Below are 144,179 nucleotides of genomic sequence, written 5' to 3'. Positions count from 1 at the left end.
TTAATCCTCGACTAACAAAATATCTTTGAATTTTTATTAAAAGTTAAAGTATTACATTTCTCTTAACATAAATGATGAGCATTTTAAAAAAATTAATAATTGAACATCTATAAAAATTGCATAAAATAAAATAAAAATATTTGGCTGATATATACATATATTATTTTATCCATAACCTGGCACCCAACTTAGCTCGAGCGATCTAGTTTGATGGCATGTCTTGTCTGATGACATGATCTAAAAAGTATTAATTCGATTCAAATGAACCTTATTAAATAAATTAAAATTTAAACGACCATGATATTTCTTAAAAAATAGAATTCTTGATCAACAAACAGATTAATATCACCATTTTTTTAACTATTAAAACTTGTTGGTGGATCATCATTCTAAGATAAGCACCTAACTTTGGTTCCTCATTTGTGATATTACTCGCTCAATTAGTAGGGCTAAACATACGCTTCAACACTTGAGAGCTCGTGAGCTCGTGAGGAATTTTAACATTAATTTCATATAAGATTGTATGATGTTAAGGAGCTTAAAAATTATATGTTATTCAAATTTTTGTCCAGAGAAGTGGATAATATTAACAAAATATTTCGTGTTCAATTTCGTTAATGATCATACTCAATTTATCAACTCAACATATAAATAGCTAAGATCATTCTAGTTAATTCAAGAATATGAGAGTCATTTAGGGTTAAAATTTAGACTATTAATCTGTTTGGTTCTTTGCAAATATTACAAACTACACGATGTAGTGCTACTAAGAAATTTTTACTTTGCTAGTCTTGAGACTCTACTCTTGAGATACGCTTATAATTGGCTTAATCGTCATAATCATCAGCTTTAAAAACTTAAAATACTTCTTAATATGGTTTTCTCTTAATAGTACTAATATTCTTTTTTAGTTGAATCATTTCAAATTGATGAATCATGAACGAGACGGAATGGTACACTTACCTAAAGAGGTCTTTAATTCTCCTTTTGTGAGATTGAATATACAGACTTATTACTTATATTGGATCGACCAACCAGCAATAATGCTGGATTAAGAGTAACATCATAGACAAAATGCCTATCCACTCTTTGGTCCGTTACTATTACACGCACACTTCATACTAGGGTCTCTTTTTCTAGAAAATCAAAAAATTATTTTGCTTTTGCACGATTTTGAAACTCGATGAATAATGAGTTCACTCTTCTTTTTTCTCTACAAGACCTTTTTTGTTGAAGAATTCAAACCCAATATCGATAGATGATGGAACTAATTTTTCTTTGGGATAACTGAAGAATCTCCGAAGATTATTGACGCACGATCTGATACACACTAGATAACAGATCCGTCCTTTTATCCATCTCCACTTAAATATAAAGCTTTTGTTTCATGACTTTGAGCTTAATCCACAAATCTGACTGTTGCATTTTTACTACCAGACCTAAGCCGTGAGTCACTTGTAATCAACTTCCACAGATTTCTTCAATATTCGCTATTAGGTTATCCAGAGAAACTTCTATGAACTAATTATCCAGAGGTCCAAATATCCTATTGTACATTTATTACAGTATAGAGTAACTTTTTTCTGTGTTTTTTAATCATCTAAGATCCATATCAAGATCTCACTCAGTGTTGTATCAAGCATATCATCCTCCCCCGCTTGCCTATTACTGACTTTATATTGCAAATTACTATGCACTTGTTATCCTGGGTCGTGACTTAAAATTAAATCAAACGAATTATGTAAAATAACAGTAGCGTAAATGGTATGAACCCTAGCGGACTTGGATAAAGAACAAAATATTCAGTAACTATTCAAAACAATCCAAGGTCACCAAATTGGGACCAAATGTAGGAGGTCCAATGAATAATGCAACAAATAGTATAAACTACATGCAAATTGATCCAAAAAGCTATATTACGTGATGGCTAACAATAGAGACCTCAATTTAGGCCTTGGACTGACCGACTTCAACGTCAGTCTTCTCCATTTCCTCCTTCAATAATCTCAGCTCCTCTTCTGTCAAGCTGTTTTTGGCAGCATGGGGACTCTTGGTGTTGGATTTTTCAACCTCCACAGCCCAACTATAGATCACCATGCCGGCGACAGCAACAAGCATACCCAAAATGTTCTTAAGAGTCAATGCCGAATCAAAGAGCAACCAGCCCAAAGTCAGCACACACACTGTCTTCATGTGGCCTAGAACCTGGAAGGAAACTGCAGAGAATCGCCCGATGCAGAGATACTGACTCACATTGCAGAAAACAGCTAACGAACACGACAGGAGTATAAAGAACTGCAAAAAGTGCCACACATCAATGATCAGAGCACATAAAGCTAAGTAGGCAGAAACGGACCAATCAAATATGCATCATAATCTGGGAAGGAGAAGATTGGTTGATACTTACAATGGCGCCAGAAGTGTACTTGTAGTCTAGTAATAGATTTCCACTAAGATAATAGTCGCAAAAAGGACCAAGCACAAGGAGGGAGCAAGCTTGTATCGGAGCTGTTTTACTCAATAATTCAAAGGATCCAATTGAGTACTTTTTCTGCAAAGAACCTATTGACTGCACCAGAAAAGCATCGTTTGATCACACAAATGCAACCACAAGTTTAAGAGATGGGGGTGAAAGAATAACCAACAAGCTAATTTGGTTGAAAAAAGTGAGAGCTTGATGATAAAATATATATATAAATTGGGCCAGCAGGAAATTCTTTCTTTGTTCCATTGAAGATATAGGATATCTCTGGTAACTGTTTCTAAACTCTGCAATTGCAAGAAGCAAGCTTTTGCTCTATATACAACTGAACAGGGACCAAAGCAGTGAGCAAATAAAAAGGTCGACTTCATGTTTTCCTTTCTCCCCTTTTTACCCCTCAATTAAAACCAATACATGACAATTTTGAGACTTCTTTCCTTTAGCTTTATAGAACAAGAACGGATCCTTGTCAAGCATAAAGGGGTCTGATAGAGTAATTACTTCTTCCCTGCGCTATAACAAGAAGCAAAAACAAAAGCCAACTTTCATCACTTCTATAGGGAGAAAAGGGAAGAAAGGAAAAAGGGAAAAAATTTAGGCTTCTGCCCTTTAGCTTTTTCATAGAAAGAGGGCATTTTTTATAAGGATAGAAAAGTTGGATAGCACTATCACAGCCTCCCTAATAAATTAATTTGTCCCTCAGAAAGAAAAACTAAGTAAGTTTGTAATGACAAATTAAACCCACATAAATAGATGGAATCAAATCACAAAAGAAACCTCAACATACTTTATCGTTAAACTTTTGATGCTAGCGATCTTAAATCAGATCCACACCAAATATTTCTCTTTTGGGCAATCTTTTTAATTATTCAGTCTTTTGCAGTAAAGCTATGAAGAAGCCAGAGTATACTCACAATCTGCTGCAATGATGTCGACAGAACTGCAACACAAGCGCAAATAAAACCTTTGGCATTAACCTTGACATCAGTTACTGTGCAAACACCCACACCGATAACAACCACCACAACCGACATTTTAACCTCCTTCGAGTAACGCTTACTATGAAGGATCCATTCCATCACACAAACCACTGGAATCATGCTCAACTTTGAGATCTACATCAAAAAAATGGAAAAATTTAGGCCTATAAAATGAAATTTCACCAAGGACAAAAACAAAACAAGTGCTAACTGCTAGTATACTATTATACATATTAACCTATAATCAACTAATTGGAGTTCAGTAAAACAAAAAACAACTGGTTCAGCTCAAATAACGACTACCGATCCACTTCTTCTCTGCTTGCTAGCAGTTTTGAACTAACTCTTCTCTAAAAAGCAATAACCAATGAAAAGATCAACATGAGACAAACATGAAGGAACACATCAGCAAACAGCTCATTAGACACTGAACCTGAATATGACAGTGTGATGAGTGAGGGGCAGAACAATACCAATGCAGAAGATAAGAGTATTTCTTACTGCAGAGTCAGCTTCCAAAAAGATTTTTAGATGCTCTGCTTTTTGGTGTAAAGAGATACACACAGAAGGCATAGAGGAGCTCATGAATCTATTGTCCCCGCTTGAGTTTTTAGAAGACATTTAAGCACTTCGGTGGTGCTAGTGTGAACAAAATTAATTTACTTATCAGTAGATATATGAGAGTTACGACCATAAAGAAAGATCTAATATGTAAATGATGCAGCCATTAGGCCAAAAAGAATAAATGCTTCAAATCCTTGTTAATCATTTTTGAAGAAAAAAAGACTCTTCTGCATCCAGACAATTCGGTCAGTAAAACTACTCTGAATGCTAAAAACTCAATAACCATTAAAGTCTGCCAATGATAACTTTTTAAACCTAAATGAATTTTCTGCAAAAAAGGGACCGACATCAATATTTTTGACCAACTAATCTTCAAATTTACTTCTGCAATAGGGGTGTGAGCCTAAAGTCACTGTCCTAGTGGATGCAAACCTACTAGAAGTTTATGCACATACAAAAACTTAATTGGACCACCTGCATTTGGGAAAAGGCACACTTTATTGGCACTTCATCCCCAAAAAATAACAGAAAAAAGAACTTCATTGAACCACTTTTTCTACATCAAATACACGCTAAAAGGTTTAGATGGACTTGCTTTGCTAAAAACTATAATCAATTGTAATGATTACCAAGGAGATATCCTTATCAAAAAATAAGTATAAAGGAGAACTATGAGACTAAATTGAATTCCTGAGCAAAAACACTACAGCTAATGATATGTATGGATCCCTAGGAATGAGGGAAAGCAGCCTTTCTTTCTATTATTGGTTTTCATTCTACTAACTGATTTGCAATCACGGAGAAGTAGGGAACATAAATTTCCCTTTCCTGCAACTTTCCTCTTAAACCAATCAAATAAAGAAAATTACTAACCCTAGTTTATATTCCATTCTCATTTTTCCTATTTTCTTTCCTTCCTCTTCCTTTCAAAGCAAAACTAAGTTGTATGTTATCATTTCAGATGATGAAGATACTGATAGATATTAGTTAACTCCACGTCAACAGATCATGAACTATATCACCAACTAGGGTCCCAAACCCATTTGTTTATTTAATAAGTTAGCAAACTAATTTATGAAAAAAATAAAAAATGAAATCCTTTTTTGAAAGGAAAAGGTTTGGGATCATCTTGTAAAAGCTGTTCCAAGTACACCCTTCATAGCTAGCTAGTAACGCACATAAACTTGGACCATAGTAGTTATCAAACCTTAAAATCTACTTGAAGCTAAAATTTCAGCAAGTACCAAGTTTTGTCTGTTATTTGTAACTTCAATGCACCTAAAACAAATATCAAACAATTTCTTCTGCTGATAGGTAAAACTGATATGTAACGATTTTAAGGGTCGAAATTCAAAATGTGGAGCAAAGGGATGCAAGAAACAGATAAAAAGTTCTAGTGAAATTTTTTTTAGTAATTATATTCTTTTCCAACCAAAGGAGACTGAAAGCTGATAACATTATAAAGTTGTTAACAAATCTTATTCACCAACATAACGGGAATCCAAGACTTATCTTTTCTATAAGAAGAAATTTCAAAACATAACAAGAAACGTTAAGGACAAAACACAAAAGCGAGTAAAGTATACAACAAAAGAGACAATATCATACTTGGTAAAATCCAACTGAATTGAGCATCAGACTTAAGTTCATCCCTGTGATAGACATGTTTGCGACAATTGAGAACCAGATAAGTTCCCACAAAGGTACATGCTTTGATGAGGAAAAACCCGTGGCATTTGACACCATCCCAACAAGCGCCGTCACAGCAAAGTGGAACCCAGTCAACGTTGTAGCTGGAGGAAACAACATGAAATTAAAAATGACAGGTCGAACATTTGGAATTGAACGCATACATTATATGACCAAATGGATAGTAACGTGTACTTCCTATGTCCTTCAACTAAAAGATTTCAGCTGGATGCATGCTTCTACAAAGCAAAAATACCATAAATATATATATCTTCTCCCCGGATAGGCATAAAGCCTACCACCTTGCCCTTATAATAACAACTGATGACAAGCCTGATGTAATAAGGCACATAAAGCCTGATGCTAAAGGTTTTCCATACCACAAGAAAGACTTCTTTTTTATAACCAAATATCCCCAAAGACCAGTGGCACACAGTTCGAAACTCAATAGATAATGTGGCCACCCCTCTACACTTCTCCACTTAAGCACCGTAACAAAAGACTGTTATATCTTTCCAGATAAGTTCTAAGTAGTGCCGTCTAAGGCCAGATAAGCAATTGCAGAAATAGTACCAACCCGGCCTCCGTCTCTTTTTTCGATAGCCGAGATATTACGGCCCATTTTCCCTTGTTGTTCGAATTTTCGTGCCCAGTTAATAAAAGAGTTTATCTGAATACACTCAACTTATAGGTACTAGTAATAGTTATACTGTTGATATCTCAGTTTTTAAATATCAGTCCCGCATATCTAACTTTTTTTTCTCTTAAGTAATTAATTTGAGGTTTATAGTTTCATATGCTTCAAGTTGAGAATTGAATATATGCTATATTGAGCTTGATATGAGCTGTAAATATGATACTTGTCAATTTATTTTTCTGCTTGGTTCATAATTGAACATATTATGAATACAAATTTAAGATTCGGATCAGATTGTCTATTTATGAACCGAAAACCAAATAACTTGAGCTGAATTAATCCAAAACCAACCGAATCAACCGGATGCAGACATTTACATTTTGTATTTATTGATACGTCTAAGATAAATAAATGCATTCGTGCACCCGCTACCTTCAAATCGTGGATCCACCTCTACGAGCTAAGGTAGTATGGGAGAAAAGAGTGCATATTTTGTGCATGAATCAAAAAAATAAGAAATGAAAAATTTGGAACGAGATCTGAGGAATATTACCGAAGGTGAAAGAATAACCGTTGGCCGACATAAGTTGCTTGTTGGCCATAATAATTCCCACCGAACTAACAACGTTCATCGCCCATGCCCCCACGTCGGATACCGGAGAAACCTTCTTCTCGCTCTCCATATTGCTAACACAATTAAACTAAATTCAGTTGTATATGCTCAAGTAAAATTGAGCAAAGATCTAGCCACCCACCCACCCAACTCGTTACAGAGAGGGGCAGGAATTTAGGACAAAACAAAGTAGACAACAGAGATCAATGCAGAAATGAATCTCAAATTGTGGGAAATGCCGATCCAGAAAATGTGACAAACTGATGAATGGGATTGCTACCTATATTAGTAGTACTAATAATTATCTCTCTCGTGTCAGTAAAAGTTACTCACTTTGCTTTGTCCTGTAGAGAGAGGGGGCATGTGGGATGTGTTTCTTTGCGTGTGAGAGGACAGAAGTAAGAGGGAATTAAGTGAAGATCTGAATTTTGGAGAATTGGAGGAGAGAGAGAGTGTGTGTGTGTGTGTGTTTTTTCTACGATTTACGGCCTGCCTCCCTCGACGTTCTAAAAATTTGACGCTTAATACTCGCTGCTTTCCTTTCACTCCTCACCCCCACCCCTTTATTTTCCCTTGGGATGACCTCGTAAAATATTTCAACCTTAACCTTGTATTCTACTTCTACATCTACTAATCTAGTTTCTCCCACCGTTATTTTCGATGCTACATCACTAGAGTCTAGATCTTGCCGCTTCTCCAAACTCTTTCCTTTTTCTTTTTCCTTGGGAAAATCATAATTATTTATATACTCTCAAAATAATTGTCGATAAAATATTTACTTTTTATATATTTTTTAGGTATATATACATTTTTATATGTTATATATAAAAATTATATAAATTTTATATACTTTTTCGATTATCAAATATAAATAGTTTTTGGCGCAGCCTAAAAGTAAAAAAAAAAACTCTTTTCTTTTCCCTTGAGAAAATTTAACAGAAAGAAAAAACTCAATTTGTACTTTTAAGTATAATAATATTTCTTTTTAATTTATGTGACATAATTTAATATAATATAAAATTTTAAAAATACAAAAAAAACTATTGATATCAGTGATCTTAAATATACCTTAATATTTGTGTGACTACAAAATATATATGAGTAAAAATCAAACTCCCCCTCACCTTTAAAAATTAAATAATTTAGAACTAAATTATTTTTAAATGTAAAATGTGGAAATACTGTCACATAAAGTGAATTGGAAGCAATAGATTTCATTTTGGTCTCGAGTATATAAATGTGAACATGAATAGTCCTTCAAGTTCGCAAAACTAGTACACTTTTGGTCCAAAGTTAAAAGAGAAGTCATTTATTAAAGAAAAATCTATTAACTACCATAAAAGGTCAAAGTTAGCTCGTAATACTGATCACGCCCAACTACGCCTCCTAAAAGGTCTAGCGGTCGTTACAAATATAATTCGGTTTACAAGTCCAAAGTCGAATCCCACAGAAAACTATGGTTTAGCTACAACTGTTTACTAATACTAAAAAGACAAACTCGAATAATTTCTAAGTTACAAATATTAAGATTATGATTTTCAAACTAATTAACTAACCAATTAAAGTAGTGAATTAATAAATAGGGATACTAAGGGTTGGAGAAAAGATTAAGGAGGTCTATAATTATGATTTTCCCAATTGTTGGAATCTTACCCTCTACGTCTTCTATAATTTTTCCTAAGTATTCTCTACCGATCGTAAGTACTTTGGGTGTCGTAGCTCTCTCTCGAGCAACTACCACAATTTACTAGACGTATTCTCTCAAACTACGTTACGCTAATTCACCGCTCACTATGATCGCACCAAGGTTTCGTTATCTCTAATCCCGCCTTTAAACCCTCCGTATTGATTTCTCACATACGTTAGGAGTGATGTTGTTCAACAACTACCTAAATATGTACCCTTTCTCAAGCAATACACACTAAATAGGCACAGTCAATTGATGGTCATTCAATCAACAGCAACAAACACGTAGTTGAACAAGTAGAGAAATCCAAAGGCTAAATTATATTAAACGTAATTAAAAGTCATCCTTCCATCAAACCCTAGACGAGAAAGTTTAGCTACTCATAACCATACTAACAATCATGATAATAATTGAAAGCATTAAAATACAGAGTAAGAAAGAACGGAAGAGGAAACTCTTATAATACGTTGCTTCCAAGTGTTCTCGTAGTTTTTTATCTCTCCAATAATGTCTCCCCCATAAGAAATAGGTTTAGAACTCCTTATATACGTGTTGGGGGCGTGTAGGGTCGAAACTACCAAGTCCTAGCAGAATTATGACGAAATACGCCCTTAGCCGTCTCGCTTGGCGCCTGGCGCCAACCTGGACACCAAAAGTTTTTCCACTTCTGTGCTATTCTGCCATTGGCGTTTTGGTTGGTGCCTGGCGCCAACTTGGGCACCAAAATCATACTCTCTCCAAATTCTTCTGTTTTTAGTTCACTTTGCATGCAAGCTTGCCAAATGACTTCAAATTGACTCCTACACATATAAACATCATTATTAAGCTCGAGCCACAAATATTTACACCAAAGTTAAGAAGATTGAGATATAATGCAAGGCAAATTACTTACAAAAATATGAATTTTTAGCCTAACATCAAATACCTTCTACAATTCAATGAAAATCAGCAACCAAAATTTTCAGGACCAACTATTTAAGGGTGACAAGATACATTTTAGCTATGGTTGAACATGTTATTTAAGTTAACTAAATGACATTTGGTTTTGAAAAGGTGCAGCATAGCTACTGGAGCAATTGGAGATAATATGTAACGGGCATTCATCATTCCTACTTGGAAAAAGGGTCAAATTTACGTATGTACTATTCAAAATTGAACAATTTTTGTGTTAGACTTCAATTATTGTCTCTGTCGTTAGGAAAAATGTCTTCTTTTTTCCTTGACTTTTACGGAGCTACCATCTGAGATAATTTTAAACTATAGGAAAAATTGAGGTGAAAATTTAGACTTTTTCGATTAATTTGGACATGTAAAACTCATCCATTTCACGCTAGAACTTCGCTAAGGCCAGGGACAAATACAAGACTGTTTGCTAACTCAAGGTGATGAATAGGACAAAATTGAATAACTTCGTGTAGCATACGACCAAAATTGAATAACGAGTGGCCTTTTGCACCTAAGAACAAAAACGCTTTTTCCTCTGTATGCTTTGATTAGTCAAAAAGGTCACGTATATCATATTTTCTTTATGATAGTTCATGATTCGTATTTCGTATTCATAAATCATACTAACTAGTTCTCATAATTCCTTATTGATACATTTAAGTATTATATAAGATCCGAATACAAAAAGACGCCAACTAAGTGTAATAATAAGAATCTTCGTATTGGCTATTGCTTCGAAATTCGAATTGGCTATTTCTGAAATTGAAGACTGAAATAGGTCGAGATCTTGCGCACTTTGCCAAAGTGACAAACTTTCTTTCTTGCATCTATTACTTGGTCAACTTCAAAACGTATAACACATTTTTGAATAAAGAATTTCTTGTTTACTGTTCATAACGCGTTCAATTAGGAAATACTCGCAAGTCTTGAGTACAAAAATACACCAGCTAGGGCGTTGGCAGAATAGCTCAATAACAAACTTTTCATTGGTTATAGAACATGATGAATAGACCAATGCAATATAATATTTTGCATTTACAGGCCACACAAATTACACTCGAACAAATTAATTACAAAGCAGTCCTTCATGAAAGCAACATGTCCAGAAACTTTTCTCTGCTCACCAATCCGTTCCACATGTTTGGAATCAATGCCTTAAGTATGTGTACACACTGGATACATAAGAAGCTCAAACTCCCTCTCTTCCCTAAGAATAAGCCATACAACAACAACAACAACAAGCACTACCATTCACAAGCTACATAAATTCTTCATGAACTCCGTACCTATGCATGTCTCTGTGCACCTGGTGGTGCAGTCGGCATGGGGAAGTTATAGCTGAATTGACCACCGGCAAACTGCGGAGCCTCCACATATGGGCTCTGAAGATATGTACAAAATTGAATGTGATTAAATAAACTACTCCAATAGTTGAGACAAATGCAAAAGACAGTGACATGATCTTTGCTTCATTTGAGATGAATCTCAGAATATTCTAGACTCATTACAATGGAATATCTACCTTTTTTCTTGACAAGTACAATGCAATATATTCCACATTGGAACACCAAAAGAAAAAGAAAAGTAAGATTAACAAAGGAAGAGCAATATATTCCACTAATGAAATTCTCATCCGATGAATGCAGGAATGAAGCCGGAGTTTTTTAATCTTAAAACTGTTCTACAAACTCCTTCGAAAGGATAAGAGAAACTAAGTGGGGGAGAAAAACTGTTTCCCAGAGTTAGTGGTTTGGGAATGAGGTTTCAAATAAGGTTTTTTTTTTGTGTGTGTGTGTGGCGGGGGTGGTGGTGGGTGGGGTTTTGGGTGGGTGTGTGTGTGTGTTGGGGGGGGGGGGGGGTTTCACGATGTAGTATGATGCAAAAGAGATTGGATTTGAACTTACAATATGAGGATCAAAAGGGCGATTGACCAAAAGAAGAAGAAGGCCAGTAAAGGAAACAAACCTGTGCAAGATAGCTGTACGTAAAGGAAAATGGAACACAATCAAGAACAGTACCTGTGACACAAATACAGTAGAAGGCACCTCCTCTTTATTTGATGATTGTACTGACGCAGTTGAAGAACGAGAGTCGCAACTCGGATCATTTCCGTCCAACTTGTGTACTTGACCATTTACCGTAGTTTCGGTTTCATTGCCATTCTTAACCTTCTGAACATATGTAGTTCATTCTTCAGAACTAATAGGTTAACTAAATGAAAGGATCACACTACATATAAAAAATATTGGTGAGCAGTAGTACCTGAAAAATTTTGCCAAGAGTTTTCAACCCCTTTGCGCGGGCACGAAGCTCTTCTTTCTTCACATTGTTGTCTTGTAGAACCTAAATAAAGCAATGAATACTAAAATAACGAAATGAAACAATATAAGATAAGCCACAAACAGAACATGATAAAGTGTGAACAACCATTTGACAAACACGAGAAAGGGTGGCTTCAATATCAGCTACATTGAGCTTCCAGAGAGAATCAATCATTAACTTCTTGTGGGATTGCATATACTCTTCAAGTTCTTCTTCAGTGTAATTTCCTTCTGCACTGAGCTGCCTTTTCATGTCCTCTTGTAGCTGAATCAAAGCAATTGCACCTAGGAAGCAATTAATTTATTTTATTTCAGAAGAACATTACCATAAATATCACGATCAAGTACCACTCTACACACGTTGGCTGGCTGGACGAATGCGAGTTAATCACAGTTAATTGAGGACACATTATGATAGAAGTGATGCAAGAAAAACCCAAAAGCTTATTTCAAACCTTGCAATTCTTTTTTGATAAGTGAATGGATTAAAAAAGAAGTTTTGGAAAGCATTGATGAGGTAGAACTAGTTAAATCAACGTACCATCTTTCTCTTGTACTTTAGATTGTATATCACCCAAAAAGTCAATCAGAAACGTGTAAGAGAAAGGAATAAGATTTTTCCAAGAATAGAAAAAATGGAAGTCAAAACAAGTTAAAGATAAACACCTTCATAGCATGTTTGTACCAAAAATAGACCTCACAATCCAGAACAAAGACAAAGAGGAACAATGATCAGAAAGTGTTTCCAATTTCAATTGGTCTTTCCCATAGCTTCCATGTGCAGACCTCATTTCTGGTTAATGATAGTTGTACAAGCTGAAAACTGAGAAAAGGTTTAAAACTATTTTGAACTCTCATTTTTACTTCATTTAATTCCTCAGCTTAATACTCCTCTCCTAATTTGTATATACTATCCTACTGTCAAACCCAAGTCATTAGGTTATATGACATATCAATAGAAGCAAAAATTGGTTAAAAACTAATTCTGGACTAATTAAATCACAAAACCGAATGAAGGGGGTAAACACCGTAAGGAAGTATTCTTTCGTAAGCTTTTTTATAACTAAGCATTCTTTCGTAAGCTCAATGCACACACTAATATACATATTGAGCAGACAAGATGCAAATAGTTTGTCCATTTGGAACTAAGAAATACAAGGTTTAACCATACAGCACTGCTTAAAGCCAGCACTACAAACCTGTTGCAGCAGTTACTTGGGATTTGATAAAATGGCCTTTGTTTCTGAACCACTCAGCAATAAATGGAACACCCAAGTATAATGCCTTCTTTCCAAGCTCTTTAGCTGCCTGCCTTGCATATATGTATCCAATTGTATTTAACATATCAACACCATAAGCTGTTACCAAGCATTGAGTTGATGAGAAAAGATTCTATAACCATAGCAATGTCAATCAAAAGTCACCAACAAAAATATCAAGAAGTCAAAGCTAAAGAGTTGAGAGGGCATGCAGGGAAAGGAGATTGCAGAGCAAGAGGGAACATAAGCTGTAGAATAAGACCAGACAGCTTCAATTGGTACTTATACAACATCAGCTTTTACGTGTCAATTCCAAATGAACTGGAGTCAGCTACATGAGATTATGAATCATTAATATACATCTACTCCACTTGGATCTGTTTCATTCCAATACTTAATAATTTGTCTTTTCAGACAATATAAGGTTCAATTCTAAGCAGTCTTTTCGTTGGCTGCATCCTGATATAATGTTTCGCATATAATCATACAACATTTTGGTAACCGCATAAGAAAAGATAATCGTCCCATAACTACAACAACATCTTGTTGGCTGCATAAAAGAAAACAGTCTCGACATAACTAATACGACATTTGGTTGGCGGTATTATGAGTAATACTCGCATAACTTTATGCAGGAATCTATACATTATTTTATGTGAGATAAATATGGAATAAGAATACGTGCATTAACAATACGTGGATAAAAATATTTAAAAACAAAATGCTTTTAAAGTAGGTAATCCCCTACATAACATCCCCTTATTATTATTTGTGAGAATGCACGGGAGAAAAATCTTATTATTGATCTTCTATTTATACAATATGCCCTATTTATACAATACATATCATACTCCTATTCTATGTGGGACTAGGATTAATTCATATTTTTTACATAATTATCTAACACTCTCCCTCAAGCCGGTGCATACAAATCATATGTACTGAGCTTGTTACATATGTAACTAATACGAGGACGAGTAAGGGACTTGGTAAAAATATCTCTAAGCTGATCATTCGATTTCACAAACATTGTAGCAATATCTCCTGAGAGTATCTTTTCTCTGACGAAGTGACAGTCAATCTCAATGTGTTTAGTTCTCTCATGGAACACCAGATTTGATGCAATATGAAGGGCAGCTTGATTATCACACACAAGTTCCATCTTCCTGATCTCACCAAATTGCAACTCATTAAGCAAATGTTTGATCCAAACTAGCTCACATGTTCCACAACCATTGCTCGATATTCTGCTTCTGCACTAGACCAAGCAACCACATTTTGTTTCTTGTTCTTCCGAAACACCAAATTACCTCCTACTAAAACACAATATTCAGACGTCAAACGTCCATCAGAAGGTGATGTTGACCCGTCAGCATCTGAGTACCCAACAATTTGCTCATGACCTCGATCTTCAAACAATAATTCTTTGCTTGGAGCTGATTTTATATATCGAAGAATACGGACAACTGCATCCATTGACTATCACAGGGAGAATTCAGGAACCGACTCACCACACTCACAGGAACGGAAATGTCAGGTCTAGTCACTGTGAGGTAATTTAATTTACCAACCAACCGCCTATATCTTGCAGGATCGCTAAGCGGCTCCCCGTGTCCTGGTAGAAGTTTAGAATTCGGATCCATAGGAGTATCAACAAGCCTATAGCCTGTCATTCTTGTCTCCTCAAAAATGTCTAAGGCATACTTCCGTTGTGAGATTACAATACCCGAGCTAGACTGAGCAACCTCAATACCTAAAAAATACTTTAATCTACCCAGATTCTGAATCCGAAAGTGCTGAAAGAGATGCTGCTTCAACTTAGTAATACCATCTTGGTCATTGCCGGTAATAATAATATCATCAACATAAACCACCAGATAAATACCGAGATTTGAAGTAGAATGCCGATAAAACACAGAATGATCAGCTTCACTACGAGTCATGCCAAACTCCTGAATAACTGTGTTGAACTTACCAAACCAGGCTCGAGTAGACTGCTTTAGACCATAGAGGGACCGGCGCAACCGACATACAAGGCCACTAGAGTCCCCCTGAGCAACAAAATCAGGTGGTTGCTCCATATAAACCTCATCCTCAAGATCATCGTGAAGGAAAGCAATCTTAATGTCCAACTGATAGAGAGGCCAATGGCGAACAACAACCATGGATAGAAAAAGGCGGACTGATGCTATTTTAGCCACGGAAGAGAAAGTATTATTGTAATCGAGCCCAAAAAGCTGAGTATACCCTTTGGCAACAAGACGGACCTTAAGTCGATCAACCTGGCCATCTGGACCAACTTTGACTTCATACACCTAACGACAACCAACAGTCAATTTACCCGAAGGAAGAGAAACAAGCTCCCAAGTACCACTTGTATGTAAAGTAGACATCTCGTCAATTATAGCTTGTTGCCACCCTGGATGAGACAGTGTTTCCTGTAGACTTAGGGATGGAAACAGAGGACAAAGATGATACAAATGCACAATGGGGTGATGACAGACGATGATAACTTAAACCGACATAATGAGGATTAGGATTAAGTGTGGACCATATTCCTTTCCGTAGTGCAATCGGTTGACTAAGAGGAGACAAGTCCGCAGTATTAGCAGGGCCAGGTGCAGGACGTGAATCGGCTGGGCCTGATGCTGGGCGCGGACGACGATGATAAGTCAGGAGTGGTAGAGCTGTAGAAGGTTAAACTGGACTAAGTGGTGGAACTGGAGCTATGGTGGTGGAGCTGCAACTGGAGCCGTAGGTGGTGAAGCTGGAGTTATAGAGGAAGATGAATGGGAGACAGTGACTGAATCTCCAAAAGATGGAACTGGTAGCACCTCAGAAATATCTAAGTGATTACCTGGACCTTTGAAGTACGATTGGGTTTCAAATAAGGTAACATCAGCAGACATAAGGTATCGCTGGAGGTCAGGAGAATAGCATCGATATCCTTTTTGCGCTCTCGAGTAACCCAAAAATACGCACTTAAGAGCACGAGGAGCTAACTTATCTTTTCCTGGAATAAGTGTATGCACAAAACACGTGCTCCCAAAGACACGGGGTGGAAGAGAGAACGAAGGTAAGTGGGGAAACATGACAGAGAATGAAACTTGATTCTGGATGACTGAAGATTAATAAGATAATAAGATGTAAGAACTACATCCCCAAAAATGCAACGGAACATGAGATTGTATGTGTAGGGTACGAGCAATTTCAATAAGATGTCTATTCTTTCTTTCAGCTACCACATTTTGTTGGGATGTGTACGGACAAGATGTTTGATGAATAATCCCATGAGAGTTTGTAAACTGTTGAAATGGGGAAGACAAATACTCTAGAGCATTATCACAACGAAATGTGCGGATAGAAACCCCAAATTGATTTTGAATTTCAGCGTGGAAGGTCTGAAAAATAGAAAACAACTCAGATCGATTTTTCATCAAAAATATCCAAGTGCACCTGGAATTTTCTGGGGTTGGTCGCCGGAGAAAATTTCTAGGGTTGGTCACCGAAGGGTGATCTACCTTGTTGTGGTGTTGGTTTTTGCACAACACCAACAGAAAGTGACTTTCAAGTAGACAGGCCTTAGGTCACCGGAAAAATTGCACAATGACTAAGTTCTTTCTTCCCGGTTACGCTGGAATGACGCACATCAATCTTTTCTCTGATACCATATGAGAATGCACGGGAGAAAAATCTTATGATTGATCTTCTATTTAATTATAATACATGTGCCTTATTTATACAATACATATCATACTCTTGTTGTATGTGGGAGTAGGACTAATTCATATTATTTACATAATTATCTAACATTATTCACTATATAACAATCTCTGCATTATTATTTACCCCATAAGAATATCTATATCATTACTCACACCAATACCATGAACAATTTTTGTATTATAATCCTCACATACAGGCATATGAACCAAACGACCCCTAAGGTTATCTATGTTTTTTTACTGACATACAAATTTCTAAATAATAACAAGACACCAGACAATGCAAGTGTACCAACACTATTAAACTCGCAACCAATGATACAACTGTATATGCATATTGCTTGTACCTAGCCCCTCATGTATCAACATTTGGCAACGTCAGAAAAGCACTTCAGTACGAAAAGGGGTTGAAGGAATAATTAGTAGGTATGAGAATATAACCTGCATTTGAAAGCTTCGACACCTCCGCTTCTGCATGACGAACAAAGTCCTCTTTATTTCCCTGTACATACAGATTAAGCCGGTCTTTCAAAGTTTCAGCAAGCTTTTCTTCCCTCTCCCTCTGAACAACCTGTGTTAGATTAAGAAGGAAAGAAGTAAATTGCTTAGCCATAGCAATGGTAAACACATAAATTGATACAGCTTCTACGGCATACAGTAAACTCCAGCCAAGAGTTGGTAGACCATCTGATGCATATTAGTATCTTTTTCATCGAAAAATATGAGATCCAACTCAGTGTGATGTAAAGATGCAATGCACTCTAACAGACTGTTGTGACGTAAACATCCAATTCTTTTTGACATATCATGCAATGTGATATCATCGATTAACTTCTCGATAAATAGTAGAGCAGGATTGGAAAATACATCATCCGAATAGTAAAGAAAAGAAAACTGCTGTCTTGAAGGTGCCTTACACCCATTAACAACAAAATGATCGCACATGTTTTTATAGAATATAGCTTGCAAGGCATAAGATAATTAGAAAGTTCTTGTTATGAGAATTTCAACCAGTAAATTGAACTACAAAATAAACAAGCAACAGATAAGCTGCCTGAACAATTTGTTAGTTCGGACAATGAAAAATCAGATCCAACATATCACTCGACAGACTTCCACTATGTCACATGCCATTCCTTTTCTACTTGTCAACCAAAATATTTTTTAAAAGAAAGATCTTGTTCTTTCTTCCGGTTCCCCTATTTTAGTTAATGTATCATCAGTTCAATTGACACTATTTAAGGTCGTACGAAGATATGTCCAAATCTTTGGATCCTTTCCCTTGATTCACGCTTATTATATCATAGGGCCTCTCTCTCTTCTTTCGGGGAAAAAAGCTTTTGCCTTAAAAAGTAAAAGAGTGAGACACCGTGTGGGATTCTAGGTTTAACAAGTCAGCAGTTAAGATCATGAACATAAATGCTATTGATATTAGGGAAAACGTATGGCATATTGATGATAAAAATCAATTATATGGCTCCTTCTCAGTTCTTTATCTTTTTGCAAGCTTTACCCAATATATACATGAAGTCAATAAAAATGTAAGAATTCAATTTTCATAAGCAACAATCTTAGAATTCATAAAAGCTAAACGAAAATGAAGAACTATACCCTCATTTTCTCTTGCAACTTTTTAGCATCAAAATCTTCACCTTCTGTGAAAATATCCAATGAAGCCATTGATGCCATAGCAAGCTGACCTATGTACTCCTCAAAAAGCTCACTTCCAAAAAGCATAGCAAAAATCGCTGCAGGATCAATGATTGCTTCTCTGCAAACAATTCAAAGCACATAAGTTTATATTAGCAGGTGAATACTGAATGAAACAATCGACATAAGAGCATACCCCTAAGTTATATAAGAGAAAATCAATTGACTGGTCCCAAATATAAATTGTACTATGAGAAATACAAAAGTGCAGGTATCAATACTACAGGAGTGAGAAATTACGTTGAAATTCCTGATTTTCCATGTGCATCATAAGCCTGTCGTTGAGCTGGATCGCTCAGTACTTGATAAGCCTCTCCCAGCACCTGCAACCAAGGAGAAAACAAAAATTGCAATAGCACATGAAACCACAGAAGATTCATCGCACAGATTAACTCGCTACTTTATTTCTCTTAGCAGCAGGTTATATCTAACTTGAATTTTCTTCAAAAGATCAGGGGATTTGAACAAACAACGGCGCTTTTTTGAGATAACAAGAATTTCATCAGTGTGAAGATAACAGCTTAGGAATAAGTTCTAAAAGCACTCTAGATCGTAGTAAGTTGTGGAAAACAATTGAAACCTATTTTATAATTGAAAGATAAAACACATACATAACAAAGATTATGAGAACATCTAACTAGGTTTCGATTTAGACCAGTTGACAAGCACAAAAGTGACTGGGTTGTCGATCAGTTTTCAAATTTTCTCTCAACTTAATTAATGGAGGCAAAAGAAACGCCCGTATACAAGAAGTATACCAAAAAGTAGAAAACCTAACAAAAAGATATGATTTTCTACAAACAACACCCAACCATCTATACAGGGAACCCATGGGTGCACCAAAAAGTAATAAGGGATAAAAGGTTATTCCTCAAGTGTACAAAATCGTTCTCTACTCCTTCAAAAGCACTTCTATTTCTCTCTTTCCATATGGTCCACATAAGTGTTAGTGGAGCAACCTCCCACGCCCTGCATCTTCTCTTCCCTCTTATAATCATCCAGGTAACATCAACTCTTTAACCATGTGTGGCATCAACCACTGGATTCCAAACCAACTCGATATTTCTCACCACAAGCAAGACGCTACCCTATAATGTAAAAGAGGAAGAGGACGACTCACTTCTTCTCTTATTTCATTTTAATACAATAAAATTTCAGCGTAAGGTGTACCACAAATAGAGGACAAATGACAAGTCTTCTTAAATGATTTGACTATGTCCTATGTAGACCTCAAGATAATATGATGATTGAAGGTGATAAATAAGGACAAGATAAACCAAATCACATAGAAGGAAATTGTCTCAAAAGACATATAAATCTCATTGAATCAATGCGGGCTTACCTAAGAACAAAATGCAATGGAAGCAATAGATTCATATAGGGAATACCAACTAGTTGTGATTAAATTAGTTATTTGTGTATGGTTAAGTGTGAGATTTAGAGAACCCTAATTTGCATTAAAAGGCAAATTATTTAGTATTAGAATGAAAAGGACCTAAATAGGGTGGAATGATTATAGAAAATTCATCCCAACTAATTTGAGATCAAGGTTTAGTTGATTGATTGATTTTAACTTCCAACTCTAAACCATATTTAGAGATCTAAGCAAATGAGCCATATAAAATGATATATGATAGATTCTTATAAAAAAAAATTATACATGATAGATAAGATAGAAAAATAAAAATATGCCAGTTGCACCATTGGGGTGCAGCCCTTCCCCGAACCCTGAGCGAATGCGGGATGCCTTATGCACCGGGTTGCCCTTTTATGTCAGTTGCACCATTAGGATTACCCACCTTGTACAAGAGGAAGCGAAAAATGTAAAGCAACATATAGCTTTACAGTTCGCAACTCATGCAAAAAAAACTAAATGATTAGAAATATTCAAATTTATTTAGTTTCAATTAGTGTAGGTCATATTTATTTTGATACAGGATTCAAGAATATTCAAAAACATTAGCTAAAGTCACAGAACTAGGCTGGTAGAAGTAAACGATGCCATGAAAATATAAGAATTAGAAAAGCATGCAGTATCCCTGTAGAGGTTTTGAAGTGTCTTGGGGAGGTTAGGGTATTTAGCAAATTATTTAAAATTATACTAAGAAGTGATAGGATGCCCAACGAGCAGAGAAAACATACCTTTATTCCAATATGTAAGGAAAAAAAAGATCTCCAAAGTTGTGTGAACTATCATTTTTTATCTCAAGAGCGACACGTAACCAGTTTGAATTTATGCCTTCTACATACTTGCTAAGAAGACTGATGGAAATTTTATTATGAGAGAAAGAAAGATCTACATATTGTGTGAGAAAGCGTATATAAGTGCCAGGAAAAGTCCTTTGGTGAGTGTTGAATAAAAAAAATCCATATTAAATATATAAATGTCATAAAAGATATGCATGAAAGAGCCGTCACTAGCAGGAACAAGTGGTAAGAGATAGAAAGGAGCTTTCCATAACCACGGGTTTACACCAATGATCGACATTGAATCTATACTTACCCAGTTATGGTCTTATGGACAAGCTCACTAACAATACACAGACTGAGGTTTCACCGCATATACTATTTGCTGACGATGTTGTGCTAATTAACCAAACTAGCGAGGGTGTCAACCAAAAGTTGAACTATGGAGAAGTACAGTAGGGAGTAAGAGTTTTAGGTGAGTACAAGTAATGTCGAATACATGCAATGCAAGTTTAGCCTACATAAGGAGAGTGAGGTCAAGGTAAGATAAAATGAAATTGTAGTGCCTACTGCCTAGATACGAACAATTGATATGTATACGTTTGATGTTCGAGCTAAATGCAATGATAGATGAAAATGTTACACAACAACAAACAACAACAACAACCGAGTAAAATCCCACAAGTGGGGCCTGGGGAGAGTAGAGTGTACGCAGACCTTACCCCTACCCGGAGGGGTAGATGAAAATGTTACACAGAGAATCAAAATAGGTGATTCTTTTAATGAAGTATAAATTCGTTTTAGTAATGGGCAAAAAATACCCCTATACAAGATGTATACCAGAATGTAGAAAACCTCACAAAAAAATATAGTTTTCTGCCAACAACACCCGATAATCTATACCTACAGGAACCTCGTGGGTGCACCAAAAATAAATATGGAAAAAGAGAGCTATTCCTCAAGTGTACAAAATCCCTCTATATAATAATATGGTTGAAATGGAGAAGTGCTACTAAAGTGTTATATGATAGAAGGATACTTTCCAAAGTTAAAGGCAAGGTATATAAACGACTGTAAGACCAATAACACTACATGGGGGTGAATGTTTGGTCTCTATAGCCAAATTAGTACCACAAAGATACAAATTTTAATATGGATATGTAGTCTTATAAGATTAGACAAGATTAAAAATGACTACACATGGAAAAAGGTGCAAGTAACACATATAGAGGGTAAAACTTGAGAGTTCCACAATCAATTCATTACTTGATTAGTGATATTTATTGAATATTCATATGTGGAAATTCTTCTGTAAAACTGCAGCGTGCACGAGCACAAGGAATATCTTCTATTTGGAAAAAAAAATTAGCTGCTTAAAATTATATCATCAAGGAATTCCCAACCCAAAAGAAGTATATTAAAGACTCACCTGAAAATTCTGTGCAGCTAGAGGGTCATTTGGATTTTTATCAGGATGAACCTGCCGTGCCTGTACCACATAGGGAAGTTAGAAAAAAAGAGAAGCCATTACATGGAAAGCTTGAATGGAAGCAGAGTCAAGAATGAAATCATATGGTAAAAGGGAAATTCAGGCATAAGCAATGGAAACTAGAAGTAGGAGTCTACAACTCTCCGAACTTGTCTCCATTTAGTTCCAACTCTTTCAAGTCTATGAGCTACAAATTTTAATCTTCATCACTTGTTTTTTTTTGTAGTTGTGGGTAATATGCTCATTCCTGAGGCTATGACTTCAGAAAATGAACAAAACCTATAGAAATAACAAAAAACTAAACCATAATTGCTTGTGGATGAATCATAATCAACTTATTCAAGTTACTAACTGGAAGCCGCAAATACATAGCTAGGTTAAAGCCCCAAGTTTCCGAAATATGAAAGCAACACTATTACTTCCTCGTTGAAAAATTATACCCAAAATATTATGGAAATCAGTCTCCAAATTAGATTGTAAGGTCCAACAGTCTACTCCTTTGTTTATGAGTCGATAAGGTACAACATATAGCTGACGGTTTACTCCTCTTTACCAAATATCCAACTGGCTAAACCTGGAAAAAAGAACTAAAACCACCATCCATTTGATCAACCTTACACTGATCATCAAACAGTCACTTTAATATCAGAAATGGTAAGAGAAGAGATGTTAGCATAATTTACCATTCACCAAGTTTATTCCCTCAAATGTGATAGCATCATACATGGCGAGAAAAAATTAAATGTACAATGACATGACCTTCAACATGGAAATGCTATTCAAGCTTTCGGAGTCTTATAGCCTGTTTGGCCAAACTGCAAAAATCAGCTTATTTTGAGAAGTGCTTTTTCTCAAAAGTGTTTTTCTCAAAAGTATTTTGTGAGAAGCAGTTTGTATTTGGCTAATTAATTTGAAAAGCACTTCTGAGCAGCAATTAGTGTTTGGTCAAGCTTTTAAAAACTGCTTCTAAGTGTATTTTTCTCAAAAGTGCTTTTCAAAAAAGTGTTTTTTGCAGAGAAGCTACTTTTTTCTGCTTCTGCTTCTCATCAAAAGCACTTTTTTTTATTCCAAAAGTTTGGCCAAACACTTCAACTTTGAAAAAAAACACTTTTTTTTGTGCTTCTAGGATTGGAGAAGCTTGGTCAAACAGGCTATTAGACTCAAAGCGCATGTATCACATATCAAAGATATCTTAAATAGAGGCCTGGGTGTCCTCAAAGTTTACCACAATCCTTAAAGGAATTGCAAAGCTCTATTTCTTGCATGCTCCATTCTATCTATCTATAACCAAGGCCTACATCTTTTTTTGTGGATAAAATTTGTAATAGGAACTCTTCTATCTATAATACCTAGACTTTATCCATTTTTTGATAATAAAGAATCATTATGAATTAAAAAATGGACTCCTGATCACCTCACCACGCCAACCATAAAGATCATCTTAATTCTCTCCACCTCTCTATGTTACTTGTCCTTCTTCGGAGCACTGACAAGATTCTTGTGTGTGAATGTGTGTTGATAAGTAACAGACAAGATTCTTTATACTTGCTTAATAAAGATATCTTACTTTTTTATAATCGAGAAATCCGCGAGGGCAAGTGGCGCACCGTTCGAAATTCGGTGGATAATGCGCTCTTCCTCTGCCCTTCTCCACTTAAATACCAGGTTTTTGTCTGTGGTAGGATTCAAACGTGTGATGTGCGCCTAGCCCACACATCACAAGTTGCACTCTTAGTCTCTTACCACTAGACCAAAGCACTGGGGCAAGAAATTTGCTGGGTTTAAAGGTAGCTTCAATTTCAAGCACAAAACCTCTCAAGTATAATTCCTTAACCATATATATACCTAATTATCCTCTTTCAACTTGAACTAGACAAGCAAGTGCGCATAGAAAAAGATCATTTTAATTGTTCAAACCTATACTTAAAATTCTATCCATAAAGTGTATTAACAAATTAAAAAAAATGAAAAAGGTAAATGCAAATGACAAGGACACTAGAAAATGAAATAAATACGTAATTCGGAGTATTACCTTAATGTAATATGCTTTTTTGATCTCAGATTCGGTGGCCGTAGGGCTGACTCCCAAAATGTCATAGTATTCCGTCTCCTTCACCATCGATCTTAATTTTTTCCCCTTTTTTTCAAATTGAACAATTGATTGAACCAAAATAAGGCGATAAGATTTGAAACTGAAGCCCTTAATTAACTGCTATCAAGTAAAAAGGGGATCGAAGAACATAATGAGCACGAAATAGCAATCATGTACAAATTTAAGAAAAAAAGATCGATCGTTTAATGTGCAAACCGAACAGAAGGGATAAATTTTCAGAGTTTAAAGATGATGAAGAAATCGCAAGATCATCAGAATTGATAAGTATAGAGGCTCCTCCTGTTTGAACCTGGCTTCCGTTTGCGTTGACTAAATGCGCTATGCCAGATAGGACGGGTCCAAGTGAACCTTGGATTTCGTAATTTCAGGGTTTTCCGCGTTAAATAAGTTAAGCATTTGGACATAAAAATTGCTGTCTCACTTTTATAACAATTAGTTTGACCGACACAAAGTTTGAGAAAAATTTAAAAATAAATTAAAATTTATAGTCTTAAAAGCTTAATAGTTAAAAGTTTTGTGAAAACATAATATTTGTATGGTTATAAAATCTTCTCATTAAGGATAAAATAGGTAAAATAAAGAGTTTAAAATTAAATTATTTCTAAATTTAGAAATATGTCATTTATCTTAGAACAGACTACAAAGTAAAGTACCTCATCTAATTTGAAACGGAAGGGATATAATTTTTGAAGGAAAAAATATATTTGGAAAAAAGTTGAGAAAGTATTTAAAATTTTAAACTATGTTTATACATGCATTTCACTTGAAAAATATTATAATTTTACAAGAGAAAATTAAGTTTTACTTGAAAAAAAAAGATAAAAATTACTTTTTCAAATTTATACTCATCTTCAAAGAAAATCAAAAATTTAGTTCAATCTATAATCAAGCAATGGTTTGAAGATGAATTTCGGAAGAAGAAAATATGAATAAACGGATCCTAAATTCAAGAATAATTAAGATTGTGAATAGTTTAGACGTTAATAATTCGTGATAAGAATATGAAATTTCTTTTAGTTATTCTACCACATTATAAGACCGGCAGATTAAAGTTAAAAGTTGTAAATAGCGACTTTAGAGTAAAACCCATCTAAAATTATGTCCAAAAATTTGCAATGTTGTTGTATTATTTAACCGTGGCATTTTGGTTGAAGTTGATTAGTTGTAAATGCATGTGTGACTTCACTTAAAACATGCATAGACAATAGTTTGATAGCAATATAAATCAACTAAAACAAATATAATTATAACAATGATGATAACAAAAAAGTTAAGTAATTATCTTTACATGAACCAACACAATAAAAATAAAATCTTAAGCTAGACTAACCTTATAAATGTAATATTTATTTGCTCATACATGCCAAAAGAAAAGAGGAAAAGGGCCAACTATGGAATTGGTAAAAACAAATGTTCTTTGCTTACCTATTGGGCTAAAAATGCTTATGCAGTTAATTTTATGGTTTTTTCTACCCTTGAAATTAACGGCCACACTTTATGAAATATTTAACACCTAACTACTTGATTGGTCTAATTTTGGATCCCACAATAAATTAAAAATAAATATAAAAGCTATTCCACTCTCTACACTAAGCTGACCCACTTCTCCCTTCTCTTCCACTTGTCTTCTCCCTCCCATCAACCCCTACCCCATCCAAGAAACATCAAAGAAAATTATGGAGCAAAGCTTGAGAAAGGCTCCTCTTAGTACTCCAAATCCTACCCAAAACTAAAATAATTTATGATGTGATACTTCTTTTATTCCAAAGCTGAAAGAAATCGAAGATAGTAACATTATTCAGGTTTTTCATTTTTTTGTTAAATTTTATTTAATTTAATCTTTTTTCTTTTATATATTTTCTCTTGAGCTTTATTTTTATTTTTATTGTGGTATTTTTTCTAAGTTTTTCTTTTTGGCCCAACTAAGATGCTAGTAAAATGTTTCAAGAATTATTTACAATTGACTCATGAATAGATAATAGTTTTGATTATGGTGTTTTCAGGAATTGTATATTTTCAGTTGTCCCTACTATTGGAGGGAGGGAGAAACAACACTAATAGCATGTTTGGCCAAACTTCTAAAATCAGCTTATTTTGATAAGTGTTTTTCTCAAAAGTACTTTTCAAAAAAGTATTTTTGGTGAGAAGCAGTTTATGTTTGGCTAATTAATTTGAAAAATACTTTTGAGCAGTAATTAGTGTTTGACCAAACTTTTGAAAACTACTTCTAGGTGTATTTTTCTCAAAAGTGCTTCTCAGAAAAGTATTTTTGGAGATAAACTATTTTTTTCTGCTTCTCAAAAACTGTTTCTGTTTCTCCTCAAAAGTATTTTTCCATCCAAAAGCTTGGTCAAACATCTCAATTTTTGGCCAAAAGTATTTTTGGCCAAAAAAATACTTTTGGTCCAAAAAAAGCTTGGCCAAACAGGCTATAAAGTAGAAGAGAGAGGAAAAGTGGGTCATATGAGTATAGAGAAAGGTAGAGCTTTTTTTATTCTAATTTATTATGTAACCCAAAATTAGACCAATCATGTGAGGCCACGTTTTAAATAATTTTAGTTTTTTTTAAATAGGGTGTGGCTATTAGTTTCAAGGGCAGAAAAGAGACACAAAATTAATGGTGGAAGCATTTTTGGCTCAATAGGTAGATAAAAAGCATTTTTATACCAATTTCAATAGTCTTGGAGTTGTTTTGGCCCTTTTTCGAAGGCAAAAGCATGTAAAGCCTTCTTGGGCACTCCATCCTCGAGCAAGCTATAACCAATCAACTTGTATTATATTTAGACCTATTATCCTAGTCCACCGCAATCAAACATTAACAATAAAAATCCATTTGAAGTTAAATATGACCAGATAAAATAAATAAATTCAATAATATAGGTAATAATACCTAGATTCTTTCATCATGTAAGAGTGAAATATATTATTTATTTTAGTTGCTTGGTTTAATTACATTAGTTTATTAGTTACTTATTAATCTCAATTGTTACGACTGTTTATCTTTAGAAAATTTAATAATAATTTTATTAGAAATTAAGATAGCTCCATGTGGGAACGACTTGACTCATAGACCCATTGTACTAATAGTCATTGCTTATTCTATAATAAAAATATAGTCAAATAAGATCACAAGTTTATTGATAAATTGGTATTTGTTTTAACTTCTCTTATGCCTTTTATAGAGTTATGCCCCAGTTGATGTGACTAATGGACTAATTATATTTTGAATGATATAATTATAAGTCATGGAGTTGTGTGAGAGCTAAGAGTTTGAAAATCATCAAATACCCGCAAAAAATATCAACTTCAGGCCAAAACTGATGAAGAAAACTAAAATAGCAAAAGTACATCCTGCGTGGGCCACACAGGTCACCATGCAGTTGGAGAACTTGGAGGCTGAAAGTTTGAGTTCTAAAAGTGGCCATGCATCATGTGTGGGATACACAGCTTGGCCACGCACTGAGAGCTGAAGAAATAGAGCATTGGGCCATGCATACTGCATGGCCACGCAAGACACGACGAGGATAATTGTCCAACTTTTCGGACGAGTATAATAGTACCTTTTAGGTATTTTTTGAGTAACTTTTGACACAAAGGAATATTGTACGAGGGGCTGTGAGTTTTTCTGAGGGTTAGCAAGTGACATCATGGTTTCTCAATCTTCTTCTTCTTCTCCATTAGCATTAATGACAGGAATCGAAGATAATTTGATTATTTCTTCTATTGTCATGTCTAGCTAAACTCATTAGCTATGGATGTGTCACGACCCAAAATCCAACTAGCCATGATGGCACCTAACCCAACCCGCTAGGTAAACCAATTAGCAACAATCCAACAAAAATGAGATTTACAGAGAAAATAAATGATGAAATAATTGGACTTTTATACAACTTCTCAAGAACTGTTAGTACAAATCATGAGCTTCTAAGATTTAGAGTTTACAAAACTCGAATGAAATGAATGCATCATCTGTTTGAAATGTACATAAACAGATTTTTATAAATCTAAAGCTACAATGAACAAGAGGCAGTTATAACCGGGACGCAGGTACATCTTCGATGCCAGCTCCCACCATACACAGCAACAACAATTATAAAATTTGTACACAAGGTGCAGAAGTATAGTATGAGTGCAACCGACCTCATGTACTCAATAAGTAACAAATCTAACCTTAGGTTGAAAGTACTGACGTGCTTGGACAACGATCAGAGCCCAACACCAATAGCCAAAAATAACTTGTAACAATATAATAAAAACAGTACAATTAATAACTCAAAGATATGATGCTCATCTTGTTCACATATATGGAAAATAAGCATGCTTTTCAGGTATAACACTAAAACCCAAATCTTTCACGGAAATTACCAAAGTATGAGTAAATCAGAAAACTCTGATTTTTTCCCCAAAAACTTTCAACAACAGATAAGATATTTCATTCTCAGATAGCATGAGGAAAGTACATATCTATACCTACATGTCAATGTTCATGTGAAATCATAAATGTCACCAAACCGTATAGAATGAGTAAATGCATCTCTATGCTTGTATGTCAAGTATGCATGTCAAGTGTAGTGCATCACAGTGATGAACCCATGTACTCACACTCTCAGAGTACTCAATCTCACTGTCTCGTCACTCCCATTCATCACGCTCAATCACCCAGTACACGCAGTCACTCAGCATTATTCAGTACTTGTGCTCATTGCTGGTATGTCAGACTTCGGAGGGGCGAATCCTGCCCGAGTGCTAATATAAAGCCAATGTGGCATGCGGCGGCATGCAGATCTAGCATGTAGGAGTGCACCGTGTGAATTATGACTCGGTTGATTATGTGGTACTGCGTAGCTACCTAATTTTGTTTTTATCCATAAAATTTCTACGTGCTAGAGTAATTGAATTGATCTATGTTAGAAACCATGTTTAGGCTATATACTTATTATGTTAGGACTCAGTGAGATCATTTGTATTATGGAGTTATTTGCTTAAATTGTAATTACATACTCAGTCGTATTCATTCATTTGCATATTATATCTCAGTCTTTGTTATCTTTCGTTGTCACATCATGCTATCATTGTTTGGGCTGATTGGTATGAGATTTGTGAGCCCGAGAGACTAGAGAGATTGATAATTGAGTTGGGGCCTGAGGGCCGACCGGGCGATAGCTTCGCGATCGGTAATCGAAATAGGATCGATTGGCCTGAACCCTACTTCTCTTTCACTGCTCAGGTTATCCTAAAGCTGTTAACCCGTATTGTGAGTGATATTGATGGGATCGGGCTGCACGGCCCAACAGGTTTTATTGATTCATGATGGCATCGGGATGCACGTCGCAACCATATATACACACATGCATATATATATATATATATATATATATATATATATATATATATATATATATATATATATATATATATATATATATATATATATGCGTGTGTGTATATATGGTTGCGACGTGCATCCCGATGCCATCATGAATCAATAAAACCTGTTGGGCCGTGCAGCCCGATCCCATCAATATCACTCACAATACGGGTTAACAGCTTTAGGATAACCTGAGCAGTGAAAGAGAAGTAGGGTTCAGGCCAATCGATCCTATTTCGATTACCGATCGCGAAGCTATCGCCCGGTCGGCCCTCAGGCCCCAACTCAATTATCAATCTCTCTAGTCTCTCGGGCTCACAAATCTCATACCAATCAGCCCAAACAATGATAGCATGATGTGACAACGAAAGATAACAAAGACTGAGATATAATATGCAAATGAATGAATACGACTGAGTATGTAATTACAATTTAAGCAAATAACTCCATAACACAAATGATCTCACTGAGTCCTAACATAATAAGTATATAGCCTAAACATGGTTTCTAACATAGATCAATTCAATTACTCTAGCACGTAGAAATTTTATGGATAAAAACAAAATTAGGTAGCTACGCAGTACCACATAATCAACCGAGTCATAATTCACACGGTGCACTCCTACATGCCCGTCACCTAGCATGTGTGTCACCTCAACACCAAACACATAACATAAATATTCGGGGGTTCATACCCTCAACACCAAGTTTAAAAGTGTTACTTACCTCTAACAAGCTGAATTCAATACCGACCAAGCCAAACAATACTCTAAAAATACCATCCAGTGCGTACAGACCTCCCAACGACTCGAAACTAGCCAAAAGTAACTCAAGAACATCAAATAATGCCAAAGAAAACAAATCCAATCGAGAAAGGTCAAATCTTTAATCAAAAGCCCAAAGCCAACAAAAAAGTCAAACTGAGGCACGCAACTCAGAACCCGACAAAACTTATAAAATCCGATAATCCATTAAATTACGAGTCCAACCATACCGGTTTCACTCAAATCCGACTCTGAATCGATGTTCAAAACTCAACATTTTACTTTATGAAAATTTAGACCAAAAGTCACCAATTTCTCTCTTGAAATCATCAATCAAATGCCAATAACAAAGAGAGATTCATGAAATATAATCAAAATCGAGTAGAAAAAATTTACCCCAATCCATGTGGTAAAAATCGCCCCAATCTGAGCTTCATAGCTCAAATTATGCTAATATGTCTAAAACCTTTGAAATAGACTACTCTATACACTGTTTCAGGGGTACCCTTCGCGATTGCAATCTCAAACTTCGTGATCGCGATTACAAAATTTTCCAGGATAATTTTTACCCTATGCGATCGCGGCCATTTCCCCGCGACCGCGATGAACAAACTTCTATAACCCTTGCCCAAACCCTTCTCCGATAGCCTGTAGTATATTAGCCATAACTTTTTGTACATATATTCAAATGACAAACGATTTAATTTTCTGAAACCTAGACACAAAAAACTACAACTTTTATTTTTGGATCATCTCCAAATTCCTTATAGATTGTAAGAAATAACCTTCCAAAGTCAAGTTAGTGACAACAGAATTTCATCTACGCGATCTCGTAAATTCTTCCGCGATCGCGATTCACAAGTCTATTTTTTCCATTTTACTCTTCGCGATCGCAATCAATTATACGTGGTCGCAATGTACACCCTTGTAGCTAAAACCAACAGCTAAAATGGCCTAATGGTCCGAACATATCAACAAGTCCCAAAACATAACACAGACCTATTCAAGGCCTCAAATCACGCATGATAACATCAAAACCATGAATCGTCGATCAAGATCAATCTCTTAATTTCATAAACTTCAAACTTTGAACCAAGTGTTCGATTCAAGCCTAACCAATACGGAATGAACCCAAGTTCTGCATACAAGTTCCAAATGACATATCGAACCTATTCCAACTCTTGGATCAACAATCCGAACCCGATAACATCGAAGTCAATTCTTCGTCAAACTTATGAACATTCCAAACTTTTAAATTTCTAGATTTCGCCAATGAGTGCCGAAATCTTCTAGAAATATTCAAATGCAAATCTGGTCAAACGCCCAAGTCCAAAATCACCATCTGAACCTAACGAAATCATAAAAACTCCGATCCGAGATCAAATACTCAAAAGTTAAATTTGGTCAACTCTTATAACTTAAAGCTTCATAGTTGAGAATCATTCCCCAAAACAAATTCCGAATCACTCGAAAATCAAAACCGACAATACACACAAGTCATACTACATCATACAGAGCTACTCATTCTCTCAAACCACCGAGCGAAGTACAAATGCTCAAAACGACCGGTCGAATTATTACAGGATGTGAATCCGGGGTGGTGTTATGACTATGAATTATTAATATAGATTCATTTTTATTAAATATTATTTATCTAATTGCTTCATGCTTTCTTATTTAGTTTTGTTGATTCAAATACTAGATTAACACCTATCACACCGTAGTCATAATTTTAGAAGTAATTGCAAAATCAATCTTTTATTTGGATATTACTTTAAGTTCATTAAATTTACACACTCTTTGACATTCTAGCACACACCATACTCATTGTGGGATCGACCTCAGCCTTTGTTGGATTTATTATTGCAATCGACTGTACTGCTTTCAATTTGAGAAAAGGATTGGACGTGATCATTTTTTTGCGTTATTGCCGGGAAGTACGGTGCTCTTTTTACTGTATTATTGTGTTATTTGAGTTCTTATCTTTTCTTTGTTGTTACTTTGATATGTTTGCTTTTGGTATTGATTGTGATGGCGGAAGACGATCTTGGCGTTTGTCCTTTAGGTTCTATCAGGGAAGTACCCCGTGCGTTTCGAGGAGCAAATCGAAACCAAAGGAACAAACAAGTTCCACCACTTCAACAACAAGTTCCACAGGCACCTAGAGCACATCAAGATCCACCAGAAGCGGTGCAAAATTGAGGATATGCCATTGCGATTGTACCACCAAGGATAAGGGGGTGACTTCACAATCACTAGTGTGATGATTAACATACTTCAAGATAGAGGATATTTTATAGGAGACCCGAATCAGAATGACAACAAACTTCTTAAGCATTTCATTGATTTGTGCCAAATAAACAACCAAATGTCTCGGATGAAGCAATACAATTGAGGTTATTTTTGTTCTCATTGAGAGAGCAGGCTTTAGATTGGTTGAAAAGATTGTCAAATCATTCAATTCGCTCATAGGACAAACTTGTGAAGAAGTTCTTGGGCAAATATTTCCAACGGGGAGAATGGCCATATTGAGAGATGAAATTTTGGGGTTAGACAACATCCGATAGTGGCACTACATGAAATATGGGAGCGATATCGGCGAATGATTAAGGAATGTCCAAACAACGACATGACTGACAACATGCATCTTCAATCATACTACCGTGGTCTTAATACCACCAATCGTGAACCAATTGGCTGGGAAATATTATGAATAAGACATATCAAGACGTTGAAGACATTAGATAAAATGGAACATACATCAACTGCTTGTCAATCTAAAGCTAATGTACCCCAAGGGGATCCATCTATGTTAAACTTGACTAAGCAAATGGAAGCTCGAGGAGAATAAATTGCTAAATTAACAATAACATTGAAGCTGCTAGACAAGAACCAAATGCCAAGGCAAGTTAATACTATGAACAATGTTTAAGGTTTGGGATGTAATCAAATAGAAATGGGTAACCAATTCCAAGGTCAAAGGGGCATTTATTTTACCCAAGGATCACATCAAGAGGGCGACTTCCAAGAACAATGTTACCAAATACAAAACGAGGAAGCTCAACATGTGGGTAACTATCAAAGATGTCAACAAAGATCTAACAACCAAGGACAATGGAGACGGCAACCAATGGCAAAGGGGAAATTAGAATTGGTCCAACAAAGGCAATCAAGGTTGGAATGGCAATAAGTAAGAAAGTCGCAATAGAGGGTTATCTCAGAATTACAACCAACAAAAGTCAAAGACAATATTCTGGTGATCCCGAGCTTAGAGGTATGATAGAGAGAATGATTAAAAACCAGGAGAAGTCCGACAAAGAAACGAGAGAAATGAATCGGGTGGTCAGTTTTTATACCACGTCAATCAAGTAGATTGAGACTCAATTGGGGCAGATTTCATCTCAACTAAATGTCAGGCCACACGGAGCATTACCAAGTGATACTGTTGCAAATCCAATGAGAAATTAGGGTATAGGCCATATCTCTGCAATTATGGCAAGGAGTGGTAAAGTCCTTAATAAGAACCATTTTGATTAAAGATGATGAAGAAGATGACATTACACATCCTAGAGTTGTTGACCCTCCTAAAGTCGATGTACCAGCAGTAGATCCGAATGTGATTAAAAAGATGCAACAAGCACATAGTTATTCTTTAGATGTGATTGATATACTTTACAACGAAAATAAAGTAATCAAACAAACAACTAAGGAGGCCTATAAGCCTCTACCTAGGCTACCTCTCCTTATCCGCAAAGGTTTGCCAAACAATAAAAAGAGAGACAGTTGCAAAAATTCTATGACTTGCTGAACCAAATCAATAATGATGTGCCCTTTATGGAGGCACTTGAGAAAATTTCAGGGTATGCCAAGTTCATAAAAGACTTGGTCACCAAGAAGAAAAATGTCAACTTTGAGATAGTAAAAGTGACACATCAGTGTAGTGCAATTATTTCACAGACTGGAGTAAGAAAGATGGAAGATCCGAGGGCATTTATTATCCCTTGTACTAGTAGTGTGACAAGCTTCGCCAAAATATTTTGTGATTTGGGGCATGTATTGATCTAACGCCCTATGACGTGTTTAAGAGATTGGGTTTGGGTGATCCTAGTTCTACCTCTATGACGCTTCTTATGGCAGATCGACCTTTGAAAAATTATTGGGGGTCATTGATGACATTCTTATCAAACTGGGTCGTTTCTACTTTCCAACTGACTTTGTGATATTAGATTGCAAAGTAGATAGAGAGGTCCACATCATACTTGTTAGACCATTCTTGGCTATAGGGGCGAGCCATTTGTAATGTGAAAACAGGAGAACTAAAATTTCACTTGAATAGTGAAGAAGAAGTCTTATATTCCAAAAGCTAATGAAGCAATTGCATGACTTTGGAGTGATCTCTGCAATTGATATAGTAGATTAAATAGTAGAAGAGGATATGAAAGAACTGTATCATAATAAATCCTTGAGAACAGTTCTCCTAAATTCAAGTAATTACCCCATAGATAAGATGCGATTCCAATCTTATGAGAAGGCATCATTGTACAAGTGAAGGAAGAAATACCTCTATCCTAAGAAAATAAAAAAGAAAGAGTTTTACTCGGGGGATATGATTCTTCTTTACAATTTAAGGTTCAAATTATTTCAGGAAAAGCTTAAATCAAAATGGTGCGGACCATTCAAAGTTGTTAATGTGTACTTATTTATTTGGTGTCATGTATTTGAAATCTGAAGATGATATGAGAATATTCAAGGTGAATGGGAAAAGACTTTGACATTATTTTGGTGAAATTGATAGAGAAAAGGTAGTCTCAGGAGTTGAGTTGGGGGAACCCCAATGGAATCGTGAAGTTGTTTGTTGTTACATCATGTCACGATGTTAAATAAGACTCTTCTTGGGAGGCAACCCATGTTGATTGCTTTAATTCGTTCATTTTATTTTTAGTTAATAAATTAGCATTACTTTTATCTGTTACTTTGATGTGTTTTGATGTTAAAATTTGAACAAGTTGGGCACTTGAGGAGTGAAGCTAGATTTGTTGGTGATAAATTGGGGAAAGGGTATTCATGATGTTAGGTGTTACTTCTAGTTCATAATCTTATGCTTTATAGTAGTTAGCAATAACCTCTTTGGATTTTCTTCGTGATGGTTCTTTTTCAAAGATGTAATATTGAACCGGGTATCCTTTTTGCTTTTTAGTGGTAGTTAGTAGTTAATAAATTAGTGTCGATAGTGACCTTCTTGTCCATTAGCCAACTTATGGCTTGTTTGGTACCAATAAAAATTTAAACCTTAGCATATGATTTGATGGTAGTTTTATAATAAAAGAAATGATTGAAGAAATGATCTTTGTTGTGACTTTTAGGCTCGATTATTTGCTTTTGATTCACTAAATGAGTTCATTAGATGTAATTGGACCTTGAATACATATTCAACTTGAGCGTTGCATGTTCCATGGGGGAGGGGGGGTTGAGTTTTATTGCTTATTTTGTGGTCTAGAACTTGACCCAAGTGCGTATCAAGATGAAATCTTAGGTTGCACTTACTTTAAAAAATAGTTTTAGGCTTTCCTTGGATCGTTTGTGCTTTAAATTGCATACCCTTTGCATGTTTGCCCTAGTCAACCCCTTGAGCATTTAGCTTTTTTATTTGACAACCACATTACAAATCTTTTCCCTTTTGTGTTGACTTCTTTTGATGCCTTGACCTTCTTGAGTACTTGAAGCTACAACTTAGGCTTTTAGCCTAAGTTTGAGGGATCATATGAGAAAAGTATGTTGTGGAAGATAAATGAGTGAAGGTGAAAGTGACTTTACCATATTGATACCATACTTATATATATCCCAAAGTGTATATATTTAAAAAAAAAAAGGAAAATTAAAAAATATTTGTGAAATAAAAAGGGTTGACATTGTGTTAAAGTTGTTAAATGAGCAAAAGGATGGAATTTTGACAAGAAAGTACTTTGAAGTGTTGAATTGTAGTGCTTAAGAAGGTCGGAATCACTTCTTATCTATATTGATATCCCACCTCTAACCAAAAGCCTACATTACATTCCCATGATTTTTAAATAATTTTGAACTAGGTGCACCTATATTAATGGAGAGTTACACGAAGGGAAAGCTTATGGCACCACTTTTGAGCAGTTGAACATCTTTGTAAGAGAGAGTGCTTAATTATTTCTATTTGTCATCCCACCATTGTTTTGAAAGATATAGTATGCATGTGGGTTCCTTTGTTGATTGTGAGGGCATGGAAACTCGAGTTGCAATTTTTACAATTGGGATGAATGAGCAAAAGAAAGTTATTGTATGATGAAGAGGCAAATTTAGAGGACTTAATGTCATGACTTCAATTGTTGCTTTGATTAGTAGTGTTTGAGCCCTCACATGAAAATTGAGCTTTTAAAAAATATATGATGATTCATATGCTTTGGATTAATTATTGGTACCAGTCGAAGTTGTGAGTTTTGTGCTTGAAATTAGGTTGTGGCTGAGTCGTGACTGAATGTTATTGCTAGCTTGATTATCTAGTTGTTCTTATGAATATGGCTTGTGTTTTTTATTTGCTTGAGCAAGCAAAGAGTTAAGTTTAGGGAGTTGATAAGTTGGTATTTTCCTAACTTCTTTTATGCCTTTTAATAAAGTTATACCCCGGTTTACGTAATTAACGAACTAATTATATTTTGAATGATACAATTGGTGGCCGTAGAGTTGTGCAAGTGTTTGACCAAAAAGTGTAACTTTCGGTTAAAACAGTTGAATTTATATAACAATGGGTTAAACTTTGTTAATATTTATATCTCTAGATGTTATTTCCTAAAAGGTGACTAATGTTGGTTAGATTTGGTGGAGCATTGACAACAATAAGCATTAACTATTCTAAAAAGTATGAGCAATAATGTAGCAACAACTAGCAATAAATTATAATAAATGGCATTTAAGTAAATAGAAAGAGCGATTCACCCAATAAAATATGAACTAGTTGATTATCCCTCCTAACAATGATGAGTGACACACAAATCCCAAATTATTCTAATTATTCTCGGATCTGATGGAAAGGTGTGAAATAATATGAATAATAATATAGATGAAAACGTAGTGTTTGTATTTTTGCAAGAGAGAGAAAGATTCTTTAATCAAAAATCTATTCTTGTCAAATGAATGTCGCATGCCTTACACCATTGTCTCCTTTTCTATTTATATGAGACATTTTCTTAACAAACCCTAATAGTACAAGTGCAGAGAATATCCAGTAGAATATTCTCTTTAATATCTTATTTCGAAAACTAGCCGTTACGGCTTTGCCAATGGTGCTCGACCTCCACCCTTGTTGACATCTCAGCCACGAATCTCGCTGCTTCATGGTCGACCTCGACCGGTGACGGCCTGAAGACTCTTCCTTTAGCGTCATCTTGTCTTAAATATTGGCAGATTTTGACCTATACAGTTAGTCCCTCCGCTTATTGAGATCGGCCTTAGGCGGGCTTGATGAGCGGATTTTGTTCGTCATAGTCGATATAATTGGATGAGTGGGTCGGGTCGTGATGTTTGAGGCGAGCCTCAAATTTTTGGGGTTACGTTGTTCCAGGATCAAAGTGACGTCACGACGTCATGCATCATGATGATGCATTTTCTAGATGCGTTGCATCGTTTCGCGTATGTCTTTTGGTTGAATCTGACGCTTCGATAGTGGTGCCAAGTAATAATGGCCTAATTTCTCGGTTCCGACGCTTGAGCTTTTATGAATAGGGATGTGAAGGCATAACCTCAAGTTTTACAGATTTCTCATATAGAAACTTTGTATTTCCTTCTTCTTCTTCTTCTTCTTCCATTGTTGTTTCTCTTCTTTTCCTTGCCTTAGCTTTCCATGTTCTTTCTAACTCCTTGTTTCTTCGAACACTCTCTCTTTTGTTGGAAATATGTCTAACATATCTTCTGGTCCCAACGAGGGAAGCGACCCGGTTCCCCTAGCGATGGTTTTCTTTTCTCACGCGGAGGGCGTCTCCGTTACCGTTGAGGATGAGAATTTTTCTACGATGGAGGAGATAATTCCTCGTAGTGAGAAAGTCAGGTCTGATTTTTCAAGGTACCCAAAGCTGAGCCCGAAATCTCTGAGTCGACGATGAAGGAGGCCGATTTATCAGAGCTTAGGGATAAATATGGCATTCCTGCTCGCATCGAGTTGGTCCTTACAGAGCAGGACGTTGTGCAAGTCCATCACCCTGGGTATTGTGTGTTCTACGCTTACCCCTTTCACGTCGGCTACACTTTTCCCCTTCTTCCACTGGCAGAGGAGTTTTGTCATTTCTACGGCGTTTGCCCGGTTCAGCTCGCTTCGTACATCTACAAGCTCATAAGGATGCTTATAAGGTTGCGGAGCTGGCCGAGGTTGAGATCACGCTTCGGCATCTGATGCATTTATTCGCCCCTAGTTTCTATAGGGGGATGATGGTGAACCTTCGCCACCGAGGGGGCAAGTGCATGGTAGTGAAGATGGATGACAAGGCTAGCCGCCAGTTCTGGCACAACTTCTTCTTTGTCATAACTGACAACGTTGTGGCCAACGCAGACGGCTTCCCTTAAACTTGGAATTATACTCGTAAGTGTGTAAACTTTCTGTGTTGAGGCATTTGGTTTGCTTTGCTTAGTCGCAGGTTCTGATCTCTTATTGCTTTCTTAAGCAGCCAAAACTTCGCCCCCTCCTTTGGTCGGGGACATTTTTGATTGGGTTGGCCAACTCCTCCCTCATATCGTGGGGATTCGTGAGTGGTCGGGCTTTCTCAAGAAGTTTGGGCCTGCTCCTTCCTCGACCGTTGAGTTTCTTTGCTTTGGCTTCCTGGTTACTCAACTTTTGTGGTTCACTCTGGTTGACCTTCTTTTCTTTTGCGCTTCTCTTAACTCCATCCCGAGGGCCTTCGAGGAGGCCGAGAGGTCCCCCACCTGCATTCCGTAAGAGGAAAGTTGCTACCTCTTCAGCTTCAACCCTTTCTACGATCGCGGACGAGCTTGATCGCTCCTCGGTCCCACTTGCCGCTGCTTCAACATCAATTTATTCTCTATCTGCGGATACTTCGGCATTGAAACCTTTGACTTCCCCTTTGTACCATGTTGTGGATGAATAGGAGGAATCGTTGCCAAGTGACGAGGATTTGGTACCTCGTAAGAGGAGGTCAGTGGACGTTGGCGATGGGGTGTCCCGGGACGTCGTATCTATGATGGATGATTTTACCCTTCGTGAGATGGCGACATTATCCTTGAAGATGACGTAGAGCTGGTGTCTGAGGTTCTGAGATCGGTAGGGGCTGGCAAAGACGTGTATCACCCTTTTGTAATGACAGAGACCGAAGGGCCGACTGCGAGGGCTTCTAATTCTTTATGGTAGGAGAGGCCGTCGACTTCGCAGCTAGCTGATGATACTCCCTTGTCGGTCGATGGGAGAGACAAAGGCGTTGTCGAAGATGGTTATGTGATGGGCTTAAACGTTGACGCCGCTGACATGAGGATGATGAATGAGGGGTTTACCCAACTCGAGGAGAGGTTGGAGGGGTCTACGAGGACCATTGCGACCCCATGGATCATGATCTGTTAAAAAATATGGAGAATGTAGTCCATTCCGTCATCCATTTTTGCTCCAAAGTAGAAGGTGAAACCCTCAAAGAGCTGGACGATGTCACTCTGTCGAGGAGCATAACCGGCCTTGCTCTAACGGTGAGTATTTTAGGGCTTCATCTTTCAAACTTTAGTGTTTTTTGTTCAGTGTTTCGCCTTTGTTGGAGAGGGAGTTCTCATTTTTTCTTTTCTTTTTATTCTTATGATTGCAAAACGTGATCCTAGAGATTGAAAGTTCTCGAAGAAAGGAGAAGCGTAAGAAAATATTTGAGAAGTTGGAGCGCAAATATTTTGAGTACCGGGGCAAGCACTGGGAGATTCGCATGCATTTTGGTGATGGCGGCAACTTGCAAGCCCTTTGTGAAGAGTTGAAGGAGAAGGACGACAAACTGGTGAGAGTCATTGAGAAATGCAACATCCTTGAAGGGACGTTGAGAGGTAAAAAAGAAGAGCGCAAAGTCAGTAAAGGGGTCAAAGTCCAGTGCAGCGATCTCCAAGCTCAGGTGGTTTCGTTGCATGCCCAGGTTGAGGAGTGTCAATTCAGAGTGGATGCTCTAAGTGGAGAGGTCATCGAGAAGGCAGATGATCTTGAGAAGATGGAGTTCGCTCGGCCGGAGGCCTCAAGGAAGGTGGAGGCTCCTGAGGTAGTGATTCAAACTCTCCGTTCTGAGCGAGAGAATGACTTGTAAACAACAAGGCTTGAAGAAGAGCGGCTTGATGAAAGGATTGGGGAGTTGGAGAAAGAGACTTCTGGCCTCTACGACCGAGTTGTTGCTCTTGAGGCCGAGAAAGCCCGATAACTGGTGCACCTGTCCTCTTCCCATACTTCAGATTTTCCTAATGTTCCTCGAGAGTTGTACGAGGAGTGTATTCATGCTGAGGCCCAGTTAGACGTGCTTAGAGATTTGCACGCGGTTGGATCTGTTTCTAAGGCCACCCTCGAAGATGATCGTGTTAAGGCTTGCGAAGCTCGAGTCACTTGCGGGTATGACCCTGTTACACCAAAGGTCGGAGAGGATGAGGGGGACAAAGGTGTAGACCGGCTCGAGCAGAATTCCTGGTATGATGCTGCATATCCTGAGGGCAAAGGCGGTGATGTCGAGGGTGTTGAAGGTCAAGGGGGCGGCGTTGTTGAGGGCCAAGTCGGCGGGGATGTCGAAAGCCGTGATGGTGGTGGACAGTAGTTTTCTCTTTTGATTTTTTGTATATTTTTACGTGTAGTTGGTGGCTTCTTCATGAGCCTTTGTAAAACATATTTCACGTATGAAATGCCAACTTCGTTATTTGCATCTGATTCTCTTCATGTGGTTCGTTTTTGCATTTGTATGTTTTTTGATTATGTCGCTTGGTTGCCTTGATTTTCTGACCGTGATCACTTAATGGCGAATGGCGGCTTGAGGTTGGTGGGCATTTGTTCGAACAAGGTTTTAATTATGGCCGAGGGATGGTAGGTGTTAGTTCAAACAAGGTCGAACATAACCTAAATTTAATTATGATCGAGTGCCGGTTGGCATCAGTTCGACGAGATCGAACATAACCTAATTTTAATTATGGCCGAAGGTAGGTAGGTGTTAGTTTGAACAAGGTCGAACATAACCTAAATTTAATTACGGTCGAGGGCCGGTAGGTGTTAGTTCAAACAAAGTCGAACATAATCTAAGTTTAATTATGGCCAAGGGCCGACAGGCATCAGTTCGATAAGGTCGAGCATAACCTAATTTTAATTATGACCAAGGGCCGGTAGGTGTTAGTTCGAATAAGGTCGAACATACCCTAAATTTAATTATGGCCGAGGGCCGATAGATGTTAGTTCAAACAAGGTCGAACATAACCTAAGTTTAATTATGGCCGAGGGCTGGTAGGTGTTAGTTTGAACAAGGTCGAACATAACCTAAGTTTAATTATGGCCGAGGGCCAGTAGGTGTTCCGATAAGTGCGAAGTTTGTCGAAACCGTAAACTTTAAGCATTGTTGCTTTGGTAGTACATTTGGAGAAATTTACAAATTTTCAGGCATTGGTTGGCATTCCAGTCCCATTCCAAGTCTATCTAGTCCCTTTATTGGTTGACCTGGAGAGTGCTTGAGAGGTCGAGAAATGAACTAATCATCCTGGCCCCATCTTTGTGTACTTCAACTTGAAGTGTTCCCTTCGCCGCCTCGTTAAAACCCTCCTTGAGAAAAAATAATTGGGACAAAACTCAAGTGAGGGAAAAAGAGTATGACTTGAGGGACGTTTTATCCCTTAAAAGTTGAAGTACTTGAGGTGGGTAATATTTCAGTTGTTTGGCATCAACTTTTCTTTCATTGTTTCTAGTTGGAATGACCCTTTGTTCGCTTTTGCCGTGATTTTGTATGGGCCGTCCCAATTTGTTCCTAGTTTGCCTTCCCGTAAGTCTTTGCTCGCTTGTGTTTTAGCTTTAAGCATGTAGTCCCCGACTTTGAGCGGCCTGGACTTTGCCTTCTTGTTATAATAGTGTTCTGCTTGTTATTTTTGGGCGATAATCCTTATGTAGGCCATGTCTCTTCGTTCCTCAAGTTCGTCGAGCTCCTATCTTCTGCTTTCGTCGTTCCTTGGTCCTCTCTCATTGGAGTACCTTAGGCTAGGCTCTCCGACCACGACTGATATTATTGCATTGGTCCCATAGACCAAAGAGTAGGGCGTCTCTTCTGTGCTCGTCTTTGGCATTGTTCGATAGGCCCATAGAACTTCTGGTAATATTTCTGGCCACAGTCCCTTGGCGTCTTCAAGCCTTTTCTTCATGATGTTCAGTATCGACTTATTAGAGGACTCTGCTTGCTTGATGCCCGCGGCGTGATATGGCGTCAAGCGTATCCTTTTGATATGCCATTTCTCAAAAAACTCGGCGATCTTCTTTCTCGTGAACTGGGGTCTATTGTCGCATCTGATCTCTTTGGGGAGGTCGAACTGGCATACTATGTTTTTCTATATAAAGGCGATCACTTCCTATTCACGTATTTGGGAAAATGCTCCTGCTTCCACCCACTTAAAGAAATAGTCAGTTAAAACCAAAAGGAATCGTACGTTACCTCACCCTGCCGGGAGGGGCCCCACGATGTCCATTCCCCATTTGATGAACGGCCAAGGTGAGGTGACCGAGTGCAGGTGTTCGCCCGCTTGGTGAATCATCGGGGAGTACTTTTGGCATTGCTCGCATTTTTTCATGAAGTCTGCAGCCTTCTTTTTCATGGTGGGCCAGTACTATCCTGCCCGTATGAGGCATCTGACCAGATCCCGATTGCTAGAGTGAGCTTCACAATGGCCTTCGTGGACCTCTTCAAGGATGCGTCGCGTCTGGTTTGGGCCTAGGCATTTTGCTAGAGGGTTGTCGTAAGTCCTCTTACACAGGCCGTTGTGGATGATATTGTACCTAACCGCTTGCATTCTCAGTTTCTTGGTTTCTTTTTAATCATTTGGGAGTGTGTCGTCCTGCAAATATGTAATAATACGATTGCGCAAGTCCCAAGTTAAGCTTATAGTTCTTACCTCAATTTGATCAAGCGATGAGTTGAGGAGGTGGACTACGTTCTTTTCTCCGATTGCTATGCATTTGGTAGCTGCTGCCAATTTAGCAAGGCCATCTGCCTCAGCGTTCTGTACACAGGGAATTTGGTCGAGCTGGCATTCGTCTAACTCGGGCAGCAACTTGCAGATTTCACTCTGATATTTTTGCAATCTTTGTTCTTTTATTTGGTAGGTCCCTGTGACTTGGTTGACTACAAGTTAGGAATAACAATGTAGTTTCAAACGTCTAGCCCCGTACTTAAGTGCTAGTCTCAAACCTGCGATTACGACCTCAAACTCGACCTCATTGTAGTCATATCCGGGCACCTTATGGATTGGCAAATCACTTCGCCTGCTGGGACTGCGAGTACGAGTCCTAGTCCGGCCCCTGGCGCGTTGGGTGCGTCGTCGATGTATAGGACCCATAGGTCTTGTGTTTGGGGAAAATTGAGAGGTTTCTCCCTCAACTTCGGGCATTACTTTTGTGCTGAAGTTGGCGATGAAGTCAGCAAGCACTTTTGACTTTATCGTTGTCTGCGACTGGTACATGATATCGTGCTCGCTCAGCTCGGTGGCCCATTTGGCCATCCTTCCCGATAGCTCGGGTTTATGCAAAATTCTTCTCAGAGGGAAGGTCATGACGACCGAGATGGGGTATCACTGGAAATACGGTCCAAGCTTTCGCCAAGCTACGGCTAAGGCCAGGGCTAGCTTTTCGAGGTGAGGATACCTCGTCTCGGCGTCGACTAATGTTTTCTAATATAATAGATGAGGAATTGCGTACCTTTGTTTTCTCGAACCAGGACTACGCTCATAGCTACTTCGGATACATCGAGATACACGAGGAGACGTTCTTCTGACTCTGGTTTTGAAAGTAGTGGTGGCGATGATAAGTATTCTTTTAATTCCTTCAGGGCTTGGAAGTCTATTAGAGGTCGTTATCCTTCTTGAGTATGACAAAGAATTTGTGATATCTATCCGATGATCGTGAAATGAACCTTGACAGGGCGACGATCCGGCCAATCAAACTTTGAACCTGCTTTTTAGTGGTCGAGTGCTCCGGTATCCCATCGATGGCTTTGATTTGGTCAGGATTGGCTTCGATCCCCCTCTGTGATACCAGGAAACCTAGAAACTTTCCTGAGGCCACGCCAAACGCACACTTTTTGGGGTTCAGTTTCATTCCGTATCACCTGAGTATGTCGAAAGTTTCTCTCAGATGGTCGATGTGATCTTCTATCCTTTTGGACTTCACTAGCATATCGTTTATATAGACTTCCATCGTCGTACCGAGTTGGTCCTTGAACAGCCTCATCACTAACCTTTGGTAAGTCGCCCACACATTCTTTAACCCGAAGGGCATGACCCTGTAGTAGTACGTCCCTTGGTGGTTGATGAAGGTGGTTTATTCCTGATCCTCTTCTTCCATGAGGATTTGATTATAACATGAATAAAACGTCCAAGAAGCTCAGTAGTTCGTGCAAGGTTGTTGCATCAATGAGTTGGTCGATGTGGGGTAATGGGAACAAATCCTTTGGGCATGCTTTGTTTAAATATGTGAAATCCACGCACATCCATCATTTCCCATTCCTTTTCTTAACCATGACCACGTTTCCGACCTACTGGGGGTACTTCGACTCCCTGATGGAGCCATTCTCCAACAATTTTTCCACCTCTTCACGTACCGCGTCATTGAATGCGGAGTTAAATTTACGTCTAACATGTCTTACTAGGGGTGGAATGGGTTGACATTCAGTTTATGTGTGATGATTTCCTTTAGGATACCCGACATATCTGCATGGCTGAAAGCAAACAAATATGCATTAGTAGTTAAGAATTGACGGAATTTACTTAGTTCTTGAAGTTTACAGCCGATGTAAGCTTTCTTGTTGTGGTCGTTGATATATAATTGAATGGGGTCAAGGTCTTCTACGGTCGATCTTGTAGCTTCGACCATATCAGGGTCTTTGATGACGTCCTCGCTATCGTCATATATCGACCTCGACCTTGTTGATTGCTATGCCTCTTTTTCTTTATCCTTCATTTGTTGAGTGACCGTGCTATCTAGGGCGATGCGGTAGCATTCCCGGGATGTGCGTTTTATCTCCTCGTATGCTGAATATTCCCCATGGAGTCAGGGACTTGTTGACCTGATATAAGCTGGAAGGGATGGCCCTCATGGTGTGTATCCATGGTCGCCCTATTATGGGGTTGTACCCTGTGTCTAGAGTTATGCCACCGTCTAGAACGGGGAGTGTGATTTCACCAGATGTTCGCTCGGCTACATTGTTAAAACTAGTTAGCGTGATGCAATGTGACACTATCTTATCTTCGAGTTTCATTTGTGCAAGTACTCGAGGATGGATAATACACGCGCCGCTCCCATCGTCTACCATAATGCGTCGCACATCAGTATCTAAAATTCGTAAAGTAATAACAAGTGCATCATAGTGAGGGAAAGTCAAACTGTTGGTATCCAACTTATCGAAGATGATACTCTCTTCGAGTTCGTCATACCATTCGTGAGTGATTGACCGTTTGAGCTTGTGGATAGTGGTGAACTTCACGCTGTTGATGGAAGCATCGTCGTCGCCACCGATGATCATGTGAATGGTGCAAGTTGGTGAGGGAAGTTTCGGTGGTCCTTAATTTTGTTCATGTCCTCTGGCAAAGTTGTTACTTCCCTGGTCGCTCAGCAACTCTTTGAGGTGTCCTTGTCGTAACATGTTCACGACCTCCTGCCTTAGGGCGATGCAATCTTCTATTTTATGCTCTCGTTCTTGGTGGAACTCGTAGAGGGTGTCCGACGTTCTGGTACTCGGATCTGACCTCATATTTTGTGGCCATTTCACCTTTGGTCCGAACTTCTCCAGGGCATAGACTATATCTGTAGGTGACAAAGTTGTGAGCGGATAATAAAGGGGTCATACCTCTTTCGTTCCGGTGAGTCCTTGTCCTTAATCTGGGCGGGCCTTCTTTGTGGCGGGAGGAGGGCGCAACGACCGCTCTGACATACGGTTGATGGCATTCCCTATTAGGTCCCGGAGCTGCGAGGTCTATTCTGGTATCATTTCTTCGATCTTTTTTGGGTTTAGCCTATATCGAGGTCAGTCGATGATTTAGCCCATTGAGGTCGTCCTCATCTGCTCGGACCTTGTGTATTTCATCCCAAGTGGTTGGGGGGGTACTTCATCAGTTGACTTAAAAGCTTTCTAGTCGCCCTCGAACCATCCCTACTATGCCCGTTCTGGAAGGCTGTGACCGCCATCCCTTCTGACACGTTCGACAAGGTCATCCTTACTCGGTTGAACCCGGCAAGGAAGTACCTCAATCCCTCTCTCGGAGACTATTAATAGAAAATATGTCGTTCACTCTCGCCTCGGTCTTCTTGGCCCCAGCATGGGCCGTTACAAACTTGTTGGTCATCTCTTTGAAAAGTTTCAATGGAATGTGCAGGTAGTTGCGAATACCATGTTAACTCTCCTCCTGTGAGCGTTTCACCGAAAATTTTCAATAAAATAGAAGATACTTATTCTTTGGCGAGGTCATTGCCTTTCACGATGGTGACATAGTGAGTCACATGTTCTTCAAGGTCGGTCGTTCCATCATATATCCTGAGGTAGGGTGGCATTTTAAAGGTTTTTGGTATGACATGTGGGGCGGCATCATCGCTATAAGGCTGCTCGATGAATTGGCCGGCATCTCTCTTCGACAAAAGCTTAGGGGCGCGTCATCTCTCTTCGGCAAAATCTTAGGTGCGGTCGGTATCTTATCGACCCTTTTGTCGAGCGCAAAACTAGTGTATAAAACTTAGGCATGCTAGTCAAAGATAGTATAGTATTAAATCGTCTCCACAGGGATTGAATTAAATAATGTTCCAATAACCCTTCAGCTTAACACTATCCAGGAAGATAAACATTTGATTTATGTTATTATCGACTAATAATAAAAACTAAGATTATCGATTTTGAGAAAATAATGGAAATTTAATGAATAAATAACAACGATTGAATATCAAGGTGAGAAGTATGGCTGTGACAGGATATGTGATCAACTATTATTCCGGGTAACTCCATGCTAAGTTCACTCTAAACTTCTATTGACTCTTTCGATTTCAACATATGATTAGGTTATCTTAAGGATTCAAATTCTTCTTCCGAATGAATAGAGTCCCATTAACCAACCTAATGACAAGTTCTATGAACATATGCAAAAATACAGTGAATGCATGATTTTTCGAAGAACGTCTCTCGACTATTCTTTTAAATATAACTTTCTAAACTCTTTTGATTACCGATGAGAGGCGTAAAATCAACCCAAAACAAGATAACACAATGCCAATTGTAGCAACACTTCTCTTTCGATTAAAGTAAAATCACAATTGACCTTGCAATTCAATTAATAACTCATTCAATGAATCCAGGCAATTAACAGAAAGTAAAAACCTAAAATAATAGTCAAATCACAATATCTCTCAATAACTCTAAGAAAGATTACTCCATAATGGAAAATTTATTCATCACAAAAGTATTAGAAGAACAAGAAGACATCATAATTCACAAAATCAAATAAACTTCCGTATTGAGAGAATTGGATGAAGTAATTAGAGTCTCTGTTGTTTCCTTGCATTCTTCTCTCCAAAAGTTGCTCCCAAATTTCATATCCCCTGTTTTGAGACGAGCTAGGCTTCATATAGGTCAAAAAGAGTCGCCTCTCAAGTGTCGTCGCCTACACTATTAACGATATTGTGAGTAATACCTGTCGTGGGAGGAGGAGGGAGTTGGTTGTGTTGCTCGTCTGCTGGTTGTATAATGCAAGTTCTTGCATTTTCTGTGGCTGGGTCCCGGGCGGTCTTGTTGAGGATGTTGGTTAGCGTGTCGGTTTGCCATGCTTCGAGGAGCTTTTTTTATAGTTGGGGGCGTCTTCTCACCCACTGATATGGAGGCTCCCTTACCAAGAGACTTTGTGATGCTGCAATGAGAAGGCGTTGACCCATCTCGCCTAGGGGAGGCATTGGGCGTTGCACCTTCGTTTGTTGTTTCACAACTTTCATTGATGACGTTCATGAGGTTAATTGGGAGGTTATTGATTATTCTCGCCCCTTCTTCTCGGTTACTTGCCATGTTAAAATTTTGTATGTACAAAGTAATGAGATCTTGTTTTTTGCTTTATCTCTCTCTCCTTTTTTTTTTAACGTTAGAGGCTCGTGTTGGCTGTAGATCTAGAAGAAACTAAAAGTTTAACTAAGAAATTCCCACAGACTGTGCCAAATTATTTGACCAAAAAGTATAACTTTCGGTTAAAAGAGTTAAATTAATATAACAATAGGTTAAACTTAGTTAATAATAATATCTCTAGATGTTATTTTCGAAAATGTGACTAATGTTGGTCAGATCTGGTGGAGGATTGACAATAATAAGCATTAACTATTCCAAAAAGTATGAGCAATAATGTAGCAACAACTAGCAATAAATTACAATAAATGACATTTAAGTAAATAAAATGAGTGATTTACCCAATAAAGTATGAACTAGTTTACTATCCCTCCTAACAATGATGAGTGACAGACAAATCCCAAAAAGTTTGAATTATTCTCGGATCTGACGGAAAAGTGTGGGATATTACGAACAAGAATCTAGATGAAAATGTAATGTTTGTATCTTTGTAAGAGAGATAACGTATTTTTAATCAAAGATTTGTTCTTATCAAATGAATGTCACATGCCTTATACCATTATCTCCTTTTCTATTTATATGAGACATTTTCTTAACAAACCCTAATAGTACAAGTACAGAGAGTATCCACTAGAATATTCTCTTTAATATCTTATTTAAAAAACTAGCCGTTACAACTTTGCCAACGGTGCTCGACCTCGACCCTTGTTGACATCTCGACCACGAATCTCGTTGCTTCCTGATCAACCTCGACTGATGACGGCTTGAAGACTCTTCCTTTAGCGTCATCTTGTCTTAAATATTCTAAGGCAGATTTTGACCTATACAGTGAGAGCTAAGAGATTGAAAATCATCAAATAGCCGCAAGAAACATCAATTTCAGGCCAAAACTGGAGAAGAAAACTAAAGAAGCAAAAGTCCATCATGCGTGTGCCACACAAGTCATCCACTCAAGTCACAAACACAGTTGAAGAACTTGGAGGCTAAAAGTGTAAGTTATGGAAGTGGCCACGTATGCTGCGCGGGTCACACACTGAGAGCTTAAGAAATAGAGCACTGAGCCATGCATCTTGCGTGGGCCATGCAACTTGGCCACGCAAGACCCGACGCGGATAGTTTTGTCTAGCTTTTCGGACTAGTATAAATAGTACCTTTTAGGTCCTTCTTGAGTAACTTTTGACATAGAGAAATATTGTACGAGCGACTATGAGTTTTCTTGAGGGTTAACAAGTGACATCACGATTTCTCATTCTTATTCTTCTTCTTATCCATTAGTATCAATGACAGGATTTGAAGATAATTTGATTATTTCTTTTATTGTCATGTCTCGCTAAACTCATTAGCTAGATTTGTGAATCCGGAGTGGTATTATGAGTATGGGTTATTAATATAGATTTATTTTTGATTAAATATTGTGTTATCTAATTGATCCATGCTTTCTTCTATGATTTGGTAGTTGTAAACACTAGATTAACGTCGATCACACTTAGTTCTAACTTGGAAAAATAGAACCGAGTTTAGATATAAAGCAATTAGCAAGAAATTGTGTGGGTTAAGGAATTGATATCATCTCAATTAATAGAATCAAACTCGGAAAAGGGAGATTTTTACTTGGGCATAAATAATGGTATTGCATATAACTCTAAATAGCTTGAAAAGGCATTTGTAAGTAGAAACTCTTAGTGTTGGAAAATAATAAGTCGGTATTATTGATATTTTTGTCATAATACATGTTTGATTGATTGAAATCGAATACATCTATACCCATAGCATAACATACACGAAGGAGAGCAACCCTATTGTTTTCTCTCATTGATTACTATTTTTTAATTATTTTCGCATTCTAAGTGTTTGATTAAATTCTATAGTCATAATTTTAAAAGTAATAGCAAAAATCAATGTGTTGTTTGGATATTATTTTGAGTTCACTGAATTGACACACTCTTGAATATTCTAGCACACATCATACTCCTTGTGGGTTCGTCTCCAACCTTTATTGTGTTTATTATTACAATCGACCGTACTACTTTGAATTTGAGAGTATAATTGGACGTGATCATTTGTACGCCTAGCTAACTTTTGTCTAACAAAAATATAACTTATGCACTCGCGCTTGAGTGTCCCATCGATTATGCCAAAGAATTGTTGAGGATAAAAGATAAGGATTAGATTGATAAGTGAGCCTAATCTTCACTATAAAAAAGTTTTTGAGTTTTTTGAATATATGATTAATCATAAAGAAAAAAATTGAGTTTTTCGTATGAGGGTTCCCGACATTACTAAATAAGATATCCTACTTTTATGAGTCACATACTGAAATTTTGTAAAAGATAATGGATCGAGGCTAGCATTGGCTATAATTAGAACTAAGAAAGCTTGTAAAGGGTAAATATAATAAGAAACGCTTAAAAGTAATATTTAAATTAAACTAAATTGGATTGATTGTTGTGCATCAATTGTATGATATCCATCATTATATAAGGCTACCTCACGAGGTCGCTACTAATAATCGAAAAGGTTATCCCATAATTTCGGAGAAGGAATACTTTTCTATCTTTTGATTAGGAAAGCGTATCTTTTGATTAGGAAAGCGACACATCCAGAATGTAGCGACTATTACGAGTTTTATATCCCCTCCCTCATGGATCATCCAGGTCAATTCATATGAGTTTTTCTGTTTGTACATGAGCCATAGAAGCAAGTTTCATGCCTAAAGTCGTGTTATCCAATATTGCCTTTCTAAATTATTATGTCATCTTAATTATTGATATAGGGAAAAGAATCATGCTTTCATTAGGATGGTATTCCTTACATCTAAATGCTATTTAACAAGAAATAATAAATGTTAATGCACCCAAACTACTTTCTAATTGTGCTCCAAATAATATATTAATATTTTATCATGATCCATATATCATTAAAATTATGCTCTACATACCTAGTTAATATAATTATTCATCAACTGATCGTATGGTTGACTGTACTTATGCAATGTCTCTTGCAAGTCACGGTGGAATAGTAACTTGATTGCATTTTTTGGACAAATATAAATATTGTGAAACTTAGTGAGATACGTAACTGCGTTGGATTATAAGCTTCATTTGTAGGTAGTGGATTGGATATTTCCAATTTGATTAAATTTTGAATTATTAACCATTTTTAATGGTTCTATTTAAAATATAGTTACAATTTACAGTGAATTAAAATTTAGACTTTACTGCTATGCTTCTTCTTCTTATTCTGTTATTCTCTGCTTCTTATTCATAATAAAGATATATTATACGAAGTCACCATCTTTCTTGCCTTTGAACAGAATTGGATCGTATGTGACTGTGCTACAACAATTGATAAGTATTTGTGAATTCCATAATAGACTTAATCACCTCGTATTTGGGTTCTCAAAATAATACACGTTTTCAAAGAATTGTCTTGAATTAGTCAAGTAGGGTAATAAGTATGAAATGAGAAATTAATTGTTGTCAATATAATTTGTAGAATGGTTAATGAAAACTGGAGCCTGTGATTTGCTACTTATAGGGAATAAAAGGAAGCTACATGTTGGAATATTGAAAAATATGACAAACACAACTTCTTCTTCCTCTTGAACTTGTTGTGGCTGAAGTTAAACAATACCAATTCAAACTTCATATGTATGTTGCAAGTGGTTAAAATTTAAATACATTGTAAATGTTACTAGTTATTAACTTTCTTTTTTTGGTCAAAATCAAAAGGTTTTACTTCAACCAAATATACCTATTTACATCAGCTAATTATACTTTGACTCTAGAACTTTCTGTTACATTCACTTCATATCTATTTGATGACATAAATTAGCTAAGCATTTACATAAGAAAATCCTATGTGCAACTATATGGTGATTTTCTTCAATCTATGACTACTATATCTGCTGTTTGCTGAGGTTTTGGAACATAATATTATAGTTGCAGCAAATAAGAACCCCAATATACCTACTATATCTACTGCCCCAAAAAGCTTATATTCCAGTAGTAGAAATACAATGTTAGTTATTGCTCAAATAACAACCTTAAAAGTGGCTATTTATGCACTTTTTCCTTGAATTATGAGGACTAAACAGTCGAAATGGTAGTCTTATCCTTGGTCCATACAGGCCTACATGTACATGGTGATGAGCAATTGCATATACAGTTCATTATAGAGTTACCAAATTGAAGAATTAACCCAAATAGCCGCTCATCCATTCACTTAAACTAAAAATAACCGGTGAATATATAATATATGCACAATTTATGTATTAATTATGTATAATCTGTGTATATGGTTAGAAAAAGTAAAGAATTAATATGGCTGGCTATTTGTGTAAAGATCCCTTACAAATTTTGATGCTGACAGATATCAAACAAATCGTTCACATGTTATAAAGTTACTTTTTGTATTAATAAAAGTTGTTTTTTGGTGTTTAAATTTTCAAATTGAATAGAACACTTAATTTGGCTTTAACTTTAAAAGAAAGAGTAAATACATGTTATACCTAAGTTAAAAATCTATAACTTCAATTTATTTTACAAAAATTGCTTATTGAGAATTTTGACAAATATCTTGAGTTAAATTATTTCATTGATTAAATTTTATATCTATATAATTTAAATATGCAGTTACATTAAAAATATAATAAGCTGTAATTTTCATCATATTGAAATTATAGTAATTACACTCTTCCATGTTGGTTAAAATTCACTTAATTCAGATCAATAGAAGCATAAAAATTGACAAATATTTCGTAATACAAGAACTAACCCCCTATCATAAAATAATTAACTTGTGTCATTTTTAAAAGGTCTACTTAACTATTTTTCAATATTAGATCGAACATAAACTTATATGTGTGTATGCAGAAACTGTTATGCCTATAGTAATTTTGCATGCAAACAAGGATGATCAAATGTGCGTAAAACGTCAATTAGCCATAGCTTTGTATGGGTGATTATTGCAATGGAATTTAAAGGTCAACTATGTTGTGGAAAAAAATATTATGCATAATTATTGCGAAAATAACAGAGGAAACATCTACATAACTTTTTACGTTGGTATAATAAAACACTAGGAGTGCTTGGTATGAAGGATATTGTTTAATTTTCATATGTTTGGCTAAACTATTTATTCAAGAAAACATTTTTCTAAAGAAATTGTTTTTCGCTTAATTGAAAATGACTCTTCTTGGAAACCAACTGAAGTCAATTTTCGAGTCCAAAACATAACACGCGTTCATAGGCATAAAGAGGTCGGTCCATACATATTCACGAGATGAGATGCCAATTTGGCAATACGCCAATACGGTCCATTTTTCATCTAATTTCGCTCTTTATGTTTTCAAGTCAGATGTCGCAAAGTAAATGTGCTTTACCATTTCATTAAATAAAAATATAAGTTTGGGAAAGCAAAAATTCCACCAAACTAAACATCAAAGTTTTTTCTCTCGCCAATCAAAACTGGAAAATGGTAGGTTGCGGTCCGGGTTCAAAAAAGAAAAAAATTAAAAAAGATTGTGGTAAGTGAGAATTGAACTAACAACCTAACAAATATTTTAAATTCTTTTGACCACTGAGTCTGAGCTATACCTTTTGAATGTACCAGGAGAATTCAAAATATAACATATAGAGGTACTAATCAAAATTTACCTTATATATATAATGTAATTTTTTGACGAATTCGCTCCTGATAGGGAGTATGTGCCCAGATTGTTTGTGCATAAATTTTAGAATTCTTTTTTAATTTTAATTATATCATTGACATTTAAGTGGTTATAAAATATTAATGAAACTCTTTACTAGATTCTCTGAGCATTATTTATAACCCGAAAGTCCCACGTTTTGAAATACTTGTATAGAATAATTAATACTACTAATAAGGATAATTATAATACTATTATTTCAGAAAAGAAAATATCTGAAGTCAGATTTAAGTTGGTAAAACAAGAAAAAGAAAAAGAAAAAGTAAGAGTTAAGTAACAAAACTTGACAGAGAACATGGACACGTACGTCATGGAAAAAAGGAAACGCGGAAGAGGTAGGGTCAAGTCAAATAACTTCTCGCCAGCTCCTCGGGATTTTGTTGCTCTTTGTTTGTATATACTGTATTAGCTAGTAGTATTAAAATTGTTATGCGCTTCGTTTCTGTCGCAGAGTAACTGTCTTTACTCTCTGAGTTGAGTGTGTCTCTGATGCTACAAAGTTAAAACATGGAGAATTCTTCAGGTGAAAAAGGCGAAATGATCGAACAGCCTTTGCTAGATGCTTCTGAAACTCAAAAGGGTGGTTTCAGAACCTTTCCTTTCATACTTGGTATGTCGTACCCGTAACATAATTACTTTATTTGTGTGTTAATTTCTTGATAAACACCTGCAATTGCTCTTTACGGAGCTTAAATTTGATAATATTTTTGTTCATGGAGATTCTAATGAAATAGTTGGTGAGTCGCATCTAAGGATCTAGTGGTCAACGAAGTAGGGAGGGAGAACCATGAAGTAAAAAATACTTGTGATTTCTTTCCTTGTGCCTAATTGTTGACGGACAGTGTTACTCGGTACCTGTGTTGGCATGAGATAGCAGGTATTTGGTAGAATAGTCAAGTTGTGTGCGCAAGCTGACCTGGACACTCATTAAAAAAAAAATAGTTGGGGAGTCCTATTCTCTGTTTGATCATTTATTTTATTTTTAATTTAGTTAGGAAATGCTGCTTTGATGAATGCTGCGACTTTTGCTGTTTATGAAGCTTGAAGTTGATACTCCTTTTGTCCCAAATTATGTGATGCCCGTACATTTCTACGTTTAGAAACACTTTAACTGTAAACTTCTCATTTTACCTTTATGAGATTATTTATTTTAAAAACAATTCGTTGTTTCTTAAACTCGTGCAACTATTCCTTATTTCTTAAGCTCGTGCCCGGTCAAAGGCATCAAAGTGCATCGCATAAAATGGGACGAAGGTAGTAATGTTTTTGTCCTTGGAGATTCCAATGAAGCAGTTGGGGGTGGGGTCCTCTAATTCTCTGTTTAATCTCTTAGTTTTTGATTTTGGTTAGGAAATGCGTTTTTATGAATGCGGCCAAGCCAATGTAACCGGAAAGGAAGAGTTTGATCCTGGCTCAGTAGTAGGACGACTTTTGCTCTTTAACTAGCTTGAATTTGATACTCCCTTCGTCCTCATTTATGTGAAACACTTTCCTTTTGAGTGTGTCTTAAAAAGAATTATCTTTTTTAATATTCAGAAATAATTTATTTTTAACTTCCCATTTCACCTTTATTAGATGATTTATAGCCACACATATCTATTGTGGCTTGTTTTAGATCACAAGTTTCAAAAGTCTTTCTTTCTTAAACTCCGTGCCCAGTCAAAGTGAAGTCAACCTGCATCACATAAAGAATGGGACGGGGGAGTAGTTTTTTTGTGCTTGGAGATTCCAATGAAACAGATGGGTAGTCTTCTAATTCTCTGTTTGGCCTTTTGTTTTTCTGATTTTGAATAGGAAATGCGGCTTTGATGAATGCGGCGACTAATGCTCTAACTCCTAATCTGATTCTGTATTTGATGAATGAATATCACATGGATATGACTACTGGGTCCAACATTCTTTACATCTGGTCAGCAACTACCAACATTGCTCCAGTTCTTGCGGCCTTTCTGGCGGATTCTTTTGTGGGCCGGTTCAAGATGATAGGACTGGGATCTGTTGTTACCCTTGTGGTAAAGTTCATGCTTTTTAATTGCTTGTTGGTTGATTATGACCTATGATGAACCTTATGGAATCTTCTGGACCTTTTATATTTGTATACTAGTGTTTGTCACTTACGTGTGTGAGACGTGTCCTTCCCATCCATTAGTCTTGTTTACCACACTTTCATTTAGACGATGGCGACAGTATGAATGTCCATATATAACTCGTTTCCTTTCTTTATTTTGTTTAATGTACAAATAGCTTGTATTTGACTGATTGCCTTTTTAAGACATTAGGAAGAAGGTCCTTCAGATGAGATCGTCTTAATGAATTACAGGTCTTGTGATTTGAATGTGATAGCTTGGTCTAGTTTGTCATTGTGGTGTGCTAACTGAGACAGTATCGGTAGTGCTTAGAAAGCTATTGAGCCAGACTCTGGTGCAGTCAGTCTAAAACTGGGATGTACAAAGTGCAATATGTAAGAAGTTACAGGAAGTAACCATTTTAGCCATCCGTTTTAGGTCCTAATCCTAATTATATTCCCATAATCTTTTCTAAGAAACTAGTTTCAACCTTGGAGCTCTAGGTGAGATATTCTATTAGTAATATTTTAGAAAATTTGTACAAAAGGGAAGGGGACCTTTCCTCCTCTATGCCTAAAAGAGAAATGGACAAACCCCAATCTCTTTACAAATAGATGCATGTACATGTAAGTAAATGCAAGAAGGAAAGGATTCTTCTGTGCAAAAGATTTGAGTATATTGTAAAGAGAAACTAATGTCCAAGCTTAATGAACCTAAATACGGGAGCTTGAGCAGCATTTGAACGAAGTAGACTTAGCAAAGCAGCTATTAGTACAGCCAAAGGCAATTCAGACTCCACATTCAAGGAGCACTGTTTAGCTAAGTAATCTATTATTTCGATTGGCCTCACCATAACAATAATTCAACTTGTAGGTTAGAAGGCTCAGTAAGTATTTAATCTTCAGCACAATATCTTGTATTTGCCTTTGTATGTTTGCAGCACCTTGTATGACTGTAACTAACAAATTAGGGTCACATTCAATTATCCACCTCTGATACAAAGCTGCGATTAACATGAATATCATGTAGTCTCGGCAAATGTCATTCTATGTTTACCCAAAGTTTTAGAAATAGCAGCCATAAACTTACCAGTATGATCATGCAAATAAAAGCACAACCTGTGTTCCCATTTGATGCGACTGAGCCATCAGCTTTTGACTTGAGGGAAGGAGGAGGAGGTAGCAATCACCATTAATTGCTTGATCCTTCTTCAAAATTTGAGAATTGGAGGAATCATTATCACCCATCTGTTGCAAATTTGTAATATGAAGAATCATAATGATCTGCTTAAACTTGGTAAATTCACCAATTATAATTCTAGATATTCAATGTGTTTTGAAGGGGATGTTTCTGTTTTGGCTGACATCAGTGATTCCGCAAGCAAGACCTCCACCCTGTATCGGTTCCAACAGCATTTGCAGATCAGCAGAGATGTTCCAACTCTTCTTCCTGTGTTCCTCTTTGGGCCTCGTTGCCATTGGAGCAGGTGCAATCAAATCCTCATCTTTAGCATTTGGTTCGGATCAGTTGAAACGGGAAGTATATCAAGAAAATGCGCGTGCAATAGAGAGCTACTTCAGCTGGTACTATGCCGTGTATGCTTTGTCTGTCCTGGTTTCTCTCACGTGTCTTGTTTATATCCAAGTCAACATGGGGTGGGCTTTAGGTTTTGGAGCTCCTGTTTTGCTAATGTTGTTTTCAACTCTTTTAATATTTTTGGGTAATCCATTCTACGTGAAGCTGAAGCCTAAATCGAGCTTAATCACTGGGTTAATTCAAGTGATTGTAGCCTCTTACAGAAATAGATGTCTCAGATTGTCGTCACAGAGTGAAGATATGCTATACCATCAGAAGAAAGGATCAGTGATAGTTCTTCCTAGTGAAAAACTTAGGTAACTTCATTCTTACCAATTGTTAGCTTTTCTGTTGGTCATCTTACTTTCTGTATATGCTTGAAAAAGAACCTATCAATATGGTAAATTATTTTTTGCTTATTTAGCCTGTATGCTCTTTCATCCTGAACTAAACTATTATGTGATCCATCATTTTATTACTGTTGCACTTCTCTCACCTCTATAGGAAATTGTGAAGTTCATTGCATCGACCTGTGTTAGCTGATAACAAATATAACTCAATGTGCTCCTGTATCCAGCTTTTTATTGTTTAAGGGTCCTAATGTCATGCTGTTCAATATTCATAAAGCTACTGGATGTTTTTTTGTTCCTGATATACTTGTTTGTATTGCATTTTATCTTCAATTTCTTGCCTTTAGGTTTCTGAATAAGGCTTGCATTGTACAAGATCCTCAGCTGGATTTGAGCCCAGATGGAGAAGCAACAGATCCTTGGCGTCTTTGCACTGTAGATCAAGTAGAGGAGCTGAAAGCACTACTCAATGTTGTTCCAATCTGGTTGACGGGAGCTATCATGAACATAAATATAAGCCAGACCTCTTTTCCAGTACTTCAAGCGACTACCATGGATCGGCATATAGGTTCAAGCTTTGAAATCCCAGCTGCCTCCTTTGGAATCTTTGCTGTCATCGCTGCTATTCTTTGGATTGTCCTCTATGATCGTTTGGTTCTTCCCATAGCATCAAAATTGACCGGGAAACCTGCTCATTTCAGCACGAAAGAGAGAATGGGGTTTGGGATGTTTCTTTCCTTCCTGTCAGTCTTAGTGATGGCAGTTGTGGAAGGTGTCCGGAGAAGTATTGCAATCAAGGAGGGGTACTCGGATGATCCACAAAGCGTGATCCCTATGTCAGCAATGTGGCTACTTCCCCAAAATTGCCTTGGTGGCTTTGCAGAGGCCCTAAATGCCATCGGCCAAAACGAATTTTATATTTCAGAATTTCCTAGAAGCATGTCAAGTGTAGCTTCTGCTCTATTAGGAGTTGGTATGGGAGTGGCAAGCTTACTAGCGAGCTTTATAATGAGTACTATCAACGAATTGACGAGAGGAGGAGGGCAGGAGAGCTGGGTATCAAGCAATATAAACAAGGGTCATTTCGACTACTATTATTTGGTTCTTGCAGGATTAAGCGTGGTTAACCTACTGTGTTATATTGCTTGTAGTAGAGCTTATGGTCCATGTAAAGGAGAGAACAGGGAGGTGATTGAAGAAGACTAGCCATGAATGGGTACAAGAACTTCTTAGATGTCTTAGCTTGAAAGGCGACACAGTTGCCAATCCACGTACTAGTACTAGTATATATCATGTCAATATTATGCACGAACTAAATGCGAAAAGGGGGAGGGATGTAGAGTGGGGAAAAGAACCTGAGATCAATTATGTTTTTCGGCAATGATGAGTTATCAGTGTGTATGCCTTTATTTTGAGCATGGCTGATGCTAATGTATGTATCAGAAGATAGTTTTAGCTTGGATTATTAAATGATTTGAAGCTTTATATACTTATCTTGTTGTACAGCTTGTCTGGGTTACACATTAACACCATATTTTATAACGTGACTATGGGCGGATTATATCCTCATTCTTCAATATGGAAGTTCGCAGAAAATACTACTTACGCAATCTATATTTGTACAGATGAAGTTTTCAAGGAAAATTAAACAAGATGTAATATTTATTCTGACAGGAATACAGGATCATACCCCAAATATGAATGTCAATCCATTACTTGGATTTCCATTTCTCCCTTTCCCCTCCCCTTCTTTGTTCCCAATGAAATAAATTGTCTTGGCTGATTGAATCATGTATGCTTTTTCTTGATGATAGAAAGGACAATATTGGTGTTGTCATGACTGCTGGAGCGCTTGCTATAAAAAACGCTTTTAAATGTGCTTAAAAATGCTTTTCAATGTGCTTTTAGTAATAGTTGGAAGAATGTGAAGATTTTATCTTACCCTAAGAATATTGTTCATATAATGTAGAAACGACTAGTTAATTCATGAGAGATAGAAATGAGGCTTTTAATGTGCTATTAGTAATATTTGGAAGACTATCAAGATTCTATCTAATCATAAGACAGAAACTAGTAGCTATTTCACGAGAGATAGAAGTGACATATGAAGATATTTGGGAGCTAACCAACTTGCTTCATCATGTTGATTTTGTATATATTCCTAGAAGTTTGAGCAAAAACATCTCATTGTTTAGCTAGATTTTTTATTCCTTGAAAGTAATATTTTGGGATAAGTTTTTTCCAAGTTTGATTGTACGAGATGCTAAAGGTACATTTGTATAATGTGTTATGTTGATGCACTAATATAAAATCACCAGTTTTCTAGAAAAATAAAATGAGAACAAGTTCTATAATTTTGCAACGAAATAGATATGTTAGGAAGTTAATAATAATAAAAGATAAAAGAATATGGTACAATATTAAAAAGGTTGCATACATTAGGGTGCAAAACGCAAATAACTCTCACTTTAGTAACTGGGTCAAGTTCTAAAATCTAATCAAGCTGGGTGCCTTAGATTTCTTCCCAGTTCAAGTGAAATAATTTTTAGCATTTCGCATTTTACAAACTCAGTAAGCTCTCTGGTTTTTCAACAAAGAAGCTATACGAAGTCGGATCATTGGCATAAGCAAAAGCTATGTCAAAAAACAACAATGGCGGACCGTGTGTTCAACGAAATCAGGAATATACTTACGATCCAGTGAGATCGTTAAATCGGATGGTGTCGGAGCCTTATTACCTATTTCACTTGCTCGTTTTCTTCTCCTACATCCCCATTCGATTCTCCGCTTCTCAGCTCCTCTCTCCTGCTCGCAACTCTTTCCTTCTTAAACGAGTATTTGCCCTTTCTCTACTTGAGTCTCACTTTACACTTTATTTACATAAGGTTTTTTTGTATGTGCAGCCATATTGATACAAAACAATAGATGATGAGAATGATTTTCCTATGTAATATAATTGTTTGAAAAATTTTCACATTGACAATCCTACCGGGTATGTGCTACCTCCCATCGGCACAAGTAAATCACTAGTGTTTTTTTGACTCCGCTAGGATTTGAACCTAAGACCTCTATGGTTTTCCTCCCACTGCATTGACCACTAAGCCACACCCTTGGGTAGTTTCAGTTTATTACTCACTCATACTTTCATTTGTGCATATGCTGACAGTTTGCTGTTTCATTGGCAGGAAATTCAAGTGTTTGTTGCATACTGCGTCTTGGCTGTTGTGAAGGTAAAAATTGTGACCTGAAAAGGAGAAATCTATGTATACTTGTTGAATTGACATTGTTGTTTTACTTTTATGCATGACAGATTGTAAAGACAGAAAGCTGGGAATCCTTCATTCATGATACTTTATTTTTTGCTAAGGTTATATCTGTTCTTTTACTCCCTTTATCTTCATATTATTCTGCTCTCTGTCATCATGATGCATATTATGTTTTCAAATAACTGAATATGACTCAATTTTGTTCAGAACGAATTACTTCTAATTTGCAAATATTTAGCTTTTTTGATAACTTGATTTGCAAATCTTTAACTTACTAAGTTTGTGCATACTTGAACATCATATTTATTATGGGAATTCTGTTTTTTAATTTCATTACTATTTGCAGCCAAGTGTTCCTTTATAGCTTCCATTAAATTCTTATTATTTACTTTGGTAATATTTAACTCAAAATTGATTCTTTTCAGATTTTCCTTACTGCCATTGCTTTAGTTTTGGATTATCACTTGGCGCTTTGGTACACAGTGGCATTTCTAGGTGGGTCCTACTCTAGTTTTCAGTTCCGATAAAATCTAGCTGAAACTTGATGGGAAGGTTAAAAAACACTAAGATTGTTGTCATAATGCGATCCATGTATAAGCACTATGAGGAATCTATTTAGTAGTTGGATGACTTACTGACTTTCTTAACCTTTCCAATTTCATTGTTACGCTTATTTGAGAATATCGTCTGAACTTGGTAATTTTATCTAATTCTTTCATTTTGTCGATTTCTTCCTTCCAGTTATACACATTATAGCGCAGCAGCCTCCATATGAAGGACTAGGTACTCTTGCTACTCCTATTGTTTGGTTTACCGTACTTAGATAAGCTTCCTGTGAGGCTACAATAGTTTTTTCTATAGTTATCTTGGCATAATAGAGTACACGGAGTGTGGTTATAAAAATAAAATAAAAAGGTACACTGAGTGTTAATGTAAATGTCCAGGTTCTTCAAATCATTTGACACCATTGCAGTTGGAGACTTTGCTTACTGAAGGGAATACATCACGATTTTGGCTGGTTGGTTCTCTGCAGTTTTTTGTATGTATTTTCTACTTAGTGTTGTGGCCCTCTGAAGGTAAAAAAGCATAAATGTTTCTATTTTAGTGATTGTGAAAGCTTAGGAGATTTGGTGCATACTCTTGAAAGGTATTTGTGTGAACAGAAACTTACAAAGACCTGGTCTTTGAAAATCTCCTTTCTGCTATATAAGCTTTTGCATTATCCTGTATTCCTTGAGTAGTTGAGCAAACAAACTTTGAATGTTCTTGGATCTGTACTGTTGTCAGCACTATGTTGTTAACTTTATTCTTGTTGTGCCTAAGTGCTCTCCGTCAATTCATACTCTCCCTTTTCTTCCATATATCTATTTCTTTTTTTTCTTCAGATTCTTCCGTGTATGTATTACAGAAGCAAACTAGCAAATTTAGTTAAAATTCTTTCAAAATTACAGTAAATGAATTGAGTAAATGATGCTAAATAGAGCAAGCATGCTGCTTGATTAGAATGTTTAACTAATACAAATATCTGTATTTGTTCCCTCTTATACTTTACTGATAGTCACCTTTGGCAGGTCGAATTTCGTGCTTTCTCCACACCGGCTTGCGTATGCACAAGTTCCTTTTTCCCAGAACTCTCAATAACGTGAGTGCTATGCTCCATTATGATCAAAACTATCATACAAACTTACGAAAAGCATTTTATGAAGTTAGTTATTTGTTCACCCAAATTTGTACTTTTTGAGAGCTTTTTTTGTTTGTTGGAAATGCACTTTCATATATATTTTCTTGAACAGATACTCAAATGCAAATTTATCTTTTGGGACGGTTGATATTGGACTCTTCCCTAATGCTGCTGAAAAAATTGGCATTCCTCTTGGTGTGTTATTGTTTATTCTACCGTTACATGAGTTATATGAGCTGGATTTATTGGTTTTGTGGTGTTGAAGTGCTAATCCTGTTTAGTTTGACTTTTGTATTGATTGGTTCATTTGGAGATCTAATGCAGGAAGCTTGAACCAACTTCCAGTGTACATTCTATTTGAGAATGCTATAGAGGTTGCACGCTTTCCAGAGTTCGATTCTGAGCCATATGTTTTTGGTCCTACCATTACGAAGGTATCCTCTGCTACCATATATGGTGCAACTGTGTTGTACGCCCTCTCTTTCTGTTCCCAAGCGGATCTAATATATCCTATTGCATATTTAAACTGTTTGCTTCACTTTATGCCTTTTTCTGTTTCCGTATATTTGGCGTTTATAATTTGTTTTTCATTGGAACCATCTCCGACTTGGATGATAAATTGAGCCTGTTAAAGACTATCTTTTCTTGTATAACACATCTTGCACAGTTCTGGATATAGTATATGCACAACTGATCAGTCAAATTCAATTGGCTTCAGCTATTTTCCCGCTTTTTTGCCACATCCCTTAGTGCTTTCCTTGTCTTAGGACTAGCCAATGTTAGCCTAAGTCCAGTTCCCTACAAAAAGTTTCCATACATGACTCGTTTAGTTAGGACCTTTCCTTAAGTAAGCCTGGGAACCCATAGAAGAGAAGTAGAGACCCAATCTCTTCGTTAACATCTGATCACAAATTAGGCAATCGTGTGCTGGTGAAGATTTGGGCTACTTTATAGTCTGGTCCAACTGATCTTTGCCACAACAATATGTTAAATTCTTCTCTACTCCTAACAAGGCAAGTAAATATTCTACTAAATACAGAATATCTCTGAAAACCTAGTTCAATGAATATAAGATGTTGTGTATTTCAGACACACTAGTGTTAGAACCCCCACGATGCGCGGATAATTTGACGTAATATTAATCTTGTAAAATTATGATCTAATATATTATATTATTTTATTAAATCTTAGTTATTATTTTACTTTTTAATATAGTGTGCAGAAATATAATAAAATCTATACATAATCAAAGAATACACATCATATAGTAATCAAATAAATTATTTATTCCTTATTTATCTTTTATTAAAATTGCAAGTACTTGGTACTATACATTTACTAATTTGGTACTATCGCTTCAAATTCTTTTTTTTAGTATTTTTCCTTTATAACTATTTGTTTATTATGATTTTAATTATGTGTATATGTACGACTTTTCTCATCATAATTCTAATTATAGGTATTATATTTTTATATTTTCCCATAAATTTATATATTTTTTTATTTATTGCTTATATGATTGTATTATCTATTACTTAATATTATTAAATTATCATATAAAATTTTAATAAATTACCAATTTAATATAATACAACGAATATAATTTTGTATTAATCTTGAAATATAACTTGACTTTATCCTGTATGACTTTCTCATAATTAGTTCGATATTTAATTTTATCAATAATATTTTTGAGTATTATTTATTTACTTAATTTTATCAATTAAATTTTAAGTGTGGAGAGAATCACATTATAATATTCTCCTCTTTATACATTAGTTATTATTCTACAATATTTTGATTTTTTATTTAGTGCTTAACTACAATACAAATATTATTATATTATTTTTCTTAATGGATGGTATTGAATTAGTTTAAAGGTTAAACAGATAAGTTCTTCTAATAAATGTCATAAATGTACTAATAATTATAATAATTATTATTTTTGTATTATTTGTAATAAGAAATTAAATTGAATTCTTCTTCCCATTTGTACTTAATATAAAAGTTTAATTTTTTTATTGAGATTACTACATAAGAAGTTGAATTATATCTTCATATATTTTATTTATTTTTTAAAATTTATTATTTATGTTTTTGTCCTTAGTTTTATATTATCCATAGAGCATACAACATGACCATATGAATTATTATTCAAATACTTTCTCATCTCAAAAAATAAATTTGTCTTGTTATTTTATATATCTCTAAATTGAAGTTATATATATATATATAATTATTTTAAATTTAAATTTAAAAAGAGTAAATAATTATTAACTAACCTAACTAATTTTGTCCGACATTTGTTGAATTTTTATTGTGACACTCGGAATCATTACATTGATTTGCTTCTCCTATTCTATATAGATAGATTTGTACGTAATCTGAACGTTTAATTTTTTTTATTAAGATTACTACATTAGAAGTTAAATTATATCTTCATATTTTTTAAAATTATTTTTTATGTTTTTGTCTTTAGTTTTATCTTATCCATATAGCATATAACATGACCGTATGAATTATTATTCAAAAACTTTCTCATCTCAAAAAATAAATTAGTCTTATTATTTTATATATATCTACATTGAAGTTATATATTTATATATTTTTTCCTTTTTTATAATAGATTTCTTATAAATATATAGATATTTAATTATTTTAAATATTTAATTATTTTAAATTCAAATTCAAAAAGAGTAACTAATTATTAACTAACCTAACTAATTTTGTCCTAAAATTTAACACTTGTTGAATTTTTATTATGACACTTGACATCATTACATTGATTTGCTTATCCTATTCTATATAAATCTAGATTCTAATATATGACTTCATTAATCCTTTTGACTTTTAAAAAATTCTACCAAAAGTTCAAACACAACCAAAATATGATGCTTTCCCTGCCAAAATAACTCCACGTTAATATTTTTTCTCCTCCACCATTGCAATCACATGGAATAGGACAATGGAACACTTTCCTCTTTTGGCCCTCCTAGCTTCTTACCACCTCGGTCTCCAAGTGATTCTTTTATACGATTGTTGTGGATTTCTTATCAAAGAAATTTTTCTCTGAGCTTGTTGACCTACTAGGCTGAGAGTGCTAAGGGAGGGGGTGCGGAGGGTAAGGGGGTAAGAGGGCTAAGGGAGCTACTAGGCTGAGAGTGGGGTCTTGGAACATAGGAACTTTGACTGGAAAATATGTAGAGTTAGCGAAGATTCTCGAGAAAAGGAAGATTAATATAGCTTGTGTACAAGAGACTAGGTGGGTAGGAGATAAGGCGCGGGATGTGGGTAGTTTCAAACTTTGGTATTCTGGGAGGGTGGGGGCACGAACGGGGTAGATATCTTGGTTGATAAGGACCTCCGTGAACTAGTGGTGGAGGTTAAAAGGGTGAATGACAGGGTGAATGACAGGTTGATGACTATTAAGCTAGTTGTTGGAGGTTTTACTTTGAACATAATCAGTGTGTACGCACCCCACGCAGGCTTGGATGAGGAAGTCAAGAGGCGTTTCTGGGAGGATTTGGATGAGATGGTGTGTGGTATCCCGCATACCGAGAAACTTTTCATAGGTTGAGATTTTAACGGCCACATTGGAGCGTCGTCTGGGAGTATGATGATGTGCATGGTGGCTTTGGTTTTGGAGATAGAAACAGAGGAGGAACGTCTTTGCTGGACTTTGCTAGAGCATTTGATTTGGTGATAGCAAACTCGAGTTTCCCGAAGAAGAGGGAGCACTTGGTCACCTTCTGGAGTTCGGTGGCTGATGTGCATGGTGGCTTTGGTTTTGGAGATAGAAACGGAGGAGGAACGTCTTTGCTGGACTTTACTAGAGCATTTGATTTGGTGATAGCAAACACGAGTTTCCCGAAGAAGAGGGAGCACTTGGTCACCTTCCGGAGTTCGGTGGCCGAGATTCAGATTGATTATTTACTCTGCAGGAAGTCCGATAGAGGTCTTTGCACGGATTGCAAGGTCATCCCGAGTGAAAACCTCTCGACCCTCCATAGGCTCCTGGTCATGGACCTTGAGATCATGAGGAAAAAGGCGATGTATAGCCAACATAGGATCAAGTGGGGAGTCTTGACGGAAGCTAAAGCGTAGGAGCTGGGGGCCAAGCTGGTGACTATGGGGGACTTGGAGAAGTAGTGGGGACGCAAGTGCTATGTGGACCACGACTGCGCAGTGCATTAGGGAAGTCGCGAGAGAGGTATTAAGGGTCTCAAAGGGTTACTTTGGTGGTCACAAGGGAGACTGGTGGTAGAATGGAGAGGTGCAAGGAAAAGTGAAAACCAAGAAAGCATCGTATCTGCAGCTAGTGGAAAGTGTAGACGAGGAGAAGATGGCGAATAGGGAGCATTATAAGTTGGCTAAGAAAAAGGCAAAGTTAGCAGTTACAGCGGCCAAGACTGCAGCTTTTAGTCGTTTATATGAGGAACCCGAGGGACGAGGTGTTGATAAGAGGTTGTTCAGGTTAGCCAAGGCGCGAGAAATGGACCAAGTGAAGTGCATCAAGGACGAAGAAGGTAGAGTTTTGTTGGATGATGGGCTTATCCGTCGGAGATGGCAGACCTACTCCCCTAGTCTCTTGAACGAGGAGGGGGACAGGAACATTGTCCTGGGTGATTTGGAACTCTCCGTGAGTCGTTGTGACTTTGGGTATTGTAGGCGGATTAGAGTTGATGAAGTTGAGGGGGCTATGCATAAGATGAGCAAGGGCAAAGCGACCGGGCCGGATGAAATCTACCGGAGTTTTGGAAGAGTGCGGGCAAGGCAGACTTGGAGTGGCTCACTAGGTTATTTAATGTCATTTTTAGAACGAAGAAGATGCCCGAAGAGTGGAGGTGGAGCACGATGGTTCCTGTATACAAGAACAAGGGTGATATCCAAAATTGGGTATCAAGTTGCTTAGCCATACTATGAAAATCTGGGAGAGAGTGGTAGAGCTAAGGGTGAGGAGGAGTGTGTATTTCTGAGAACCAGTTTGGGTTTATGCCGGGGCGTTCGACTACAAAAGCCATCCACCTTGTTAGGAGATTGATGGAGCAGTATAGGGAGAGAAAGAAAGACTTGCATATGGTGTTCATCGACTTGGAAAAGACGTACGATAAAGTTCTGAGGGAGGTTTTGTGGAGATGTTTGGAGGCTAGAGGTGTACCTGTTGCCTACGTTAGGTTGATTAAGGACATGTATGATGGAGTAAAGACCCGAGTGAGAACGGTAGGTGGGGACTCAGACCATTTTCCGGTGATGATGGGGTTGCATTAGGGGTCGACACTCAGCCCTTTTTTGTTTGCTCTGGTGATGGATGTACTGACGCGCCACATCCAAGGGGAGGTGCTGTGGTGCATGCTATTTGCAGATGATATTGTATTGATTGACGAGACGCGAGATGGTGTGAATGCGCAATTAGAGGTATGGAGGCAAACCCTGGAATCTAAAGGTTTCAAGTTGAGCAGGACCAAGACAGAATACTTGGAGTGTAAGTTCAGTGGCGAGACTCAAGGAGGGGAAGGGGAGGTGAGGCTGGACTCGCAGGTCATCCCTAGGAGAGGGAGTTTTAAGTACTTTGGATCTATTATTCAGGGGGGTGGGGAGATTGATGAAGATGTCACACATCGTATTGAGGCGGGATGGATGAAATGGAGACTCGCTTCCGGTGTTTTGTGTGACAAGAAGGTGCCACCGAAATTTAAGGGTAAGTTCTACATAGTGGTAGTCAGACCAACGATGTTGTATGGGGCTGAGTGTTGGCCAGTCAAGATCGCTCATGTCCAGAAGATGAAGGTAGCAGAGATGAGGATGTTGAGATGGATGTGCGGGCACACCAGATTAGATAGGACCAGAAATGAGGTTATTCGCGACAAGGTGGGTGTGGCCCCTATTGAGGACAAGATGCGGGAAGCGCGACTTAGGTGGTTTGGTCATGTGAGGAGGAGGAGCACAGGCGCCCCGGTGAGGAGGTGTGAGAGGTTGACATTGGAGGGCCTACAGATAGGTAGAGGTAGGCCAAAGAAGAGGTGGGGAGAGGTGATTAGGCAAGACATGGTGCAACTTCAGCTGACCGAGGACATGACCCTTGACAGGAAGGTATGGAGATCGAAGATTAGGATAGTAGAGTAGGTAGTCTAGAGTGTTCATAACAGTAGTATTGGCACGCAGTCTCGCTTTCTGTTGGTAGTAGGTTTTTATGACTAACCGTTGTTTCTTTGATTGTTGATCACCTTACTATCTGGTTGTTTTTATTCTGCATTTATATGGCTTCTTGGTATTGTCCCTTCTTGTCTATATTTTCATTAATGTGGTGCCTATACTTTCCTAAGCCGAGGGTCTATTGGAAACAGCCTTTTTATCCTCACAAGGTAGGGGTAAGGTCTGCGTACACACTACCCTCCCCATACCCCACGGTGTGGGATATTACTGGGTGTGTTGTTGTTGTTGTTGTTGTTGTTGTTGTTGTTGTTATTGTTGACCTACTTGCACACTCGCTGCCTGAGCATTTCATGTATGTGTGTTTACTTTGAATATCTGTTTTTCAAACTTCACAACTAGATTATTTAAAAATATTTTGATAAAAACAAATTGAAATAACAGAAAGAGATAAACAACTAACAAATAAGAACGTAAAGCACAGTGAATAGTCATAGACAGTTCAGCCTTGTGATTGTTAAAGTTAGTAGCGAGAAAACAAGGTTAGTTTTGCTCTCTGTGCTATATTTGCTTGTTCCGAAACATGACACTTAGCAATATCTTATTCCTTCCTTGGTGAAAATATAGGTACTTGAATTTGGCATCTTAGAATCTGTTTTAACTTGTCCTTCTCGAGATTTCAGTTATCTGTATTCTGTTAATGCTGGAATTCTGTGCTGATGCCATTTGCAAATTCTTTACTGCAGAAACTTCTTTGTGGGCGTTTTGAGCTTGACAAAAGACTTCTGGATTATGTAAATGGAAAATAGGTAACGATGACCTGCAATTGCTTGAGAACCTTTAATTAATGTAACAATTATTCTCAATGCCTCCTTTAATTAATGTAATAATTATTCTCAATGCCTAATTACATGCTCTCCATCACTGTGTATATGTATTCTTCTTTGCTGCTTGTGTTCGTTCTCAGAACCTTCTAGGCTTGTTGCACATCATGTTTTCTTGGATTCTTCATGCCTTGGTACAATTCTCCTGATATTGGTGTCCATGTGGTTTCCAGAGGGTGTATTTATCGTACTTCTAAAGCTTCATGCTTCTGTCTCTTATTAAGTGGGTTGTAAGTTAGTCATCTTATAGACTTGAACAAACACAAAAATTTCGGCCTATTAATTTGCAGATACTATTTTGTCTGTCATAAGTCAGACCGAAACTCGCTCATGAAAGTGCTAGGTGTCACACCTCATTTTTCCCGAGGGGATAAGGGAGTCGAAATGGGATTATTTATTCAATTTCATAGTCGCCACTTGGAATAATTTATGGTGTCCCAAGTCACCGGTTTATTTTAAATCCCAAATCGAGAAAATTTGACAATGTTCTAAAGTCTGCGAAACCAGAAGACTGGATAAGGAATTCTGTTAACCCGGGAGAAGGTGCGAGGCACTCCCGGATTCCGTGGTTTTAGCACGGTCGCTTTACAATCATATACCTGGCTTAATTATTTGTTTAATTACGTATTTTAGAACCTATGTGCGTTTTATCTTTTATCGCTTTTAATTACTTGATTATTCGTGATTATGAAATTATCTCAAAATGAGTCGCGCGTACGTATACTCATTTCGTTCGGCGCGTCAAGAATCATGTCACGCATATGTGTACACAATTAATAACATTTTATTATTCAAGATTGTTTGGCCAAAGTCGCGCGAACGCGTACCTTGATTTATTTTGAGAATCATAATTATGTCACGCGAACGTGTACACAATCACGATAATAGATTAGAACACGCCTAAAGCATTTTACGAATATTTATAAGTTAATATTCTAGGCTAACTTTGAGATTATTTGTGAAGCAGAATTATGTGGAAAGCATGGTGAACTTGAGGGTGTGTGTATTATTTTAACTAATTTACTAGTGAAGGAAAGTATTCCAACTATTCTACATCTTACCAAATTGAGGATAACTACATCTTCTTGGCTTAAGTTACGTGAAAAGGGGTGTTGAAGTTCAAATGGTTAAGATGAGTATTCATGGAGTGTGGATGTACCCACCTGAATATTTGATTACACGTGATTACGTTTCCAAATGAATGAATATAACACTTCACGGAATTTGAGTTACAAAATACATATATCACTAATTAAATAAATGAATCCGAACATTGCTTCTAGAAATATACTGTTACTTTAGCTAATCCTGCCCAGTTTTTGCAAAGTGCCTTCTAGAAATGTGCCTTCTCTTATTGTTATCTACCAATGACAGAAAACTTGTTTTGAATTTGTGAGACTGCAAATCAACCCAACTGGTATGCCTAGCAACCTAGCACTATAGGATTCATCATTAATTAAAAGCCTTTAAAGTAACTCAAACAACAGATAATCTTATACTCTACTGATATCACTAAGTGTATTAAGCTAAGAAAAGAAATTCAAACATATTCATCACATTAAGCACCCAAAAATGTGACAACAATCAGATACCAGCAGATAGTGTTATCAAACTAAAACAAAGGAGAAGAAAGAATGGACCTCAAGAGCAACAACTCTTTGAATTTGAAAATGTTTAGGACCGGAAACCTTGGACGCGTCAACCTCGACGAACGACTTAACAGAGACCTCGGACAACGTCCTTCGGCGACCTCGAAGCTCGCCGGAAAAAAAAACTCGGACTCTGACCTCGAACAATTTTTTTTTTTTTGAGTTTTTGTTTCCTGCTGGGTCTTGTGGTGACGGGATGAGGGAAACTCAGTTGCGTTAATGGAAGAAAGGAGAGGGATGGTGTCTTTTGGAGAGCAAATTTGTCTTTTGGAGAGCAAATTTGCAGTTAGGTTTTGCTATTTCTAGAGATGCAAATGGCTTTAATAATGAAGGGAAAATGAAGTGATGCTCAACGGGGAAGATGATGTTGTTGTGGTGAGTTTACATAGCTATGGAAAATAGAAAATTAAAGGAGAAGATAATTATTTTACAGTATGTTTTTTTGGTGCTGGGATCTTGGTGAGGAGGATGATAGGCGGCGCTAGGTTTTTCTCTATCCGTCCCCTCTCTTCTTCTTTTTTTGTGTCCTTTTATATATGAAATGGGATTATGCATTCAGAGATGTGAGGGTGAGATCGTGTGTGTATGTGATGTTGTGGGTGTGATCATGAGGTAATAGAGGGAAGAGGTTAGAGTGAAAATCTGCACAATATCCGAAAATAAAGCAATGTAACTGTGCAAGAATCATGGATGGATTGAATCTCTTTTGAAAGTTACATTTGTTACCAAAATTCAAGGGTCACGTGAATGCTTGTTGCATTTTATTTTTATTTTTTTTGTAAGAAAAAATTAATTGAACTATTTAGACCAAATATTAATGAACTAACTCTAGACTAAACAACACACACACACACACACACACAACACACACACACACACACACACGTGTGTGTGTGTGTGTGAAAATTAAATATTTACATATACTTTTAATATTACTAAGAAAAATACCATAATTTATTAAAATTCTAATTAAAAGAAATCATATATTGTTTGTAAATTTTCTTTTTCTCTTTACAAATAGAAATAAAATATGTATTTTAAGAATGTTAATATATAACTTTCCTCAAATGAAACCTATTAAAAGTAAGATAAAAGTTTAAAATATCAAGATTAGACCTAGAAAAAATATTTACACTAAAATAGTATAGAATTCGGGTGTGGTAAAAAATTAGTTGTTCGCAGCATGCCCCTCTTTGCTTGGAAACATGAAGAGTTTTCAGGCAAATAAAAGTGAACAAGGTGACTGATTTTTGACCTCACTATTATTTAAAAAGGAAAAGAAGAGGTTACGACCGAGCCTTGGTTTTAGGCAGCCTACATATCCCGGTTTGTAAGGGAAACAGGTCACATGTAGTTCAAGTGGAAGAAGAATAATGGAGTAAGCTTAGATGGAGAGTCCAGTGAAGTTTTGTCGAGGTTCCGATCTGCGGTACCTACTATTTCATCAAAATGCAGAGAAAATTACATACTCTTGAAATCTAAGAGTTACAAAATTCCTATCTAAATACCATTTGGAATCTTGTCTTGATTCTTGACTTGCTTCCCCATTGACTTTAGACTGAAACTTGAAGCTCTCGGTGTAATAGACTATGAAATATTCTCATAGGCTTGTTTCTTGATCAGCTGATGAGAAGATGGATCTTGAGACCCTATGTCTCCGCATGCATTACGCCAAAGCTGGTTGAGGCTGGTATTGAGATCAAATATTCCACTTTCTCTGGCAAGAGATGGAATCTTATTTTTGCACATCCAATCCGTACTTTGCAGAAAAACCTACAAGTCATCACAAACAAACAAAACAAACAAAAATTTTCTGCAACAGTTTGCACTAGGAAATTTTTGTGAGTTATTGAAAATATATAAAACTATCTTTGCTATTGCACAATAAAGGATTGAAAAAGACACGAGTTTCTTCCTTCTTTTTTTTTGAATAATATGGGATGTCATATCCTATGTTAATACGAAGGAAGGCAACCAGGGGATGTAGTAACCTGTGTTGACAATAAGATGAAGCTCGTGGCACTCTAGGATACTACTAGGGAATGTCGTACCCTATGTTGGCAATAAAATGAGGCTGGGGGCACTCTGAAATGCTACTAGGGAATGTCATACACTATGTTGGCAATAAAAATGTATCCATGGGATGTAGTATCCTGTGTTTGGCAATAAGATGAGGCTCGTGGCTCTCTGAGATGCTACTAGGGAATGTCGTATCCTATGTTAGCACTAAAATGCAACCAGGGGATGTAGTACCCTGTGTTTGGCAACAAGATGAGGCCCGTGGCTCTCTGACATGCAACTAGGGAATGTCGTACCCTATGTTGGCAGAAAGTAATGCAGCCAAGGGATGTAGTACCCTGTGTTGGCAATAAGGTGAAGCTCGTGGCCCTCGGGATGCTACTAGGGAATGTCGTACCCTATGTTTGCAATAAAAATAAGGCTCGTAGCACTTTGAGATGTTACTGAGAATGTCGTACCCTATGTTGGCAGAAAGTAATGCAATCAGGGGATGTAGTACCCTGTGTTGGTGATAAGATGAGGCTCGTGGCACTCTGGAATGCTACTAGGGAATGTCGTACCCTACGTAGGCAAAACATAATGCGACCAGGGGATGCAGTACCCTGTGTTAGAAATAAAATGAGGCTCGTGGCACTCTGGTATGCTACTAGGGAATGACGTACCCTATGTAGGCAATAAATAATGCAGCCAGGGGATGTAGTACCCTGTATTGAAGATAGGGTATTGATTCCCTAAAATTAAACTAAAAATAACATGATTATATGTATATTGGAAGAAAAACAAGAATTTTGAGAACTTCTTTTGGTGGGGTTCGTCCCTTCACGAACTGTTTCCTAAAACTGTTCAGTTCCTGTTTTGAACAAAGAAAGATTCGTTAGTTTTAAAATGGTGGTCAGTTTATGGCCTTGATTTCTTGGGTGACTTGACCTTGCGTCCATTACACTTGTTAAAAAAACTAACTCAGTCGATGGTCGTACAAATTGCCGGGAGATTCTATCCTTACTTTCTGGAGATCTTCTTTTTCAACATCGAAACCTGACTATTTTGTGCCTATCACCATTTGTATTTGTGGTGCAAACAACCTTGCTCCTAAAAATCTTTTAACTGAGTAACTTTTGTTGACCCTTGGAACATTGTTCAGTCCTTCCAGCCTTTTGCTCGTCAAGGAAAATCACATATGGCTTTATGCCTTTGCCCATACGGTTTATGCCCAACAATCTTTGCTTTATATAACGGGGAAACTGTAACTAATTTTGTGGCCTTTTCTTTGCTTTGCTTTGACAAAATTAGACTGAAAGGGACTCAAGAAAGTAATGCAAAAGAAAACAAGAAAGTGAACTAACAGGTATTACAACTTGATCAAGAAGTGTCCCTTTCAGGGGGAAAAAAAGGACTTATCTGGAGGAATATGCTGACTTCAATGAATATGACATGCATTTTGGACTGGATACCCGATCCATTTGAATCTTCTAATTCTCGAAATCTTTGTAAACTTCACTTTGAAACTGAGTTCTTTGTCTTAACCATCCTTGTGCCAAGATATATGAAGACCTAAATCGATCAATGATGCCCTTCGTGGGTTTTCACCAATTGACCTCTCTCATTTGTCTTTCTCTCAACTCACCATTGCCTTATAGTGCCCGTGAGTGTTTTCACTAATAAGACTCTCTCATTTATTTTTCTCTTTTTACCATCGCCCTACAGTGCCCATGAGGGTTTTCACCAATAGGACTCTCTCATTTTATTTCTCTAATTTGGTTGTATATGATCCTAGTAATCGTATCCTCCAACTCTTGAAAATTCTCGCCAATTGATCGGAAGGACTTGAAAGGATTTGGGTAAAAAGAATTTGGATTGAATTACAACTTTGGAACCTTTCGAGCGAAATCATCGCCGAACCATTGTGACATCTGCCCTAGTTTTCACTTTTGGGGGAATGTGGATTTTTGTTTTGGTGTGACCGAACCCTAGATTGAGGCTGCCTACGTATCCTTTCGGAATCAGGTCGAACGTAGTTCAATTAACATGAACTTGTTTTGATTAATTTTTTTTTTTAAAAGTACATTGGTTCCAAAAGAGGGGAAACCAAAGAAATATAAACAAGGCTTCAAAGGGATAACTAGGGTTGACCAGTGTTTGGGTAGGAGAATGATAGCCTTTCGTCATCCCAACCTGAAAATGCTAAATATAAGAATGCCCCAACAGAGCCATGTCATACATAGTATCTCTTGACCGCATCTGCATTGACGGATATATCAGTCACCTTTCCTTCTATATCTGCCAAGTGTAGAGCTCCTTTTGACAATACTTTCTTGACGAGGTAAGGACCTTGCCAATTTGGGGCGAACTTTCCTTTTGCTTCTTCCTGGTGCGGAAATATACGTTTCAAAACAAGTTGTCCTATCTCGAATTATCTTGGGCGCACTTTTCTATTGTAAGCGCGTGCCATTCTTTGTTGGTATAACTGACCAAAACAAACTGCCGCCAATCGCTTTTCATCAATCAAATTCAACTGTTCCAATGGGGACTTCACCCATTCAGTGTCCTCAATCCCTGCTTCAATAATGATTCGGAGAGAGGGAATCTCAATTTCAGCAGGTATGACTGCTTCAGTTCCATAAACCAATAAGTAGGGCGTTGCGCCAACTGATGTACAGACAGTTGTCCGGTATCCTAAAAGAGCAAAAGGCAGCTTCTCGTGCCATTGTCTAGACCCTTGGATCATCTTCCTAAGAATCTTCTTGATGTTCTTATTCGCAGCTTCAACAACTCCATTAGCTTTGGGACGGTAAGGAGTAGAATTGCGATGCTCAATTTTAAATTGTTCACATACCTCCTTCATCAGATGACTATTCAAATTAGCAGCATTATCTGTAATAATGGTTTTTGGAATACTAAAACGACAGATGATGTTGGAGTGAACAAAGTCTACTACTGCTTTCTTGGTAACTGCTTTCAATGTAATAGCTTACACCTATTTGGTGAAGTAATCAATTGCAACCAAGATGAATCTGTGCCCATTTGAAGCTTTTGGCTCGATTGGGCCAATGACGTCCATTCCCCAAGCAACAAAAGGCCAAGGAGCCGACATAGGATACAACTCTGAAGGTGGCGAGTGAATCTGACACTCATGGCACTTGCGAACAAAACGAAAGCAATCTCGTTCCATAGTAAGCCAATAATATCCTGCCCGAAGGATTTTCTTTGCTAGAACATATCCATTCATGTGCGGACCACAAACTCCCGAATGCACCTCATTCATAATCATTTCAGCTTCTTTGGCATCCACACATCTCAACAAATTCAAATACAGAGTTCTTTTGTATAGGATTTCCCCACTCAAAAAGAAACCATTAGAGAGTCGCCTAATAGTTCTCTTTTGATCCATGTTAGCATGTTCTGGATATTCTCTTATTTTTAAAAACTGTTTAATATCACGATACCATGGTTCACCATCTGGTTCTGCTTCAATTGTATTGCAATAACCATATTGATACCGAATTTGAATTTCTAATGGGTCAATGTGAGTATTACCCGGATATGGAAGCATTGAGGCTAGGGTGGCCAAGGCATCAGCTAATTCATTGTGAAACCTGGGAATGTACCTGAATTCGATGGACTTGAACCTTTTGCTAAGATCCTCCACACATTGTCTATATGGAATGAGCTTGATGTCTTGAGTCTCCCAATCACCTTGAGCCTGCCGAATAAGCAAATCTGAATCTCCCATCACCAACAATTCATGCACATTTAGATTTATTGCCATGTTCAGACCCATGATGCAAGCTTCATATTCTGCTGTGTTGTTTGTACAGAAAAAACAAAGTCGCGCCGTAGCAGGGTAATGTTGCCCAGTAGGTGATACCAGAATTGTCCCAATCCCTACGCCTTTGATGTTGACAGCCCCATCAAAGTATAGTTTCCAAATTTGACTGTCATCTTGGACTACTTCTTCAACTAAATTAACCTCTTCATCTGGGAAATATGTGTTCAAAGATTCATACTCATCATCAACCGGGTTTTCTGCCAGATGATCAGCCAAAGCTTGTGCCTTCATGGCAGTGCGAGTGACATAAACAATATCAAACTCTGTGAGCAAGATTTGCCACTTTGCCAATTTGCCTGTTGGCATCGGCTTCTGAAAGATGTACTTCAGGGGATCCATTCGGGATATGAGGTAAGTTGTATAGGCCAAAAGATAATGCCTAAGCTTCTGGGCGACCCAGGTTAAGGCGCAACATGTCCTTTCCAAAAGAGTGTATTTGGCCTCATAAGTGGTGAACTTTTTGCTCAAATAATATATTGCTTGTTCCCTTTTGCCTGTGGCATCATGTTGACCCAGAACACAACCAAAGGAACTATCCATTACTGACAGATATAAAAACAGAGGCCTATCAGGTTCCGGCGGGACCAAAACAGGGGGATTTGACAAATATTCCTTGATCTTATCAAAAGTTTCTTGGCACTCATCTGTCCACTTGATAGCGGCGTTCTTTTTCAACAACTTAAAAATAGGCTCACGTGTGGTTGTAAGCTGTGAGATGAGCCTACTAATGTAATTCAACCTTCCGAGTAAACTCATGACTTCTGTTTTGTTCTTCGGGGGAGGCAGCTCTCGAATGGTCTTTATCTTGGAGGGATCTAACTCAATGCCTCTTCGACTAACTATAAAACCCAAAAGCTTCCCAGAAGGAACTCCAAATGCACATTTGGCTGGATTGAGTTTGAGATTGTACCTTCGTAGCCTTTCAAAGAACTTTTTCAAGTCTTGCACATGGTAAGCTTGTGTTCTCGACTTAATGATCACATCATCAACGTACATTTCAATCTCTTTATGCATCATGTCATGGAATATGGTAGTCATGGCTCTCATGTAAGTTGCCCCTGCATTCTTCAAACCGAATGGCATGACCCTATAACAATAAGTTCCCCATGGAGTTGTGAAGGCGGTCTTTTCTGCATCTTCTTTATCCATCAGAATTTGGTGATATCCGGCATAACAATCCACAAAAGATTGGATTTCATGTTTAGCACAATTATCAACAAGGATATGAATGTTGGGTGGGAAAGTTGTCCTTTGGACTTGCTTTGTTTAAATCCCTATAGTCAACACAAACTCTGATTTTCCCATCCTTCTTTGGCACTGGCACAACATTTGCTAACCATGTAGTGTATCGGACGACCCCGATCACATTTGCACTTAGTTGCTTCGTGATTTCTTCTTTAATCTTATCACTCATGTCTGTCTTAAACTTCCTTTGTTTTTGTTGGATTGGTGGAAAATTAGGATGTGTGGGAAGCTTATGGACCACTAGATCGGCACTCAAACCCGGCATGTCATCATACGACCAAGCAAATACATCTCTGTACTCGAACAAAACTTGAATTATGGCATCTCTCGTCCTTTGTTCAGTATGAATGCTTATTTTTGTTTCTCTGGTTTCTTCAGGACTTCCCAGGTTAATTGCCTCAGTTTCATTTAAGTTAGGCTTATTCTCAAATTGATCCAATTCCCTTTTTATTTCTCTAAAAGCCTCATCTTCGTCATACTCAACTTCTTGATTCATTATTTCGAGATTAGACAACTTTTTAAGATCTGAGCATGAATTCCGCATGCATGTGATATTTTTAAAGACAGCATTATCGAAACTGAAAATGATAAGAAATTAACAAAAATTAGGAAAATAAAAAGATAGAATTTTACTACGAAAATGGAACTTCATTTCATTGAATTTGAAAGGATAGAAGGGTTAACATCACAGCAAAGCAATTAAACTAAAATATCTGGATTACAACCCTTAAAATAATCCAAATACAGAAAAAACAACAAAACAAGCTACCAAGACTCCTTCCTGATGGGACGAGGAGTTGCTTCCCAGTTGCTGAGCGATGTATCTGGACCAATTAGTTGAACACTTACACGGCTAGGGCCCTTCCCAACTTGAACCATATTGATCTCATAGAACATCTCTTTGAGACCCTGGCAAACTCCGTCAATGGCATCCTGAGTAGAAGGATTTTGGACTTCTTCAAATTGTGGCTTGACAAAAGAGTAGGCAATGTGAGGGATTGGTTTGGACAGATTCCAACCATTCTTTTTGCGGGCCTTGGCTCTGTCTATGTCAGCTGATGTTGGTTTAAAGCCCAAGCCAAAGGTATTTTTCTTCGAAAATGGAGCAATGGGGTTCACAATTCCCTGCAGAGAGGATCCCAATCCTTTTCCTAGTTCATAGCTGTTCCTCAACATCAGCGAAGCTATCATCATAAATGTGGCTGAAAGACGGGGATGCAGAATTGGTTTTCCTTCTTCCACTTGGTCCACTTCAATCACTTCAAATGCTTGATATATGATGGATTCACATCCTTCCTTGGCCTCGATATATGGAATGGACGGGTCTTTATAGACGGATGAGTCGTCCTCCCCATGAACAATAATTTCTTGCCCGTCACACTCGAATTTGACCATTTGATATAGGGTGGATGGTACAGCTCTGGCCATATGGATCCACGGCCTTCCCAAAAGAAAATTATAGGAAGTTTCCATATCTAACACTTAAAAGACAATGTTAAAATCAACCGGGCCGATTGTCATGGTGAGTTCGATTTCCCCAATAGTGTCTCTTTTTGAACCATCAAAAGCTCTGACGCTGACATTACTGGTTCGAATTTTGTTTGTGTCAATGTTCAGCTGTTGTAGAGTAGAAAGAGGACACACATCTACACTTGAGCCTCCGTCAATCATGACTCTTTTTACGTAGTGCCTTTCACATTTGACCATAAGATGCAAAGCTCTATTGTGGCCAGCCCCTTCCTCAGACAAATCATCATCGCTGAAAGTAATTCTATTTACTTCAAAGAATCTTTCAGCTATTTTTTCTAGCTGATTCACCGTTGTCTTTTCTAAGACATATGCCTCGTTCAGAGTTTTGATCAACAGACGACGATGCTCTTCTGAATGCAAAAGCAGAGATAACAAAGATATCTGAGCAGGAGTTTTCCTTAGTTGGTCAATGATTGAGTAGTCTTGCATTTTCATCTTCTTAAGGAATTCCTCCGCTTCTTTTTCTGCAACGGGTTCTTTCACTGGCAAGTGACTTTCCCTGGCTTACTTAGCTTTTCTCAATTCCTCTGGTGAATAACACCTTCCAGAGCGGGTCAAGCCCCCCATTTCACCTGTTTCTTCAACTATCTCTTTTCCTTTGTATGTCATGACAGTCTTGTTATAATTCCAGGGAATAGCTTTTGTGTTTGTCACTAGGAGTTGGGCAACAGGTCGGATCATGACTGGCTCTGTTATATTCCTCAAACCATTATTCAGAATGATCTTTTGAATGCCCCCGGGGATGTAAAGTTTTGGCCCACCCAATTGAACCTCAACCTTTTTTGTGCTTCCAGGAACATAGAGAATCATTTTTTTCAGAACATGCCAAGTTCAAACTAGAACTCGCACCTTTCACCATCAATGGTGCCAATTGCGGCGAGCTCACTATCACTTTTGGTTCTGGCCCTATGGTTCTAACAACCATCTCTGTCTTGCCAGACTGCTTATAATCCCGATCATCACAAATCATCCCAATAAAATGTGTATTATCATGAGTTGGGAGCGGATTGTTTGTGATATTAGGAGTATCCTCATTGTTTGTTACCACAATTGCCTTTGCTTCAATCAAATTTTCAATGGCTTTCTTTAATGTCCAACAATTTTCGGTACTATGCCCTTGGGTGTTAGAGTGATACTCACATCTTGCATTTGAGTCAAAACCTTTTGAATTTGGATTCACATAACGCGGCATAATAGGTTCAATCAACTTTAACTGCATCAACTTTCGAAATAGGCTTGTATACGATTCTCCAATTGGGGTGAACTCTTTCTTTGGCTCCTGTTCTCTCACATATTCTTGTCGGGGACGAGGATTATATGTTGCCTGAAAATTCGGCCGGAGTTGACGGGAGCCTTGTGGAATCGGTGCCCGCCATTGTTGGTGATTGAGAGGCCTAGCATAAGCCTGAGCATTAAACACTGTGTATTGTTGCAGGGGAACTGAGTATCGGGGACCTTGAGGTGGATAATAATGTTGAGGAGAATTGGATTATCCTTGTTGGAATTGCACGTAAGAAGGAGCTATTCCTCTTTGAACTCCCCCGAACCCAGATGCCATCATGGATCATTCCTCCTTCTTTTTCGGATTTCCGAAACTGCCTGACCCGCTTTGAATTACTTGTTTGGTCGCCTTAAGGGCTGCCTGACTCACAATTTTACCTAACTTCATGCCATTCTCTACTATTTCACAAATCTTAATCGCCTCAGCAAAAGGTTTACCAATGGCGGCCAACATGTAATGGAGGTAATCAGGATCCTGAGTTTGGAGAAAATAGTCAATCATTTCTACCTCTTTCATTGGTGGTTTGACCCTAGCAGCCTGCTCTCTCCACTTGATTGCATATTCTCTGAAGCTTTCTGTTGGTTTCTTCTTTATGTTGACGAGAGAGGAACGGTCTGGCACTATATCAATATTGTACTGAAACTATTGGACAAAATCTTGAGCCATGTCATTCCAAACGTGCCAGTGAGAGATGTCTTGATCTATGAACCACTCTGAAGCAATTCCTGTCAAACTTTCCCAAAATAAGCCATGAGCAATTCTTCTTTGCCTCCCGCTCCCCTTAATTGGTTACAATACCTCTTCAAATGGGCAACGGGATCACCATGCCCATCATACTTGTCAAACTTGGGGGTCTTGAAGCCGGGTGGCAAATGAACATGGGGAAACATGCATAGATCGTTAAACGAAACACTCTTGTGGCCCCCCAAACCCTGTATGTTTCTCATGGTTTGTTCCAAGCTCTTCATTTTTCTGGTCATTTCCTCTTGTTCCATATTCTTTTCGGGCTTTTCGATCTCAATTGGGAACACGTTATGAGGAGTATGCTTGTATGAATCTGGAACCTTTAAAGTCAGTTCTGGAGAGTAATGTTGGGCATCATGAGCATCCAGCTGTGGATCATTATTGGACTTTTGAGCAAGAGCCGGTTGAGGGACAGTGAAAGTATGGACAATGGGTATAGTAGGTGGGTCATTTCTGAGGGGTGCGATTGGAGGACGCGGAATGGAGGTACTGGGGATAGTGGGAAGGTTAATGCTCGGACTGAATCCAGGTTGGTGCAATGGGTTACTTGTTATGGAGATAGGCACTTGAGTGTCAATTGACACATTATGAAGATTATCCGAAGGCCCTATGGGTAGTGAGGGCGGTGCTTGTCCATTCACCCAGGCTTGGTACATCTCTGTCAATTGTCGCTTCAACACTCTTACTTCTTCAACTAGTCCTGAACCTTGTTCAACCAATTGTCCATGGACATCATCATTATCTCACTCATTCTCACTGTTGTTTGCCATTCTAATTTTTCCTTTTAATCTCGTGTTGTAAGGGTGAGTCGCCAGTTTAAACCACAAACCAACCACCTCTGTTTTACTTTATCTTTTAAAATGACAAACAACAAACGTGTTAGAGTTAGACATTTTGCAGATATTAATCACACATTATATGTCATGCACCTAATGCCATTTTCATTTCTAAAATGATCTTGGAAGGCTTTATGCTTCATCTCGGCTTATTGATTTATTGGTTTATTTTCATCTTGAATTTAACGCTTTTTATTTTTCATCATTTTTTTTTATAGATTAATTATGGTTATGATCGCATCCAATGAGGATTGCCTACGTATCATGACGCCGCATGAATCAGACCATTACGTAGTTCAGGGGAAAACAATAATAGTAGTTTTTTTTTTTAACAAAACGAAATAATACAATAACAGAAAGGACATTACATTGAAAATGACTTACCAAACTCTAACAAGACTAAAAGACAGCGATTTTAAAGATTCAACAATGACTCAAACTAAAACATAACTACTACATGAAAAGTTCTAACAACTACGACTATAATTCAACTCCACAATCTTCTTGCTTTCAAACACTGGAACATCTGCTCATGGTGGGGCTTGCCCTGGTTGACCCCCTAATGTACGGTACATCCTTTCTAACTCTGCTGCAAGATGACGGGCAAAAGTAGGTGCATGCTCCAAAAACTTCTCATAATCCATCCCTTGGCAGTTCACATAACTTTGAGCGGTATAAACAGCCAAATTATGGACTTGCTCTTTGAAGTACTGGAAATTCTGGTCTCGATCTTGTAACTGCTGCTGGCGAGTGGTGGCTATCTCCCTTATGTGGCCCTCACGATCTAAGGCTGACTCCAACTGAGCCCGAAGTCTAGCCTGCTCGAGTCTCGCCTGAGCCATCTCCCTATCAAAATCTGCATGCTGGTATTCTCTATTGTACCTTCTCATTTCTTCCAACTGTGCATGGAGCTGAGCTTCTGAACGTACCCAATAGGCCTTCTCTCTCTCGAATTGAGCCCTCTCTTCTTCAAATTTTATTACTTGGCGATCCTTACTTGATTCGTCCTTCTCATTTAGCTGTACGATCTTTTCCTTGGCTTTGTCCAACGCCTTTTCAATCTTTGCCAAGAGGGAATCATAATCTTGCACCTTTTCTCATCAGATTGGCAATGGTTCTCTGGTCTTTCCAACTTCTCACTGGCACTTCAGAGGCTTTCTTCATCAGTTGAAGTTGAGCACGAAAGGCTTCATTTTTGCGGATCAGACTCTTCTTTTCCCCTTCGGCTTCTTGTTCTTGCAAGTCTTTCTCAAAATTGAGGTTTCTCAGCCTTTCTTCTAAGGCATGAATAGTTGTTTTATATCCCTTTTCCCGTTCACTTCAGGCCAACCGTTCTTGGATTTTATCATCAAAGGCTTGAACATGCGGCCTTTTTGTGGGCCTTTTGGGCTCTGGCACATCATCCACGCGAGACCTCTTCCCAAACCATATAGCATAACCCGAATCTACCTCACCTCTCGCAGGATCTGGCACCTGAGTATCACCTTTCAAGTAGCGACAACCATTCCAAATTTGCTGGATTAAAGCTTCGGGGAGTGGGGCTTCGGGGTGTAGCTCAATCACTTGCACACTCAAATCTTCATCCTTAGGTACTACTTGGTACCTTCCTAGCTGTCTTAGAACTCTATGTGGCGCATACGACTGGACACTTCTCAAACCCAACAACAACAAATAACTTTTTAGGGCCGACGTGTGTATCACCTCTCTTACCGGGAGCCATCCCAAAGTCCACTCAATTTGACTTGCATTTAAAGATCTTAGGTGGGATATCCAGGCTTCCACCCCTTTTGGAGAGTTGTAATCTTTTACTCTTTCTTCGTAACTCTCAATGAAATTGTCCTTGCTCGGACCATAGCTCATGAACTTGGGGTGATGTCGGAGATGCTCAATCAACCATATTTGTAACAAAATATTGCACCCTTCGAAGAATTTTACCCCGGACTTGCACAAAGTCAATGCCCGATAAATGTTTGATAGAATGGTCGGGGCAAGAGTGTGATGTTCTTTGGTAGTGAGGACCTGTACAACCCTGGCTATGCAGGTATCAATTGTCCGCTCCTCGTTTGGGAAGACCATAATTCCCAGAAACGCCACTATGAAGGCGAAGCGACGATGAATTTGCCATGTGTCTTTGTTCTGCTTGTTGTTAAGGCCCTTTTCATGCATTTCAAACCCATGTGGCTGCTCGAACCTAGAGTACAAGAAGTAAAAAAAACAACACCCTTCGACTACGTTGGTCTTTCTAATTTGCTTACTAATGTTCAGAAGATCGAAGAATCGGTGTACAGAAAGAGCCCTTAGGAATATGAGCTCCTGGTTTCTCAAATCCCTGCCAAACCCGGAATATCCAGCCATCTCTTCTAAAGTGGGAGTTAGCTCAAAATCGGAGAAGCGAAAGATATTGTGAACGGGGTCCCAAAAAGTCACTAGTGCCTCAATCAAATCGTCCCGTAGTTTAATTTTCATAATATTTGTAAGGGCTCCCAGGTGTTTGGTGACCCATTTCTGATCATCTTCTTCTAAATCATACCACCACATCTGAAGCTGAAGTGGAGCCTCGTCTACAACTGTGAATGGTGTGTTCTGGACAGTGCTCATTTTGTACCTGTGGGTGGTTAAGGTTAGGGTTGACACTAGTCTCAAGAGACAGAACCAATGCACTCCTTTTGCAAAATAATCTTTTGTAAATAACTCAATTTTAAGAAAAATCAACGAGAAGGGGGGCTATTTTTGCAATTGTGACCGAAGAAAGGGTGGCTATTTTTGCAACTATGGCCCCTTCTTACTTTCAAGGATAGCTTTAGGGCCGGGGGAAGGGCATTATGGTAAAAGTGATTCCCAATTGACAGACACGTCCGTTCTTGCGAGAACAACCCTTCAACAATTTTGAAGATGTTCTAAGGCTATTCCGACAGGAACGATTTGGGATTAACCGAAGTTGGGTCTGCTTATTTGTTTTTTGATTAAAAAAACACTAGACACATTTTTTTTTTATAGTTATTTTATAAAAATGGGGCTGAACCCTATGAAGGTTGCCTACGTATCTCACATCCGGTGAGAATCAGACCCGCGTAGTTCGTAAATATTTCAGGAATAGGATGACACTTTTTTTGAAAAATTCAGGCTTATATTTTTTTGGGGTAAATACTGAGATTTTCGAAAATCGGGTAAATTTTCTCCCTCATATTTTCTTCTTTCCGGTTTTTCCTCAATATTTTTATATTTTTATTTATATTTTAGAAATCGGTCAACATGCACAAACCAAATCAAACATAATGCACAAGTAGCACATAAGATGCATCAGGATGGTCATGTAATTCTCGAGTACACATGTCCTAGACGGACCCAACCCCTGTGTTGAGTCCCCAAAGTCAAATGCACATGATGCAAACAAACGTTCCTACTAGGGATCCGGCATGAGGCTATGTTATTCTAGGTTTAAACCTGGGGGTGTGTTCTAGACATGGCTTACCCAAGCGGACAACTCGAGCCGAGGTGGGAGCAATGTACCGGGAGCACGAAAGTCTACCCGGCCTAGTTACTGACCCAGCCTCGTTCTAATTGGTATGACTTCTAACAGAAAAGTGGGCCACGCGCACGTGTGCACCATAAATTCAGAAGACTCGGAAGGGAGGTGTGAGAGGACAATTTAATACAGTTCAAGTAATATCAAAGCGGTAATTAGCACATTAGTCCCAAAAATACAGTAATAACATCAAATCAATAAAGCCAAGTATATATCATATTACAAGCTCGAATTCTGAACCCTGAACCAGAGATTCTGGATTCGCGTTCCCCAGCAGAGTCGCCAGAGCTGTCATACCTCCTTTTTCCCGAGGAGATAAGGAAATTTTTCTAATTAAAATGACATTAATTGAAATGGGATTATTTATTCAATTTCAGAATCGCCACTTGGAATAATTTATGGTGTCCCAAGTCACCGGTTTATTTTAAATCCCAAATCGAGGAAATTTGACTATGTTCTAAAGTCTGCAAAACCAGAAGACCGGATAAGAAATTCTGTTAACCCGGGAGAAGGTGCGAGGCACTCCCGGATTTCGTGGTTTTAGTACGGTCGCTTTATAATCATATACCTGGCTTAATTATTTGTTTAATTACGTATTTTAGAACCTATGTGCGTTTTATCTTTTACCGCTTTTAATTACTTGATTATTCGTGATTATGAAATTATCTCAAAATGAGTCACGCGTACGTATACTCATTTCGTTCGGCGCGTCAAGAATCATGTCACGCATACGTGTACACAATTAATAACACTTTATTATTTTAGGATTGTTCGGTTAAAGTCGCGCGAACGCGTACCTTGATTTATTTTGAGAATCATAATTATGTCACGCGAACGTGTACACAATCACGATAATAGATTAGAACACGCCTAAAACATTTTACGAATATTTATAAGTTAATATTCTAGGCTAACTTTGAGATTATTTGTGAAACAGAATTATGTGGAAAGCATGGTGAACTTGAGGGTGTGTGTTTATTATTTTAACTAATTTACTAGTGAAGGAAAGTATTCCAACTATTCTATATCTTACCAAATTGAGAATAACTACATCTTCTTGGCTTAAGTTACGTGAAAAGGGGTGTTGGAGTTCAAATGGTTAAGATGAGTATTCATGGAGTGTGGATGTACTCACCTGAATATTTGATTACACGTGATTACGTTTCCAAATGAATGAATATAACACTTCACGGAATTTGAGTTATAAAGTACATATATCACTAATTAAATAAATGAATTCGAACATTGCTTCTAGAAATATACTGTTACTTTAGCTAATCCTGCCCAGTTTTTGCAAAGTGCCTTCTAGAAATGTGCCTTCTCTTATTGTTATCTACCAATGACAGAAAACTTGTTTTGAATTTGTGAGACTGCAAATCAACCCAACTGGTATGCCTAGCAACCTAGCACTATAGGATTCATCATTAATTAAAAGCCTTTAAAGTAACTCAAACAACAGATAATCTTATACTCTACTGATATCACTTAGTGTATTAAGCTAAGAAAAGAAATTCAAACATATTCATCACATTAAGCACCCAAAAACGTGACAACAATCAGATACCAGCAGATAGTGTTATCAAACTAAAACAAAAGAGAAGAAAGAATGGACCTCAAGAGCAACAACTCTTTGAATCTGAAAATGTTTAGGACCGGAAACCTTGGACGCGTCAACCTCGACGAACGACTTAACAGAGACCTCGGACAACGTCCTTCGGCGACCTCGAAGCTCGCCGGAAAAAAAAACTCGGACTCTGACCTCGAACATTTTTTTTTTGAGTTTTTGTTTCCTGCTGGGTCTTGTGGTGACGGGATGAGAGAAACTCAGTTGCGTTAATGGAAGAAAGGAGAGGGATGTTGTCTTTTGGAGAGCAAATTTGCAGTTAGGTTTTGATATTTCTAGAGATGCAAATGGCTTTAATAATGAAGGGAAGATGAAGTGATGCTCAACGGGGAAGATGATGTTGTTGTGGTGAGTTTACATAGCTATGGAAAATAGAAAATTAAAGGAGAAGATAATTATTTCACAGTATGTTTTTTTGGTGCTGGGATCTTGGTGAGGAGGATGATAGGCGGCGCTAGGTTTTTCTCTATCCGTCCCCTCTCTTCTTTTTTTTTTTTGTGTCCTTTTATATATGAAATGGGATTATGCATTCGGAGATATGAGGGTGAGATCGTGTGTGTATGTGATGTTGTGGGTGTGTGATCATGAGATAATAGAGGGAAGAGGTTAGAGTGAAAATCTGCACAATATCCGAAAATAAAGCAATGTAACTGTACAAGAATCATGGATGGATTGAATCTCTTTTGAAAGTTACATTTGTTACCAAAATGTAAGGGTCACGTGAATGCTTGTTGCTTTTTTTTTTTTTTAATAAGAAGAAATTAATTGAACTATTTAGACCAAATATTAATGAACTAACTCTAGACTAAACAACACACACACACCTATACATATATATATACACACACACACACACGTGTGTGTGTGTGTGTGAAAATTAAATATTTACATATACTTTTAATATTACTAAGAAAAATACCATAATTTATTAAAATTCTAATTAAAAGAAATCATATATTGTTTGTAAATTTTCTTTTTCTCTTTACAAATAGAAATAAAATATGTATTTTAAGAATGTTAATATTTATTTTTGTAATTTTTAATTTTCTTAAATAATTGTAATTTTGACTTTTTTCAAATAAAATTTAAAAAATAATATAAAAGTTTAAAATATCAAGATTAGACCTAGAAAAAATATTTACACTAAAATAGTATAGAATTCGGGTGTGGTCAAAAATTAGTTGTTACTATGTAGCTATTATCATAAAAAGAAAAAAACAAATAGACCCTACGACAAGACGTCAAAGTAGTTCCTGCTCTTGCTTCGTTTGGGTGAAGCTAGAATTGTATCTTAGCTTGAACGACATCCCCATTTATTTGAAAATATATAGTTTTGTCTCCAACCAGCGCATATTATCTAATCCATTGCATAGCAGTTAGTTCTAGTCCGCTTACTTTCCTAAACCCTTGGAACAACTCAATATCTTGTTTGCTATCTTATTTCCTTGGAAGCATCTTTGTTCAGTGAAAAAAATAAGTTACCTGCTAGAGAATGCGTTCGTGACCTCGCTTGTTCACTGTGTTCTTATTTGATCATCATGGTAGGTACTTATATGGGGAAACTTCGGTTCATCCAATAGAATGTAGTAGACCTATATTGTCATTAAGCATAGGAACTTTCCCCATTGTGTCGCGTTTTACCCTAATAGAATGAATTGCTTGATTCCTTGTTTCATGTGTTGTTTCATGTTTGGCATACTCGGAACAAACAATTTAGGTTGTCATACATTGTTTCTCTAATTCATGGGGTTGTGAAACTACCATTTGTTAGCATAAATGCTCTATAGACATATTTATTACCTTTAGCCTGAGAGAATTACTGCTTCGCGGTTAGGAATGAGATATACTGTTTTAAGTTTATTCATATTTTAACAGTTTATTCATATTGTGATATGAATGTTTGGTTAACCAAAAAATGCATGGGAACACTCCTGCAGGTCAAACATGAACGGTATTTGCGTCTCCCTTTTGTTTCGTTTGGGCGCTTGGGGTTTGATCTTCCAACCCCAAGAGAAGAAGATGTTATTCATTCTCATTCGGTTCTCAAGCTACTTAATCGCTTCTGTTCTTCCTTCAAATTTCCCGTAAAAACTATAGGCAAACATGTAAGGGTGCTGGATCTGAGATGTGATTCATACTTGTGAGGAAACTGTATTTTCATTTTCCTTTCCTTGACAAATTTAAAAGAGGAAGATGAGAACCTAATTTTGCTGCAGTCATTAGGTCACTCGTTTTGGAATTGTACAGTGCAGTTCAAATAGTGCCTTTGTGACCACAGGGAAATAATTTATTTTTCTCAGTTTTTCAAGTTCCTTTATTCGGATGCATGCAAGTGAATGACATAAAACCTGCGTCTGGATTTTTTCTATATTTTTTTTGTGTGGTTAAAATTGTTGAACTGGATCGTATTTGCTTCTCATTTGGCTAGTATTGGATCTAGTGCCGAAAGAAGGTGAAATGTCAATAATTCTATTCCAAATTATACAAAACTATCTGAAAAACAAGTTCAAAACAAAAAACAAAATGTTCTTTTCTATTGTTCTATAATGGCAGAATTCGTGGAACAGTCCTCTAAATTTTCACTTTACAGAGAAACAAAATGTGTAATGTAATTCCTATCGCCTTCCCTTTCTATTTTTACTGTTGTTCATTAATAATATTAATTAGTTATTGTATATTGTATAAAATAACATTTATTAGCGACTGTATTTGGATGCTAGTACAATCAACCTTCTCTATAATAACCTCGTTTGTTCCGATATTTTTTGACTTTTATAGTGAATGGCTATTATACACCTATAACAACATTTAACGTTTAAATTTTGTTTGGCTGTTATAGATAAATATTATTCAAAAATTAATTATTTTTCCTTTTTTAATGTTACATATAAAAGATAAGAAAATTATTCAAATTTAAAATCTCAAAAGATATGCAGATTTCACTAGTTAAATATTGAAGAATGCTAATACATTATTAATAAACTCATAACTAAACGTATAAAGATTTAAACTATAAAGCGGACATTTTAAAACTGCCTAGAAAAACAAAATCTTTCAAAATTGATGGAAGAACTTTGTAATTGTAGCTTCTTTTGTAGATTTATTCTCTTACTAACACTTGAATTGTCGAAGTTTCGTGTCCAAATTTTCAGCAAAAAGGTATCCAATAGCTTTCCCTTGAAGACAATCGAAGAGCTTAACAGTAACAGAATAATTTTCTATCTAAATATTTTTTTGGAATTTGTCCAATGAAAAAGATATCATGTGCAAATCTTTAAATCTTATATCTTATGCAAGATAAAAACTTTGTTTAATGGAGAAGATTGCGTGCATATATTTTAAAACTATTATTAGGAATCTTAATGATTTTATATGGTTGTTATAGAGGAGTAATTTTACAAAAAGCGTTCTGCTATAAATATGAATGTTAATGTTATAGAGAAGTAAAATATAACTTTAAAAATCGGTTCCGAGGAAAACTTGACTTTTATAGCGAATGACTGTTATATAGTGATGCGATTATTGAAAGGTCTGACTGTATTGTTCATTAGTAATATTAGTTATTGTGTATAATAACATTTAGGGTAAATTACAGAAAATACTCCTGTAATATGAAGCAATTGCAAATATATCGGCATTTTAAAACCAAACACTTACACTCTTTATAAGAGTTCTTATCTCGCATAACTAACTTCTCGAATAAAAAGAGTGTTCTCTCTGAAATTTTGGGGTTTTGAAGAAAATGAAAGGAAAATGGTTCAAGTAATGAAAGAAAAGTCGAGTAGTGGATGCAAGAACTTCAAAAAAAATTGTTATTGTCCCTTTTGGGATAGTTAGAGATGACCATTTTTTAATTTCTTTACAACTTATGAGAAACATTAGCGACAATCCGAAAATTTTATAAGTTATTGCAAGCTTAAGATGACAATCTAATATTTTGTTTGTAAGGTTGATCAATATATGAGCAAACATTAGACCTAAGCCTAAGGTTGTCTAGAAGGGTAATTTTTTTAAGGGCTATATTTGCACAATATTTTTGAAAATAAGGATAAAATCTAAATAGTAATTTTGAAACAAACATTTGCGTAAATAAGCGCAAGAACTTGGACATTAATTTTGGTCAAGTTACTATTTTTTTCAAGCAAGAGAATGCTTATTTACTGTTTCAAACGAATTTTAAGAGTGTGTTTATGTCATATTAGACTATTTTATTAAACTTAGGTTTAGTTGACAAAAGAGAACAAATTTGAAGTAATTAGTCCTTCTAACTATATAAACTACATCCAATAGAATCACTTATATTATTTGCCGTTTTCTCATTCGCCAACCGCCACTATGAAATACAATCACCAAAAGCCCCGATCATCACAAGTAGTTTATTCGAGAAGTTAATGAATAAGAAATAAAGGATGGGTCCACATAGGAGTGTCAAACCGGCGGGTCGGGCGGATATGGCTCGGGTCGAAAACGGATAATGAAAAGCGGTTGAATTATCCGACCTGACTCATATTTAATAAGGATAAAAAAATGGGTTAACTGCGGATATTACCCATATTATCTATGACTTCTTGCATATAATCACTTTTGGGAGAATTCTTAGTGCCCCTAATTTGAGAAACCCCCAGTTTGAGACATTACAAATGTAAAAGTTAGATCTATTGGTTATCCGTTTTCTAAATGGATAATATGGTTCTTATCCATATTTGACCTATTTTTAAAAAGTTCATTCTAATTTTTAGTAAACAATATGAGTGGTTAACTGTTTTCTTTTAACTATTTTACCACTCATATGTCCACATAATAACACCTCTTTGAGCACACACTAACTACTTCTTCCTTTTTAATTGTGAAATATATTTTTCTTTTTAGTATATTACAAAAAATGATATATTTTTAAATTTGGAAATTATTAAATTTTTATTTTTTATCTTTATTAAAAAGATTTTATAACTATACATGTGATGACCCAAAATGTCATCTTTAAATTTAATAATTAATTACGTGTTCTAAGACCTCAAAAAGCACTATTTTATCACTCCTCGATTTGCGTGTGCAGTCCGTACAATCTTCCGGAAAGTGTTTATGTGAAAAATGGATTAAAAGGTGAAATAGAACTTTAAAACTCAATTGAGTTGACTTTGGTCAATATTTTGAGCAAACGGACTCAGATCAGTATTTTTACAATTCTAGTAGGTCCGTATCGTGATTTGGGACTTGGGCGTATGCCCGGAATCGAACTTCGAGGTTCCTAACCCGAGATATGAAAATTTGATGAAAAATTAAAAGCTTGAAAGCTTAATGATTTTTAAGAAATTACTAATGTTGGATTTATTGACACCGGGCCCGTATTTTAGTTTCGAAGCCCGGTATAGGTCCATTATAATATTTATGACTTGTCTGCCGAATTTGGTGAGAATCGGAGTTGATTTGACGTGATTCGGACGTCCGGTTGTAAAAATATAAGTTTTAAAGTTTTCTTGAAAACCTCATTTGATTTGGTGTCCGATTCGTAGTTCTAGGTGTTATTTTGACGATTTGATCGCGCGAGCAAGTTCGTATGATGTTCTAGGACTTGGGTGCATGTTTGGTTTGGAACCCCGAGGGCTCGGGTTGGTTTCGGGTGGTTAACGGATCAATTTTGGACCCGAGGAAACTGCAGGAACCTGCTTCTGGTTTCCTTCATCGCGTTCGCGAGGGGAGTCTCGCGTTCGCGAAGAGCAAATTAGGGCTGGCACATTTTGTGCTTCGCGTTCACGAAGGCTTGAGGTGCGAAGCTTCGCGTTCGCGATCGAAGCCTCGCATTCGCGAAGGGAAAGAGGCTAATAGGGAAATATGCCTTCGCGTTCACGAAGGGCATCTCGTGTTCGCGAAGGCCAAGCCAGGTAAGCTTCACGTTCGCGAGGTAGCCCTCGCGTTCGCGAAGAGTAAAATTGGGTAGCACAAATTTGTGCTTCGCGAACGCGAGGCACTGGCCGCGTTCGCGAAGGGTAAAAATCTTAGAAACATAACTTAAGTTTTAGAAATGGGGTTTCGACCCATTTTCAATCATTTCCAATTTTTAGCTCGGGTAAGGCTATTCTTGGGCGATTTTCACGAAAAAACAGTGGGGTAAGTGTTACTTATCCTATATTGATTATATTTCATGATTCCATACTCGTTTATATCATAAATCCGTGAAATTTTGAGAGATAAATTAGATTTTTATAAAATCTTCCAAAAACGAAAATTTAAGATTTGAAGGTTCATTTGACATCGGAATTGGATAAATTTTGTATTGGTGAACTCGTATCGGAACGTGTGTTCGGATTTCGTAAGTTTTTTCGAGATTTGAGACGTGACTCCCACTGTCGAATATTTAAATGAATTTTGAATTTTATCCGAAAAATTATTAAATTCATATGAAATTAATTCCTATGATTCGTATTGAGTATATCGAATTGTTTGTGAATAGGTTTGAATCTTTTGGAGACAAATTTAAAAGGAAAAGCTTTGGTCGAGTAATTGATTGGAATTTGCAAAGCGATGTAAGTGTCGTGGTTAAACTTGACTTGAGGGAGTATGATCCTTAAATAATTTGTTATGTGAAATGCATGTGAACGACGTATAGGCGAGGTGACGAGTGTCTATACGTCGTCAAATTAATTGTTTGCATATTTACTTGAAAAATCATAAATTATTTTAAATCATGAATTAATTGTTATAATAATTGTTTCTATCCTATTCTTTGTCAAATATTAATTCTTGAATTCATGCATTAATTGTTATATCTTATTTGAATTATGTGTATTAATTGCTACTTGACATTTAGCATATTAAACATTAAGCTACCTATTTTCTCCCTGATTTTCATAATAAATTGTTATTTGTCATTGTTTGTTTCATAATTAAATCATAATTATTCTATGCTTATTGTCTTAAAATTTTATATTAATTGTTGTATTTATTGGGGCAATTTCTTCTATAAGAATTGGTAAATGAATATATTGGAGGAGCGGGTTGCACGCCGCAACAGAATCGATTGAAATGAATATATTGGGGGATCGGGTTGCACGCCGCAACAGACTTATTAAAAAGTCAATATACGTAATATAATCAATTGAAATGAATATATCGGGGGATCGGGTTGCACGCCGCAACAGACTTATTAAAAAAAGTCCATATACGTAATAGAATTGATTGAAATGAATATATTGGGGGATCACGTTGCACGCCGCAACAAACTTATTAAAAAGTCCATATTGGAGGATTAGGTTGTACGCTGCAACAGATTTGTTAAAAGTCTATATATATTTGACTAAAACAAATATATTAGAGGATTGAATATGAATATATTGTGGGAGCGGTTTACACGCTACAACGAAAATTGGTTGAAATAATAATGAGTTATAACTTCTGAGTTGACTTCAATTATTATAAATGAGTTATCTGATTTATTTCTATTATTTGTTGTTGTTACTAATATTGCGTACAAGTTAATGTAAGTGAACCGCCTTAGCCTCATCACTACTTCGTCGAGGTTAGGCTCAACACTTACCAGTACATGATGTCGGTTGTACTGATACTACACTCTGCACTTCTTGTGCAGGTTTCGGAGTTGGTCCCAGCGGCGTACCATGGACTTGCTCAGATTTCAGCTACTAGAGGAGACTTGAGGTATAACTACACGACGTCCGCAGTTCTGAAGTCCCCCGTCTACTTTACTTTAGCTGTGTGTTTGTTTCTAGGCAACTTTATTTTATTCAGACCTTTATTTGTATTATTCTAGAAGCTCGTGCACTTGTGACACCAATTCTGGGATGGTATTTAGACACCGTTCTTTTTATGGATTATTCACTATATTTCAGACTTTACTTCAACATTTATTTCTTTGTTATTGATAAATTTAAAAATTATTTTAAAATGGTTAATATTATTCTAACGTTGGCTTGCCTAGCAAGTGAAATGTTAGGCGCCATCACTGTCCGAAGGTAAAAATTTCGGATCGTGACAATATAAATGTTATCACATATTAAAACCACAATTTTCAAAATTTTATAAGCACATAAATATTATATAATTTTTATCATAAATTTTTAAAATATTTAAAATATATGCTAATTCAAACTATATATTGTATTTTGAAAAAAAATTAAGGATATGGGAGGGAAATAAGGGAGGGGATTACAAGGTGAAAATTTATCTTGTAGTTAAGGTAGCCAACTAACTGAGTCACTAAGTTAGTTCAGATTTAGATTTGGTTGAATGTCTTTGAAGATGAAGATGAGATGAAAAATAATTTTTGAAAGTTGAAATTGTATTTATACATGTATTTTACTTGAGAGAAAAGTTAAAATTTTGTGAGCGAAAAATTTAAAATCTTAAAAAATTGTCCAAAAACTCATCACCTTTTATAACCAAACAATATTTTCATTTTCTTTTCCCCGGAAAAAGTGGAGAAAACTTATCGCCAATAGGAGTAATAAAATTAAAGAGTAATTAAAGAAAAGGAAAACAAAATAAAATTATAAGAGTAATAAATTTACAAAAATCAAAGAGAAGAACCAGAATTTGCCTTCTCTTTAATTCATCACTTTCATCGTCTCTCTTGAGGCAAAGCACGTTGTTTTGGAGCCATTGTTTTCATCATCTCTCTCCACAGATCTCCTAAAGCTTCAATTGATATAATTCCGATTATACCTCGAAGATCCGTTGGTGGTGGTGTGAGGTAGTGGAAGATTCTAGAAGTTCGAAGGCAGCCTGATTGATGAAGGTCGATTTAGGGTTTTGTCAAGTTGATGGATGATCGATATGCCTCAACTGCGTAGTGGAGTGCGCAGAGGCCGTCGACCGATTGAAGCAGAACCTAACAACAACAACAACAACAACAAGAGAGTTACAAGGCGAGCGACTGTCGCACGGACTACGAGACAGAGGCGAGCGCCAGGAAATAGAGTAGTTGGAGGAAGGAAGAAGAAAAATACAAATAACGAGGAGGTTAAAGAAGTAATTTTACCAGTAGATGATGAGAATGCTGTAAAGGAAACAGCGTCTGGCGGTGAAGAGGATAAGGAGAAGAAGGAAGTAGAGAAGGAGGAAGAAGAAGTAGGAGAAAAACAGATGGATGAGTATGATAGTGGAGGCGGCCAAAGCGGCGGCGATAAGAATTTGGCTGCTGAGGATGAAGGCAGCACTGCTCCACTGCCTGAAAGGGTATTACTATATTTTATTTATGCTCTGTTTTCATTTAACAAATTTGTCTCTTAAGTTAGATAATTGTGTGATTTCCATTAAATTGACCATGTGATTTTCAGTCTGTACTCTGCAAGTCACGAGGTTGCAGATTTCTAGGTCCGAGTTTATAGCTTTTTTAAAAGGATTTTAAGTTATATATACTGCCAGTGTAAAGATAGTGAATTTTAACTTGTGATATTAGGTTAGTTATTCTTTGTTACTAGATTATCAATTAATGCTAGTTAAGAGATTTACCTGTAATTATCTAAAAGTGACTTGATTGTGTAATTATTTTTTGCACCATCACGGCATAGAACTTCTATCTGCAATTGGTGAAAAACGTTTTGCAGTACTATTGTGTTTACTGTGGAAAGATAGTCTTTTAGGGTGTATTTGGGACTGCACTTAGATTACTGGTTTATACCTTATGTTTGTTCTGCCTCCTTTGAATTTTATCGTCAGTTTTCTCAGTGAGAATTTGTTGTTTTGAGGTTTTGTTTATGGGAATTGAAGGACAGGCTGAGTATGGGCTGGGTTGAGATGCTTTGGTAGGGTCTAACCTACTGAGTGCAGGGAATGGCCCCTAGTTTGGGTTGTGACATCACACACACAAATAGACACATATATTTTTCTATTCTATTAGTTATTCGTCACTAACTTTGGTTCTGATATATTTGTTTGTGGTTGCTGGGGTTATTAGGTCTCTAGTCCCGTCAACATGGAGATATTATACTGTTTTTCTTCCAGCTGTTCACTTCCTCCCTGGTTTTACATTGAAATATTTGATTTGATTGTTGTATTACATTGTTTCCTTTTGCATGCAATAGGTCCAGGTTGGTGGATCACCAGCTTATAGGATTGATAGGAAACTTGGTAAAGGAGGATTTGGTCAAGTGTATGTGGGTCGTCGTGCAAACCCACCAAATCCACATGAAAGAACTGGCCCAGGAGCTTTCGAGGTACAACATTACTTTTTCCTATTATTTACTGTTTTATTTGTTGTATGCTGATGATGATTCTCTTAATTATGCATATGATGAAATTATCATTTCTGGTTCTAGGTTGCCTTGAAATTCGAGCACAGAAGCAGCAAAGGTTGTAACTATGGACCACCTTATGAGTGGCAGGTCTACAAGTATGTGGTCATTTAACACTTGTTCTTTCTGTTTGTCTTTTTATATTATTGATATCTGGTAACAAAAGATTTTCTAATAGTTGATGCCCTTTGCTGTTGCTTCTAGTGCCCTTGGTGGTAGTCATGGTATACCACGTGTACATTACAAGGGACGTCAAGGTGATTACTATATTATGGTATGTCATCTGCAGTGTAATGGGGTTATTTTATCATTCGTTTCAAGTTGCAGTTGATTCCTATCTCCATTTGAACTGCTGAATTCCTGTAATCAAATTGCAGGTTATGGATATGCTTGGTCCTAGTTTGTGGGATGTTTGGAACAATAATTCCCATGCGTAAGATCTATTCTTTATTTATTATTTATAGTATTATAGAACATTCTTATCTTTAAACATATTGCTGTTCCTTGGACCTCAACGCCAGCCTTTTGGTTTTTATGTTTTTGATTTAGGATGTCTATTGAAATGGTAGCATGCATTGCCATTGAAGCAATTTCCATACTCGAGAAATTGCACTCCAGAGGGTAAGTACGTCATGCGTAGATCAGCAGTTCCTAGCATATTACATATAGGAAGCTGTTTTCTATCTTTAGATAGTTACAAATTCTGGGCATTATGACTTACACTGTCTATTCTGACCTCCCCGAAAAGAAAAACAAAAAACAAGAGGCACAATAGGTAAACAATGTTTAATTGATCTGATTGGTTTGTCTCACTTATATTGTTTTGAAGGTATGTGCATGGAGATGTAAAGCCTGAAAACTTTCTTCTTGGAACTCCTGGAACTCCTGATGAGAAAAAATTGTTTCTTGTTGACCTTGGGTTAGGTGAGTAAATTAAAATTAGAAAAGAAGAATTTTGTCTTTCGATTTGGAATCTTCATCATGCTCTATTCTGCATAATATGGTCATGCTGATCAATCTGTTTGAATGCTCCAGCAACAAGGTGGCGTGATACTTCTACTGGCTTACATGTGGAATATGATCAACGGCCTGATGTCTTTAGGTACAATATTCAGTACTTCTATTTGTCTTATCTCTATGTTTGGCTACATTTGTTTTGTGTCTGTGGCCACTGACGATCAAGAGAACCATTGCCTCAGAGGAACTGTAAGGTATGCTAGTGTGCATGCTCACCTTGGAAGGACTGGAAGCCGAAGGGATGATTTAGAGTCGCTGGCTTACACTCTCGTCTTTCTTCTCCGAGGCCGGCTGCCTTGGCAGGGATACCAGGTTTTCATTTTTCTCAACTTAATAGCGGCATTTTACTTGTAAATATCTCCTTGCGATGACACCATTTATTTTGTGTGTAGGGCGAGAACAAAGGTTTCCTTGTCTGTAAGAAAAAGATGGCAACTTCTCCAGAAACTCTTTGCTGCTTCTGCCCTGCTCCGTTTAGACAGTTTGTGGAATATGTTGTGAACTTGAAGTTTGACGAGGAGCCTAACTATGCTAAATATATCTCCTTGTTTGATGGAGTAGTAGGTCCAAATCCGGACATCAGGCCAATCAACACTGATGGTGCACAGAAGGTAGGTATTATTTGCATATATCTTTATTGCAGGCTTCTCTTTATGTTGAAGAATCAGCAGCAGAAGTAGAATTTTGCTAACGTGTTTTTCATTTTCTAAAGCTTATATACCAAGTTGGGCAGAAAAGAGGAAGATTGACATTGGAAGAAGATGATGATGAACAGCCAAAGAAGAAGGTTCGCATGGGAATGCCTGCGACACAATGGATCAGTGTTTACAATGCTCGGCGCCCAATGAAGCAAAGGTATATGCAGTTTGGCCGAAATATCTTTGATTTGAGCTTGTGAACAATGCAGTGACACTGTTTGGGCTTGCAGGTATCACTATAACGTTGCTGATATGAGGCTAGCTCAGCACATCGAGAAAGGAAATGAGGACGGACTATTTATCAGCAGTGTGGCATCTTGTTCGAACTTGTGGGCCCTAATCATGGATGCGGGGACTGGGTTTAGTGCCCAAGTTTATGAACTGTCACCTCTTTTTCTTCACAAGGTCTCTCATGTCCCAATGAATGGTTAATCTTGAAGCATGTTCAAATTAAATTATGTTGTATATTTGCATGTCTAATGTGCTATACCTATAGTAAACTTATGCATAATTCAGTTTACTCCTTCAGGCTTTAGCTAATTCCCTCTGTTTATGTTTAAACATAGGAATGGATTATGGAGCAATGGGAGAAGAATTATTATATTAGTGCCATAGCAGGAGCTAATAATGGGAGCTCATTAGTTATCATGTCAAAGGGTTAGTGTATCTTTGATAACATGCTATACATGTTTTGCACCATAATCTGTAAATTAGAGCAGACTAAACCTAGTTTTGTTGGTAATATGTCAGGTACCCAGTATCTGCAGCAATCATACAAAGTCAGCGAGTCTTTTCCATTCAAGTGGATAAACAAAAAATGGAAAGAGGGGTTTTATGTCACTGCCATGGCAACTGCAGGAAATAGATGGGCAATTGTTATGTCTCGTGGGGCTGGGTTCTCTGATCAGGTTTTTATCATGGATTTTATTTTTATTTTATTTATTTATAGGGTCACTTGCTATTTTCTTCAAATTTGGAGTTGGGTATATTAATGCTTTATATAATTTGCAGGTCGTGGAATTAGATTTTCTCTATCCTAGTGAAGGGATCCATAGGAGATGGGATGCTGGTTATAGGATCACATCGACTGCAGCCACATGGGATCAAGCTGCTCTTGTTCTAAGTGTTCCAAGAAGGAAACCTGCAGATGAAACACAAGAGACCCTTCGTACTTCTGCTTTTCCTAGCACTCATGTCAAGGTTGTTTATTTAATCAATTATGCTTTTCTTAACATGATCCACTCCTTTTGTCATTCTCTCGTTTTTTTGGCCTCCTGGTTACAGAGTTAACCATTGATTTTGCTCGCTGCAGGAGAAATGGGCAAAAAATCTTTACCTTGCATCTGTCTGTTATGGGCGAACTGTTTCTTGAGGCACCAAAGTTTTGTTGGTAACTTTTCTGGGTGTCATGAGATACCCTTAATGTGCCTTCAGCAATTTCCTGCTTATATTTTTAACTAACGGAGAAAAATAGACGACACCGTTTCGTGCTTATCAGGCTGGCTTTTCTCCTTGTTTGGAGAGGCTACTCTCAAAATCCATTGCCATCAATGTATGTGATTATTAGCATAGGCAGTACATGAGCTAGGATGGGAGTAATTTACATATTGGTTAAAGATTGTACAGCTTGAACAATAAATACTTTTCTTAGGCAAGTATATTTTGTAGTATTATGAACCCTGCAATTTAAAGTTTTGTGAAGGAGTTTGAACGCTGGGAGTCGATCTCATTTTCTATTTCTATCTTTCTTGCCCCTCTTCCTGGTTTGGTCTCATTTCAGTCCGTATATTACGTTGGTTAATTCTTCACTGTGAGTTTGTCCTGGAAATGAATTTTAACTTACCTGTATAGATCCTGTTGCTTTATATGTTAGCTCTATCACTCTTTATGTGCATTCATGATCATTTTGGCACTTTGGTCGCTGGAAATTATAATTTGTTCAGCACAGGTCTCTCTCCTCCCTGTCATACCTCTACACTACAGTAAACTCTTATCCTCAAGTACTCTTTGTTAAGTTTTGTTTCTTAGCACTGCTAAGTCGCGACCTTCTTGACACTTTGGTTCACACACACACACACACACACACACATATATATATATATATATATATATATATATATATATATATATATATATAGTGTTTTGGCTTGGATATCTTAATTAGTTGATATTTTCCAATTTCTGTCTCAGTATATGAACCCTCACAATACAGAATTGTTGTCTATCTCAGAGTACATCCTACCAGTTTCGAATTATTGGATATTTCAGTTTCTGAGGCTGTCTTATAAACTATTAGCCTCGGAAAAGGGGTGGTTACTCCAGATATTCAGGTGGCGTTTGGAATGAAAACAATGTGAAAAATTGTTGGCCGGGACTTCTTTCACCTGGTTTTCCTTCCAAACCGGACCTTTATTTGTTTCCTAGCAGTTCCAAAATTTCCATTCTCTTGTTAGTTCTTGTTCTGTCGTCATTCCCTTCATTTAAGCTTCAGGATATGAAGACATTAGCGTGCATTAGAGTGATGTAATAGGCATGTCCGGTACATTTGCCTGCAAGTGAAGTCTTTGCAGGTAAGAAACTTCTAACAAGTACTTGAGGTACCATACTGAAGTGTGTACTCAACAGTTTATCTTCTGAAATTTGCAACGTGGTTGCATAACTGGAGCTGCAGAAGATTGTCTATTATCACATAGCAACACGAGAGTCACTTAAGATGTGAGTTACCAGTCTGTTACAACTAATTGGATTTTGAGTATCTAAGGCCTTTTCAGAAGCAACTATTCTGGTGGAAGGTTGGCTGGCCTCTTGCCCATGTTACTTCTTTTTTTAAACAGTATCCAATATTTCCAGCTCTTGTTAGTTTTTGTTTTGTTGCCATTCCCTGTAACAAGATGTTTAGAGTTAATGTCTATCTTTGACATGAACTCTATAAAAGTATGCGGACTCCTCTCCGGCTTATAACCGTTGCTTGATGATGAATGCTCAGATTTTTCTTACTTTGGTTCCTTGAAAATATAAGCTCCAATAGGCTTATTGCACTTCTCATTTTATTGTTTCTGTGACTCTGCACAGTAGCTAGAACACAGTTTGTGTCTGGCTGGCTTTGTCAAAGTCAAATATGTAGTTAACTGATTAATTTGAATTTTCCCTGCACTTGTACACCTTGTATGCATGGTATCTTTAGAGAAGAGAACAGATTGTCTAAATTCACGTGAAAGTGATCAGCTTAACATTGATTAATTTAATTAGGCTAATTCAGGAAATGACAAACTAATCATGACTGTGATTTCAAGTTCTCTCTTCTCCAGGGATGTTCTCTTGATCGGCTGCTGCTTGCTTGTCTCCTTAATTACAGTCAAACGCCTCTATAACAGCCTCATCTATTCTAGATTTTTTTGGTTGTTATAGCTAAGTGTTGTTACAAAGAACATATATTATAACATAACATGAAAATTGGTTCCAAAGAAACTTGACTTTTATAGTGAATGATTGTTATATAGTGATGCTGTTATACAGAGGTCTAACTTTACTAGTTCCTTAGGATTGTTTTTCACTGTCGGATCTTTATTTCAAAATGATATTACCCCTCCATATGGATCTAAAATTTTCTTGTGATTCTTGGGGGTGATACCAAGGATTCTGGGATCTGCCGGTTTCCCATCGGAGCTGTAGTCCTTTTTTGGCAAATTGGAAGTAAGCTTTTTCAAAAAGATTGTATCAGCTGGTCAAGCATGTGGAGTCCAGACTCTGTTGTCTAGGGGTTTTTAGGTAATGCAAATGGCAGTTGGTTGCATTCTTTTGTTGCAGGATTTGAGAATTCTGCTGTCAATAACTAGTTCTTTTTTATATGCTTATGCTGCCTGCAGGATATTCTATATTTTGTAGGTTATATTTAGTGTGCCTCGGTTATAGACCAAGAGATTGCAGAAAATTGTGGCAACATTGCGATGTAATATTCTTACAACAGTCCACTTACCAATTTTATTAATGTGGGAATGATAGCTGTTAATCCGATGAGATCTGTACTTGTGGTTGAACTTAAAATTGTTACCTGCTGACCTGTGTTTTGTATGAAGGTGGCCCTGCTTGCAAATGCAATCCTTGGCCCCTCTAGTCTTGTGGTGTATGTTTTTGTTATTGGGTGACCCCATGTCAAATATGGTACGTGTTATTCTGTGGTCCACATAGATCCTTCTCCAATCTACGTATGACTGGAGCTGGCTCCTTGGCTTTCCTCTGTTGAGCAGAATATTTTAGTGGGTCAAAAAGTAATTTCCGTTATACTTGCTGTGAGGGATATGGTAGCATAATAAGGATTTTTTATCTAATACTTTTTTTTGCCTCAACCTGATGTGACACGCTTCGATGAGCTATGATCAATTGCTATCGCACTTTGATTGTTGAGTGGTGAATGTCTTTGCACCACTCAAATGGCGGGGCTTACCTCAAAGATCAGGGTTCAACTCCTAGCATAGACAAAGGTGATTATTTTAGATCTTGGTGGAAAGAGTTACTTGTGCTGGTGGGAGGTAGCAGGTAGTCATTGGAATTCTCACCTTTATTAGGAAAAAGGTTTTGGGGGCGAGGGATATGGTAGCATAATAAGGATTTTTTATCAGATACATTTCTTGCCTCAACCTGATGTGACACGCGTTGAGTGGTGAATGTCTTTTTGCACCAAATGGTGGGGCTTAGTGGTTAATGAGGTAGATGCAGACCTCAAAGATCAGGGTTAACTCCTAGCATAGACAAAGATGATGATTTTAGATCTTGGTGGAAAGAGTTACTTGTACTGGTGGGAGGTAACAGGTAATTGGTGGAATTCTCACCCTTATTAGGAAAATGGTTTTGGGGGGGGGGGGGTTGGGATATGGTAGCATAATAAGGATTTTTTATCTGATATTTTTTTTTGCCTCAACTTGATGTGACACGCTTTGATGAGTTATGATCAATTGCTATTGCACTTTGATTGTTGAATGGTGGATGTCTTTTTGCACCAAATGGTGGGGCTTAGTGGTTAATGAGGTAGATGCAGACCTCAAAGATCAGGGTTAACTCCTAGCATAGACAAAGATGATAATTTTAGATCTTGGTGGAAAGAGTTACTTGTGCTGGTGGGAGGTAGCAGGTAGTCATTGGAATTCTCACCTTTATTAGGAAAAAGGTTTTGGGGGCGAGGGATATGGTAGCATAATAAGGATTTTTTATCAGATACATTTCTTGCCTCAACCTGATGTGACACGCGTTGAGTGGTGAATGTCTTTTTGCACCAAATGGTGGGGCTTAGTGGTTAATGAGGTAGATGCAGACCTCAAAGATCAGGGTTAACTCCTAGATAGATAAAGGTGATGATTTTAGATCTTGGTGGAAAGAGTTACTTGTGCTGGTGGGAGGTAACAGGTAGTCGGTGGAATTCTCACCCTTATTAGGAAAAGGGTTTTGGGGGGTTTGGGGGTGAGGGATATGATAGCATAATAAGGATTTTTTATCTGATACTTTTTTTTTTGCCTCAACCTGATGTGACACGCCTCGATGAGTTATGATCAATTGCTATTGCACTTTGATTGTTGAGTGGTGAATGTCTTTTTGCACCGAATGGTGAAGCTTAGTGGTTAATGAGGTAGATGCAGACCTCAGAGATCAGGATTAACTCCTAGCATAGACAAAGGTGATGATTTTAGATCTTGGTGGGAAGAGTTACTTGTGCTGGTGCGAGGTAGCAGGTAGTCAGTGGAATTCTCACCCTTATTAGGAAAATAGTTTTGGGAGCGAGGGATATGATAGCATAATATGAATTTTTTATCTGATACTTTTTTTGCCTCAACCTGATGTGACGCGTTGAGTGGTGAATGTCTTTTTGCACCAAATGGTGGGGCTTAGTGGTTAATGAGGTAAATGCAGACCTCAGAGATCAGGGTTCAACTCCTAGCGCAGACAAAGGTGATGATTTTAGATCTTGGTAGGAAGAGTTACTTGTGCTGGTGGGAGGTAGCAGGTAGTCGATGGAATTCTCAACCTTATTAGGAAAAGGGTTTTGTGTGTGTGGGGAGGGAGGGTGGGGTGGGGGGGGGGGGGAAGAGGTATGGTAGCATAATAAGGATTTTTTATCTGATACTTTTTTTTGCCTCAACCTGACGTGACACGCTTCAATGAGCTAAAATGTTTTCTCAATAGATTTTTTCTTGGTAAGCTTTTCATGAGAAAAGCATTACTCGCACAATACTCCATAAATATCCTTCACTCTTGCTGCTATACTCCATAACCCCGTTACTCATCATAACATTAAGGTAGAAGAGTTCATGTTTTACAACGAATAGTTCTATCTCTCCAAAATTCTTACTACATCTCTCAATATGTCTTCTTGTAATAATGTCAAATACCGCTCCAAACATTCAAACCTGAGGTCCTGATGTCTAATATGCAAGCCAAGAGTCTAACTTTTACCCCCAAACAGAATTAGGAACATATTTTCAAGAAAAAACAAAATTGTTATATCCCAGATTGGCTAGGAAAGAGCTATTATCTAAGTACAAAAGCTCTACATTAAAAGTTAGCTTCCAAATTTACAAGACCAGCCAAAGAAATAGCTATAAGCAAACAACACATTAGAATTTTAATGCGACTCATCTGCAACTTGAGAACTCCTAATGCCCCAAAATGACCTGGGTTTAAGCTTCTTCTTCGTAGCAGTAAACAGCCATCCCAATTGAGTTTCACAAGAGGCACATTCAGCAATTGACCAGGCGTACCTACAAGAAAATCAATTCTTACTTATCCAATCTCTTCACACAGAGATTGTGTGATATAGCAACCGACATATCATATCTTATTGCAAAGGTTTTAAGCAGCAACCAGAGTATTTCCTTCTTGGATAAGTATGAAGACATGATTGCAATTTACCCTTAAAATATCAAATCCCCATACTTCATTATCGATATCCGGCAGAAAGATTGCCAATAAATGCAGGAAGGTAGTCCTTTCTCGTATTCCAGATGGGTGAACAAGAAGCTATAAGCAAATGATGAAGTTTAATGAAAGATGGCTCTAACTACTGGTTACACTTTGCTTTCCCTCGCAAAAGTTGTTGGGCACTGATGTCTTCAAAGTGCCCCCATTTGACACCTTAGTGAGGATTAGAAACACCCATTTACTCATGCATTCTGGTCAAACAAGGTCCAATTATGAAAATAATTGACATGATTGACTGTAAAAATCAGCCAACTGAAAAAACTTACCCAGGAAACCAGCTGTATTCTTTAACAGGATTGCCAATAACAGCCAACCCATTAGCTTTAAACAGTGTCATTATCTCATGCACAAAACCATGTGGATTAACGTAAGCTCCGAGGGGACCCTCACTAGACATCACCAACATATCGGTTCGTCTGGCAATTAGAAGCTACAAGGAGGAAAAGAGACAAGAATTGGCAACACAATATTTAGTTATTTAAAACAGCAGAATAGCAGTAGTGTCATTTTCTGCATTACCTCACAAGTTTTACATCGAATGCAGTCAAAACTCTCAAGGAGTTCAATTTCCCGTCTCAGTCTATAGGATATTCCATCAATCTCCAAAAGCTCTTGCCTTGTTGATACTGACACGGGCATCTTACTTGCAATATGAAATGAAAGAAGATCTGGCTTCGTTACGTAACTGTCCATGCTTGGTGCCCTAACTATCTGTTTCCATCGGCCTGCAAAATTTCAACTCAATGTTACTCAAAACCATCTCAATTCCACGGAGAATCTAACTTCTTATTCAAATGATCCACTGGAATCAAAGACGAGAAAACACCAGAAGAATAAAATTATCAAAGTGCAATTGAGACCACAAAAGTACAGAGATAACAGAGAAAAAAAAGTTCAGATTTTTATAGATCAGTCTAGCCATGATTTTTGTGAAAAATCAGGCGATTACCATCTAAGACAAGTGGATAGCTCAGTGAGTCAGTGTTAAGCAAAGATGAGTCCCTCGCATAAATCACATATAGCATGATGTAAATTTTGATTAAAATACCCATCTTCTAGCCTATTGTTTTTTTTTCTAAACTGATTTTAACAGATGAGAAAAGGAAGCAAGGATCTTTTCACCCAATATTTCAATGTCATAGTGCAGCTATATAGAATCCAAACTAGTGTGATCAAATTTGGAACATTAATCATCCATAATTTTCTAAAAAGAGAAAGTGAAGACCACACGACCTGCTGCCCTTTGAGCAAGAGAGTATGAATCGTACATCTGGTAAACCCAACTGGGCCAGAAGGCCCTTGGAACTTCACGAAACTGGTTTAAAGAATACTTTTTCCATGTGTCATTCTTGTGAGTTGGCATAGACCTTTTCCCTAAAGCCAGCCTCACGCCAACAGCCTCTCTGTTTTTTCCCGTGCTGAAAGACCGAAAATTATCAAAAGGAGATCTCGCAGGTTGAATATGAGACTGCTGCTCAATATTCTCATCATCACTGCTTGTTGAGTCGTCAAGCATATCACAAGAAACAAGAGCAGACTGGTGCAACCTCCTTTCTGTGGGTGAAAGTTCACTCTCAAAACTTTCCTCGGACATTGCATCCGAATCATTTTCATTCCCAAGGCCATATTGGTCAGCTCGAGAGCCATTTATCGGTGGCATTTGATTATGTACACCAGATCTAAGGATACTTAATGGTGGCAATCTTCCAACAGCCTCCCTGGGTGTTCTCAATGGCAAATCTTCGTTGATGATTTGTATCTCCCCACAAGGCTAGATAAAAAGGTGCAACGGAACATGAAATTGTTAGGATTTAAAGATAAGGATATCCTATTTTTTCATAAATATTATAATATTTGCTGTACACTTACTGATCCCTCCACATCCATCCAGCGGCGCCTCAAACGAAAACGCTGTTGCCCACGAGTTACAACATTCACTGAACCATCCTCCAAGTGCCGATATTGCCTAATCTAAAACAGTATAAACATAACTACCCAGGATCAGCGTCATAGAATAAGCCATCTTTCGATGTGTTGTTGAAATATAAATACATAACTCTCCATACAATGCACCTACTCCTTTTGCATGTCAATTTGAAAGGGCATGGTGATTAAGAAATCAACTTGACTAACATATATTGGTAGTAGGAAACGAAATAATTATTCTGGAAAAGTTGGACTAGTACCAAAAACATCACATCATAGTGACAATGCTCAGGAATTAAATTGCATAAACATGAACTTTAAATTTCTGAGTCATAAAATGTACTAATTTCCAATGGACATCAAGCATTTTACGGTGCATGTTACTGATCCATAAACATAGGCATAAATATTACCAACAAGATGCCAATCATATAATACAATTTAGGTTTTAACCAAAGTCACTTTGACAGGACCAAACATCATGTACAGGACATGGCATGCTATTTCAGATCTCAATTTCATCATTGTCATGTTTCAAGGATACATTAGGCAAACAACCATGCTATTTTTCTGTGCTGCACACTTAAAGAATGGAAAGAATTTTTATCACATTTACGTGACAAAAATCATTATATCAGCTGATATCATCACGTCTTATGTTCAGAAAGCTGAAATCATCCAAGTCAGTAATGCATGGACGCCGGTTCTTGACAATATTTGACCAGGTAGTATATAGTTAATTTTCCGCAGGCTTTCTAATAGCAAATTCTATTTCTAAAATAGGATCTCTTGTATGACTCTTGTACTTGGTGCTTTTACTTTCATAAAGTTTTCTGTTTATCAAGTACTTTCTCAGCTGAGTGTAATGCAAAGTCTTCATCCCGAAGGAATGTTATTCTCCTTCTCGGTGAAAGAAGGCAGAACCGCAGAAGAAGGGTTTGTGAGAAAGAATCTAAAGGGAAATAAGATACTGTCTACCCTTAATTCTTTTTAGAGCATTGAAATAATAAGTGTTGTTAGTTTACAGATATGTATAGTGTAGTCTTGTCCCACATTGGAAGAGAAGTAATATCTCCTTGTAGTGTATAGCTATAAATAGGGACCTCTTGTATTGTATTTATCATTCAATATCAATAACATATTTTCTCCCGTGCCTTCTCACATGGTATCAGAGCATTAGTGAGAAACCCGTCGTTGTGCATCATTCCAGCGACTTCCGGGAAGAAAGACCTCTTCGCCGTGCAATTTTCCGACGACTTAGAAGGTTGTCCGTAAGCAAATCACTTTCTGTTGGTGTTGTGCAAAAACCAACACCACCACAAGACTCCTCAGGCTCCGGCGACCAAACCCCAGTCAACCCCACCGGAAAACACACGTCCACGCGCCCTCATGCGCCTGGAAAAGAAAAATATTTCCGGCGAGATCTGACCCACGCGCTGGCGCGTGAGCACTGTTCCGGCCAGATTTTGAAAAGGCTCCAGTTGAACAGTAGGATCGCATGGTAATTCCGATTCTACCCTCACTGGTTTTGTTTCATTCCGACCACTTTGAGTTTTTCCGTCAGCTACAGTAGATTCCGGCGAGCTACAGTGTTTTCAGCGTGAACAATGTTTCCGGCGCAGAACAATGTTCTGTTTTCTTCAGTTTTCTCACCGGAGTTACTTATTTCCACTATTTCAAGTTAACTCTACTACTACATCTCGTAGCGACATGTGAACCGATGCTTTGAATAGTCGGATGGTTTCTTTAGCAGATTATATTGAGTTCCTTCAGTACAAAACATATAAGCAGACATCTCGTATCGATATGGGAACCGATGTTTTGAATAGTCGGATGGTTTCTTTAGCAAATTATATTGAGTTCCTTCAGTACAAAGCATGTAAGCAGACATCTTCTGAGATAACTTATGTTGTTCAAACAGGTAATAGCGTGACTTGTTTCTCCCAATTTTCATCCTCTTAGTCTTGGGTCATTGATTCAGGTGCATCAGATCATATTTCTGGTAACAAATCTCTTTTCACTATTATTTCGTATTCTCAATCTCTTCCAAAAGTCACAATGGCCAATGAGTCTCAAACCATGGTAACTGCAATAGGTCAAGCAAGTCCACTTCCTTCCTTACCTTTAGATTCAGTCCTTTATGTTCTCAATAGTCCTTTTAATCTCATAGTTGTTAGTCGCTTAGCCAAATCACTTAAATGTGCTGTTTTATTTCTTAATGACCATGTTTTTATACAGGAACGCAGTACGGGGCAGATCATTGGTACCGGGCATGAATTAAACGGACTTTATTACCTTATCCTTGCTAAATCACATGGACTCATATCTTGTCTTCCTTCTACAACTTGTCTTGTTACTGATTCACCAGATTTATTACATAAACGGTTGGGACATCCCAGTTTGTCAAAACTGCAGAAAATGGTATCTGGTTTATCTCACTTGTCAGCTCTAGAGTGTGAGTCATATCAGCTCGGTAAGCATACTCGCTCCCATTTCCCTCGACGTCTTGATAATCGAACAGAGTCGCCCTTTACTTTTAGTCCATTCAGATGTTTGGGGTCCTAGTCGGGTAAGTTCCACCTTGGTATTCCGCTACTTTGTCAGTTCATTGATGATTATTCCAGGTGCACTTGGATATTTTTGATTAAAAATCGATCTGAGTTGTTTTCTATTTTCCAGACCTTTCACGCTGAAATTCAAAATCAATTTGGGATTTCTATTTGCACATTTCGTAGTGATAATGCCCAGAGAGTATTTGTCTTCCCCATTTCAGCAGTTTATGAAATCGCATGGGATTATTCATCAAACATCCTGTCCGTACACATCTCAACAAAATGGGGTAGCTGAAAGAAAGAATAGACATCTTATTGAAACTGCTCGTACCCTACTCATACAATCTCATGCTCTGTTGCGTTTTTTTGGGGATGCAGTTCTTACATCTTGCTATCTTATTAATCGTATGCAATCTTCAGCTATCCAGAACCAAGTTTCATTCTCTGTCATGTTTCCCCACTTACCTTTGTTCTCTCTTCCACCCCGTATCTTTGGAAGCACTTGTTTTGTCCATAACCGTACTCCGGGAACAGATAAGTTAGCTCCCCGTGCTCTTAAGTGCGTATTTCTGGGTTTCTCGAGAACACAAAAAGGGTATCGATGCTACTCTCCTGACCTCCAGCGGTACCTTATGTCCGCTGATGTTACCTTCTTTGAAACACAACCATACTTCACAGGTTCCGGTCATCACTTAGATATTTCTGAGGTACTACCAGTTTCATCTTTTGGAGATTCAGTCACTCCAGCTCCACCACCTATAGCTCCCAGTTCCACCACCTACAGCTCCTGTTGTAGCTCCACCAACTATAGCTCCAATTCCTCCACATAATCCAGTTCAACCTTCTACAGCTCCACCACTCTTGACTTATCATCGTCGTTCACATCCAGCATCATGCCCAGGTGATTCACTCCCCGTATTAGATTCTGCACCTACTGCGGACTTGTCTCCTCTTAGTCAACCAATTGCACTCCGCAAAGGTGTACGATCCACACTTAATCTTAATCCCTACTATGTCGGTTTAAGTTATCATCGCCTGTCGTCACCTCATTATGCTTTTATATCTTCTTTGTCCACTGTTTCTATCCCTAAGTCTACAGGTGAGGCATTATCTCATCCAAGATGGCGACATGCTATGATTGACGAGATGTTTGCTTTACATGCGAGTGGCACTTGGGAGCTTGTTCTTCTTCCTGCAGGTAAGTTTGTTGTTGGTTGTCGTTGGGTTTATGCAGTCAAAGTCGGCCCGGATGGCCAGGTTGATCGGCTTAAGGCTCGTCTTGTTGCAAAAGGATATACTCAGATTGTTGGGCTTGATTATAGTGATACTTTCTCTCCCGTGGCTAAAGTAGCATTTGTTCGTCTCTTTTTGTCCATGGTTGTTGTACGTCATTGGCCTCTTTATCAGTTAGACATTAAGAATGTTTTTCTCCACGGTGATCTTGAGGAAGAAGTTTATATGGAGCAACCAACAGGTTTTGTTGCTCAGGGGGAGTTTAATGGTTGTGTTTGCAGATTGCGCAGGTCACTATATGGTTTGAAACAGTTCCCTCGAGCTTGGTTTGGTAAGTTCAGCACAATTATTCAGGAGTTCGGCATGACTCGTAGTGAGACTGATCACTCTGTGTTTTATCGGCATTCTGCTCCTAATCCGTGTATTTATCTAGTGGTTTATGTTGATGATATTGTTATTACTGGCAATCAGGATGGTATTACTAATCTGAAGCAACATCTCTTTCAGCACTTCCAGACTAAGGATCTAGGCAGATTGAAGTATTTTCTAGGTATTGAGGTCGCTCAGTCTAGCTCAGGTATTGTTATTTCACAACGGAAGTATGCCTTAGACATTCTTGAGGAGACTGGAATGATGGGTTGCAGACCTGTTGACTCTCCTATGAATCCGAATGCTAAGCTTCTGCCTGGACAGGGGAGCCTCTTAGAGACCCTACGAGATATAGGAGGTTGGTTGGCAAATTGAATTGCCTCACAGTGACTAGACCTGACATTTCTTTTCCGGTGAGTGTTGTAAGTCAGTTTATGGATTCTCCCTGTGATAGTCACTGGGATGCAGTTGTTCGCATTCTTTGGTATATAAAGTCAGCTCCAGGCAAAGAATTACTATTCGAGGATCGAGGCAACGAGCAGATTGTTGGGTACACAGATGTTGATTGGGCAGGATCACCTTTTGATAGACGTTCTACGTCTGGATATTATGTTCTAGTAGGAGGTAACTTGGTCTCGTGGAAGAGCAAGAAACAGAATGTAGTTGCTCGATCTAGCGCCGAAGCTGAATATCGGGCCATGGCTATGGCGACGTGTGAATTAGTTTGGGACAAGCAGTTGCTCAAGGAGTTAAAGTTCGGAGAAATCAGCAAGATGTAACTAGTGTGTGATAACCAAGCTGCTCTTCATATTGTCTCAAATCTGGTGTTCCATGAGAGGACTAAACACATTGAAATCGACTGTCACTTTGTCAGAGAAAAAATACTTTAAGGAGATATTGTTATAAAGTTTGTAAAGTCGAATGATCAACTAGCATATATTTCACTAAGTCTCTTACTGGTTCTCGTATTAGTTAACATGTGTAACAAGCTCGGTACATATGATGTGTATGCACCGGCTTGAGAGGGAGTGTTAGTTTACAGATATGTATAGTGTAGTCTTGTCCCATGTTGGAAGAGGAGTAATATCTCCTTGTAGTGTATAGCTATAAATAGGGACCTCTTGTATTGTATTTATTATTCAATATCAATAACATATTTTCTCCCGTGCCTTCTCACAAGTGCTACCAAGAAAGCATGTTCCACTACAACGCCAAGAGACAAATATAAAAACTTAGCAATACCTTAAACTGAGAATTCCCAAGAATTAAGGATACCTGTGAACTCAGAGCAGCACATCAAGCAACAAGGTCCCTATATATCAAATCAATTCCGTAATGGAGAATCCCCACTTGTGGTATTACACTGGATTTGTTGTTGCTGTAATGGAGAAACCTTATTGTTGTACTAAAACTTACCCTGTATCTGAACTTACATTCATTCCGTAACAGGACAAGCTTATCATAGTGTCAAATTCTAGCCATTTTTAGATCAGAATTGTGGCAATGCTCACCCCTTCTCTAACTAACATCACTTTCATATTGGAGCACCGTTTCATAGTCCCAAGGTCATACTTAAATCATTTCCATGTTTCGACATGCTTGATATTTTGTAACCCACATCTAAGACTTTGCCACACAAAACAGCTTTCATCTGAAGGATGTATATCTTTCAGTTGTTTCGTTTAGATACAGGCAGGATCATCTTTAATATACAGATATCCTTAAAATTAATAATATTCTCCAACATTGAATGTCTTGGTTGGTACCTTGGGGCTGTTGGAAACTTTTCCAACTTCAAGGAAAATTCATCAATTGATCACACATTACCTTGAATATTATGTATGGGATCACTTTTTGTAACGACCCGACCGGCCGTTTTGCTTTCTAGACCCCCGTTCCCCTAAATAAGACTCCCCGTATACGCTTTTACTGTTTTATGATTTGCGGGGATGGTTAGTTCGGGATTTGGAAGGGTTCGGGTTGAAATCGGAACACTTGGTTCCGTGGTTTGGCTTTTAAAGGCTAAGTTTGACTTTGGTCAACATTTCGAGTAAACGACCTCAGAATCGGGATTTGGCGTTTCCAATAGGTTCGTATGATGATTTTGGACTTGGGCGTATGTTCGAATCGGGTTTTGGATGACCCGGGAACGTTTCAGCGCTTAATATTGAAAATTGGCTTATTGAAGGTTTAAAAGTTCTTTAAATTTGGTTTGGAGTAGGTTTTGGTGTTATCGATGCCCGTTTGGGATTCCGAGCCTGGGAATAGTTCCGAATGGTAATTTAAGACTTGCACGCAAAATTTGGTGTCATTTCAAGTAGTCTAAGTACGATTCGGCGCGTTCGGAGCGAATTGGAAACTTGAAGTTCATAATTTGGTTTAATTGGTTTTGGGATGTGATTCTTAGTTTCGTTGTTGTTTTACGCGTTTCTAGAGTTTGAGCAGGTCCGTATTATGTTTATGGACTTGTTGGTGCATTTGAACGGGGTCCCGAGTGGCTCGGGTGTGTTTCGGACCACCTGGAGCTAAGTTGGAAAAACCAGATTTTCCAGTTCTGGTTTCCTTATTCGCGAACGCGGAAGGACCCTCGCGTTTGTGAGGAAGAAATTGGGCTGGGGAAATTTTGTGCTTCGCGTTCGCGTGATGGGGGGCGCGTTCGCGAAGGGTAAGGCGAGCTGGGTGGGGGTGCCACCGTTGTTCTTCGCGTCCGCGACGCTGCCCTCGCGTAGGGCAGGTAAGCCTCCGCGTTCGCGATGGCCAATATTTTTCTAGGCCTGAACCGTTTGCTTTCGCGAACGCGAGGCCCTTTCCACGTTCGCGAAGAAGGGGGCAGCTGGGCAGAACACCTTAAAACGGGACTTAGGCTATTTTTGAGCTCATTTATTACACACTTGGGCGATTTTGGAGCTTTAAAGAGGGGGATTTCAACCTAGCTATTGAAGGTAAGTAATTTCTACCCAATGTAAGTTTAATACATAGATTATGGGTAGATTTTAACATGAAAAATTGTGAAAAACTGTGGGTTTAGTTGAAAAACCTAGGTTTTGATAAAAATGGAATTTAACCACGAAAATAGTTATGGAATTGAGTAAAAATTATATATTTGAGTTCGTAAGGTTATGGGTAACAACTTTCTTCGAAAATTTCGGGAATCCGGACACGTTGGCCTGGGGATGAATTTTAGGAATCCTTCAATTAGGGTTGGGTAATCACTTTAATAGTTAGAATATGAACTTTTGAACATATATTGATTGATTTATACAACATTTGAAAAGTTTCGGATTGTTCGGCACCGAGTTGAGGCTTTAGAGTGAATTTGAGGCCGGAAAGTGAGCTTTGAGACGAGGTAAGTCTCTTGTCTAACCTTGTAAGAGGGAATTTACCCCATAGGTGATTTAAATTAATGTTTGCTTCTAATTGAGGGGGCTACGTACGTACGAGATGACGAGAGTCCGTGCGTAGCTACTAATTATGCTTATGTCCGGGTAGTCTTAGGACCCGAATCACGAATTATTTGAAATGTTTGCACTCTACTTGTTAATTAAAGTGCCTAAATTATATTAGAACTTGTTAGAGGAATCGTGAAAGACCGTTAATGGAATTTGTATTACATTGTGTATTAGCCTTTAATAACGTTTAAGTCAAATGCTTATAAAGTATCCTCTCTTCTTGTGGAGCGGGCCGAACGCCTCGGCAGTAGATAGATGCATCTATGGTTCGTGCCGCTCGACCCTCGGCAGTGTACACATTATTCTGGATCGGGTTGTACGACCTCGGCATAATCGTGCGTGTTAATACTCAGAGTTTAATTATATATTTGATATCATTTCATGGCTTGAGAGGTTAAAAGTATACTTGATGGAATTAATTTGGGACTTACCATGTGTGAAAGAATTATTTACTTCCTGCTTGTTATTTAGTGTTTAAACAAGAGTGGGTTGCTCTAGTGGTTAGCACCCTCCACTTCCAACCAAGAGGTTGTGAGTTCGAGTCACCCCAAGAGCAAGGTGGGGAGTTCTTGGAGGAAGGGAGCCGAGGGTCTATCGGAAACAGCCTCTCTACCCCAGGGTAGGGGTAAGGTCTGCGTACACACTACCCTCCCCATACCCCACTAGTGGGATTATACTGGGTTGTTGTTGTTGTTGTTGCTTGTTATTTAGTGATTATTTTGATTACATAACTCATGCTTATTTAGAACTTCTGTACTTTTATTGGTAGCCCATAGTAAGTGTCGATGTCGACCCCTCGTCACTACTTCTTCGAGGTTAGACTTGATACTTACTGGTGCATGTTGTTTATGTACTCACGCTACACTTCTGCACTAACCGTGCAGGATCTGAGGCAGGTGCATCTGGTGGACATACCGGCGCACACCCCCGTTACCCGGAGGCCTAGTGGTGAGCTGCATCCTGAGTCGTTCTGCAGCACCTAGAGCTTTTCTTTTGTACTTATTTTTATGTCTATGTTATTTTAGACAGTTGTTAGAGTTTTGTATATTCTACTAGTGCTCATACACTTGTGACACCAGATCATGGCACACACTTTAGTAGACTTTATGGTTTTGGAGTATTTACATATTTATGCTTGCATTCAGAAGCTTTCATTTTATTCATTTGACTCTTTATTTCTCAAATTTCTAAATAAATGAAATTTAATTACTTGTAAGCCTATTAAAAGAAGTAATCACGCAATAAATTCATCGTAGGCTTGCCTAGCAGCGACGTTGGGCGCCATCACGGCATATAGGAGAAATTGGATCGTGACACTTTTAGTCCCAAAATAAATAAAGAAAGAAATTGTCTCTCCCACCAATCTCTGGCTAATGTAGAGGGAAAAGAAAAAGGCATTTCAACTCTTAGCTTAAATATCCCAAACAACCATGAGTTGCAACATCGAAAGCACAGAGGGAATAACAGAAACAAATAGAACTAGCTCATGCAACTAACATACAGCAGAAAGAAAGAACTTTAGACATTGCTTTCACCATTTTGAACTTGCCATCAAGAAACTGTATGCACCTCATTAGTTTCGACTACAGTAGAAAAGGATGTATTACCAACAAAAAGTTGACAATACAGATTCGACCTGCTTCTAGAGCATGTCTTTTTTCAAAATTCAAATAAACTAAAACAGAAAGCTCTCTCCCTTATGTTTTACTTTAGATTATGTAGAACCAGAAACCTTTCAACCTTATAACAGTTTTGGGATATAAATGGACCTGAATTCAGATATAGTAACAAGATGCAATGTCACAAAAACCCACATGAACTTTCTTCTTCTTCTTCTTCAGAAACAGTCAAAATTCATGTCACTTATTACTTTATCAGAGAAATATAATCAACTCGACTAGGTATTCGAAAAAATAACTATCAAGAAAGGCGGAGGATTCAAGTTCCATACCTCAGCAGTTGTACCGGTGGTTGCTAATTTTATCCTTCCATTAATTGGATCCCTGTGAACTCGAATCTGGAATAAAATTTTACCAGCAATCGCACTCAAAAGTCAAAGAGAGAAACAAATTCTACGGAAAGAGAACAAAATATCAGAGACATTAGGCGTCCACCTACCACGCCGATCGTGTAAGGAGCATCAACTTGCCTCAGTGCCTTTTCAACAGCAGCTATGAAATTAGGCTGAACAACTCGCAGAGGAAGTGTAGCCTCGGGAAATAAAACAACTCCTAAGAAGATGAGTAAAATAAAGCACATAAGACACTATAACGGATGTTAAACTACCCAAGAAACCCACACAATTAACATTTGCTGCCTTTTTTTTATTTATGACAAGGAACTTAACATTTGCTGCCTAGAAATCTGAACTCTGAAGTAATTGTTGAGCTGAAAGAAAAGCTTACATGCTAATTTGGGAACAACTAAGCAAACATACCATGAAATTAGCTGGAAAAATAGCATTTGACCATTTTACAGCTCTACTAGTGCTAACTGAATGAAAGCTTAAGATATTACTCCATAGCTACCATCTAGAATTAACTTACATTCATTAGTATCAGAAGGAAATGAAATGATTCTTGTAGCTAGATAACTAGAAATGGTAGAGAAACCACTGTCATGAATCTTAAATAAAGTATTTAGGGTTCCAAACTTCTGAAATGGTTAATCTAAATAATCACTAGAAAATCATGGTTAGATATAAAAGAGACACAAATTTCAAAAAAAAAAAAAATTTAAAAGGAAAAGTGAAATTCATTTATGGTAAAAGACTCATGAAGTGCAGCCACTTCTCAAGAAGAAACTGAGACAACATAGGATCTAGTTGAACTTCACAAACATCATATAGTAACATACCTCACATCAAGAATTGCACAACTAAGACAGCTTGTGTCAAACACTTTGTGGTCATATTTCCTTCTCCTCCATAAATACTTATATATATTTATTTATTTTTATTTATTTTAAATTTTAATAGAAAAAAGGCATAGCCACAAGGCAACCGAATAATACAAGCACCTTCAAGATAGAATAGAGGAACATTTAAGACAGCTCCGCCGTCCAAGAAGGCCAGCCTGTTATGAGTATCCTCGACATCTGACACAAGAAAATGTAAAAACAATAAGTCAAACAGCGTGGAGAAATACATCATCCTGAAAAAGTATATGAAAAATGAAAATTGAAAAGCAGAATACACCTACCACCAAGGTAAGAATGTAAGGCAGCCAAAGAGGTGTCATAAGTAAATTCACCAGATGCGGATGCTCCCGCCGAAGTACGATAACTATGATCAACAGCCAAGTACAAAAAAAGATCATTTCATAATTGGTACTTTTTGTAAGGAAATTCTTAATTGATACTTGTTAGGAGATGAAACTCCATTAGATCACATAGCTGAAAAATGTTACTCACTATGTTTCATTATATGGCATTCGTTCCTTTTTAGTCAATTCCAAAAAGCATGACAACTTTCTTTAATTGGAAATTCTTTAACTTTAAACCTCTCATTCTACCCTAATAAAATGTTCTTATAGCCATAGAAATATCATGGCATGTTTAAGACTACAAGTTCCAAGGATACTTTTGTTACGTTGGTTATTAAAAAAAAAGGGTACTTTTGCTATGTGCCAAAAGTTCTTTCTTAAGTTTCACGCCCAATCAAGCACCGTCATTTTAAAAAAGAGGAGACTGAACATATCAATCAGCACATTGGGACTATGTCAGAAGAATCAGATTGACTGGCCTCCAACTCAGATTTGAACATAATAGTGTTTGGGACAACTTCCACGCACCTTAACTATACAAACGGGTACCTGCTATTTCTCACAAGCAAAACTATCGAGTAACTCTACCTACCAAAGCTTAGGTAGATAGGACAAAATCACTTAGCACTTATTTGTCTCCGCTAAGATTTGAACATGATCTCCTATGGTTTTCATCCCACTTCATTGACTGCAAAGACACACCCTTATAAATTTTCAAATTTCTTATAAATTTCTATTTTTTATTATCAATATAAGTTTGAACCAACATAACTAATACGAGAATACATTAATGTACTTATTAAGAGATGAAGCTGTGCGGGTAACATGAAAAATGCGTCCTTTTTAAAAGATCTAAGAAGAGCTAAAAGTGTATCTTGCCCCGACGCCACATCATCAAAATATATATAATTTAGTGGAATTTTCAACAAAAGAAAATTATGAGCTTCATATACTATTCCTTTCTATGTTTTATGTTGATGGTACTGATATATTATCTCTTTTCGTATTCTTGAGTTGAGGGTCTTTCGGAAACAACTCTCTGCTCTCTCGGGTAGGGATAAGGTCTGCGTACACACTACCTCCACAGACCCCACTTGTGAGATTTTACTGGGTTGTTGTTGTATATACTATTCCTTTCATTTTCCGTTTCCAATTTGCAAATAAATGATATAGCTAAATTAAGCATATAAATCTCAAAAAAAAATAAAAAATAGACCCATCTGTCCAACAACTTTCCTTGAACTCTCCAAGCACAACTATTACTCTAAACTAAAAACCCTAAATCAAAATTTTAATAACACATCGAAATTGAAACGGAAAATCAGAGTACGATAAACAGTAAAATTTTACGTTAATTCATCGTCTGATGATTCTTCTTCATCCACTTCTTCAACTTGCAATTCCTCAGATTCCAGCTGGCGAATCTGCTCCATTTGGTACCTTTCTCTCTCTAGAATTCTATCTTCCTCCATTTTTTTCTACTATATTTCGATTCAATCAATTTGTAAGTGTTTTATACGAGTAGTAAAAATACACTACTAAGTTTGGTAGACTGATTAATGAATGAACCTACGAGAACCCGCGAAGAGCAGGAGATTTGCCCGATGGATCCTTAAACGACAGCGTTTGCATCAACACACAAGTAATAAACGGTAAACCGCGAGGATAACAGACGTTTAATAGTATTTGGTTACTTTAAATTGCCAAAACATAATTAATTTGATTTCCTTTAAATGACATGATTTTTAATTCCAACTCTTATTAATATCACTCATTTCAACATTTAGACATTACTAGTCTCAACCTACGCGTGTTGCGCGAGTACCTGTGTCGATGAGCAAAAGATTTTAAGAAATCATATAAATATTATAAAAGATTGTATTTTGAGTTATATAATAAAATTCCAAGACAATAATATAAATTTCTAAAAATGATAAATATTTCTCCTATTTAGCTAACTTAATTACGAAGGAAAATTGCTCCATAGACTCCTCATAGCCTTAAGTCAAATTATTCACTCATTTATTAATTGAAGGAACATTTTATTTATTCCAAGAGAACCACTTGCAAATTGAATTGGAAGTTTATACCAATCATTCAGCTTTACATTGTTATTATTTAAGTCAGATTTGTATTTAAATTTTTTATTAGTATTAGTTAACTTCAAACCGTAAATAATTTTCCTTACAAGTTTAGACATTGAAATTTGTCTTTTAAATTCTATAACTGCATCTAATAGAAGTAAACTCTATCTTCTCATAAACATGAAACATATGAAATATATTTATGAAAATTGAAATCAAAATACAATTTTAATTTTGCGATTAATTTTTCATTTTCTTGTATGTATGGATACCTCAAAAGAAATATTAACTTGAACATATTTATTATAATATATAGAAACTTGTGATTCTTAACAACATAAGTAGAAATAATATGAATGATAAATAAAATTGTAAAAAAAAACATGCCTTTAAAGTAATTAAGTATGAGCAATGAATTTAAAATTTAAATGTTTACCTCACATAATGCATTTAATTAAATTTACATACTGGTTTTATAAGTTGTTTCTTGTGGCGCAACGTCTTTTCTCTGCTTATAAATGATTCCTTTGAACATAAATGACTTATGAATTTGTCTTGATTTGTATAATTTTGCAGAAAGCTTGAGTTGGATGCGTATTTGTTATTTAATTATAAAATATTTATAGATATTTGTAGGATTTAAATCCCTAAAATATAGGGGTTACTACCCAATCCAAATAAGGAAAGATTTGATGACCCTAATTTCAGTTAATGCTAAAATCCTAAATATTAGGAATAGATAAAATTTAATTGATATTAAAATTTTAAATATTAGGAGAATAATTAAATAACAAGTTTGTCCAGTGTAAAATTTATTTTTAAAGGGTAAAAAAGGCGAACGACATTTCGCTAAGGGCCTTCGAGCTTTTAATATAGTACTAGTATCTATGAACGTGCGTTGCAAGTTAATAATGGCACGTGATGATTTAAACATTTATTTATATGAAGGAACAATAAAATTTAATTAATGAGAGAAAATTTATGTATAATAATATAACAATCATCTAAATATCGGAAAATATTATTACATTAACATAATACATGAATTTAAAATAAAAGAATATCATCAAAACTTGTGATCAATTTTGTCATGTTAGTTAGATAATTATGTATTATAGTTTAAAAGTATTTAACGTGATGGTATCTTAACGAACACTTCTTTGTGGACAATATTTTTTTGTGTATGTTTCCTCCTAATGATTTGGTTGCTCTGCCTTAACCAAAACTCTTGTTGTCAATCTTGATATCCCTCTTGAAAGTGCAACATACAGTTGTTCGTGCAAGAAAACATATTGCGGTAAATATAGTCCAATATTTATGATGTTTGTCCTTGTACTTTATTTGTTATATTTGCAAAACATAAATATACTAAAATTTATTTTCACACAAATTTAAAAGGATATTTCTTAGTTTCGGAAGACGAAAGTTGAAATCACGGATAAGAATATACTTAGAAGCACATTGACCAGTATCACATTTTTTGCACGTATGACGTTATTGTCAAAACTTCTATATACCATATGTATTCTATTACATAAGCTATTCGGCGTATCTAAGTTTTTCAGTAATATGACTGTCACGGCCCAAAATCCATTGTAGGTCGTAATGGTGCCTAACGCCGCCATCAGGCAAGCCAACAGTGATCAATCAACTTAGTTACTCATTTTATTATTTTCGAAATTATGAATCACAATAAATAAGTAGAGTAAAATCTGGTACTCGTAGAAAACCCGTGAATTTATTTTCCAATTTTTATATAAAATATAAATTACAAGGTGAAATGATAATAATTACGTGAACTACAATAATGAATATCCAGTAGGAACTTCCAAAACCCGGTGTCACAAGTGCATAAGCATCTACTAAGGAGTACAATAATAATACAACATATGTCTGAAATACAAGTTAGACAGAAGAATATAAATAACTCTGATGGAGACTCTATATGCCGCAGATTGTAACATGGAATGTAGCTCGCCGTAAAGTCTCTGCAATAGCCGCGCCTCTGCGCCCAAAAGACCACTAGACATATATGTACCTGTAAAATATATATATACCTGCACAATAAATACAACAAGTGTAGCATAAGTAAGTAAATCAACGCATACCTAGTAAGTATCTAGCCTAACACCGGAGAAGTAGTGACGAGGGGTCAGCGCCGATACTTACTAGAGGTCCAATAAAGCAGTATGCTAAATCCTAAATAAATATGAAGCACAACAGTAATAGTAGGATGAAACAGTAACCAACATAACCTCTCAAAATTTCTTTTAACAATATAAACTTCTCAATCTCGTATCCTATCTCGACGGCTCGAAAAAAATCTAGTGCCAATACCAAATGAATAAGAAATACCATATAAAATGCAAGGTATCAGTGGAAGAAAAAATCTCGTGAATATTCGGACTGCTAGCGATATAACGTACGATTATGCCGAGGTCGTACAGTCCGATCCCAAAAGGAACATGATACTGCCGAGGCGAACGGGCTGGTCCCATCATAACATATACAGTGTCGAGGGTCGAGCGATATGAACCATAGATGCATATATTATACTGCCGAGGTGAACGATCCGCTCCCATAAGAGTGTGGTATATGATCCTACAGAGGCGTTCGGCTCGCTCCACAAGAAAGGAAAGGAATTTTTGAATTACGATACGGTATATGAACACAAAGTGACTATAACCTTTACCGATTCTCAAATAACTTGCCAACAACTCAAGGTGATAAGGCTCGGCCTAATATATATGTAATTTCTAAATCAAGTTCAATTATAATTTTAATTAATTAAGCCGGCAAAATGAGTCCAAATAATTCAAATATTACATGGTAGAGTCCTAAGTCTACTCGAACATAAACATGATTTAGCCACATACGGACTCACGTCACCTCGTGCATACGTAGCACCCACAACTAGTAGCACATAACAATTATATCGCCTAGGGGATAGTTTCCCCTTCATATGGTTAGACAAGAGACTTACTTCGCTCCGAAGTTCCATAACCGGCTCCAACGCCAATCTAACACCTCAAACTAGTCGCTCAAAAACTAGTCAAACAATATGCAAACCAATAAAAATATACTCTAATACTCATAATAGATCAATTTATAACAATTCCCAACTCCGCTAGAAAAGTCAATAAAGTCAACCCTCAGGCCCATGTGCCCGAATTTCAAAAATTATTGAAAATAAATATTACTCATAACTCATATGGTCTATATCGAGAAAATCATCCAATTTCATTTATGAATCGACCCTCAAATTCAGGATTTACCATTTCTCAACTTTGGGGCTCAAAATCCCAATTTCTACAATCCAAATACGGATAAAAATAATATCCAACAAAAATAATCATGGAGAAATATCAAAATAAAGGTCAGATATTTACCCCCGTGTTGAGACGAGAACAACGCCTTGAAATCACCTCAAATGGAGCTCTAGAACTCAAGATATGCCCAAAATACTAAAATTCTCGGTTTAAAATACTGTCCAGGTAATTTTTCTTCATCGCCTTTGCGGGAGACCTTCGCGTTCGCGAAGAGTAATTTTTCGCGTTGACCGATCAACCCAGAAATCCTTCTTCGCATTCGCGAAGAACAAAGCTTCGCACCAGAAACAAAAAAATTTGTCCGACACGGAAATGGGCATAACTCTCTCATACGACATCGGAATTCGACGATTCTTATTGCTATGGCTTCGTAATTACGATGCGGATCTATGATTTTGATCCAATCACAAATCAACGATCGTTTGCTCAATATAGTGCCCTTTATGCCCAAAGAAACGACGCCTGAATATCAAAAAAAGCGTGACACAACCCAAACATCTCCAAAACACACCCGAGGCCTCCGGGACCCCGTCCAATTACACAAACCAGTCCCAAAACACATAATATGAACCTGCTCGATGCCTCAAATCACACCAAACAACATCAAAACTACAAATTGGCGATCAAAACCTTTCTTTAAACTTCCAAACATTCAAACTTTGATGAACGCGTCCGATTCATACTTAAATATTCCGGAATGACGCCAAACTTTACGCACAACTCACAAATCACGATACGAACCTATTCCAAGGCTCGGAACTTCAAACGGACATCGATAACACCAGAGTCCACTTCAAATCAAACTAAAGATATTCTAAAACCTCAAAATGCAAACTTTCCTTATTAATCACCGAAATGCCCCTGAATCACCCGATACTCAATTCGAAACATACACCCAAGTCCGAAATCATCATACGAACCTGTTGTAACCTTCAAATCCCGATTCCGAGGTCTTTACTCAAAAGTCAAACACTGGTCAACTTTTCCAACTTAAAACTTCTATATTTAGAATTTCCTTTCCAAATCAACTCTGAATTTCCCGAAATCAAATTCCGCTCACGCGTACAAGTCATATTACATGAAATGAAGCAACCCAAGGCCTCAAACCGCCGAACGACGCGCTAGAGCTCAAAACGACCGATCGGGTCGTTACAATAACAGACATAATTTTTTCAAAATTAGCCTATATACAATGGAATATCAATATTAACTTATTCTGTTATATATATGATGACACTAACATACATAAGAAATAATAAACTTGATAACAAACATGTAGAAGGCCATTTGGCATTAAAGTATTTAAGTATTCTTCTTGGTAATAAATATGGTATCATTTTCTGCTAAGGCAAAAACTGAAAAATATTTTTTTTATTGTAAAATTTTACAATCAACATTTTATTTAGTTGATCAACATATTCATTTCTTCTAACTAGGATATTTTTTTAATTCTATCATGCGATTTGCATAAATAGCGTTTTAATCTAATGATAGAAATATTTCTCTTATTAAATACACTACTATTACTATTGAGATTGATAACTAAGTATTCAGGAAAAACCAAATCATCTTTTATTGGATGCTCTTATTCGTTTCCGACACGAAGCAATAAGACACTAAATACTAGATCTGTTCTTACTTTATATTTCTTGTGAGTTGAATCTCTTTCATTTGAGGCCAAAAGTATAACTTTGGCAAGCTGGCTTTTCAGTCTCTGCTTTTGTCGATTTTGGAACTACTGGTAGTACTTGACATAAATCACTTCCCAAACCATAAATTTTAAACAATTAATTTTCAACCAGATAGTTCATTAATAAGAACTCTGAGCAATTATTTTTTTCAACTCTTTATGCAGTCCATTTAATATTACTTTTATTTTTTTTGGTGTTGGACATTATGGAGTGGTAATGTATTGCCAATACAGAGGTTTTTGTATGAAATTGATTTTATTAAACCTTCCTGCATATTTTTAATGAGAATTTAATAGACAAAATTGTATTAATTTTAAAATCTTAAATATTAAAAATTAACAAAGAAGGTATTGTAGTCCAAAAAATAGGTTATTGCAGTTATGTTCTTTCCCTATGAGTTCTCCCGCTTAATATTTTAAGGGCTATTTTGGTATATTAATATTGTATTTATGCTTTTATAGTAATATAGACTCTCATTTTTTCTAAATAGATTCGGACAATGTAATACATTCTCAAATTAAATTAGTAATAGGACATTATAGTACATTTTCGAATTAAATTAGTAATGGGAATTTGTAAGAAGTATATCCTAAAAGTAATAGGATTACATGACTAAAGATATCTACTTGTTTAATTTTATATGAATTAGACAGTCCGAAAATAATTATACTAATATGATTCCTAAAGGTAATCATGTAGGATTTCTAACGTGTAGTATTATGTCATAAAATTAATAGGATTATAAGGCTAATGTCTAAAATTCCGGCAATGTCCTTTTATTATGAGTTATTATACTTAATATTATAAGGTTATTTTTGTAAACTGACATTGTATTCACATTTTAATAATAATATAGATAGATAGATAGATTATCAATGTTCAATATGTATAAATAAGATAACTCCAGTCTCATATTTTATAAATTTACAATGTATACATAAATTTTACTAAAGTAGGATTCAACAAAATAGTGTTTTATAATTCAAAATGTATTGCACTTTATAAAATATTATTTCAGTAATTGTATAATAAATTTATATTGTCTTATATATATAAAATTATACTATGTTGGATTTACTCTTGATATCGTTTTTTTGTTGCAATTCAAACATACCAAGTAAATAAAGTATGTTTATCTAATAATGTTTGATTTAGGAGGTTATTATTATTTCATCACATCAATTCTATGTAATTTTAATTTTCTAGACGTATTAATAAATGTGATAAAAAATAAAACTTAAAGAAATTTTGGACTTATCAATTTAATATTTTGAATTCTCTAAAAAAATCACATTATTACTTAAGCCGGTCTTTTTCTAGGAGCTTGAAATTTTATTTCTTTTAAGTTAATAATTTTTGCTATCTAGTTATGAAACCCCTTTTTCTTTTCAAACGAACCACTAATTTTAATCCTAAAACTCTAGGTGAAACGTCTTGTATTTGAAAAAAGGGTGAATGGCACAATTACCCACAAAAATAAAAATATTGACCCGTCCCTGCTCAATTACTTTTTTGCCCATCAAACTAATTATCTTTTCTATCCATTGTAGCTTTTGTGAGTAATTTTATCTTTTTTCTCCTTTCCTTTTTTATTTCTCTCCTTCTTTTCTTTCTTTTCTCCTTTTTTTTATCGGTTTCTTCTTATTTTTTTCCCTTTTCTCCTTTTCAGTTCATTTATTTTTTGCCCTGATCATATTATTATTATTATTATTATTATTATTTATACCATAATTATATTTCACATTCAATTTTGGCTCCATTTTTTTTCTTTTGTTTATTCTTTATTTCTTGTTCCTTTTCTAATTTTATTTAACTCCTTTTTTCTTTTATTTTCCTTTTCTCTTCATAATCTAATTTTATTTATTATTATTTTGATCTTTTTTATTCTTCTTCTTTTTTATACAATAAGAAAATATAACTGATATATTAAATATTCGTTCATTTTTTTAATATATATATATATATATATATATATATATATATATATATATATATATATATTATTCTTTTTGTTCAATTATTAGAACAACTTATACATTGTAACTATTTTCTCTTCTCTTTTTTTTGCTTTCATTTTATTTTTTAATTTAATTTATTATTATTTCAAATTATTTTTTTTTCCTTTTTGTTTTCATAATCTAATTCTGCACATATGTTTTGCTCCTTTTTTTTTTTGGTATATAGTATATCATTTTGGTATACAATACAAATTTTTCTTCGCCAGTTCGACGCATTAAATTGTACACTATTGAATTTAATATTATATACCAAATGATATATAATAAGTTATTTTGGTATATAGTTCAAATTAGTCCTTTTCGCTAGTTCAACTTAATTTCAACCTAAATTTTAAAAAAATACCCCAAATTTTTTGTCAAATTGATTCAAACGTTAGCCATAACCTCCAACTAAAAAACGCACACTAAATATTTTGGTTTAATATTTTTTTTTAAAATATGAGAACTCCATTGAAAAGTTGAAAAAGAACACAATGAAAATTTTAACAATTCTAAAAGGACCAAACTATAATAGTGTACTGTTATATTATATAGTATACTGTAATAGTATACCGTTGGAATAAACTGTATACCAAAATGGTATATAGTATATCATTTTAGTATACAATACAAATTCTTTTTCGCCAGTTCAGATGGTATGTAGTATGTTATTTTGGTATATAGTACAAATTAGTCTTCTTTGCTAGTTCAACTCAATTTCAACCTAAATTTTTAAAATGTACTCCAGAATTTTCACCAAATTGACTCAAACTTTAGCCACAACCTCCCATCAATATTAAAGCTAAAAAGTTTGGCATAAGAATTTTTTTTAAAAAAAAATACAAGAACTCTATTGAAAATTTAAAAAGGACCCGAAAAAATTCAAAAAATTTAAAAAGGACCAAATTAAAATAATATGCTATTACATTATACTGTTGGAATGGATTGCATACCAAAATAATATATTTTTATACCATTTTGGTATATAGTACAAATTCGTTCTTCTTCGTCAACTCAACTCAATTTTGAAATAAATTTCAAAAATCTACTAAAATTTACCAAACTGACTCAAACTCTAGCCACAACCTCCAATCAATATTTAAACTAAATATTTTTGCTTAAGAATTTTTTTTGAAAAACTATGTGAAATGCGTTGAAAAATTAAAAGAGGACCCAATGGAAAAGTTTAAAAAGGACCATATTATAACAATATACTATTATATTATATTATATTGTATACTGTAACAATATACTGTTGAAATGAATTGTGTACCAAAATAGTATATTTGTATACCATTTGAGTATACAATACAAATTCGTCTTCTTCGCTAGTTCAACTATATTTCAAACCAAATTTCTGAAAGCTACTGTAAAATCTCCATCAAATTGACTTAAACTTTAGCTACAACCTCCAATCAACTTTTCAAACAAAATCCACGTAGAATCGGATCAAAATAATTAAAAACTCAATAAACCAAGTTTATGAGTTTCAAACTTCAAGGTCCTTCAATGGTGGATTTAATATTTTTTACAATAAATCTCCAAAAATCAGCATCAAAGGTAAAATATATACGTTAAAAAACAATAACTAACGAATTTCAACAGTAAAACACTATCAGATCTGACATCTTGAACTCATTCATTTGGAGTTTCAATTTTATTTTTTTCATATTTGAAATTTCATCAATTATTTTTATCTGGTAATGACTAATAATCAGTTGAAAATAAGATATCGTGGTGTAGTACTCTTGGCAACCGCGATTGAAACGACCCGACCGGTCATTTTGACTGTACTAACCCCAATCCCCTATTTATTGCCTCCTCTGTATTATATTATAGTTACGTGACTCGCCGGGGTGTTTGGTTTTTGGTTTCGAGTGAGTTTCGAAGTAAAATGGGACACATAGTCCCTAAGTTGGAAGGTTAAGTCGTAGGAGTTGACCATAGTTTGACTTGTGTGAAGATGACTCCAAAATAGAGTTTTGATGGTTCTAATAGCTTCGTATGGTGATTTTGGTCTTAGAAGCGTGTCCGGATGTTGATTCGGAGGTCCGTAGGTCGTTTCAGCGTGATTTGGCGAAGTTGGAAATTGAAGGAATTTGAGAAAATTTGACCGGGCCTTCTAATTGATTGATTTAGCGTGGTTTGAGGTAAGTGACTTGTCTTACCTAGTCTTAGAGACTAGGTGCCATCACGATATTCTACGGAGGGAATTTGGGGTCGTGACAAGTTGGTATCAGAGATCTAGGTTCATAGGTGTTATGAGTCACAAGAAGATTTAGTAGAATCTCGCGGATCGGTATAGAGACATCTGTACTTATCTTCCGGAGGCTATGGAATTGTTAGGAAAAATCTTCACTTCTTTGATTCCTTATCGTGCGAAATTGTTGGCTTTGGAATTCTAAATTTATATCTTTCTATTCTCTCAAAGATGGTGAGGACATGTACAGCCGGATCAGATGACCAAACACCCGCGCCCCCTGCTAGAGCCTCGAGAGGCCGGGGCCGGGGTAGAGGCTGAGGACGTCTACGTGGTACAGCCAGAGCACCTGCACGAGTTGCTACAGAGGAGCCACCAGTAGCTCCAGTTGGAGAGTAGGCACCTGAGACGCTTGTTACGCATCAGCACTCCATGAGACTCTCGGCCAGTTTTTGAGCATATTCGTCACTTAGCTCATGCAGGGTTGATCCCACTTGCTCCTGCCACATCTCAGACCGGGGGAGGAGCACCGACTCTCGGCGCCCGTACCCTAGAGCAGCAGGTCCGGGTTGATCAGGTCCTAGAGGTCATCTCTCTACAGCCAGTCGCCCCAGTTCAGCCCGAGGTTAGGGCAGTAGTTTCTGAGGGGGAGTAGCTCAGACTCGAGAGGTATAAGAAGTACCACCCTCCTACTTTCAGCAGTTTAGCTTCAAAGGATGCCTAGGGATTTCTTGAGGAGTGCCACCGTATCCTCCGTACTATGGGTATTAGGAAGGCTAGTGGAGTTGTTTTCACTACGTTCCGGCTTAAGGGAGCGGCTTATCAGTGATGGCGAGCATATGATTTGGGTAGTCCGGTCGAGGCAGCTTCACTCACTTGGACTCAGTTCTCAGATATGTTCTTGAGGGAGTTTGTTCGCAGAGTCTCAGAGATGCATGTCGCTTAGAGTTTGATCAGTTGCGCCAGGGTTCTATGACCAAGTCAGAGTATGTGGTCCGGTTCAGTGATTTGGCTAGGCATGTACCAACCTTGGTTGCTACTGTTAGAGAGCGAGTCCGTCGATTTATCGAGCGACTCAACCCCGGTATCAGATTTAGCATGGCGTGAGAGTTGGAGATGGACATCACATACCAACAGGTAGTGTGGATCGCTAGGAGATTGGAGGGTATGTGGACCCGGGAGATAGAGGAGAGGGAGACCAATAGGCCTCGAGATTCTGGTACATATAGTGGTACTCGTGCCCCAATTGCAACTCGTCATGGTATGGGCTATGTGAGTCGTCCTATTCATTCAGCACCTCTAGCCTCCAGCGGTATTGTGGCCACTCCTAGGCTGTTGGCTCCCTATTATGCACCACCATTGTCTAGTGCACCTCCTGCACGGGGTGCTTTCAGCGGCCAGTCCAGCCGATCAGGCCCGGGCCATCCACAACAACCATGCCTTCTGAAAGCTTATTTTGAGTGTGGTGACACTCGTCATATGGTGAGGGATTGCCGCAGACTCAGGAGGGGTCCACCTCCACCGACTACTCAAGCTCAGTATATTCCACCAAGGTCCTCAAGCTTCTCAGGCCATGGTTACCGCACCCGTTGCCACTCCACCTGTACAGCCAGCTCGAGATGGAGGTCGAGAGGTAGAGGTCGCCCTAGAGGGGAAGGCTAGGCCAGATATTATGCTCTTCCTTCTAGGACAGAGGCATTTGCATCTGACTCAGTCATCATAGGTATTGTTCTGGTATGTCATAAAGATGCATCAGTCTTATTTGATCTGTTCTCCACCTATTCCTATGTGTCATCTTACTTTGTTCCATATTTGGGTGTATCCCGTGATTCTTTTAGTTCTATTGTCTATGTGTCCACACCTGTGGAAGATTCTATTGTTGTTGATCTTGTGTATCGTTCGTGTTTAGTTGTTCTTGGTGGTTTTGAGACCAGAGTCGATCTATTATTGCTCAGTATGGTAGATTTTGATATTATTTTATGTGTAGACTGATTGTTGCCCTATCATGCTCTTCTCGATTGTCATACCAAGACCTGATGCTGGCTATACTAGGATTACTACAGATAGAGTGGAGCGGTGCTTTAGATTACGTTCCTAGCAAGGTTATCTCATTTCTAAAGGCTCAACGTATGGTTGAGAAGGGGTGTAATGCTTATCTAGCTTTCGTGAGGAATGTCAATGTTGATACTCCTACCGTGGAGTCAGTTCCAGTAGTGAGGAATTATCCATATGTATTTCCGGTGGATCTTCCAGGCATGCCACCCGATAAGGATGTCGATTTTAGCATTGATTTGTTTCAGGGAACTCAGCCCATTTCTATTTCACCCTATCATATGACCTCAACAAAGTTGAAAGTGTTAAAATAGCAGTTGCTGGAGTTGCTTGATAAGGGCTTCATTCGGCCCAGTGTGTCACATTGGGGTGCTCCAGTCTTATTTGTAAAGAAGAAGTACGGTTCTATGCGTATGTGTATTGATTATCACCAGTTGAACAAGGTTACAGTGAAGAACAGGTATCCATTGCCACGTATTGATGCCCTATTTGATCAGCTACATGGTGCCAGAGTGTTCTCTAAGATTGACTTCATTCAGGCTATCATCAGTTGAAGATTCGGGAGCCAGATATACCGAAGACTGCCTTCAAGACTCGGTATGGTCATTACGAGTTCCTTGTGATATTTTTTGGGCTGACCAATGCCCCACCAACATTCATGCACTTGATGAACAACGTATTTCAGCCCTATCTTGACTCATTCTTCATTGCTTTATTGACGACATTATGGTGTACTCCCGGAGCCGGGAGGATCATGAGCAGCACTTGAGGACCGTGCTCCAGACCTTGAGAGAAAAGAAGTTATATGCAAAATTTTCAAAGTGTCAATTCTAGCTCGATTCAGTAGTGTCAATTCTAGCTTGATTCACTAGTGTCGAGTGAGGGGATCAAGGTAGATCCGAAGAAGATTGAAGTAGTGCAGTGTTGGCCAAGACCATTTTCAATTACAAAGATCCGGAGTTTTCTTGGTTTGGCGGGGTATTACCGTCGATTTGTAGAGGGTTTCTCGTCTATTGCAGCACCTATGACCAGACTGACCCAGAAGAGTGCTCCGTTCAGGTGGACCGAGGAGTGTGAGGAGAGCTTTCAAAGTTCAAGACATCTTTGACTACAAACCTAATGTTGGTGTTGCCTTCGGGTTCGGGGTCTTATACTATGTACTGTGATGCGTCGCGTATTAGTCTCGGCGCGGTGTTGATGCAAGATGGTAGGGTGATTGCCTATGCGTCTAGACAACTGAAGGTGCATGAGAAGACCTATCATGTCCACGATCTCGAGTTAGCATTTATTGTTCATGCCTTAAAGATCTGGCGGCACTATTTGTACGATGTTCCTTGTGTGGTCTACACCGACCACCAGAGTCTACAGCATCTGTTCAAATAGAAGGATCTTAACTTGCGGTAGCGGAGGTGGTTAGAGCTGCTTAAGGACTATGATATCACCATTCTATACCATTCCGGGAAGGTTAATGTGGTGTTTGATGCCTTGAGTCGCAAGACAGAGAGTTTGGGCAGCTTGGCATATCTATCGGTAGCAGAGAGGCCATTAGCTTTGGATGTTCAGGCCTTGGCCAACCAGTTTGTTAGATTGGATATTTCTGAGCCGAGCCGAGTTTTGGCTTGTGTGATTTCTCGATCTTCTCTTTATGATCGTATCAGAGAACGTCAGTATGATGACCCTCATCTGCTTTTCCTCAAGGACACTGTTCATCACAGCGATGCCAATGAGGTCACTATTAAGGGTGACATTGTATTACCGATGCATAGTTGGCTATGTGTGCCTAATGTAGATGGCTTGCGTAAGTTGATTCTCCAGGAGGCTCACAATTTGCAGTACTTCATTCATCCAGGTGCCCCCAAGATGTATCAGGACTTGAGGCAACATTATTGGTGGAGGAGAATGAAGAAGGACATAGTAGAGTATGTAGCTTGGTGCCTAAACTGTCAGTAGGCAAAGTATGAGCATCAGCGGCCTGGTGGATTGCTTCAGAGGTTAGAGATCCCAGAGTGGAAATGGGAGCGAATTACTATGGATTTTGTTGTTGGGCTCCCACGGACTCAGAGTAAGTTTGATGTAGTCTGGGTGATTGTGGATAGGTTGACCAAGTCAACTCATTTCATTCTAGTGGTGACTACTTATTCTTCAGAGCAGTTGGCTTAAGTTTATATTCGCGAGATCGTCAAGCTTCATGGCGTGCCGGTATCTATCATCACTAACCGGGGTACGTAGTTTACATTGCGGTTCTGGAGGGCCGTTCAGCATGAGTTAGGCATGCAGGTGGAGTTGAGTATGACATTTCACCCTCAGACGAACGGGTAGTCCGAGCGCATTATTTAGATATTGGAGGATATGCTTCGTGCGTGTGTGATGGTGTTTGGGGGTGCTTGGTATCAGTTATTGCCGCTTGCGAAGTTTGCCTACAACAACAATTACCAGTAGAGCATTCAGATGGCTCTGTATGAGGCTTTGTATAGTAGACGGTGTCGGTCTCCAGTAGGTTGGTTTGAGCCGGGTGAGGCTAGGCTATTAGGTACAGACTTGGTTCAGGATGCTTTGGAAAAGGTTATATTGATTCAGGATCGACTTCGTACAGCCCAATCTAGGCAGAAGAGTTATGCGGATCGGAAGGTTCGCGACGTTGCATTCATGGTTGGGGAGCGGGTCTTGCTTCGGGATTAGCCCATGAATGGTGTTATGAGGTTCTAGAAGAAGGGAAAGTTCATCCCTAGGTATATCGGACCATTTGAGATGCTTGAGAGTATTGGGGAGGTGGCCTACAGGCTTGCACTACCACCTAATCTAACTGCAGTTCATCCAGTGTTCCATGTTTCTATGCTCTGGAAGTATCATGGCACTCTGTCTCATGTGTTGGATTTCAGCTCAGTGCAGTTGGACAAGGATTTATCTTATGTTGAGGAGCTGGTGGCCATTTTGGACAGGCAGGTTTGAAAGTTGAGGTCGAAGAATATTGCTTCAGTAAAGATTCAGTGGAGGGGTCAGCCAGTCGAGGAGGCGACTTGGGAGACCGAGCATGATATGTGTAGCCGTTATCCTCATCTTTTCACCACTTCATGTATGTCTTTATACTCGTTTGAGGACGAACATTTATTTTAAGAGGGGGAGGATGTAACTACCCGGCCGATCGTTTTGAGTGTACCGTCCCTGATCCTCTGTTTATTGCCTTATCCGTGTTATATTATAGTTACGTGATTCGTTGGGGTGTTTGATTTTGGTTTCGGGTGAGTTACGGAGTGAAATGGGACACATAGTCCCTAAGTTGGAAGGTTAAGTCGTAGGAGTTGACCGCATTTTGACTTGTGTGAAGATGACTCTGGAATGGAGTTTTGATAGTTCCAATAGCTCCGTATGGTAATTTTGGTCTTAGGAGCATGTCCGGATATTGATTCGAAAGTCTGTATTAGGGGTGTTCAAAACCGAGCCGAAACCGAAAATCAAACCGCAAAAGTGGCTAATGGATTATTGGTATCGGGTTATCGGATTAACGGGTGGTGAACAGATTGAAATTTTATTATTAACAGCTTATCGGTTTGGGGGCGGATTATTCAATTTTCTTATCATAAACCGTTAACCCGTTAAATTTTTTTATATTTATATATTTTTATAATTTTATCCATATGTATATTAAATATCCATTCCACTTATCCACTATTAGAAATCCTAAAATTTAAATTCTTAGTTTCTAATTTCCCTCAAATCACAGAACCCAGCCATCTCGCCTCTCCCTCTGGCGTCGCCTCTCACTCTCAGACTCTCTACTCTCTAAAGGTTGAGGCAACAGTCAACACACCAATAACACCACAATAATAACAACCCAACTGCTCTCGCCTTTGATTCTCTTCTCTAATATTTTCCTCGTTTCCTCCATATGTCACCTCTAATCTAAGAACCCACTCGTCAGTTACGGCCATAGCCATGGCATCAGACGATAAGATTCTTTCTTCTTTTTTACTTTATTGGTTGTGTTTTGTGATACTATTAGTATGTTGAAAAAGTTTAATATATCTTATTATGCAGTTGTGGTACCACCATATCACTGTAACCTTAAGTATGCTTCAGATTTCTAGAAGTTGGGGTAAATCTATCTTGAAATTAGTATAAGCATATGTATTTTTACAAATTATTTAGCTATATGAACATGAGTTGAAGTTAGTATACATCAGCAACACCTAGTTGTTAGGCCGAGTAGAATTTACGCCGAATGATGGTACCTTTTAAATATGCCTCAGATTGTTTGTATCAGTATGTTACCAAAATAGGCATCTGTAATACATATTCAAATAGGCCGATAAACTGCCCGATAATAGTTAAATCGATACCAATCCGCCTGATATCTTATCAGATGGCTAGCAGATTAATATATTTAAAAGCTGATAACCTATAAGCTGAACCGTTAAGCGTAAATAACCGCCCGATCTGCCCGATAAGCAGCCCTAGTTCGTAGGTCGTTTCAGCATGATTTGGCGAAGTTGGAAATTGGAGGAATTTGAAAAGGTTTGACTGAGAGTTGACTTTCTTGATATCGAGGCTGGATCCCGATTATGAAAGTTTGAATATATCCGTAATGTCAATTATGACTTGTGTACAAAATTTGGGGTCAATCGGAGTTGTTTTGGTATGAATTGACGTTGGTTTTGGAATTCGGAAGTTCATAATTTCTTAGGCTTGAATTTGTGTTGTGATTCGTAGAATTCGTGTTGTTTAATGTGATTTTTGGCCTCGAGTAGGTCCGTTATGTATTTTGGGACTAGTTGGTATATTAGGACGGGGTCCTGGGGGCCCAGGTGTGAATTTGATTAAAATCAGATAATTGTTGGACTTAATGTTCTACTAAAGCTGGGTTGTTTTGGTGTCATTGCACATGCAGAGGGATTGACCGCGGGCGCGGACTCGCAAAAGAGAGCTAGGGAGCGCAGTTGCGAAAATGACCTAGCTAGTTGGGTTCGCAGGTGCGAGGAGTGGACCGCATCTGCGCGTCCGCATATGCGGATATGTGGTCGCAGATACGGAAGAGGGGTGATTGGTCGTCCTTTGCATAAGTAGAGAAATATTTCGCAGGAGCGGGCTCACAGGTGCGAGCAATGGTACGCATAAGCAAAATTTTAGGACTAAGTGTTTTTCGCACCCGTGATGAGTTTTTTCCGCAGGTGCGGCATCGCAGAAGCGACCCATAGGCCGCATAAGCGGATGTCGCTAGGCAGAAAGGGGAGTTCGAGGGTTTGATTTCATAATTCATTTTGGGACCTTGAGAGCTCGGTTTGGGGCGAAAGTTCGAGGTAGTTTCAGATAAATTATTGGGGTAAGAGTTCTTGACTCGATTTTGGTTAAATTATACTAATTTATCATTATTATTAGCATGTAATTAAGGATTTGAGTTGGAAAAATTTGGAAAAACGTTTAGAAGTTCTTATGCTAAGTTTTAGGGTTTTGAAAGGTAAAATGAGTTCGAATTTGGATAATTCTTGTACGGTTGGACTCGATATCAAATGAGGGTTCGGATTTTATAACTTTGGTCGGGTTTCGAAATGCGGGCCCGAGTTGACTTTTGGGGTGATTTTTCAATTCTTTGCTAAGATCATAATTTCCTTATTTAAATTAGTTTCCTATAGTGCCGCTCGGAGTTGGAAAATAGAGGGAGAGACCTTCTAATTGATTGATTTAGCGTAGTTTGAGGTAAGTGACTTGTCCAACTTTGTATGGGGAAAATCTCCCTTAGGATTTGGTATTATTGTGCCAATCGTGATATGTGGAGGCCGTGTACGCAAGGTGATGAGTGCGTACACTGGCTAAATGTTAAAATTTTGGTTTTAGCTACATAATTTCTCTTTCATGCTTTAATTGAGTAACTTCAGCATGTTATAGCCACCATGTTTAGTCTAATTTCACATGTCTACTTGTCTTATCTCTTATTTGCAACTTGTACTGCATGTTTAATTGAATTACTTGCTTTCTTAATTCCGTATTCATTATTTAACTGTGGGATTCTTTACTTGAAATTTGCTATCCTTATAATATCTTGTTGTTGAGTTTGGTGTTGAGTTGCAAAGGCCGTGGTTTCTATTGAGGCAAAGTGTAAGTTATGAAATATCATTTTATTGAGTTGTTATGTTTTTGGCATTCGTGTTATTGTTGAGAGGATTGTTTAGTTGTTTGAACGAGGTTTCTGTCGTGCCGTTGTTACTATTGATACACATGCGGTAGTATAAGGTCTGGGTGTTGAAACATATCTGGTGAGATAAGGTAGACTTGATACGCGTGGCTAGTAGGGAAACTACTAGAAGCCATGCGATGTGATAAGGTGGGCTAAAACGTGGGGTGCTATTTTGGGATAATAATTTTCAAAACTAAATGTAAAGGCTCCCGCGGTGATATAAGGAAAGACTGTGAGTTACTTTTATAATTTGGGACTACGATACGGTACATAGGTAGGGCCCCCTGTAGATCTTCTCTATTTGTTGTATTTGTTTGGTTGTCGTTTCCTTAGCATGTAAAATCCTTGTTTTCCTTTCGTGTTGTATTAACTGCCTTGATTCCATGTTTTTAACTTTCCGTAAATTCTTTATTGTTTCACTTCCTTTGCCATTATCATTATATCATTATATCTTCGGTCTTGTTTCTTATTATCTCCAGTAGTGCCTTGACCCGACCTCGTCACTACTCTACCGAGGTTAGGCTTGACACTTATTGGGTACCGTTATGGTGTACTCATACTACGCTTCTCTACTTATTTTTGTGCAGATTCAGGTATATCTTATTAGTCCCGGCACTAGCGCGCTGAGCTTGCTATTGGAGACTTCAAGGTATACCTGTCCGCGTCCGTAGGCCTCAGAGTCCCCTTCTATCCTGTCCTCCTTATTTCTTTATACTTTATAGAAAGTGATATATAGGATTGTCTATCACTGTATCTAGAGCTTGTGACTTATATTTCACTAGATTTTGGGGAGTTGTACGCATTGTGTTTATAGATTCTATTTATGAAATTGTTGGAGTTTTGAGATTCTAAGTTTTATTTAATGTTCCGCATATTGTTAGGCTTACCTAGTCTTAGAGACTAGGTGCCGTCACGACATTTTACGGAGGGAATTTGGGGTCGTGACAACGATGGAGGTTTATGATGGTATTTACATGATTTTGGATCTTTAAAATAGGAAGAAAAGATTATTAGATGGTCAAACAAAATTGGGGATGTGTAGACTTGTAATTAATTTTAGTTAGAAAAGTATATATTATAATAAGTTTAACATTGGGTAAAAACGGGTAAATACTTTGATTTTAATAGGCAGTTTGTGTAGTTTCCTTAAAAAATGGTATTACTATGTCATAAGTACATCCACAACAACCAAGCTCATAAACTAACTCAAACTTCCAAAACTCCAAATTTGGACTGCTACCGTGGCATTTTTTTGTGTGTATCTTTTGTTGGTTTAAGTTAATTTCTTTTTTGAGTATATGTATGTTGTATTGCATATCATCCAAAGTTCCGTACCAAGATTCATATTAGCGAAATACTTGAATTCAAAGTATTAATGATATGACGATTCAATTTAAGTAAGGAAGACACAAGTAATAAAAATGACACAATAAGAAGGGTAACATGGAGTCCCCTAAAATGCGGGATATTTGGCTGAAAATTTCTTTTCGGCGGGTAATTTTTGTCAAAATTCCAAAAATATGTAAAATACAAAAGTGAAATGCAATTTACATGCATCTTAAGTTAATCGAGGTTGTTGACAGCCTAAAAGATAAAGTTAGCTTAAGTCGCATATTAAAATAGTGTAGTTTGTGAATAAATCAAAGTTGAGGAATGCTACTTATATATCACATTCAGAAAATGTGTCTTGTAAATCACAACTGAAAAATGCGACTTATAATTACAATTAAAAATGTGACGTATAAATTGTAATTAAAAAATACGACTTATAAATCGCAATGACAATAGTCACAAATATAGCTGCAGCTTATAAATCGTAAGGTAAATTGCAAATAAATGTGACATATAAATTGCAATTCAAAATGCGACTTATAAATTCCAATACATAAATGCGACGTGTAAATCGCACTATCGCAATACGTAAATGCGACTTACTAATTGCTATATCGCCATAACTAAGTTTATATTGGCCTTATAATTGTACTTATACCTCGCTTTTCGCAGATGCAGACTTATAAATCGCGATCAAAGAATGCTTATAAATCAGGCAAAACGACCTCGTAGCCACTTAAACTTACATCAATTTACCATCACGATATATAAATTTTTATTTTTTCTATTTGGACACCTCTACTTGATGAAATGAACACTAATAAACACATCCGGCTGAACGTATTTTTCACTTGTTGTGACATGACTGGCACCTCATATACTAAGCATTTTATTCTTTGACATGTGTAAGATGTGGGTCCCACTATTTAAAAAAATTATTTTACCAATTTTTTATTCTCTTCATCTTTAAAGTCCTCATCTCAAAAGACCGCCTAAATTCATTTTACCAATTTTTCATTCTCCCACCTCTTTAAAAAATCAATTTGTCTTTTTCTTCACAATCAAAGCTCCTGTCGGTCCACCACCATTCCACCATATTCAATACACTGCCATCATTATTTTTTTTCATTCTCTTCATCTTAAAAGTCCTCATCTCAAAAGACCTCCTAAATCAGTAAAATTAGCCATTGCCTCAACGAGTCACTGTTGAAAGTCCACAAATTTCTATTTATCGTGAACAATCCCTCAGAAAATAAAAAATTAAATATGATATTCATCTTTGTTTACCCTTAAAATGAATAACAATTAAATTTGTACGTGATTTTAAGAATATGTGAATTGATTCAACACAAATAATCAAGAATATTATATAAACGAGTTAAAGACAAAATGAATAATCAAACCAATTGTAATGTTACGACCCAGCTCGAACTTAGGGTGAACAGTAATTTTGTCCTCGATCAGACCCTTGGTTCGAAGCCAATTGTCAATGAAGAACAAACAATAAAGTAAGAACTTGTCAATAGCTAAAAAGTAGAAAAATTAAATTTGTATTGTATTGGTTTGCGTGTCACAATGTATGTTATGAAAGAAAATTTTTCCCTTTATATAGTAGGAGAGTTTCATCCCTAGTACAAGTCTAAAAAGGGTAAAAAAAAAATCTTCCTTTCTTGTTAATTACTGATCTGTAACTGACATCGAACGAGATCTGCGATGTGATATTCAGTTAGATACGGATATCACGTCCCTCTGTTAGTCATGCGTAATCATTTGCCATATTTTTTGAGGTATTAGAGCTCGTTTCGGGTCCGGGGACTGTTGCTTTATCACACCTGACGAAGAGCACATTGTTCACCTTTCATGGGTCTCGGTACAAAAGGCACCCAGCCTCGATTTCAACCTTGTGTGTTCGTGCCCATCTTTCGTCTTTTTCACCAAGAAATTGGGGTATGCATTTTTTCCAATTTTATCCGTATATAGATAGTCCCATCATTTTTCAGAGAGTAGGTTCGTCGGATCGATGGGAAACGAATAGATGAACCTCGACTTCTTCCCTTATATTTTATAACTGAGATGACGGGTAAATCGAAACGTCCTATCAGTCGCGTCGTTCTGACTTCGGACACGTGTCAGTCATCGGCTGGCTGTCTTTGAATGTGAAACGCTGCGCATTGATTGCATTTTCTCCTATAAAAGCTTCGACCTTTTACACTTCTTTCACTTTTCGATCCTCGCTTTTACCTTCGAATTTTCTAACGGCTTTTAACTTTTTCAAATCTTCATACCCTACTTCTTGAGCCTTCATATCTTCATCTTTGATCTTCAAACCTTCATATTTGTTCTTGGATTTCCAACTGAGATCTTTATATCTTCATCCCACCTTCAAACCTTCATACTCTTTCTTCAAATCTTCATATTTTTCCTTCGAATCTTCATATTCTCTTTCAAGTCTCCATACTTCCCTTCAAATCTTCATATTTTCCCAGATCACGATGGCTAAAACTTCCAAATCAGTGCCTCAGCATGTTGCCCCTTCATCTTCCTATCCGGTCGTAGATGTCAAGGTGGCCCCTCCCGAGGTGGCTCCAGAGCCCTCCATGAAGAGCTTCGTACCTGGGGGCTATTCTATCGAGGGTGACTTTAAGATCGAGAAGGCATCTAGTCAACAAGGCCGAGGCGATGGAGCATGGAGATACATATGCTCCGTCACTGAAGAAACCCTACCCGTAGTCCGAGCGGACTGTAAGTGAGAGGGTAAGGACGTGGTCATCCTAGGGCCCAATGACGATATTACTACTCAC

General features: G+C 37.2%; 7 protein-coding genes and 1 long non-coding RNA gene across 13 annotated transcripts; 4 read left to right on the top strand and 4 right to left on the bottom strand.

Annotated features, from left to right (window-relative positions):
* Window positions 1-1,762: 1,762 nt before the first annotated feature.
* On the bottom strand, window positions 1,763-7,570 carry LOC107795250 (UDP-rhamnose/UDP-galactose transporter 3). The gene is made up of 5 exons (XM_016617844.2): window positions 6,906-7,570; window positions 5,635-5,819; window positions 3,397-3,597; window positions 2,408-2,569; window positions 1,763-2,295 (listed from the first exon to the last, which is right to left on the bottom strand). The coding sequence occupies exons 1-5, from the start codon at window positions 7,033-7,035 to the stop codon at window positions 1,948-1,950; spliced, it is 1,026 nt and encodes a 341-aa protein (XP_016473330.1). The 5' UTR covers window positions 7,036-7,570; the 3' UTR covers window positions 1,763-1,947.
* Window positions 7,571-10,583: 3,013 nt separating this feature from the next.
* LOC107795251 (chaperone protein dnaJ 10) lies at window positions 10,584-24,782 on the bottom strand. Of its 2 annotated transcripts, none has more exons than XM_016617845.2 (10): window positions 24,321-24,782; window positions 22,229-22,288; window positions 18,853-18,935; window positions 18,514-18,673; window positions 17,344-17,473; window positions 13,118-13,276; window positions 12,025-12,203; window positions 11,860-11,940; window positions 11,616-11,768; window positions 10,584-10,979 (listed from the first exon to the last, which is right to left on the bottom strand). In XM_016617845.2, exons 1-10 carry the CDS (start codon window positions 24,405-24,407, stop codon window positions 10,884-10,886), a joined length of 1,188 nt encoding a protein of 395 aa, XP_016473331.1. In that variant the 5' UTR covers window positions 24,408-24,782; the 3' UTR covers window positions 10,584-10,883. The 2 variants fall into 2 exon arrangements, with proteins under 2 accessions (XP_016473331.1, XP_016473332.1); XM_016617846.2 differs by having other exon boundaries at window positions 11,616-11,765.
* Window positions 24,783-54,935: 30,153 nt separating this feature from the next.
* LOC107795252 (protein NRT1/ PTR FAMILY 1.2) lies at window positions 54,936-60,041 on the top strand. Of its 2 annotated transcripts, XM_075231007.1 has the most exons (5): window positions 55,028-55,158; window positions 55,899-55,967; window positions 56,343-56,560; window positions 57,956-58,506; window positions 58,887-60,041. In XM_075231007.1, the coding sequence occupies exons 3-5, from the start codon at window positions 56,357-56,359 to the stop codon at window positions 59,743-59,745; spliced, it is 1,614 nt and encodes a 537-aa protein (XP_075087108.1). In that variant the 5' UTR covers window positions 55,028-55,158; window positions 55,899-55,967; window positions 56,343-56,356; the 3' UTR covers window positions 59,746-60,041. The 2 variants fall into 2 exon arrangements, with proteins under 2 accessions (XP_016473333.2, XP_075087108.1); XM_016617847.2 differs by lacking the exon at window positions 55,899-55,967 and having other exon boundaries at window positions 54,936-55,158.
* Window positions 60,042-60,997: 956 nt separating this feature from the next.
* LOC107795253 (uncharacterized) lies at window positions 60,998-72,673 on the top strand. The gene is made up of 10 exons (XM_075231006.1): window positions 60,998-61,373; window positions 61,725-61,769; window positions 61,850-61,906; window positions 62,231-62,300; window positions 62,547-62,588; window positions 62,750-62,823; window positions 63,377-63,447; window positions 63,599-63,681; window positions 63,811-63,920; window positions 70,383-72,673. The coding sequence occupies exons 1-10, from the start codon at window positions 61,176-61,178 to the stop codon at window positions 70,443-70,445; spliced, it is 813 nt and encodes a 270-aa protein (XP_075087107.1). The 5' UTR covers window positions 60,998-61,175; the 3' UTR covers window positions 70,446-72,673.
* Window positions 72,674-73,254: 581 nt separating this feature from the next.
* Window positions 73,255-89,380, bottom strand: LOC142169472 (uncharacterized). 2 transcript variants are annotated; one of them, XR_012699359.1, is made up of 2 exons: window positions 88,790-89,380; window positions 73,255-73,942 (listed from the first exon to the last, which is right to left on the bottom strand). XR_012699359.1 is itself a non-coding variant. In XM_075231005.1 (2 exons), the coding sequence occupies exon 2, from the start codon at window positions 86,247-86,249 to the stop codon at window positions 84,972-84,974; it is 1,278 nt and encodes a 425-aa protein (XP_075087106.1). In that variant the 5' UTR covers window positions 86,250-86,256; window positions 88,790-89,380; the 3' UTR covers window positions 84,751-84,971. The 2 variants fall into 2 exon arrangements, 1 of the variants encoding a protein (XP_075087106.1); XM_075231005.1 differs by lacking the exon at window positions 73,255-73,942 and adding an exon at window positions 84,751-86,256.
* A 7,843-nt stretch (window positions 89,381-97,223) lies between these two features.
* Window positions 97,224-102,503, top strand: LOC107783398 (casein kinase 1-like protein HD16). Its single transcript, XM_016604366.2, has 16 exons — window positions 97,224-97,990; window positions 98,839-98,970; window positions 99,073-99,146; window positions 99,253-99,322; window positions 99,426-99,481; window positions 99,598-99,669; window positions 99,878-99,972; window positions 100,084-100,150; window positions 100,248-100,377; window positions 100,458-100,676; window positions 100,778-100,920; window positions 100,994-101,168; window positions 101,330-101,420; window positions 101,514-101,671; window positions 101,775-101,963; window positions 102,076-102,503. Exons 1-16 carry the CDS (start codon window positions 97,580-97,582, stop codon window positions 102,133-102,135), a joined length of 2,142 nt encoding a protein of 713 aa, XP_016459852.1. The 5' UTR covers window positions 97,224-97,579; the 3' UTR covers window positions 102,136-102,503.
* Window positions 102,504-102,912: 409 nt separating this feature from the next.
* LOC107783390 (uncharacterized) lies at window positions 102,913-104,777 on the top strand. The gene is made up of 2 exons (XR_001647449.2): window positions 102,913-104,531; window positions 104,630-104,777. It is a non-coding gene; the product is annotated as an uncharacterized LOC107783390 (long non-coding RNA).
* A 2,424-nt stretch (window positions 104,778-107,201) lies between these two features.
* On the bottom strand, window positions 107,202-122,102 carry LOC107775101 (uncharacterized). Of its 3 annotated transcripts, none has more exons than XM_075231003.1 (10): window positions 121,875-122,102; window positions 120,462-120,544; window positions 120,280-120,357; window positions 119,380-119,492; window positions 119,213-119,278; window positions 109,602-109,703; window positions 108,966-109,503; window positions 108,252-108,457; window positions 107,999-108,162; window positions 107,202-107,885 (listed from the first exon to the last, which is right to left on the bottom strand). In XM_075231003.1, the coding sequence occupies exons 1-10, from the start codon at window positions 121,994-121,996 to the stop codon at window positions 107,864-107,866; spliced, it is 1,494 nt and encodes a 497-aa protein (XP_075087104.1). In that variant the 5' UTR covers window positions 121,997-122,102; the 3' UTR covers window positions 107,202-107,863. The 3 variants fall into 3 exon arrangements, with proteins under 3 accessions (XP_075087104.1, XP_075087103.1, XP_075087105.1); XM_075231002.1 differs by having other exon boundaries at window positions 107,202-107,512; XM_075231004.1 differs by having other exon boundaries at window positions 107,785-107,923.
* Window positions 122,103-144,179: the final 22,077 nt, after the last annotated feature.

This window comes from Nicotiana tabacum, chromosome 15 (assembly GCF_000715075.1).
Source record: "Nicotiana tabacum cultivar K326 chromosome 15, ASM71507v2, whole genome shotgun sequence".
In the NCBI taxonomy this organism is placed as follows: Eukaryota; Viridiplantae; Streptophyta; class Magnoliopsida; order Solanales; family Solanaceae; genus Nicotiana; species Nicotiana tabacum.
Note: the sequence above shows the minus strand (reverse complement) of the source record. Positions and strands in the feature narration are given on the sequence as shown.

Coding starts and splice junctions, on each gene's coding strand:
- LOC107795250 (XM_016617844.2), bottom strand. CDS start 7,035: ATGGAGAGCGAGAAGAAGGTTTCTCCGGTATCCGACGTGGGGGCATGG. Junction 3,598..5,634: donor ATTCAGTTGGATTTTACCAA/GTATGATATTGT, acceptor TTTTTGATGTAG/ATCTCAAAGTTGAGCATGAT. Junction 2,570..3,396: donor CGACATCATTGCAGCAGATT/GTGAGTATACTC, acceptor TTTCTGGTGCAG/TCAATAGGTTCTTTGCAGAA.
- LOC107795251 (XM_016617845.2), bottom strand. CDS start 24,407: ATGGTGAAGGAGACGGAATACTATGACATTTTGGGAGTCAGCCCTACG. Junction 22,289..24,320: donor AAAAAGCATATTACATTAAG/GTAATACTCCGA, acceptor TATGTGGTACAG/GCACGGCAGGTTCATCCTGA. Junction 11,769..11,859: donor CTCTTGGCAAAATTTTTCAG/GTACTACTGCTC, acceptor ACATATGTTCAG/AAGGTTAAGAATGGCAATGA.
- LOC107795252 (XM_016617847.2), top strand. CDS start 55,056: ATGGAGAATTCTTCAGGTGAAAAAGGCGAAATGATCGAACAGCCTTTG. Junction 55,159..56,342: donor AACCTTTCCTTTCATACTTG/GTATGTCGTACC, acceptor GATTTTGAATAG/GAAATGCGGCTTTGATGAAT. Junction 56,561..57,955: donor GATCTGTTGTTACCCTTGTG/GTAAAGTTCATG, acceptor TGTGTTTTGAAG/GGGATGTTTCTGTTTTGGCT.
- LOC107795253 (XM_075231006.1), top strand. CDS start 61,176: ATGTCAAAAAACAACAATGGCGGACCGTGTGTTCAACGAAATCAGGAA. Junction 61,770..61,849: donor GCGTCTTGGCTGTTGTGAAG/GTAAAAATTGTG, acceptor TATGCATGACAG/ATTGTAAAGACAGAAAGCTG. Junction 63,921..70,382: donor TTGGTCCTACCATTACGAAG/GTATCCTCTGCT, acceptor TCTTTACTGCAG/AAACTTCTTTGTGGGCGTTT.
- LOC142169472 (XM_075231005.1), bottom strand. CDS start 86,249: ATGAGCACTGTCCAGAACACACCATTCACAGTTGTAGACGAGGCTCCA.
- LOC107783398 (XM_016604366.2), top strand. CDS start 97,580: ATGATCGATATGCCTCAACTGCGTAGTGGAGTGCGCAGAGGCCGTCGA. Junction 97,991..98,838: donor CTGCTCCACTGCCTGAAAGG/GTATTACTATAT, acceptor TGCATGCAATAG/GTCCAGGTTGGTGGATCACC. Junction 99,482..99,597: donor TGGAACAATAATTCCCATGC/GTAAGATCTATT, acceptor TTTTTGATTTAG/GATGTCTATTGAAATGGTAG.
- LOC107775101 (XM_075231002.1), bottom strand. CDS start 121,996: ATGGAGGAAGATAGAATTCTAGAGAGAGAAAGGTACCAAATGGAGCAG. Junction 120,545..121,874: donor TCATCAGACGATGAATTAAC/GTAAAATTTTAC, acceptor TGTTGATCATAG/TTATCGTACTTCGGCGGGAG. Junction 109,704..119,212: donor CCACCGGTACAACTGCTGAG/GTATGGAACTTG, acceptor ATACTGTTTTAG/ATTAGGCAATATCGGCACTT.